Source organism: Eleutherodactylus coqui, chromosome 6, assembly GCF_035609145.1.
Source record: "Eleutherodactylus coqui strain aEleCoq1 chromosome 6, aEleCoq1.hap1, whole genome shotgun sequence".
Classification (NCBI taxonomy): Eukaryota; Metazoa; Chordata; class Amphibia; order Anura; family Eleutherodactylidae; genus Eleutherodactylus; species Eleutherodactylus coqui.
The window spans coordinates 119,704,739-119,848,917 of NC_089842.1; the positions used below are offsets into that span (position 1 = coordinate 119,704,739).

At 43.7% G+C, this 144,179-nt stretch overlaps 1 protein-coding gene across 1 annotated transcript; it reads left to right on the forward strand.

The window, feature by feature from the left end:
* Positions 1-28,456: 28,456 nt before the first annotated feature.
* Positions 28,457-92,362, forward strand: EXOC3L4 (exocyst complex component 3 like 4). Its single transcript, XM_066605732.1, has 12 exons — positions 28,457-28,563; positions 30,477-31,029; positions 35,491-36,148; positions 44,511-44,628; positions 45,920-46,048; positions 49,449-49,549; positions 51,310-51,405; positions 75,623-75,737; positions 76,831-76,953; positions 87,685-87,837; positions 89,154-89,275; positions 90,435-92,362. Exons 2-12 carry the CDS (start codon positions 30,504-30,506, stop codon positions 90,619-90,621), a joined length of 2,328 nt encoding a protein of 775 aa, XP_066461829.1. The 5' UTR covers positions 28,457-28,563; positions 30,477-30,503; the 3' UTR covers positions 90,622-92,362.
* Positions 92,363-144,179: the final 51,817 nt, after the last annotated feature.

Consider the following 144,179-nt stretch of genomic DNA (forward strand, 5'->3'; position numbering starts at 1 on the left):
GCAGTGTAAAAGCTTTCTGCTGTGGATTTAAGGACAGATTGCTACAGGTACCTTGATACACTCATAAAGAGAGCTTTAAGCTAGAACAATATGGGAAGGGAAGTGAAAAGCCAGGCAAAAATATACAGCTAATTAATACATTTGAGAACCTCGCTATTAGAAGTGGAAAGAAAGAGCAAAGACGAAAAAAATTAAAAGGAAAGTAGAGGAGTAAGAGACACCGATCACAAACTAGAATATTTTTACACAAATGCACAGAGCATGGGAAACAAACAAGGAGAATTGGAGCTCCTAACACAGGAAGAGAAATATGATGTCATAGGCATCATGGAAACTTGGTGGAAGGATACACATGATTGGAATACAAGGCTTGAAGGATACAACTTATGTATAGGAAACAGACCTAAAAAAAGGGGAAGGAGGTATTGTGTTGTATGTTAGGAAAACATTCATCTCCACAGAGACTCAAGCTTCAGAGCATGGGAGTTCTGTAGAAACTGTTTGGGTAAGAGTACAAGGAGAGAACAACAGTTGTATTGTAGGCATTTACTATAGCCCGCCTGGACAAGTAGAAGATATTGATGAACTCTTTCTACATCAGATGGCCAAGCTCTCCAAAAAGTACAATAGTGATTATGGGAGATTTTACCTATCCAGACATTTCTTGGGAATCTCTCTCAGGTAAAATTAATGGATCCAACAAATTCTTATTCGCTCTTGCTGACAACTTTATCTTCCAAAAGGTAGGAGAGAAAACAAGGGGATCTGCTATCTTGGACCTAATTCTAAAGCCCCATTTACATGGGACGTCTGGCAGGCAAACGATGCCTGACACTTGTCCCCGTATGTACTCGCTCCCGTGCTGTTGCACAGGAGTGACTATTGTTGGCTCGCAGCGGAGCGTCTGGAGATTTCACTCCCCTCTCTCCCCTGCCCCTCTCCATTCAGGAGCTGCATAAAATCCTGAATGATGATTGTTCAGTCTAAACAGCAGCCATTCAGTACTGAACGCCGCTGTGTTAGTTGAATGGAGAGTGGCAGAGGAGAGCGAGAAAAGAAATCTTCTCCAGCCGCCCAACTGCGAGCCATGGATACTTGCTCCTGTGCAACAGAATGGGAGCGAGTACATGCGGGGACAAGTGTCGAGCATCATTTTCCCGACAGTCGTCCCATGTAATTGGGGCTTTACCAACAGGAAGGAAAGGGTTGAGGAAGTAAAGGTGGCTGGGACCTTAGGAGGCTATCATTACATTTTGGATAACAAGGGGAGGAAGACCTGAGAAAACTCAGACCTCAAGGTTGGATTTCAGAAAGGCAGATTTTAATGGTTTCAGAAAGAGGGTGAAGATCCAATGCCTAGATGTTCTTAAGGTCAGAAATGTCCAAGAAGGTTGGGAAATATTGCAAAATGAGATTCTCAAAGCTCAGTCGTTAACAATCCCCAGAAGAAGGAAGAATGGGAAGCATTTTAAGAGACCAGGATGGATGAACACAGGACTGGCACACATGTTAAAAGGAAGAAAAATATACTTATCAAATGGAAAGAGGGGGAACATCTAAAGAAGTTCAAGTGTCAGAAAAGCTAAAGTTGATAATGAATTGAGAAGCCAAAAGGAATAAAAGGATTTGGGGGGGGGGGGGGTATGTTAGAAGCAAAAGAAAAGTCAAAGATGCTATAAGATGTTTACAGAATAAAAGTGGTGAATTGGTTACAATGATGTTGAGAAGGCCAATCTTTTAAGTTCCTATCTGCTTTCTCTTAAGAAAGTAAAGGTAACATCAACTGATCTTCCCTGTGCTATTGGGGACATTAAAGGAATGCAGGCTATCTATAAACAGAGAGATGGTGAGGGAACACTTGGCTAACTTAAATTAATTCAAGTCTCCAGGTCAAAATGAATTACATACTAGGATACTGAAGGACGCAGCAGAGGTAATTGCTGAACCAGAAGACCCAGAAGGTTGGAAAAAGGCAAATGTCCCTATTTTCAAAAGAAGGGAAGAAGGTGGACACAAGAAACTACAGACCTGTGAGCCTGCCTTGTATACCGAGAAAGATCTTTGAACAAATTCCTAAACAGCATGTATGCAAGTACATGGATGAGAATCGAGTAATTAACCAGAGCCAGCATGAGTTTGTAACAAACAAGTCATGTCAGACTAATCTAATTTACTTCTATGACAGGCTGGGTTGATAGGGAAAATGTGGTAAAGTGTATCTTGACTTTAGTAAAGTATTTGGCAAAGTATCTGTAAGGTTGCTGCTTGTATCTGCCACCCTCATGTGGTTCCAGGCAGCTACAAGCGTCCCTCTGCTCTCCCTGTCTGCTTTCATCCAGCACTGAGAGGCTTAACCAACTCTCTGGCTCTCAGCTCACCTGTGTGGTTAATTAGGCATTACTCCTCTACTTAAGCTTAGCTGTGACTTCTCCTTTGCCTCAGAGTTGGTGTGTCTTAGGTTCTGACTCTCTGCTTTCTTTAGTTATATACTTATGCTTTAGTTATGTGTGTGCCCTGTTGCTCATTTTTGCCCCACTCTGAATTATGTGTATGAAGTCTGAGTCCTATCAGTATTCCTTAGTTTGTGTCTGGATTCTGTTTATGCTGTCTGAGCTCTGCATCTGTCTGTACCTTTGTTTTCTGTCAGTTCCCATCCCTGTTTATGGTTCGCCCTTGCTCTGTCCTGCATCTGTGTGCTCCTTCGTCTGCTGCCAGTCCCTGTGTTTGCTACTCCATCAGGGATAGTCAGACCCAAGGTTCCAGCGCAGGGCCACCATTATTTGGGCGATTGCCCTGTTTACAGGCAGATACCCTGGGGTTAGTTGTCTCTTTACAACGAAAACCCCTTAAGTGAGCTTGCAGCTTAAGTGACTTGGTCAATCCACAAACGAATTCCTCGTATGTATTATAGCAACTACATGTATTTGTGCAAGTATGCTGGTGAGTGTTTTTGGTGTTTGGCTGCCTGTCTTGCTTCTGTCTGTCCGCTAGTGTGTATCCGCCTCTTTGTTCTCAGTTCTGTCTGTATTTCTGTATCTGAGTTTGTTTTGAATTCCTGGCTACAGTCCCTCTACCTTAGGAGTCAGCTGCCAACTACTCCAGGACAGGTCTCTGCCTCGTTGGTTGGTCCAGTGGATCTGTAATCTGTAACAGTATCTCATACCATCCTTATTGAAAAAAATGACCAAATATGGGATTGACAAGGCAGCTATTAGGTGGATTCACAACTGGTTGTATGATTGTACTCAGAGAGTAGTCATAAATGGTTGCACATCCAATTGAAAGATTGTGTCAAGTAGGGTACCACAAGGCTCTGTCCTGGGCCCTCTCATGATCAACATTTTTATAAATGTTCTGGAGGGGGTAATTGAGGAAAAACTGATCAAATTTGCTGATGACAGAAAGCTAGGAGGGATAGCAAGCACTAGATAAGAGAGAAGAGACCATGACAAGGGGAAATGCAACATCTGGGCAAGAAAAATTAAAAAATCACAAACAAAATGGCAGGAATTTAGCTAAGCAACACATGTGAAAAACACTTCGGCATACTAATAGATCACAGACTGAATATGAGTAAAAAAACAGTGTGATGCTGCAGCAAAAAAAGGCAAACACAATTTTGGGATGTATTAAGAGAAGCATAGAGCCTAGATCACGTGAAGTAATTATCCCCCTCTATTCCTCTTTGGTTAGACCTCATCTGGAATCCTGAAACCAGATCTGGGCACCCCAATTTAAAAAAGACATAGAAACTGGAGCAAATTCGGAGGTGAGCGATCTGCAAATCATATCCTATGAGGAATGTTTAAAGGATCTGGGAATATTTAGCTTGCAATAAAAGAAGGCTGACAGGAGACTTAATAGCTGTCTACAAATATCTGAAGGGCTGTCATAGTGCAGAGGGATCAACCCAATTCTCATTTGTACAAGACTAGAAGCAATGGGATGAAACTGAAAGGGAGGAGACACAGATTAGACATTAGGAAAAACTTTCTGACAGTGAAGGTGATCAATGAGTGGAACAGGTTACCACAGGAGGTGGTGAGTTCTCCTTCAATGGAAGAGTACAAACAAAGGCTGGACAGACATCTGTCTGAGATGATTTAGTGAATTCTGCACTGGGCAGGGGGTTGGACCCGATGACCCTGGAGGTCCTTCCAACTCTACCATTCTATGAGTCTTCATCTTGTGGAATTGTTGTTGCAGGTTTCTAACATACAGAAGATGTAATTCTGCAATTAAAACCAATGTAAAAGCCACAAATTCCGCAAAACGTTCCGTCACACTGCCCCGTATGAAAGGTCTCTTAATATGTTACATAGAGATGTGAGGGCTCATTCACATGAGTGTAAATACACAGCATCTTACACATAAGTTTTTTACGCACGTAATATGCAGACCGCCCATTGAGTTCTATGGATTTTTTCCCATGTGTGTATTTACGCAACGTATTTCAGTTGCATAAAAATACGCAGCTTGTCCTATTAGAGATGCTTTACATGCGCGTATTTTGGCACATCCAACATTTGTGTGCACAATATGCAGAGAATAGAACGCATTAATATGCAATTGACAAATGTGTAACTTAAGGGTATGTTTACATGTAGCAAAAATGCTATGGATTTCCCTTAGTGGAAAATTCTGTGGCAACACATGTAGCATTTCCACACCATTGGAACAGATTTTGATGTCAAATACCCCTGACCTTCAAAGTCTTTGCACCCTTTGTGCTTCCTTCACAAGGCACCCGGTGGCCTCTAGTGAACGCAGCACCACTGATGATTTGTGCATCACCTAATGGTGTGGATTTTGACTTTATTTTGAATGCAGAAATGCTGCGGAATTTTCCCCTGAGGATATTCCGCAGCATTTCCACTACGTCTTAACTTACCCTAATGGGGTATTCTGGTTACCCAAAGTTGCTGTCAAGTGTCAAAGACCACATGTTGTGGCCGAAATGTTGTTGAGATGTTGATTTAAGAAAAGACATCCTTGGGATTTGAAACTTTTTTGCACCTATATGCTGTTCAGACTTTGTTTGTTTGGACTATCCTGAAACTGGATCCATGGTCAGGATCTAGGACGGAGCGTGCAGTTGGATGAGGCTTCCCATATGAGGTTGGATATTGTGTGCTTCTGACCACTTTCTTGTTTAAGTTGCTGTCAAGTGAATGATAATGGAAAGTTATTAAAGTTTTGCAATGTGGTTCTGCTTTAGATTTTCAGAAGTGTTTATACCCACATTGTCTCAGGATACGACCTGCAGGAATTCCAGCACTACAGGTCAGGCTTGCTCAGTAGGAACAATCAGGAATGGCTTTTTTGCTTTTCAGCTCTTGGGACTGGATTGCTTTCTGATATCAGGGCAGCGCTCAGCTGGGAAGAGCACAGGAAGAAAGTGCTGCAAAATCTGTAACACAGCCCCCACCTACCATGTGCCATTTATAACACTGATATCTTTGGATGCGGCAGAGGGACCATTGGGGCTCCTTAGGCAATAGAGCCTGGGTGTGATTGCCACCTCTGCATCCCCTTTAGCTATGCTTCAGGCAACTGATGCATTTGTACCAAGCGAAAGTCCATAGAATTGGTGCTTTGAGAAACAGGAATATTCATTCATGTTGACCTTACCATGGTGCATTGAATTATGGCAGGTGTGATGCTATATTTGAAGTAAGTAGGGTTTATTTGGTATTTACATACACATATTTACAGACTTTGAAACAATGTTTATTAAGTGTATATTGAAAAGTTCTACTATTTTATAATATCCAAAATATCAATATTCAAAATATCTGCGTGCTGGAAACGTGTTTGTATCCAGAGGCTAAATCCCCTTTCTGGCCTAGTTCTTCCCACATTGGGAAAAGAAAGGAGCTTTAATACAATGTAATGAGCATGTACTATGTCTGACTGCAAGCAAAAGTTGTAAATTACTCACTAGCTTCATTTACATAAACCTCATTAGCTATAGAATAACCATGGAATACACCAATATATAGCATGGAAACAAGAGCCTTGCATATAAGAACTGTCTTGGAAGAAAAGTGGCTAATATGTCCAGCATTAAAGGGGTTGTCCCGCGAAACAAAGTGGGGTTCAGCACTTCTGTATGGCCATATTAATGCACTTTGTAATGTACATCGTGCATTAATTATGAGCCATACAGAAGTTATTCACTTACCTGCTCCGTTGCTGGCGTCCCCGTCGCCATGGTGCCGTCTAAATTCAGCGTCTAATCGCCCGATTAGACGCGCTTGCGCAGTCCGGTCTTCTCCCTGGTGAATGGGGCCGCTCGTGCCGGAGAGCTGGTCCTCGTAGCTCCGCCCCGTCACGTGTGCCGATTCCAGCCAATCAGGAGGCTGGAATCGGCAATGGAACGCACAGAGCCCACGGTGCACCATGGGAGAAGACCCGTGGTGCATCGTGAGTGAAGATCCCGGCGGCCATCTTAGTAAGGTAAGGAAGAAGTCGCCGCAGCGCGGGGATTCGGGTAAGTACTAAACGTTTTGTTTTTTTAACACATGCATTGGGTTTGTCTCGCGCCGAACGGGGGGCCTATTGAAAAAAAAAAAAAAACGTTTCGGCGCGGGACAACCCCTTTAAGGTTCTTTCCCAGAAAAATCTTGAGAAGGAAGTAGTGATGGTGTGACTTTAATATCAGTGGCCACAATGCCCTCCACAATATCATAGAGATCTGCAGTAGTCACCTACTGGTTCTGGTACCTGTTAGGCAATGGCCCAAACTTATTTGGGTGCTGCCTAGGATATACAGAAATATCAAGCTTCCTTCAGGTAATAGCCGATACAAGGGCCATCTCAACAATCAGCTCATCATCATCCTTACTTTCTAAATGGACTAGCCCTTTAATTTGACACATACCTGTAAACTCAATACAGCACATTCAAACAATACCACCAGTATAGGGTATGATTTTTACACTTTTCCATTGCATATATTTTCACGCCCCCTGAAAATATCTGTTTCCAGTTCTTCATCGTAGTACTATTTGCTTATTGATTCACAGCAGGTGGTTTTTTTGCACAGGTACAAAAGATCATATTCAGGAATCTTTTGTCTATTTGCATGCATTGGGCCCTGATGAGTATTAATTATTTTCTGCATACCAATGCACAGTGAACCAATTACAGCAGAGTGTATCCATTTCAGCGTACTCTACTGTGCGAACTCCCCCTCAGTCACTTCACCTCGCAGAGCTGAATATTCCATCTCTACAGAAACACTCCACACTGGAGGAATTGAGCTCTAGAATGTGCTCATTCTTTGTTTTCCTGCGTCTCCCCCAGAGATTGGAAAGAGCGTGCACTGAGCTTGGCTGGGGGTCTTTATATTGGAACAACTTGCCTTTGAGCGTGGTTTATTACACATGATGGGAGCAAAAATCTTCCATTTTCCCAATGACAAAAGGCTTTAAGATTACACGGCTTGTGGCTCAGAATAGTCATACGGCGCCCCTTACGTCTTGCGAATTTTGGACTCTTTTATGTAACGAGACAGCAATGCATTACTTAGAACTGACTTATTCTATCACAGAATGTTTTATTTCCTGTTAGAGGTCCATCCTATTCCAATTACATTAGGCCCTGTACAGGGGGGGGGGGGGGGGTCTTCCCATATCTACATCCCCTTCAGGCACTGAAGCACCCCGGCAGCCATCCTAGTGAGGATTGCTCCTGTCCTTTCACACAGCAGCAGTGATTGCTTAGTGAATGGAGACAGAGTGCACTGAATAACTGCCTGTTTACACAGGCAGATGCAGCGGAGGTCCAATGATTTTTATTCTCTGCATGAATGATCTGATCAGCAATTTATCGCTGATTGGTCTTTCACTGCAGGCGTTTACACTGCACAATTATCATGCAAAGCGCTCGATCTATAGAGCAGTTAGACAATACAGTTTACACAATACCAAGGAGAAAAGACATCAGCAATGATCTTAGAGAAACAATTGTTACTAAGCATCAATATACAAATGGTTATAAGGACGTTTCCAAACAATTGCATCAGTGAGAAAGATTATTTACAAGCAGAAAACATTCAAGACAATTGACAATCTTCCCAGAACTGGAGGTCTCAACAAATTCACCCCATGGTAAAGAACTACATCTCAGACTCTAAAGGCCTCAGTTAATATGATGAATGTTCATATTCATAACAGTACAATTACAATAAGACTGAATATGGCTTATTTGGAAAGGTTGTAGGAGAAAGCTTCTTCCTTCTAAAAAGAACATGGCAGCACAACTAAAGTTTGCTAAGTTGCATCTGAACAAACCATCTGCCATGGGGTGAGCTGAGCTTCTTGCCTCAGATGTGCCTCCAGGTGAGAAGAGAAGGGTGGTGGTGTCCCACAGCTGACTTACCACCCCCCCCCCCCATTCCAAAACCTTCTCAAGGTCCGGTCAGCAGGAGAAGTGGGCTTTAGGATGCCTATCCACGGGCGTTGCGGTATCCCGTGGCGGATCTCCGCTGCAGGAGCCGCCGCCTGGGAGCAGGGGCCAGCAGACGGGTCTCCACGGTGAGCCTATCTGGCAATAACGCGCATGGATAGGCAGCCTTAACTGCAGCTAACTGATATTGAGCTCTGCTGTAATAAATCTGTAGATGTTGAAATCCTTGTCCAGCAATAAAACCTCTTATTCCACATCACTGGATGATTCATTCCATTCTTTTTCAGAAAGCAGGAAACATTTTCTTTGCATTCATGGGTAACACAATCATGTAGTGCAGATTTAGATACACTACATTATGCCATATTATGAAGGAGAATTGTTTTCATGGTCATGATTAAGAGCGGTCACGCTGGAAACACGTTGGTACTAAGTGATGCCCCTCCGAACTGCTTTTAAAGATGCCATAATAAAGTGAAGTTTTTTTATTCTTCAAGTTGCTGCTGGATTTTACAAACTTATTGTGGAAGTCTTCTGCCCCAGCCGTCCACTAGAGCTTCTGTGCATCCGTCAAGATTGCATCCAGCTGGAACGCATTGGGAATTTACCCAGGATTGCGTAAGCTAACTTACTGCTCTTTGTCTTTACCCTATAGTGGTGCCGGTATATATTACATGGCTCTTCTTGCCTTAATTTGTAAATGGTAGTGTAGTGCTGTAACATTGCATATAACAATGTATAACCTATCTGCTACATATTACTTTACCCACTTGTGTTTTTTTCTTAATGTCTTAAGTTATATCGCTTTGGTAATTGGTTTTAAATTGATGTAAGATTGTGATTGACTGGTTGTTGTATCAAGCCACGTCACAAGTATTATAGTAGTTATATTCTTATTTATGTGAGACAGTATTATAGTAGTTATATTCTTGTACATAGAAGGCAGTATTATAGTAGTTATATTCTTGTACATAGGGGGCAGTATTATAGTAGTTATATTCTTGTACATAGGAGGCAGTATTATAGTAGTTATATTCTTGTACATAGGGGGCAGTATTATAGTAGTTATATTCTTGTACATAGGGGCAGTATTATAGTAGTTATATTCTTGTACATAGGAGGTAGTATTATAGTAGTCATATTCTTGTACATAGGGGGCAGTATTATAGTAGTTATATTCTTGTATATAGGAGGCAGTATTATAGTAGTTATATTCTTGTACATAGTGGACAGTATTATAGTAGTTATATTCTTGTACATAGGGAGCAGTATTATGGTAGTTATATTCTTGTACATAGGGGCAGTATTATAGTAGTTATATTCTTGTATATAGGGAGCAGTATTATAGCAGTTATATTCTTGTACATAGGAGGCAGTATTATAGTAGTTATATTATTGTACATAGGAGGCAGTATTATAGTAGTTATATTCTTGTACATAGGAGGCAGTATTATAGTAGTTATATTCTTGTACATAGGAGGCAGTATTATAGTAGTTATATTCTTGTACATAGGGGCAGTATTATAGTAATTATATTCTTGTACATAGGGGGCAGTATTATAGTAGTTATATTCTTGTACATAGGAGCAGTATTATATTATAGTACATAGGGGGCAGTATTATAGTAGGTATATTCTTGTACATAGGGGGCAATATTATAGTAGTTATATTCTTGAACATAGGGGGCAGTATTATAGTAGTTATATTTTTGTTCATAGGAGGCAGTATTATAGTAGTCATATTCTTGTACATAGGAGGCAGTATTATAGTAGTCATAGTCTTGTACATAGGGGGCAGTATTATAGTAGATATATTCTTGTACATAGGGAGCAGTATTATAGTAGTTATATTCTTGTACATAGGGGGCAGTATTATAGTAGTTATATTCTTGTACATAGGGGGCAGTATTATAGTAGTTATATTCTGGTACATAGGAGGCAGTATTATAGTAGTTATATTCTTTTACATAGGGAGCAGTATTATAGTAGTTATATTCTTGTACATAAGGGGCAGTATTATAGTAGTAGTATTTTTGTACATAGGGGACAGTATTATAGTAGTTATATTCCTGTACATAGGGGGCAGTATTATAGTAGTTATATTCTTGTACATAGAAGGCAGTATTATAGTTGTTATATTCTTGTACATAGGGGGCAGTGTTAGAGTACTTATATTCTTGTACATAGGAGGCAGTATATTAGTAGTTATATTCTTGTACATAGGGGGCAGTATTATAGCAGTTATAATCTTGCACATAGGGGGCAGTATTATAGTAGTTATATTATATATAGGAGGCAGTATTATAGTAGTTATATTCTTGTACATAGGGGGCAGTTTTATAGTAGTTATATTCTTGTACATAGGGGGCAGTTTTATAGTAGTTATATTCTTGTACATAGCGAGCAGTATTATAGTAGTTATATTCTTGTACATAGGAGCAGTATTATAGTAGTTATATTCTTGTACATAGGAGCAGTATTATAGTAGTTATATTCTTGTACATAGGAGCAGTATTATAGTAGTTATATTCTTGTACATAGGGGGCAGTATTATAGTAGTTATATTCTTGTACATAGGGGCAGTATTATAGTAGTTATATTCTTGTACATATGGGACAGTATTATAGTAATTATATTCTTGTACATAGGGTAGTATTATAGTAGTTATATTCTTGTACATAGGGGGCAGTATTATAGTAGTTATATTCTTGTACATAGGAGGCAGTATTATAGTAGTTATATTCTTGTACATAGGGGACAGTATTATAGTAATTATATTCTTGTACATAGGGTAGTATTATAGTAGTTATATTCTTGTACATAGGGGGCAGTTTTATAGTAGTTATATTCTTGTACATAGGGAGCAGTATTATAGTAGTTATATTCTTGTACATAGGAGCAGTATTATAGTAGTTATATTCTTGTACATAGGAGCAGTATTATAGTAGTTATATTCTTGTACATAGGAGCAGTATTATAGTAGTTATATTCTTGTACATAGGGGGCAGTATTATAGTAGTTATATTCTTGTACATAGGGGCAGTATTATAGTAGTTATATTCTTGTACATAGGGGACAGTATTATAGTAATTATATTCTTGTACATAGGGTAGTATTATAGTAGTTATATTCTTGTACATAGGGGGCAGTATTATAGTAGTTATATTCTTGTACATAGGAGGCAGTATTATAGTAGTTATATTCTTGTACATAGGAGCAGTATTATAGTAGTTATATTCTTGTACATAGGAGCAGTATTATAGTAGTTATATTCTTGTACATAGGAGCAGTATTATAGTAGTTATATTCTTGTACATAGGGGGCAGTATTATAGTAGTTATATTCTTGTACATAGGGGCAGTATTATAGTAGTTATATTCTTGTACATAGGGGACAGTATTATAGTAATTATATTCTTGTACATAGGGTAGTATTATAGTAGTTATATTCTTGTACATAGGGGCAGTATTATAGTAGTTATATTCTTGTACATAGGAGGCAGTATTATAGTAGTTATATTCTTGTACATAGGAGGCAGCATTATAGTAGTTATATTCTTGCACATAGGAGCAGTATTATAGTAGTTATATTCTTGTACATAGGGGGCAGTATTATAGTAGTTATATTCTTGTACATAGGGGCAGTATTATAGTAGTTATATTCTTGTACATAGGAGGCAGTATTATAGTAGTTATATTCTTGTACATAGGGGACAGTATTATAGTAATTATATTCTTGTACATAGGGGCAGTATTATAGTAGTTATATTCTTGTACATAGGGGGCAGTATTATAGTAGTTATATTCTTGTACATAGGAGGCAGTATTATAGTAGTTATATTCTTGTACATAGGAGGCAGCATTATAGTAGTTATATTCTTGCACATAGGAGGCAGTATTATAGTAGTTATATTCTTGTACATAGGAGGCAGCATTATAGTAGTTATATTCTTGCACATAGGGAGCAGTATTATAGTAGTTATATTCTTGTACATAGGAGGCAGTATTATAGTAGTTATATTCTTGTACATAGGGGGTAGTATTATAGTAGTTATATTCTTGTACATAGGGGCAGTATTATAGTAGTTATATTCTTGTACATAGGGGACAGTATTATAGTAATTATATTCTTGTACATAGGGTAGTATTATAGTAGTTATATTCTTGTACATAGGGGGCAGTATTATAGTAGTTATATTCTTGTACATAGGAGGCAGTATTATAGTAGTTATATTCTTGTACATAGGAGGCAGTATTATAGTAGTTATATTCTTGTACATAGGAGGCAGCATTATAGTAGTTATATTCTTGTACATAGGAGATGGTATTATAGTAGTTATGTACATAGTGGACAGTATTACAGTAGTTATGGTTTGTACGTAGGAGACAGCATTATAAAAGCTGTATTTTTGTAAATAGGGGTCAGAATTATAGAAGGTAACCAGGAACCTGTTCGCAAGTACATTTGTTCGTATGTCTGAACAAATGCTTGTATGGAGCAGGATGGCGGCTGGATCCCGCGCCGTACAACATCGGGTGCCAGCTATTCTTACAGCGGACACCCTGCGGCAGCAGTTCTGATAAGCCACGCCGCTCGTCGGAACTGTTAACACTTTAAATACTGCTGTATTTAAAGTGTTAACAGTTCCGACAAGCGGCGTGGCTTGTCGGAACTGCTGCCGCTGGGTGTTGGCTGTAAGAAACAGCCTGCACCCGACGTTCAGGGGTCCCATACAGTGTCCCGCGGTCAGATCGCAGGACGCTGTGTGGTTGCTAGGCAGCCGGGGGCCTTCTAAAAGGCCCCAGGGCTGCCTATGCAGAGTGCCTATCAAGTGCACGGCTTAATAGGCGCTCTGCATTGGCAGCCCTAGGGCCTTTCAGAAGGCCACCGACTGCCTAGCAACTGCACAGTGTCCCGCGATCCGACTGGACAGGCTTGATAGAAGCCTGTCCGGTCCCTGCACAGTATGATGTAATGCCATAGCATTACATCATACTGTGCTGTACAGATAGTTTGCATTTTGCGAAGTTCATAACTCGAACGTTCGCAAGTAGGGGACTTACTGTATAGTTTTTTTTTTACCTTTAGCAATTCAGAATCTGTTAGACCAAGAAAATGGAGACACAGAATAATTAGGTTATGTATGATTTTAGGGAGAAATGTTGTATATACTGTCTGTATGTTCCACTCCAGAGTCTGATACCTGTCAGGGCAGTGACAGTCATCCTGAGGGATGTATAGATTAGTGATTCATGCATGGCCATTGCCTACTCTTAGCCTTGGGTCTATGAGTGGACACGATTGCTCATTGTAAGACATTGGCAACTAATTCTCCAGATGTCATGACAATCAGCAGGACATAGAAAGCCCAGGAGACAGCTAAAGCTCCACAGCATTAGCAGCTTCACACCTCATATCCGAGACATCACAGATGCGCTATATCTGATGTATTCCTGTCTGATATTCTGCTTTTCCTTCTATAAATAAGACTGCAGGTTTGTCATCATATGGTGGATGACAGATTGATATATCCGTGCTGTGTTTACATTAATATACAAGAATAGTAAGAGGTAAACCCCATGTGGCGATCTCTTACATTGCAAATATAGCTGAAATTTTACACTTTCAATACATTCGCACAGATGAAGCCTTAATTTTATGACAATGTGATCCTTCAATGTATTGGAAACCAATATTACTCAGCTGTAAGGCATTTTCTAGTATCTGTCTCAATGATGTTGCATTGCATTGTTCCAAGTGCATTGAGAGGTGGTAAATTGGAAAAAGCAAAAAGATGATAAAGTTAGACAACTCAGCCTGGTAGTCAGTATCACACATGACAAGGCTCAGACACACTGGGACAGATTTACCAATACTGTCTAATAGTTAGACCGTGTAAACTCATACAGAATGGGGTATATTTACTTAGACCGGAGGTTCACATGCCAATCTAAATGAACTAAGCCCCAACATTCCTGCCACAAATATATTAGGAGTCTTGCGCCTCTTGAAACATTTAGTGCTTCTGTTGGCACCTCCATGCACCAGATGAAAATCTACATCAACTCCAAACATATGGTTACATTATAGGAAATCTGATGGGCTGCTTGCAGCCAGGCCCTGGAATGCTAGGCCTAGGGTTGCCACCTCTTTCATCAGCAAAATACTGGCCAGGGTAAAAATACATCAATTGTTTCCAGTATATATATATATATTTATTTACACACTTTAATGCCTCAAATGTTTATTATTTCTTCTATTGTTTTATTTCAAAGTACAAGTTAAGACAAATAAAATAATGGATTGCGAATTTTGCTTTATCAAATTAAATCTAGATTTTTCACTCTTCATCGTAGCCACCTCTAGCAGATATAACAGCTTTACACAGTCAAGGCATTCTAACCACAATTATATTCAGATATTGTTCAGAAATCTCTTCTCAACTTTGTTGCAGAAGTTCCCACAAATGTGCTGCACTTGTAGGTCACTTTGCTTTCTTTTTTCTGTCCAGTTTATCCCAAAGAAGCTTATGTCTATGGACCGTGCAGGGAATTCCATTCTTTGAAACTGACCAGCTTCTTTTTGTCATAAGTAGTTTTGATGTAAGCTAGAAGAATGTTTTGGATCATTGTCTTGCTGAAATATGAACCCCTGACAAACTAGGTGTACACTAGAGGGTATTACATGGCTATGAAAATGCTGTAATAACCCTTTTTGTCCAGTGTGCCAGACCATCATGCTTCCTCCTCTATATTTGACAGTTGGTGTCACACACTCAGGAAACATCTTACATCAACTCGACACAATACAAAAAGCTGAGTGATGTTCCGAAGATATCAAATATTGATTAATCAGTCCATAAGACCTTCTTCCACTTTAGAGTAGTCCACTGGAGGTGCTGCTTGGCCCAGGTAAGTCTATTTTTATTTTGCAAGCTTAGCAGTATCTTTCTTACTGATACTCTACCTGTCAAGCCTGCAGATAGAAGTCTGCTCATATGTTGTCAGGCCAGTGTAACCGGGCCTATAGATGTACTCAGGCCTGCCTTGGAACCACCAGCAGGAACACCGCTCTGGCAATCATTCCGTCACTTCCGGCCTATCCCTGCCTTCCCGTTCACTGTCACACAGATGGACTTCTGCTGTTGGATGCCAGGCTGTTCTATTTACAGTATAAAAATACCCCCTGGGGCATCTTCAGCCTGCTAGTCTAAAGGCCCATTTACACGGGACGAATGTCAGGTAAACGATGCTACTCAAGAGCGAGTATCGTTGGCTCACAGTAGGGTGGCAAGAGGAGATTTCTCTTCTCGCGCTCCCTCACCCCTCTCTATTCACTTAACATAGCAGAAGTTCAGTACTAAATGGCTGCTATTTGCACTGAAAGCTCATCGTTTAGCTCATCGGCCATCGTTTATGCAGCATAAAGGGGTCGCAACTGCAATATTCAATTCTAAGCGTGAAAAACTGTGTGAAAATCTGCAATACATGAGATAGTTCATTTCTCAGAAACTATAAAGCCTAGGAAAATTATTTGTATACTGAGGAGAATGTACCTCACCTCTGTGTATATACTGAGGAGAATGTACCTCACCTATGTGTGCATACACTGAGGAGAATCTACCTCACCTCCATGTGTATATACTGAGGAGAATCTACTTCACCTCTATGTGTATATACTGAGGAGAATGTACCTCACCTATGTGTGTATACACTGAGGAGAATATACCTCACCTATGTGTGTATATACTGAGGAGAATCTACTTCACCTCTATGTATATATACTGAGGAGAATCTAACACTCATCTATGTGTATATATTGAAGAGAATCTAACACTCATCTATGTGTTGTAGAGGTGCACTATAGAGAATGGCCTGTAGGGGGCAACACACAGGCATTCTGGTGCCAGAGAAAAAGGAAAAACACCCACAGGTATGGTATGGAATGGAAGATATATGTCACAGTGGTTGTTAGCTTCTGTTATATAAATCTGTCCAATATTACTCCATAATCCACAGTGCAACCGCAGCAACTCACAGCACACTTCAGGATTTTCAAATTAAACTCAAAAATCCATAATATGTGCGCCAAGGTATGGGGGTCAGAGCCACCAAGCCCCCGATTAGACAATCCAATATACGTTCTTCTGTGAGGGTATATATATATATTGCCATATGTTTTTTTTATGTTTTATACCTATATGCAAGTTTTATTCAATTCCAAATGAGAAAAAAACTTATATGTCGCCTTACATCAGATATTCCAAGGCTTTAGAAGGCTGAGAGAGATGTTCTAGAAATTCAGAGAAGATACGGAACCAGACACAAGGACGCATGTACTTGGCTGTTTTCCCAGAAGCGCTGGAACAAGATATCAAGATGTTCAAATGTACATAACTTTCACCGTCTTAGGCCAGAAATCCGGACTTCCCATATATGGAGAATGCATGTTTGGCCGTTTTCTTAGAAATGAGTGGGTGATTCTTTGTACTGGAGTTAATTGAATACGTGATTTTCTGTACATAAGCCAGAGGCGCCGTAGCAAGGCCGGAAATCCGGACTGCCCATATATGATTATAAGCCCATCACCCCTTGTTGGGGAGGGGACAAAGGGTATAAGATCTCATGAAATCTATAATAAAGCACGTTGGCACAGCCGAGAGCCATGCCCCGTGTGAGGAATTATACCAGACCTCCCTGTGTGGTGTTTTTTTCTTTACCACCGGCAACGGGGCAAGTGGGGTGGGCCCGATTGGTGCTGTACTTAGAAATATTACCCTGATAAATGGCGCCCGAACGTGCGGCGACAAAACCGGAGCTTACAACGCATTCCACCCGGATCCACGCCGCAGAGAAGCCGTCCTGCTGCAAACCGAGCCTGATCAACTCACAGAACTCCAGGTAAGACAAACATATATTTATGTTGTGTTTTACGCTGAGAGTCTTGCAGCAGGACTGACTATCTGTGGTTTGTGACCGGACGGGTTGGGTTAAGAGTTCTACACGGTAACTTGTGTGGGCTCCGGATTTGCCGTCGTGGACCACTGACCGTGATATGCGCACCAATGGCTCACCCAGAAACTAGTCTGTAGTCTATTTGTTGTTGAAGTTTTAACGTTTTAATAATAGTGGAGATTGTTGTATCTGCAGAAGTTTTTTTTCTCTCTTTCTTTTCATTTAGTCTCATAAGAGAAGGGACTCTCGGTCGGTTTGCCTTATATATGAGGCTAGCGATTTGATTTCAGAGAGATGCATTTTATGGGGCTGGTTCCATAAGGAGAAGGGACCCTCGGTTGTTCTGCCGGTATATAAGGGGCTGACAATTTGAAAATTAAGAGGGATGCATTCTATGGAGCGTGTTATTATTATTATTATTGTTGTTGTTGTAATATGCGTAAGATCTTATTAAAGAAGATAGAGCCCCTCAAGGGCTGCCGCCGTGTGGATGAATTTGTAGAATGTAAGAAAACTCTAATGAAAATGTGTGACACCGACCCGCACGGCAGATTACAAAATGGTGTCTGGGAGGAGGTCTTTAGGACCGAGAGGTGCCTTGGAAGATCAAGGTTTTCTAGAAAGTGGAGGAGGAGGAGAGAGAGAGAAAGAGAGAGAGAGAGACAGTCAGAGAAAGTATATACACATTATTTGTTTAAGAAAGTGTCCGTAAGTGAAATGTTGAAAAGTACAGTAAGTGGTCAAGAGGGCGTCAGGAGAGTGTCTATTAAAGGTTATATTGGCAGCTAGGTAAGGGAGAGAAGTATGAGTAACAAGCAAGTCGATAAGGAAGTTACAATGCATGTGATTTGTTGGCAAAGAAAGAGATGAAAATGTGTATAATACAAGATAGATAATAGATATGGATATATATGTGTGTATATATATATGTATATACTGTATGTGCAAATAGTTAACTGAGCTTGCTTTTAGGGGAGAAGAGTTTTGTTGACATGTAGCTGCGAGCTTGTGTTCAGTCTGTGTAGCCTTCCAAGGTCGGAAGATAACAGCGAGAGAGAAAATGCAATAACAACCTTGGTTAATATCTTTGCTTGCTTGCAATGAATTGAAATGAATTTAATTAGTTATACTGTCTTAGTAGGCAGGGAAATATAGTAATTTCTAATGTATATTCTTACTTATACAGGGGTTGAAAATAAATGTTGCAAGGTCCCAGGATATGTGTTAATTATGATTTCAAAATGCAGGCAATAGTTTAAGCTAAAACTTATTCAGTCTGTGTTTCATATTCGCGGAGAGATAACAGTCAGGGTCAGAGAAACTAACACACTTCAGCGTTTAATACAGCATATAATAGCTTCAGTAGATAAGAAATATAGAATGTATCAGCAAACTTTTTTTCACATAATTTGTCATAAATAGCGCTCATTCACAATCTCATCTCAATAGAATTATGTACCTTATAAAATGATAGCACTCACCTCAATGTTTTTCAACTGATGTATGTATGTTTGTCAAACTTTTTTTGTCCGTGCATCTGTGTGTACTGGTACACCTCCAAGGGGGGTAACGGAGCAAACTTGAGAGTATGGATGGATGAGAGTTAGTGACCCGTGTTTGGGCTGCGTGGAATGTGTGATGTGGATAATTGACTGGGGATAAAAGTCCTCCCCATGCTTGGGACTTTGCTTGGTTGAGATGTGGACGTGTGGACTGTTACGCTGAAATGGAGCTGAGAAGACGGACGCACGGAGCCAATATCGAAGGGGTGGAGCTAGATGATGTAATAGTACGTAATGTTTCATCCCTCCTCTTACACAAGGAAGGGGTGAGGAGCGTGAGCAGCTAGTAAAAGTTTTTGTTTTGTTTTGTTTTGTCTCCCATCTCAAATTTTGATAAGACATTGCAGGCAGGATCAGACTAATAATGAATTCACTTAAAGGAATATCACATTTCCAATATTAGTAGATGTTTTGTAGATTATTCTTCCCCGGTGTAACTCATGTTTCTGTTATTGGTGCTAACTTCTTACAGGCCTTATCTGCTTCCATCAAATCTTTTTACAATGTGGTATTAACTTAAACCCGGCTACTATTGTTCCAATTGAGTACCCTGGTTTAAAGGGGGGGAGGAGAAGGCATAGGTGATCTAGGTATTGCAAGTCAGCCATTTTTAAATTCAGCCATTTTTAAATTTTTTGCAAGCCATTTTTAAATTTTTAAATTTTTTGCAACAAGGTTCTGATCTTTTTCAAATAGAATATCAGCCTGATTGTCTAGCAGTGATGCAACAAGAAAATTTAAGTTTTAAAAAGTTACTGAAGCCCTTGTTAATAATGCATATTTTGAGTTGTTTTTTATAGATGGTACCCAGGGTGATTGACGACTCCACACTGGATATGCAGTGGTTACACAACAAGATGTCCTAAAAGCAGACTGTCTCCGCATGTCGCAGTACAAGAAGCGGAATTAAAAGCCCTCGCTGAGGCGTGTGGAGTGGTAGAAGGTAAGACGGCAAACATTTACACTGACTCCCAGTATGCATTTGGCATAGCTCATGATTAAGGCCCAAAATGGAAGGCCAGACAGTTTTTTTTACCTCAGCAGGACAGCCAATTAAGAATGATGCAGCGGTGCAGTCTCATGGAGACCCTATTTCTACCTGACAAAGTGGAAAGCTCACACCAATTCCTACACCGGAGAAGCGAGAGGCAACGCCATCACAGACCACACAGCAAAAGCAGCGGCCCTCAAGCCGTGGAAGAAAAGAAGAAAAGAAGAATTCGACAATAACTTTGGACTTTGACTACACTTGGACTTTGATTTGAACTTGGACTTTGATTTGAACTTGGACTTTGGTTTGAACTTGGACTTTGATAAAAACTTGGGCTTTGATATGCTAATGACTTTACAGTTATGAGCCAGCAAGGAAGAAAAGACAAATGGACTAAAAAGGGACGGCGCATGGTGAACAGTCAACAGCACTTGCCTACCACGGTCCCTGTGCCTCATGATGGCCCAGCTGACGCATGGAAAGACGCACCTCTCAAAGCAGTAATGATGTCAACGCTTGAACAAGGACGGGTGGCTCCTTGGTTTACTGTAGCTGCTGCATCATTTGTCCAATTTTGCATGATCTTTGCCGTAAAGCAACAGGGTAGAAGTAACATTTGCCACACCACACTTGCCTAGGCCACTCTACCCATTTCAGGGATTGCAAATTGGCTACACTCAGCTCCTACTTGTTGCGAAGCATGAAAATGTGCTTGTTGTTGATTTCTTTTCAGGTTGGAGGCCTACTCTGTTACCAAAGTAAATAAGCAGGTAACCGCACAGAAGCTCATGAATGAGGTAATCCGCAGATATGGGGTACCGGAAGTGATTGAGTCAAACAAAGGTACAAATGTCACAGGTGAAATAATGCAACACATCATGTCTGTTTTGGGTATATTCCAGGCTTTTCACACACCCTACCGTCCACGGAGTAGGGGAAAGTAGATACAAAAGCCAATAGAGGAAATGGGCAAATTTTGAATTGAGTGTCTTCTATTAGTTTTTCTTTTTCTCAGGAGGGTACATGCCTCAGTATCAGAGTTTGGGGAATGATTTTCTTGTTAATTTTGTCATAGGCTCCTCCAAGGAATTGTCAATAATGTATTCTGTAGTCTCTGCTTTTCTCTAAAAGAGAAATAAAAGATTTAAAAAGTTGTATGTACCCCAAAATGGTACCAATAAAAAACTACAGCTCATCTTGCAAAAAATAAGCCTTTACAGAGCTCCATCTATGGAAAAATAAAAAATTTATAGGACTTTGAATGCAGCGATTTAGAAAAAAAAAGATTTCCGAAAAAAGGGTTTTTATTGCAGAAAAGTAGAAAAACCTCAAAAAAAAAAAAAAGAATTTTGGTATCGTTGTAACCGTACTGACACGCAGAAAAAATTTATGCTGCATAATTAACGCTTTAAAAAAAAAACAACCAAAAATCTATGGCAGAATTGATGCGTTTTCTCTCCCTGCGATCATAAAAAATATAATACAAGTTTTACAATATAGTTTATGTACCCAAAAATGGCACCAATAAAAACTACAGTTCACCACACAAAAACAAGCCCTCATACGGCCGCGTCAACGGAAAAATAAAAAAGTTATGGCTTTTGAAAAATGGAGAAGAAAATTTGCCAAAAATTGTTGTGTACTTAAGCCAAAAATAGGCCACGTCCTTAAGGGGTTAAACCTCATTTGCCACTTTTCTGCCCAAGCCCCCAACTTATCCAGATCCATATGCAACCACATTCTATCCTCTTGTGTTAATTTCTTTACATAGTTTTGTGTCATCTGCAAATATGATATTTACTATACAATCCTTCTACCAGGTCATTAATGAACATTTTAAATGAATAGGGCCCAGTACTGCCCCCTGTGGTACCCCACAAGTAACGGTGACCCAGTCAGAGTTGGAACCATTTATAACCACTCTCTGTTTTCTATTACTGAGACTGGTGCTTACCCACCATGTCTGTGTATTGAGTTTTGTTCTGTTACCACATCTATGCAGTAAGCTTGGTTCTTGTACTGTATAAATGCAGTAAGCCCTGTTCTAGTACCATATTTATGTAGCGAGTTTGATTCTGTTTCTGTTATCTACGCAGTAAGCCCTTTTCCTGTACTGTATCTATGCAGTGAATTTGGTTCTGTTATCAAATCTATGTAGAAAGCTTTGCTCATTTAACATACCTATGCAGTAAACTTGGTTTTGTTGCTTTATCTATTCCGTAAGCTTGATTCTGATACCATGTAGTAAGCTTTGTTCTTGTACCATATCTCAGCAGTCAGCTTGCTTCTTGTACAGTAGCTATGCAATAAGCTTAGCTCTTGATACCCATTGATACAGTTAGCTTGAATCTGCTACCATATCTATGTAGCAAGTTTGGTTCTGTTACTGCATCTATGTAGTAAACGTGGTTCTTGCTCTATATCTATGTGATAAGCTTGTTCTGTTATCATTTCTAAGCAGTAAAAGCAGTAAGCTAGGTGATGTTACTGTATCATAACAGTTAGCTTGGTTGTGGTACTGTATCTATGTATTAAGCTTCATTCTTGTACCGTTTCTATGTAGTAACTTCGGTTCTTCTACAGCATCTAGTTCTTGTACTATATCTATGCAGTAAGTTTGGTTCTGGAACCCTGTCAGTATAAGAATGTGAACAAAGCAGCAGGTAAGGAATTAAAACCAGGGTTACGAACAAAGCTGCACAGAAGAACTGACAATCAGCCGTCAATATTTCCAAGTCATCGACACAACCCCATACAGCAATAATATCATTAGGATCGCTCTCTGGGTAATTTCTTCAGCCCTACATTATATAATGGTACATCGTGCTTTACTCATTCAACTCAAACACATAAGAGAAATCACAGGCTTCAAATGGTAATTTTCAAAAACTGCAACCTGCTCCCTGCAGCGGTAATTTGCAGGACACGGAATGTTTTAGCTATTAAAGTGCCAAGAAATAAGGTAAAGGCCTGTATTTTATTACTGCCTCTTAATACATCGACACATTTAAAACACGGTTAAAATGAATATTTTGGGAATCAATCAATCCATCACAAACTATGGTGTGTTTAAGCCTCATTCCACCTCTCTTTCACCCCCTAGAGGAGGCACTCTGCACTGCTGACGATACATCCAAAGGCTGGTGACATTATGCTCTTTGCCAGCTTATGGCATTGCTGCTGACCTCAGGTCACCTTGATTTAACGCAGTGGAGTCCTTCTAAAAACTGTCTCCCCATGGAAGGCACGTTATTTCTCTGTGTATATAAAGAAAGGTTTCATGGAAATGTAACAATTATTAATGGCAGGTGATGAACAGGAAAAGAAATGTTACTAAAAGAACTATGCAACTTTTGTCCTTGACTGCAATTGAATCCTGCCACCTGGTGGTCAGAGATTGGAATTGCAAGTGCAGAATTGGATGTTACATTGCAGGATATTTCCAGGTACAGTTTACATACTGTCAGTCATGCTTATTTTGTCATATCTCCGGGAATGAGTCGTAAAGGTAAGGGCTCATTCACAATCCAATGATTTCGGCACATATTACACCCACGACGCACGGCCGTGTGACACGCAGTGAATGGAGTCATTGAAAGTAAATGGACTTTCATTGATCCATTCACATTAGCGTATTAACACTGCATGTAGATCGCGCAAGAAATAGATTGCAGCATGCTGTATTTGTCCACATACCACGCAGCGTGAACCCTATACTTTTGTATGGGCGGTGTATGCAATGCTGTCCATACTCAATACATTGTGTATGGGTGGCATTACATATGTAACCCCGCTATGAAACACAGCAGGGGAATTTTAAAAAATGACAAAGTCACATTGTGCATGACTGCGTGCATGAGATACCCGGGCATGCACAGTACACTCGCTGCCATACGCGGTCTCTGCTGGCATCACACAGGCTGGTAAGACATTATTACGCATACAGTCGTGTATAGGAGGCTGTAAAAATGTTCGTTTTCTTCTAAAGAGTCTGATAGTAAAGCAGAGAATAACTTGCTCCATCATTAATTTCAGATAAAGTCTGTTGCTGGGTCTGAGGAATGAGGTGATGGCGGCCAAAGATGGTGACGGTCTTGGACTACCTTTTCTTTTGGCCAATGGTGCACAGTGCTGTATGAGGCTATAAGGTTCATCGACCCATAGCTGCACCTTCTGGAGGGCCATTCAGTGCAGTCATTATGATACGTCACCCTAAACCATGGAAGGTCACTTTGGCTTTTTGGGGGTTCTAGCTGAATTATTTTGTCAAAACTCTTACTACTTCTATAATCTCACCCTGAACCTGAATACTGGCATATTTTATGGCAGGGGTGTAACTATAGAGGGTGCAGAGGTACTATAGCCTGTTAGGGCCCAAGAGCTCCCTCTGTGATAGTTTTATCAGTAGCACATAGTGGGCACAATGTATTTGCACTATGAACAAGGTTGATTTGTGCGTGTCTGCGCATAGTACTATACTTTTTGTGCACGCCGGGCCAATTCGCATGCGCACATAACACACCCCTTCTGTGGATTAAAAGGCTCGTTAGCCTAATGAGGTCCACATGTGTTCTTTCTTTCATGGAATTGTGCAGTGTATTAAGCATTTGCATGTATATTGAGTGCATATTTGTGCACCTCTTATATGGGGTCTTTGGTGTGCAAATGTGCAGGAAAAAAAGCAGGTTCTATTTTTTTCATGCGTGCGAAATGCGTGCGCAAAACCCGCCCTTGAGAAAGAATTCATTGCCATCAATTGGTTCTATTCTCTGTGCATTTTGGGTATATATTTTGCACTTGCAAAAACAAATACGGTCGTGTGAAGGTGTCCTAACAGGTGGAAGAGCCAGTCTATAGGAGATCTCCTCTACTCTGAATATTCTGTATGTCACAAGTATTTAGCAGCTATTTAGTAAAGTTCAGAGTGAACTTGTTCTTGTTCCTAATCGGCCACTCTGCTGTTACACTCAGAATGGTGTCCACACGAACGCCGCGTAAAGGACATATCTAAAGGTCAACTTAATGGTTATAAGCAGAGAAAAAGTTAAAAATGTTAGGAAATTACGGGTGAAATACAGGTCTCTCCACAATAAAATACAGCAATCTAACCTTACAAATGTAATAGGAAGACCTTTCCCACCGCGGCTGAGGTTTAATGTGTATCCACCATTACATGTGTTTCCTAATGGGGCAGCAGCAAAAATGGTTTGGAGCATTCTTCTAATATATATTCATAGGGGTTTGGTGTTTCTGAGTTCTGATCCTCCACACATATGCTTCTCAGATTCATGTTGCCACCACTATGGGGTCAATCTGTGGGCATCTCCTATTTAAGGTCTACTGCTTTATGGGGGCAGAAAGGGAGCTCTTACTCTGTGGAGACACAAAGGGGCACAATTACTTTTATGGTGGTACAGAAGGGACTTTTACTTTGTAAAGAAGCAGGGGGACTGTATTACTTTGTGGACACAGAGAGGGTATTATTAGGTTTCTAGAACACAACATTGGCATTATTACATTGTGCAGCAGCACAGAGGAGAATTATGATGGTGGGAGGGCACTATTACTGTGGTGTGCAAAGAAGGCATCATTTCTTCTAGTGGACATTATAGAAAAATTGTTACTCTGTAGGGGCTCTATTGCTTTATTGGTCTCAAAAGGGGACACTAGTACTGTATGGGAGGAAATTATTACCACTAATAACATAAAGGAGGAAATTATTACTATGGAGAGGCACTAAGGGCTATTGGAGATAGGATGGGGAGAAGCCTTCAGGGTGGTCTGGGCCCAGATAGAGAAAAAAAGCTAAAATGCATGACGCCAATCAGAGAAATGTCACCTGTGATTATTGAAAGTAACTGCATTGTAATAACCATCATTGTGTAGAGCTGGTATCTGACTATTATTTGGTGACTGCACTATTTAGAGGAAGGGGCTAGCTGTAAAATTATAGCCTGGGGGGGGGGGGGGGAATCCTAAGGATGAAGACATATAGTGCAGTTGAACACTCATGGCCAAACCATGTACACAAATTACTGCCATTTTTTTCTAATGTTGATTTTGGCGTGGTTTTCACATGCAAGCTGCCCACAATTGCCTCCCATTGATTTAAATGGGAGTTTCCAATTGCTGATGATATGTGGCAGATTTTATTGCCATGGATTTGAAATCTGCATTGTGGATTAAAAATTAGACTTGTCACTTCTTGACGTGATTTCCACATGGACGTTATCGATTGTTCTAATGGAAGTAAAAATCCAAAGCCTAATGTGCAGTAAGATCAGTAGGGTCTACTTAATGCTACTTATCTCTACTAAAAGCATCAGGAAAATATTGTATGTAGCTTAGCACAATGTTTTACGCTGTGAATAAGGCTTTTTTTCACATGTATTGCATATTTTACTGTACTTTGTCTGCCCCCAGGGCATGCTCATTTGCGTGTTGCACCGATCAAAACGGCTAATTAGTTCCAGATGTGTGCATTTTCCAGCAGAATTATGCAGGATTTTACGCATCTCCTTGCATATTGTGTATGTATTTATGCACTCCCCACTGACTTCTATGGGGAGCTTTGGTGCGCCAATACGCAGTAAAATAGAGCATGTTGTATATTTTTTGGCGCAGCCAAAATGCGCATGCAAAATATGAACAAATCCATTGAAATCAATGGGTTTTATTCACTGTGTATTGTGCACCCAAATTTTGCACCTGCCAATCTGTCCTTGGGAAGCTGGCCTAATATGAGCTCATATGTCTCAGTGATCGTATCTTCTATATATTTGACAATGTCTGTTTGCTGGAGCATCATGCACAAACTGTACAACCGATTGGCGTGATATTTTGCACACAGTATAATCTCGACCCGGAGAAGGTTATAGGCTAAAAAAATTCAGAAATGTTGTTGTCTTGGCACCTTATTTGCATTTTTCGGCCTTTGCTTGAATTTTAATGCAGCAACCCCCAAATTTGCTTTCACCAATGGATTCTACGGACTCAATTGAGTGTTCCTGGTTATTTCCAACAAGCAATTCCCGCTAGAAGAGTCAGACTGAGCGCTGACAATGTGTGTTTCAGGACTGCATTTTAGCCCCAGTCTAACCCTGCTGGAGCCACCAATCATTTGCCCATTTTGTCCTTCCTAATTCCACCTTGGATATCCGTGTGGATAACCGTTTGCAAAAATGATATGTCCCCAGGCAGGAATACATGGAGCAAATTTATGAACACTGGCCCTCATTTATCCAAACTGTCTGACAGTAAATAAACAAACAGTAAAAAACAGTTTTTGGTGCCCATAGCAACCAATCACAGAGCAGCTTTCATTTTACCTCAGCACTGAGGATTGAAAACTGTTGCCCATAGCAACCAATCACAGCACAGGTTTCATTTCACCTCAGTGGTATAATATATAGTAATTAGAGATGAGCAATTATACTCGCTAGAGCACATTACTCGAGCGAGTAGTCCCTAAGCCGAGTATCTCCCCGCTTGTCTCTAAAGATTCGGGGGCTGGTGGGGGGTGGGGAGAGCGGGGAGGAACGGAGGGGAGATCTCTCTTTCCCTCTCTCTCCCTCTCTCCCACCCGCTATCCCCCCTGCAACTCACCTGTCACTCGGGCCGGCCACCGAATCCTTAGAGACGAGTGGGGAGATACTCGGCTAAGACACTACTCGCTCATCTCTAATAGTAACCAATCACAGCACAGCTTTTATTTTACCTCAGCAGAATAACAAATGAAGGCTGAGCTATGATTGGTTGCTATTGGCAGCAAAAAAAGCTAAATTTTACTTAAATCGGACCAGAACTGGGGATTTGCATGTGACACAAACAAACAGATTTTGTGTTTTAGATATAAGATGCCAAGCAAGCAAAGGACCTGTTTGGTCAGAAGGACAACAGCCGCACTTAAAGTAGTAGCCGTTCGAGTAGGTGCAGCACCAGAGCAAACTAACTCCCGACTGGAGACTCAACATACTCAACAAGCCGCCGCTCGACTTACTGAGATGCTGGAACAAACTAACGGCCCACTCGAGAATCAACGCAAGGATCATTGCATTTTCCCATTTTAAGTTAATACATGAACATAACATTAATCAGCATAGGTGTCCTTCGACATATTTATACATACATTCTGATGTCTTTGCTTACTTAAAATGTAAATCCAAAAGTTTGAATAAATACCCTAAAGTCTTGAGTTTTACAATAAGTCAGTGCTAACATAAGAGGAGCAGTTTATGATATCAGTCACCTATGGCTGTATATCTATCAGCTCTGGAGATATGTGACCTAATGGTAAAGTAGTGATCATGGCGAGCAGGGATGTTTCTGTGCTTCCTGTCACTCATCCCATTTAATAACAGTACAGTCAGACTCTCCTCATCTGGAAACCAAATGCACCAAATCTATAAAATATCGACTTATAGTTAGTGATCCTTTAAACTGCCTTGCCTTCTAGTCAATGATTAAAGGTACTTCCCTGTACCAGGTAGAAACATGATACTCCATTCCTAAAACTGAAAGTGCAAGTAAAGGACATGAGGTTAGAGGCACCTGAGAAGTAACTTTCTGTACATACTGCGTCGTGAACATATAGAAAAGTCGAGAAAACCTACAAAGCCAACAAAACCCTCTACTTCCAGCCAATGGTGAGTAGATGAAGCAACCAATCAAGAAGCAGTAGGATAGTTTAAATGTTTTCTATGGCTATGACACTGTACTGCAGCAGTGAAAAGGTTAATGCTAATGTTCCTTGTACCTGATTGTGTTTGCATAAGAATATTAAGGCTTGGGCTCATGATAGGGGTTGTGTGACCAAAGATCACTATGCAGCACTGCCATTGAACTCAATGCAGTCGCAGTGTTACTGTGACCGGGATGTCAGTCAGAAAAAAAAAAATCAAACCTGGTTGGATTTTTTGCAATTTCGACAGCAACCTGTAACTCACACTAAGACTCCATTGAGTACAGTGATGTTGCAGTATTACATAGCGATCTTTGGTCACGTGACCACCATCACGGCCAAAGTCCCCATGTAGCCCTAAGCATAGATTTATGAAAATTACTCGTCAATCTCCGCCATGTGGCTGTGGTTTGCTGTATATCTGCAGAGCACATAATAAAATGTCAAGATCTGTGCTTGCTAGCACTGAATAGCGGCATTGTTAATTACCTTTCAGAGCTAATTTGTCTGACATCTGAGGGCTTGCTAGAATTGTATACGGTCTAGACAATCTACTGTTAGCCTGGACTCTAGACTAACTAACATATTTCAACTGGACGGATACATTGTAACAAACTACCCAGAGAGGAAAAATATTTGTGCTGCTGATGGGCTCAGCTGATAGAGAATTACACTTGTAGGAAACCCTCAGTAGCAATCTAGGACAGGTTTTCAGTCTCTGACTGTAAACAGTATGTCTATATTTACCGACAGCAAGCAGAGATCTAGAAAAGACTATACAGGTCAAATACAACATTTGGTATTGCCCTTGAAGACTGACGTGAATTTCCATTACAACAGGTTATGTATGTGTATTTATAGTGACACACATTGTATCTTTTGCTAAGATATTGGAGTGTCTTGTGCCAAAGTCCCAATTTTCTGTCACAGGATACAATTCTTTAATAAAGGATGTAACTTTGTCGGCACAGATTAATATTTTGTGGCATACATCTTCTGTCACAGAAGTTTCCTGTTAAGCACGGTATTGTATTCTTTGCCGGAATGGTTAACAAACTTTGAACCTGCAGATTACTTTTCCGATAAAGCAAAGGTAAGATAAAGAATAATTCCCTCATCAATTAAATAATATATACACATAGATGAAAAGGTGCTACAGTACATGCAAGAACCAAAGTGAAGTCCTTCTCCTGGTAGTGGCTGATGCCACGTCAAACCTGGTGCTTGATTGCCCCTCCTCACCTTTCCATCACTTGCAGGAGAGAAGGGTGTCTTTACTTTTGGGTTTATTTCTAAACATTGCATGCCCCAGGAGGTGGTAGTAACATAGTAACATAGTTTGTTAGGCCGAATGAAGACAATGTCCATCTAGTCCAGCCTTTTATCCTCCTGTGTTGATCCAGAGGAAGGCAAAAAAAAACCAAGAGCAGAAGCCAATTAGCCCTTTTGGGGAAAAAATTCCTTCCCGACTCCATAATGGCAATCAGACTAATCCCTGGATCAACCCCTAATAGTTCCTACCTGCCTGTATACCCGGATTAACAATTAACCTAAGATTTATAACCTATAATATCCTTCCTCTCCAGAAAGACATCAAGTCCCCTTTTAAATTCCTCTGTCAGGTTGACACCACACATTGGGAAAAGGAATGGGTCAGCCTGAGTTGGGTCTTATTCTCCAAGGTCCCCAGATAAGCTGAAGTGGCTGCTTGTTTGGTAACCATGTCCCTATTCTGCAATTTAGCAGTTTATGCACTGTCACACCCGGAAAACACCTAAACATTTCTAAAGAATTATCATTATAAAACCGGTAGATATTGAACTTCCCTCAGTTATCATGTTAGCAGCAGCATACAAATGTATGTTTTTGTATCATCAGGTATAGAACGAGGGTTTCTGGGCTGACATGGAGACATCAGCAAACGGATCTCACCCAAACCCTTCAGAAAACAATCCACTAAACAACATAAATAATGGAGATGTGCAGCAGTCACCGGAGAAAAACCAAAGTTCTCTGAAAATATTTGACAGTCTTAGAATCAGTAAAAGAAATCTCAAGAAACCAAGTGATGTAAACCTAAGTTCTCCGAAAAAAGAGGAGTCGCCTCTCAAAAAAAATCAGAATGTGACATCTAGTAAAGTATTCTTAAAAAGCCAGTCCAGCACAGAGGAACCTGAATCTCAAGAGAAGATAGAACCTTTTGGGTCCTTGATGTCTAGACTAAGCAAGAGGAGCCCAAACAAAGTGGAGAAAAAGGAAGATCTCAGCAGTCCAGAAAGTAAAGTTCAACTTGAAGGAACTGGTTCTTTGGTGGACAAATTGAGAAGAAGTATAAGGGGGAAGAAGAAAATAGACATTAATGAGACTGAGAAAAACTCGATACCAGAGGAACCAAAACAGGACGACAAGGAGGAACATGAGATGTTGTCAGGTAAGATGGACCTATAAATCTCTAGTGTCAGGCTTTACTGCCAGAACTTGTTTAGGTGTAGTGATATATGAATACAGATCGATAAAAATCATCAGCTTGCTTGCTAATAGTTCGGTTTAAACATTAATCATTCAGTCATTCTCAGTGACTAGTATAGTGAACTAAATGATCCTGTTAAAAAAAAACTAAATTCTTGATGCCAATAGTGCTCAATAGTTTTCATAGCCAACAGCTGAAAAGCTATGTGCAGGGGGTCTAAGAACCACATGTGGCTCCTGAGCCGCTAGTTGGGGAACACTCATCTAAAGAATAGGGAGATACTTTAGGGCTTGAATTACTTATTTTCAGCTGCTGATGTTTTGCTCCACAATAATGGAGGAGACGATGACCTTTGTGTCTCATGTACTCAAGACTCACTGTAGACCAGTGTTTCCCAAACTCCAGTCCTTATGAACCCCCAACAGGTCATGTTTTCAGGATCTCCTATAGTATGAACCCCTGTGGCAATGTCTGAGGCACTGAGAATAATTACATTACCTGTGCAACACTGAGGAAATCCTGAAAACATGACCTGTTGGCGGCCCTGAGGACTGGAGTTGGGGAACACTGCTGTAGACTAAGGAACCTGTTACACAGGATGATTGTCGGCACTTAAGCAATAATCGTTCTTGTGCATTCACACAGAAGCAATGATCACTTAGTGAATGGAGGTGGAGTGGGCTGGAGATCACTTCCGCCTGGCCGCCTCCATTCACAGTAACAGACATTTGTTCATAGATGCGCAACTGCTAGTTTGCACAAATCCATCTTTGTTTATTTTTATGCCTGCTGAAACTGAATGACAAATGATAAGCAAATGAATTATCGTTTGTCGTTCATTTGCTGGCAGCATGCACACTGAACGATTATTCAGATTCCTGCGATCCAGCGAGAATCTGATCATAATTGTTCCATATAAAAGGGCCCTTAGACTAAGCAGCGGGACTTAGGGGGTGGTCCTAGATTAGTAAAACATAGCTAGTTAAGGCCCTTTTAGACGGGACGAATGTCAGGCAAACGATGCCTGACGCATCCCAGCACATACCAGCTCCCGTGTACCTGCACAGGAGCTAGTATCACTGGCTCACAGCAGGGAGGCTGCAGGAGATTTCTCTCCATCTCTCTCCATTGACTTAACATAGCGGCTGTTCAGTACTGAACGGCCGCTATTTACACTGAATGATCAGCTTATCATAAAGGATGTTATGCAGCATAAACAATAGATGATCAGCTGATCGTTGATCGTTCAGTGTAAATAGCAGCCGTTCAGTACTGAACGGCCGCTATGTTAAGTCAATGGAGAGGGGCATGGGAGCTAGAGAGAGAAATCTCCTGCAGTCGCCTCGCCCCCTGCTGGCCGCTCTACGAGCGAGCTAGCACTACTAGCTCCCGTACAGGAGCATGTGAGCGAGGATACACGGGGACGAGTGTCGGGCATTGTTAAATGGACCCTTAATCCTAAAAACAATGCTGTGCCTGTCTACAGGTTGTGTGAAGTACTGTAGCTAAGTCCTATTTATTGTAATAAAGCAGCCATGTTTTTCTGGTCATGGAGAAACCCTATATTAGTACAAGTATTCCGTAATTGTAGCTAAGACTATGTAGCTATGTAGTCCCAGTACCAAAAGCTGAGTATATCCTGCTTAGGATTAAGACATATACAGGAGCAGAAATATTTTCCCCCATGCTGAATTCAATCTTTTAAGAGTGTAGATTTAGTCTATTATTATCCAGTATTTATATAGACAGTATTTAGCTGAAATTACCACTCTTACTGAATTGTGACTTGTAATCTTGAAGATGGTCGCATTTTTCGCATTGCATTTGGGATACCAACATCCAATCATCTTATACAGAAAATACATTTATGTATTGTTTTGCACATGTACAGAGACTTAAATACACATATCAGAGGGAGACAGAGGGAAGAGGGGGCCCCATAGCACAAATATAATAGGAGCCCAAACAGGCTCATTCTTTCTGGCTTCCATATTCCAGTATGCCACAGGAGACCTTGATTTCTTTGTCTCATCTTACTTTCCTTTTATTACTAATGTAGCATCTATGGAAGAACACCTTGACAATGGCAATAAGAGAAACTCCACAGACCCCGTTTCTACAATATGTAGTGCCTCTATTGCTCATATGCACTCAAAATAAAATCTTCTGTACAGTAGATAGTTCTCCTTTGTTACAAATGACCATACATTCGTGTGTATGCTGCAGCTCCTTTTTGGCACAATTAGACTTGCCAATGGACAATCATGTATGGAGGAAGCCACATTTAGGGCTCAGTCACACGGGCATTTTTTGGTCCGATTTGCAGACGCACTTGCGATCTGCAGATATATAGACCTAATGCATAGCAATGGGATCGGTCACATGGCCGTTTTTGATGCGGATGTGCCGATGATTATATGACACAACGATTCGCAGAACGCATGTAACTGCGTTCTGCGCAAATCAGTGTCCTTGTATATGCGCTCAATGGGGCCGGCGGCAGCAGCGCCGACCCCATTGAGAACATATACTAAAGATCGTTCTCCTCTGCCACAGCTGAGCACTGTGACCAATCAGACGCAGCTCTCAGCTGTCATTCAATAGCTGAGAGCTGCCTCTGATTGGTCACATCTGCATCAAAAACGGCCACGTGACCGATCCCATTGCTATGCATTGGGTCTATATATCTGCAGATCGCAAGCGCATCTGCAAATCGGACCAAAAAATGCCCGTGTGACTGAGCCCTAAATGTGGCTTCCTCCATACATGATTGTCCATTGGCAAGTCTAATTGTGCCAAAAAGGTGAGTATATATATTTTTTTACACTTTTTTTGCATGGTTTTCAGGGAAGGGCTTATATTTTAAGCCCTTCCCCGAAAATTAATACAGCGCTTGCCGGCAGCCCATTGCTTTCAATGGAGCCAGCTGTATTGCTGGCTCCATTGAATTCAATGGGCGAACATCGTTCTTCTCTGCCACAGCATGGTGTCCCCACTTGCCTTCTGCATCCAGCTGTTCCCAGCTCCTAGCGCCCGGCTATCAGACAGCTGAGCGCTCACAGTGGAGGATGCAGAAGACAAGCAGGGTGTCCCCGCTTATCTTCTGCATCCAGATGTTTTTTCTACGGAGCGTCCGGCTGTTATACAGCCGAGTGCTCTGTGCTGGGTATGGAGAACAGAGCTGGACTGCTCTGTTCTTCATACTCAGCCCATTATCAGGGAGCGGGATACAGCTGAAACAATAGTATCAGCTGTATCCCGCTGTGAATCCCTGATAAGGCTCATCGTTGTCTCTCAGCATGCTGAAAGACAACGATGAGCGACGGGATAACGAAAACTGCATGATGTCAGTGCAGTTACACACAACGATTATCGCTCAAAAGAAGCTATCTTTTGAGCGACTTCTGAGCGAATTTTGAGCGATAATCGTTGTGTCTAAATGGGCCTTTACCAGTGGCACATGATCAATAGGAGAGGAAATAATTAGCCCTAATGATGTCCTGTTCAATTAATCCCCATATCCAGGGGCGTAAATATAGGGGATACAGAGAATGCAGTTGCACTTGGGGCCACAAGCCTTAGGGGGCCCATAAGGCCTCTCTTCTCCATATAGGGAGCCCAGTACTATAAATAAAGCATTATATTTGGGGGCCCTGTTACAGATTTTGCATTGGGGCCCAGAAGCTTCAAGTTACGTCTCTGCCCATATCCATTACGGAATTTTCACCCTACAGTATCTACAACATTATAAAAGAAATAGACAAGGCCAAGAGTCAGTTTCCTGGTCTGGCAAAAGGTATGAGATATTTCTGCTGACAGGGAGTTCATATGCCGGAATCTACTAACATTACCCACTTATGCTATCTAACTAAACTAATGGTCTATTATATTGGGCTATGATTATTCCTACCTAATGCCTCTTTCTCTTCACATTTTGTTTTGAGCTCTTGGTTTCCATGACTTGCTTGGATCTTGTCTGGGACCTTGGCTACAAGTTAACAAATGGAGTTATTTACACATACTTTGCATTCCACTCATGTAGAAACTGTTATACAAGTCTATTAAAACCACGGCCCTCCCTTATTAAAAAACAATTTAAAGAAGTTAAAAACTTCACAAAAAGCTGGCATTAAAATTCACCTTTAAAAAATACTTTTATTGATATGGCAGCAAGTCTCAAAACCATCATCAATAACTAAGCACAATAAGTAGTCACATTGCCTCTTCATTAAAAATAGTATGTTATATAAAGGTTTTCTATTTTTAATATGCAAAATGTCACACATTACTATAATATGCCCCTCTATGTATGGGAATATACAATAATATAGTATATCCTGTATTACATATATTTCATTTACCATGCAAAAGTTTATAAGCTATCTTATACAGTATGTAAAATGTGAATATTCTTTCTACTAGTGATGGAAATAAATTCTCTTATCCTAAACCAAGATCTTAAGGCAGCTTTTGAAAATATAAAATTAATGGAAAACAAACTTCTTGAGGAATGTAGCACCAACGACTTTCATGAAAATGTAACAGAGTACACCATACGGGGAAAAGATGTGGACTTGTTGTATGGATCCTTATTCAACATGATAAGGTCCATTGTAAAGGATTCTCTTGGCCAAGACCACGTGGATGAAGCAATGATCTCGTCCGCAGTCTATGTTATTAATAAAGAAGCAGAAAGCTATAGAAGTCCACAAGTGACCCCAGCAAATTCAGAAATTTCCTTTCTCGGTCAATCCCGAAGGTGGAAAAAGTTATGGAAAGAAGCGGTGCAAGACAGTGTAAACAAACGCATAGAGTCGGTGAGACTGGACAGAGAGGAGGGAGAGAGTGGTTGGCTTGCTAAACACTTGGAGAGTCTTAAGTCAATTACTGTGGAAGACTTGAAAAAAGTGAAAAAGTGCCTGAGTTCCCTCTACTCTGAGGACTACAATGTGTGTGGAACCTATGTGAGAAGTTTTCAAGAAGCTATAGCCTCACACCTACACAAGAATGTGATACCTGTGGCCTTGAAGTTCAGTCAACTGTACTGTCTACTGGATTGGATAATGAACCAATACAGAAGGTAGGACACAATAATGTAAAATATAACAGTGTATTAATATAACACAGGGGATTTCTGAAAAACAAAAAATAGACAATAACGTCTTCTGACATAGAGTATACTGTACAATGATACTCCAGTTGAGAAAGATCAAGGTGTTAAAGGCAAGAAGTAACAGGTACATAGGCAGCAGTTCCTCCAGGGACCTGGTGATTCAGAAGGCCCGATGACCCTTCCACCCTCTAAGGAGACACTAATATTGTAAATGACACATGGTATGTGGGTCTGTTCTACAGATTTTGCATGGGGCCCAGGAGCTTTAACTAATGCCTCTGGTATCGGGGGTCGATTTTCTGTAACCATTTCCAGAAGGTCTGGATATTTTTTATCTTGGACTGGGGTTGGTATTAGAGGAAAGTGCCATTTTCCACCAGCCTGTAGTTTCTCTTTCCCACCCTGCCAATCTTCGTAAATGTTCAGAAACTACCTTAATCACCCAAAAATCTTTCTAATATAAACAGCAAGGCCGGGCGCACACAACCGTATTGTAAAGCGCTGCCTAACAATCGCAGCGTTTTGCTTGCGTATGGAGTCACGTATCCCTGCGTATTGTTGCGTTTTTGCTCGCATATACCTGTGCATGTGCAGCGTATTTTACGTATGCTGTCATGCACTACTTTTTAAAAACTTTCTTCTAATGTCTCCTAGCAACATGCAAAAAAATGCCATATATATGCAAAGTTATTGCATATTCATTGCGTTCTGAAAGCACCCATAGAGAACAATAGGGCTGTATATGACAAACAGCAAGGCTATGTTCACATCTGTGTTGGAGGCTCTGTTCTGTCCAAAAATCATGGATAAAATAGTGCAGCATGCCGTGCTATTTCGTCCAGGGAAATGCTGGACAACCTAACAGAAGCTTGACAGACTGCTTTATTATAGTCTGTGGAATTTGTCTGGCGTCGCTCAGTTCCATCATAAGTCGCTTCTGTTTACTGCAGGATTTACTTTTTTCTGTTTCTAGAACAGAAGAATGGAAACCCGAATGCAGATGTGAACAGAGCCTAAAGCAGGTGTATAGTCAGGACCTGATCATATTTCTGAGTATGACATGAGGGCAATATAAGAGGTAACTGCAGTCAGAGTGTACAGGGGTAATTAATATGTACGGGATAGTTGGTTAGAGCTAGCAGGTTAGGTTGTATATTAATATAGTATAATATAGAAAAACAAATACATGGCTCAGACATAATATAGCATAACTCACCTCTACCTTCTCTGAGCTCTTTCTTATCTTACGTATTTTTAAAAACTTCCATCAATCCTGAAATGTTCTAAATTCCAGCTCTAGAAGCAGAGTTTTGAAAATTCAAAGTAAAATTCATTGGATTCTTCTAACTCAAGATAAAAAAAATCAGGTAGATATGATATTTTTATTTGAAGTCATACAATAAGCATGGCTGAACAGAGTTCTTAGTAATGTAATCGGACTCAAGAATTTATATTTACAGGGGATGGTTGTATTATGTAAACTAAGAGCTGTCTTATTTTTCCACTACAAAGGACGCCAAATCTTGTGGCCTCCCCATCATGGAATGTGACACTCGCTACCAGTTACTCTTCTGGAGTAAATGCTTACTGGTCTGAGCAGGCTCGGGGGTGGGGGGGGGGGGCGGGGGGAGAGTGAGAGAGATCTCTCTCTCCCCCTGCCGCCCGCTGCTCACCCCTGCCGCCCCCCCCCCAAGCACGCTCGGACCAGTAAGCAGTTACTCAAGAAGAACGATGCTCGCCCGAGTAACTGCTGTATCCGAGCGTGCTCGCTCATCTCTACAATTTATTAAGTTATGACATTGATAAATTAATCTTTTCCTAATTTTTGTAGGCTAGCAGCACTGCTAAGATCGCAAGACTGTATCATAAACTGTATCTTTATAGGGTCAAATCTCCAGGTTGAGAACTCCATGTCCTCTGCTTTTCATCGCACAAGTGTACAGAGTAACATAATCAAATTTTAGCTACCTACAGTTAACACTAGGGGGAGCCCTTCACACAAGAGCTGAATATCAACTGTATAAATACATATGTAAGGAGCCCCCCCTAGTGGCAACTACCAGAATATATCATTTAAAGGGATATTCCCGTAATCATGTTTTATCCACAGGATAGATGATAAAACTCTAATCAGTGGATCTCCAAGAACAGGGGTCCCATGCCCCCTTCCCCTCCTCACTGCACGTGTCACACTGAGGAGACATTTGAATGGAGTAGCGATCAAGCATGTGTGGTGCCACCCCATTCATTTCAATGGGGCAGTTGGAAATAGTCAAGTACAAGAGGTTTTTCTATATCTGTGGCTCTCATAAAAGAATGAAGTAAACACTAATGTTCTATTATGTTCACTACCCTATCTCTTCACTGTCCTCCCCAAAATTTTGGGAAGCCCAATACCAGGCTGTTCTTTCTTACGCTCATGGCAACCAGGCGCCTCATTGCTATCTTCTGGAAATGTACTGTCCTAGTATTGTACTTTTCTAGTATTCACCTGTACAACTGCATGAAGGGTATATGCTCTATGGAATACCTGATAGCTTCAATCCACAGCACATTAAAGAAGTTCTACGTTATATGGTCTCCATGGGACTCTTACACTTCTACTATGCTCTTATAATGAATTCCTCCAGTCACGTCCATTTAGGACGTGCTGGAACCGTAACCCGCAGATCTCGCACATAAACACACAAACTGTGTCAAAACAATAATAAACTAAAACATGGGAACTCTTTCCCTATCTAAATAACCTTAGGGATAGGGACCTGACTACATGCAGGCAATTTGCCCTGACAAGGACATACCTGACCTCGTACCTCAATTTTTACTTAACCCTACAAGGGACAGGAGAATAACATAAGAAACACAAAAGGAAAGAAACACAAACTTATCTTTGCGATGCAGCAGGCAAATGATAGGTCCAGGACCAAGCTCTGACTAGGACCACAGTCAGAGCTAGACTGAAGATTCAATGGCAATTCATTCCAGCCTCAGCTAGACTGAATAGCCGTGACAATTACCCTCAGGTGCGACTAAGCATGTCGCACCTAATACGACAGCCACCAGGTCCAGAAGATGGAGAATCACCCGCAAAACCTGCACCAGACTATCAGCATGGCACCAATACAAAAACCACTGCAACACCTCCCTTAGAGGTCAATTCTGTCCCTTCCCCACGAAACTGTGCAACCATAACTCGGTTTCTCTTCCTTGGTTTTGTTTGTTTTTCCTTGTTTGTTGTTTATTAGGTGCATGTTGCACCTTCTTTATATATAATTTACTAAATTCTGAGCAGAATGTAAGTGCTCAGCTATTACCCTCTGCACCAAATAGCTTATCTCCTATTGGTCATCCCGGGTATGGAGTGGTACCATACATGCTTGGTTGCCACTCCATTCAAATGTTTTCACACTGCAGGGAGTGCAATGAGTAGTAGAAGGGCACAAGGAACTCCATTCTTGGGATTGATGGAGGTCTTAGCAGTGAGTCCCTCCCTCCCCTACCCGATCAGAGTTTTATCACCTATCGTTTGGCTAGGTGATAAAAAAAAAGATTCTGGGAATACCCCTTTAACTATATGATGAGAAGCTGGAGATTCAGAGCTCTATAAGACAAAACTGAGCTTCATCCCCTATAAAGAGAAATAGTGCAATTTGGCTTTGAGTTCCCATAATGCACTGTGCCCATTTGCCATGCACCAACATATTCTCACACATACTTGACCTTTTTAGAGTATGGTGGCCCAGAGTTGATGGGGGCCCTCCATAAGTATGCATGTGTTTGTCTTGTGCCTTTGTGTTTGGGTTAACGTCTAGGTTATGTCTGGAAAATGTATCTTGTTGTGTGTCACGTGATCATGGTTTTATTTATATATATATATATATATATATATATATATATTTGCAAGGTGAATGCAAGTCAGTCTAAGTTAGCCTAAGTTAGTCTAAGTGAGTCTAAGGGAGAGTGCAAAGAGAGTTTTGCCAAGGGTCTTCTTGCCAAGACAAGCCTACAAGAGTCTGAGTTGGAGTCTGTGAAAGAGTAAGCTCTTTAGTGAGTAGGAGAGACTGTGCCTCGTCTTACGAGGAGCCCCTTGATAGAAGAGGCTGAACGATGGCCTGATGTGTGCCCTGGGCCCAATCCATCCAGGCCTCCTTGGTTTTAATATGGAGGACTGAGAGAGTGACAGGAACTGCCAGGCAGCGCTGAATGCTACTTACAAACGTGAGTGTTGACCAGTAGAGAGCTGGAGAGAGAAAGAGAGTAGCCAGGAACAGAACCCCACAGATAACTGGGACTGTGGATTTGTCTGTTATCCTGTGAAACCTCCCTGTCACACCACTATTATGTCTGCACCGGTGTCCTGCTGGCGTGTGTAAAGTTTTGGACTGTAATAGTTTATTGGAGTAAACGAGCTCTACCGACTGTTCCTGATTCTGCTCAAGTAAGTTATCCCTGCGTGTGGACTATTTATTTCCTAACTTCTGGATTCACCGCAGAGGATGGAACATTGGTGTCACGAGTGACAAGGACCAAACTAGGTTTTCCCACGTGAAACTTCCCCAGCAGTAACTTGGACGGGTCCCATGCTTTCCCCAGAGGAGGAGATGGTAGAGCCCCGTGACAAGGCCGCAATCTACCCTGCTATCTCCTCGGCTGTGGGGCCGCTCCTCGAACGCTGCAACAGCACCCCCCTTGGGCCTTATTCACATGACCACATATACGCAGCAAATATTGCGACCATCTGAAGCATTGGAATCCAGCGATTTTTAGCTGCGTAAAAAATTGCGCTGGCAAAAATAGCACATTCGTGACCGGTTTCGGTTGCCCATTTTATATGCTGCATCCAAAGATAGGTATTGCCCTATCTTTTGCCGAGATACGCTGGAAGCTCCCATAGACTCCTATGGGACCTGAAAAAAAAAGGAAGGGGGAGGGAGTTTAGCTGCGTCCAGCGCTGAGAAAAGAAGACAGCTGGCTCTATTCAAGCATTAGCAGTCATTCCGAGGATTTCTGCCGATCAAGGGATTTCCACACTACAGCGTATTTGTACGCGTTTAAAGATCACTATTCTTCATTCATGCGATTTTACAGTGCGTACGGGCGACCATAAAAATGCATACGGCCATGTGAAAGGGCATTTAGGCTCTTGGGCCAGCGTGTGCCACTGGAAATAGCAGATTCACAAATTATATCACCTGTTGCACTAAAATCCTACATGGAATGTATGAAAAGAGCCTGAGGGGTATTCAGTGTGTGTGGGGGCTCCGTTATGTTTCAGCCATTATTTTAATTTCAGATCTTTTTGTGGCTGCATTAATTTCTTGTTTTCCCATTGCAGCAACAAATAACACAAAGGTTGGGTAACGCTGCTAATCCTACGCACTGTGACTAATTACTCAGCCGAGGTACCTCGTGTTCTACAAATAAAGCAATTTTCCTGAACACTTGACTTGTTTTTCATGCAGTTACCAGTTTGTGCTTGGTGTCAGTGCCGTGATGTCACCCACCATTGTGGGAGTCTGGGTACAGAATAATGTATATACTTTCTATATATGCTCAGTATATATATATTACATACAGATATGTGTGTGTGTGTGGTGGCAGACAAAAAGGGTCTATAAATATCAGAGCAATGAATCAGGAGGTCTGTGCACATAATTGGTTGCCAAACCTATAAATCGCAACAGATGATTAATATTATACTCCATATGTACTATTTTAATTTCTGCCCTGCTGTACAATGCTATTTGAGAAGAGCAGGCCCTTTAGCACTTTTCATCCTGAGTTTCCTAGTTTATGAATAGAATGCTGGAGCTACAGTATAGACTGACACCTAAAGGGCTTTATGAAAAAATCTAGAAACAGCACCACTTTTATTCATGCTTGTATCCAGTATTGCAGTATTGTATCCCTATTCACTTGTTGTTTGATTCACACAGGGCAGTTTTGACAATTTTTTTTCATGTATTTAAGCAAAACTAAGAGTGGATCCAATATAGAAGTATAAAGACTGTTTTCTTACCCAATATGGGTTTTGGATAAAAAAAAAAAAAATCATGGAAACTGCATTTAAAATGCACAGTGTGAATAAAGGCTACGCGTCAATGTTCACTGCCATTCCATTCATCAACCAGGTAGCTCAGGATGAAAAGCGAGCAGTAAAGCCAAAAGCTAGATCCTCAAAGGAGTTGGTTATTTGCATACCTGATGTCACAAGGACATGACGGAGTGACATAGCTTGTAGCTTCTGGACCTCAATGGTATATACACTTTTGCAACCATGTTCCTATTGCTGCAATGTACCTAAGATAAAAATGGCCTTCATTAAAAGGATATTTCAGGACTGACGTATTGATGACCTATCCTTAAGACAGATCATCAGTATCAGATCTGTAGGGGTCTGACTCCCGCCATCCTCACTAATCAACTGTGTAGCAATCGTGCATGGAATGGCACCTCAGTCCTATGCTTCTTGAATGATATTGAGCTGCATTAAGACCATGTGAGCAATGAATGCGACGCCGCAGGCCAAGCAGGAGGTTGCAGCACTTACTCGAGAGCCTTGACTTTTTGAAACAGTTGATCGACGAAGTTTTTGCGGCACTGACAGCATGCACCCGAGCGACGGACCCCGGACGATCAACTCTTGATGACCTATCCTGTGGATAGGTCATCAATGGTATTTTCTACTGCTCTCCTCCCTCACAAACACAAATCCTGGACATCTGTTTGTAGCATCTTCAGACTCCTCCTCCCTGCTGTAAGTATACTGTGTAAGGAAAATAGGGGAGGAGTCAGGTGATGCTGCATACAGACCTGCGCTGTCCAGGACTAGTGGTTGTGGGCAGTTACTGCAGCTGCTGCTGAGCTAAGTTGTGATACTGAAGCAGAGGCCTGGCGGTGGCACCAGGGGACACTATTAAGTGGGACTAGAAAGGGGCCATATAAATATTAAAGTTAAGTGGGGCCACAAGGAGGGGAACTGTAGATAAGTGGGGTCATAGAACAGGCAATATAACTGAGTGGGGCTACATTGGGGACATTATAAACTAAATGGGGCCAAAGAAGTCATACTTTAGTAAGTGGGGCCACAGAAGGAGTACTATAGGGAGGTTCTGAGAGGTTCATTGGGGATAGCACCACAGAGACAAGTCATGGCTATAATCAATATCACCGTGTTGCAGAGGCGTAACTTGAACCTGTTGGGCTGCAATGCAAAATCTGTATTAGGGCCCCTATTTATAGCACTTTATGAGGGACACAAAGAGCGTGGCTTAGTATAAATGGGAGCATGGTGGCCTGATGTAAAAAAAATGCTGCCCTTTTTTTATTGCTTGAAATTTGGGAGGCGCTCAGATCCTTCCTTAATATCTGTGGATTGGATGTGATTACACTGAAGTAACTTCAAGAAATGTTTAATCTGCTTGTGTCACACTCATTATCGCTCTATACGACGGTGCGCAGTAACGACATGCAGCCTCATGTGCTGCATTAAGTGCCTTTCTCCATACCTGTAATCAAAGCCCTGGGCCATTCAACATTTATGACCTACAACCGGGAGGAAAGTACATTTAACAGCATGGCACTATATTAGGTGTATATGCAGGAACCTTAAGAGCGCACTTCCCGTATTGGTTAGTAGTCCCTCTTAGAATGTGACCCCGAACGGTTGCCATGGCAACAGATCTGCCTCCATCTCTGACTATCTGATATCTCAAGAGGATAATACAGTGATGTTAAAATCAATTTACTTAAAGAGCACATCTGAGATATGACTAGAAAGCATCGGGAAACTGAAGCAACATTGCCCATTAAAATAAAAAAATCACATGTAAATAAAATATTTTGAGTTGGATTTTTCTGTTGTACCTGGTCCTGAGAAAGTTGGGTGGCGACCAGTATGGCCGCCGTGCCGTTCGTCTCCTGGAATGGTGGTCTCTAACCTGTGCTGCTGGGAGTTGTCGTTTTGTAAAACAGCTATAGGCTCACAAATTAAAGACCAACGTCCTCGAAAGATGATCACCCAACTTTTCCAATTCCTCATTGATACATCCATGGTATCCTATCATTACATAATAAATATGGTCTGCCACTCGGGACTCTAGAAAAGCTTGATGACAACCTTTGTGGGTGCTAGAGCAGAAACCCTAGCAATCAGAGATAGACCTTGAAGCTCCTGGGCTCCATTGCAAAAGGGCCTGGGTGTGACCTCTGCACCAGTTACAGCTGCGCCCCCGCTGTTGGTTGTCACCCGGCTTTTCCTTAAACAGGCACAGAGAACCCCTACAGAACATAATATAACAAATTATTGTTGTCTATTCAACTTTTGCAGTGAGACATTTATGGGCGATCCTGAATTTCAAGCAGAAGTTAACCCTTTAAATCTCCGCCCGCTAGTAGATGGAGAGTGTCTAGAAAAACTGAAAAAAGATTATAATCAAGCTCTGCAGGTAATGTTTTATAATAATTATGCTCTTACACCATGCAGATTGGGGTTGGTCAGGATTAGAAAACATAGCAGCTTTCTTCCAAAAACAGCACCACATCTGCTCATGGGTTGTTTGTGGTATTGCAGCTCAGGTCCCTTCACTTCAATGTCACTGAGCTACAGAATCAGATGCAACTCCTGAACATGTTTGGCGCTGTTTTTGGGAGAAAATAGACGTTAAAATCCTTATGTGATGGCTCCATGATCTGATGAAAGGAGAGGTAGGTTTCAGACTCCAACAGACAATGCAGCTGCAGGAGTCATGGATCAGAGCTGGGTCATATATGGGTATTCCTGAGCAGGCTGTTATAATAACTCCCATAAGTCTGGGCAGGTCGTTTCCACAACTTCCATAAACTTCTACCATAGACTTTTCATAACTACCCTTGACCTCTATAGGAGTTAGGGTAACAGGTAGCCCAACCTGCCTTAGCCAGTATTTTCAGAATGCATTAATAGGTGTTGCCTAAAGCAGACAACCCCTTTGTTGGCTCTATTTCAACCCGCCCCTGTCCTCAGAAGAGAATCCCCTTTCTGCACCTTAAAAGATGCATTTAGGGGGACGTGAGGAGATCATAGGGCCACATAGGAAAACTCAAAATTGACCCGACCCCCCCGCTGGACGCTTCATAAAATATGATAACATCTGTTTTTAGGTCCAAAGTTTTGAACTTATTAATATCATAATATATCTCTGTGGAGGTCCAGGCTTTTAAATCTCCAGCTTCCCTTCACACAGTAATAGAATTTGACAATAAAATTTCTGATGTCTGCAGCCACCTCTAGGGGGCACTCATTTTATTTGAATTTAGGGTAGGGATACATAAATCGCAGTATAGCCAAGAAGAATCAAAATTCACTGGACTTCTTTTGATCGTTGGATCACAGTCCCAAAGAACCCCTTTGGATGTCATCACTCCTGTAGACCCGTGTCTACTAATAGACATGTCCAGATCTTTGGTCACATAGCATGTGGCGTGGTCCAGTGCTAGGTCCCCTTTCACTATGAGCCACCCCTAGTAGCTACACCAATGTGTCCTTTGATGTTTCATCAGCATGGTCATCCAGTTTTGACCATCTCAGAGGACAATAGTCTTATATTGACTACAACTCTTTGAACAAAATACTACACAACATCTACTTCTTCCTCATGAACAGCACATGACCATGCTTCCTTATCAACTTATGCAACACACAATGTGACATTCATAGATGTAAACTCGTCATTATTATTCTTAAATACTTCCTTTTAGGAAACAATTAGAATGTATCTGTCCAACATACTGGAAATGGAGAAGAGGAACTGGGAAAATGGAGAAGAGGTGGAAGAGCTGGTATTGACAGACAGCTGCCACTTACCCATTTACACCGACATCGAAGAGGTACATTTGCTGGCTGTAATTATTCTGATGCCCCTTGACTAAGGTTAAGTTAGGCCTTCACTGCTGTGTGCCTTTAAGCTGCCTTTGTGTGATCCAAGATTGAAAACTTCAAGACTTCAGTCAGTGTTGCCCAGTTCCCATTGATTTCCATTGAACTCAACCTCAACTCAAGTCCATGCCATCTTACTCTATAGACATGGTATATAATTGACCTGATGTTGTAGCAAACCTAGCCAAGACTTAAAGGAATGGTCAATTTAAAGGGCTGTTCCTGATGTATTCTAAAGGGAGCCAGTAATAATGTATCCTATCATCCTACCTTCTGAGCATCTACGATAAGAAACAAATTGGGTGGTGTGTCTGACCTTCAGACAATCCTTAGAAACTGATAGTGGATCATATTAAAATTTTTGGGAATGTATTTTCTGTAGGCTCATACTTATTCCCACTGACTATTTGCACATCTTTAGGGATATTTGGACCTACTTCCTTCCTGTATAGTCCATATCAGGGGCATAGCTAAAGGCTCATGGGTCCGGATGCAAAATTTTATCTTGGGGCCCCTCAACTTCTCTCAACCCTTAACGTAGAGGCATAACTTGAAGCTCCTGGGCCCCAATGCAAAACCTGTAACAGGGCCCCCAACTGTAATGCTTTATTCATAGTACTGAGGCTCTTGGGCCAGGGTGCAACTGCATTCCCTGCATTCCCTATAGTCATGCCAGTGGTCCATATAGAGAATGCAGCAGTGTTTGCGTGACTTACAACAGCTGCAATGAATGGGTGTTAATAGACACAAAAGTGTCCATAGACTAAAGCTACCTTCTCACGGGAAAACTGTTGGGTGAAATAGCGCCCGACAGCTGTCCAACAGAATTTTGCTCCTGTGCTGTCGCTCAGTGCCCTGTCGGGGCAGCTATTCACTGTTTCAAGCAGCATTTGTCCAATACTTGCCTTGTGTAAAAATACCTTAATGGAGTTTTCAGAAAAAAATAGATGTTATCAGAGAGTGGGAGGAAAGCTGCATACAGAACATGATTCTGCTATGTCCTCCTTTGATGATAATGAGATGGCTCTGCTGACTATGACCTGCTCTAATGATTATGCCCTTGTCTACTGAAAATATGACGACTCTACTGACAGTGCCCTTGTCTGCTGATATTAAGAATACTCTGTTCACTATGCCCTCCTCTAATGCTAATGAGATGACTCTGTTGAGTATGCCCTCTTCTAATGAGATAACTCTGCTGACTTTGTCCCAGTCTGCACAGCAAAGCTGCCAAGTGACCGGCAGAACACAGGTAATGTCACATTATTGTGTTGGCTCTAATGGCCAGCAAGAAAATTGAAAAATTCTGTATTTTTTAAATGGATAGTTATATAAAATATGAAAAATGATACCGTGTTGATAGATCCCTTTGAGTAGTGGTCCGGTACTAGCTGCTCACCTATGCCTGGCTAGGGGCTACCGAGCTGTTTTTAGGACCATTCATCCAGTTGTGTTATCATGCATAGAACTACTGTACCAGCCATCTTTTTATTTTGATCAGCGCAGATAACTTACGCTCCTGTAGGTTTTCTCTGGTACAAATATTTTGTCGCTCACCTTGTAGAATAAAGCACAACACGCGGTTATTGTTTTACTGCAACACTGTGACTCATATGGACGATGGGAGCATTTACAGCTGCTTCCTGGCAGAACGCGATAGATGGGGGATTGTGAAACTGCAATTTTAGATCTATTTGCATTTCAATGGCCGGTACGTTGTCATCACAATAGTGGATATGCAAGCGTACAAAGTGTTTTAATTGTCGGAGTCGAGGAATTTAAATATCCGACGCCAGATTTTTGCTTAACCCTCTCCATGCATTGCTGCGTTTAAGGGGGAACTGCACTAAAAAGAAAAGGCCTGTTTTCTTAAAGGGTGTGTATAGTGGTACAACTTCTGTTTTTAAATAATTCCCAACATCAAAAACTGAAGCCCCTTTGCAGGAGGTCTTGATTTAAAATGTCCTAACTTTCTGCGTGTTTTGCAGTCTACTGTGTGTATAAATGGTTACAGCCTACACACAAGTCATGCCTGTATTCCAACCCTTCCACTATCTGCAGGTTGTCAAGGAGAAGAGGCAGAGGAAGGGCAGTAATACAAAACTGCAGAATCAGAGTACAAAGTCTGTAACCATTGAGACATGTAGGCCTGTTTAGGAGCTGTATACACAAAACGGTAGAGTTTTAATCAGACTCACTTTACTTTATATGGGGCAATTGAAATGAAAAATGGTTGCAAAAATCTATAAATAATACTTTATAAATCAAGCTAAAATAAATATGTTTAGGGAAAATTCCACTCCATAAAAAGAAATTTGCTGGAGCCACAACTTTTTTTTAGTGATTCCCTCTCTAGCAGGCACCGTATGTGGCATATGAATTGTACTGTGCAAAGCTGCAATTTTGATACCCACATCCCAACAGCCCTAACAAAGGGGTCTACAGACAGAATATAGGCTGCCATAAATGCTTCATGCAGGGAAGTCCCAGGTATTGGAAGCATTAAAGCTTATAAGTTTCCCCTTTACTGCCCTAGACCACCAAGAACATTACCAGTAATGGGAATCGGTCAGCTCCTTTTAGCCACACAATCAAAACTTATGGGCTCATAAGAGCTACCATGCTTAGTTCAGGGATATAAGTCTTATACTTAGCTTGATCGCTGTTTCCCTGCAATGCATCAGTCATACTACTTAGCATATGCATAGACTGAGAGGACTATGTGTGCCATGTAGATCACAGTATGCATTACATTGGTGGCTTTGATAGCGCATGACAAGGAAAGGCGTGGAAGGTAAATATAAGGGCTCATTCAGAAGGCCGTAGGCGTGGAGATTGAAAAGCCGATGAAGGGGAAGGGATTCCCCGATTCAGGTGCAACTATGCTCCGTGCCACAGAGAGTAGATGCACCTACAGCAGTCTGAGTAAGCCATATGGGCTTAGAGTATCAACTACTATGAGGCCATAAGTTTGGTTTGTGGGGCTCAATGGGGTTGACAGACTCCCTTTGACCCTTTTTGCCCATGATTACCAAGGCCTTAACCATTAACCCCCTCACTTCCCTCGACCAAAATGCAATTTATCATTGACCTATTCACCTTCCTAGATCCTCATGCTATTTAATCATTGTGTGGTAGTATTATTTGGGCAATGTATGGCAGTATCGTGTGGGCATTGTATGGGAGTGTTATTTGGCACTATAGGGTAATACTTGTGTAGCAGTATTTCTGTAAAAAATGCATCTATATCTGTTATGTGTAGCAAGCATGGGTTCCATCTATCCAGCTATAAACTAACTTCCAGCTAAGTGGCACAAACACCACCAGTATCTTTTATGCTTTTTTTTGTAGATGATAGGAACTCATGTCAGAAACTCGGCAACACTATGTGATGAACTAGAGACTTCTGCCTCCAACGCCTGTGTAGAGGAACTGGGAATGTTCATCACAAGGTTTGTTACTAGACCCAAATAATAACATTTCCATTGGCTCCGGATTGTTCTTGTTCTCTTAGTCTCCATCAGTATTTCACCAGAGCAGCAGTTTGGGCCTCAGAGCTGCTCATCCTAGTGTAACTGGGGACGCAGATATACAAAGAATTCCTTACGCTAGCTTTCCTTATCCATGTCTGTAAATCTTGTGCATGTTACTTCCATCATGACTTACTCCTTCTGTGCCCATGTGGATTAGGGTATAAAGGAAATCCTCTAGATTTTCTGCAGTAGAGAATCTGCAGCATTTCTGCATCAAAGCTAGATCAAAATCTGTGCCACTGGTGCCGATTGTGACTAGAAATCAGCTGTGTATCTACAGCGCTGCCCTCACCTCAAAATAATTTGCGCTGTCAGCATCAAGAGCGCAGCACTGGCAATACTCCTTATCCACTGGCAGCTTCTAAAGCATGCCACGCCGCTGATCAGATTACACGGAAGTGGTATCACCTGACCAGTGGCGCGACGCTTACTGGCAGTTGTCGGGTGACAAGGTCTTTTGTGGCGACAGGAGCGATTTAGATGGAAAAATCAGCTGCAGATACACAGTTGACACCTAGTCAAAATCCACACCAAGAATCACGATTTATACGCGTTTGTTTTATGTGGAAATGCTGAGGATTTTGCCACAGATTTTGTGCTGCACGTAAATGTACCCAAATGTCTTTCTTTCAATGTAGAACAATCAAACTGGAGAATAACAGTCCCTTGAGAGAGGCAAAGAGGGTGGACAAAAATATGGAAACACTGTACAAAATGCATGCCTTAAATTACATGAGATTATAAATCATATTTCAATAAGACATGCAGAGACCGATTTTAGGTGGAGGTAATATTACACAGATGCTACCGGGCAGATGTGGACATCTGTCTGAGCAATAAGGTTCCATTGGTCAGGGGTTTGAGCCACTCAGCTGCTTTTACCAGTTGGCTCCAAAAACCACCCAGAGCAGGGCAAGAGGTTAAGTAAACACAAATTTCGTGGGAGAGCTCTGAGCCAAGCAGTGGTCAAAAGGGCAGCTCAGTGCTAATGATTAAAATCCCATGCATCCCTATAGCGTGGATGCTGCTGAGTTGTGGACCACCATTGCTGTCAAAACCACTCATGCTTTGATTCCTCCCGGTTTGCATTTCAATAGCTTTGAAGCACTTCTTTCTTGTAGAACACCCTTGTAGACTGAGCTTCAACTGGGATACCTGGAGTATATCCGGTCCCAGCATCAGCCACGTCCCTTTTGCTCAGGACAGTAGAGCATAGGCATGATATTATTATAATTGCTGCTAAAGTACCCTAAAACTACAGAAAATATAGCAAAAGTTCTTTAAACAATGCTACAGAAAACTTATCATTAGAGATGAGCGAACGTGTCCGTTACGGACACATCCGCACCCGGACACCGGCTTTAGCGAACACTGCAGTGTTCGCGCGTAAGTGTCCGGGTGCCGCCGGGGGGCGGGGAGATGCGCGGCGGCGCGGGCGGCAGTAGCGGGGAACAGGGGGGAGCCCTCTCTCTCTCCCTCTCCCCCCCACTCCCCGCCGCACCCCCCCGCGCTGCCACGGCGGCCCCCGAACTTTTTCGCCCGAACACCGAGGTGTTCGCAAAGTTCGGTGTTCGGGCGAAAAAGGGGCGGGGCCGAACGTGTTCGCTCATCTCTACTTATCATCCATAAGAAATGTTAGGGGGTCCCCTCCAATAACATGCTTCTTGTTTTGTCCGCAGACTGCAAGCTGCCTTTCAGGACTGTGTCGGCACCCAATTCACCAACTTGTTTGCTCAGTACACTGTTGTTTATGTGAATAGTTTCATGAAACTCAGGTGAGTGCTAGAATAATGTGATAGGGTACAATGTATTTAAAGGCACAGACTTGAGGCTCCTTAGAAAAGTGCAAAGTCTGTAACAAGCTCCCAACCCAACATGGGCCATTTATAATACTGCTGTCCAATTATGAGGCAGAGGGACATTTACCCCCCCCCCCCCCCCGTTAGGAATCAGGGTCCGTTGTGACTACTACTATACTTCTAGCCTCTGTAGTTAAGCCCTTGTATACAAATATTGTACAAGTGATTTATATGATAGCTTGCGGCAGTTGGATTGCAAAGCATTATGATTCAAGCCAACTAGGGTGTGGCCAGTCAAGTAGACAATGAGTGACGGCCAATGTGAGGGCCATGATATCTCCAATAGCAGTTGTTACCCAGCTTTCCCAAGCTTCTAAGTAGTGGAATTGCCCAATTATATTATCTGGAAATGCATTGCTGTAAAGCTAGGAAGAATTGCTGCTCAGGAGTCTAGAAAAGCTGAATGTAAATCTTACATAGTTGCAATGAAGAAACAGATCATGCTTTCTTATACCTTTATAGGCTGTGAACCAACCAACCTAAGAGCCTTACCAGCTCACACACGAGTTGTCACCCAGCTTTCCCACATCCTTGTATAGTCAACTTGCCAGGTTGTTCAGCAATGTATTAGCTGTTCAGGAACCTAGGAAAGCTGTGTGGCACTGAGGATGGAATTGAGTGCAAAATGTATACATTGTGACTCCACCTACCACTGTCATCATACATCTAATGATAATTTCATATAGAATATACATTAGAACATATGTTCATTTTTATAGGGAGATAGCGCCATCTAGCCAGATTGTATTACAGTGCAATTAGAAGGAGTCGTGTTAAAATAATCTGATGTGTGGCTGGTGTATTAGAGGCACTCAAGATGTTGGAGCTGGCTGCTACGTCTGCATCCCCTATAGATAGAAGATATGAAAAACCTATATGAGGGATCTCAGGGGTTAAATGGCAGGAGGCCACCAGCAGGCGGTAATAATAGATGTCTGTTTGCAGTTGCTTCATATTTACTGTTTCGTCACAGTAGGGAATTTCCTATGAAAATTCCTACTTATGGTGACTGCAGCCTTGGCAGGGAGGAAACACGGAGAACTTGTAACAGCTTGGAAGGACCGGAGGACAATGTTATTACCGGCAGATCTGGGGCACAATTATGACGGACTATTACAGGTTGTGCAGTGTGTGACGGTACAGCGCCTCGACTAGACTAGACTAGAGTAAAAGTTTGGGTATAGCACTGACTACAATGCTAGGTGCAGTGCTTGCACAGTATTGTGGCAGCTAAACGGTTAGTATAGTTAGGGCTTACTCACGGGGGCCTACATCACACGCCTAATATATGGTGCTAAAGGCCTACTGATTGATATCGGGTCACTCACAACATTTTTTTATATGTGAGAAACAAAAACACAGCATGTCCTATTTTGCCATGTAATATGCACCAATATAAGCAATGGGGGTTTAATATATAGCAAATATACATGTACAGTCTTCCCTTAGGATGTGAGTGCCTCAGCTTGGAAGCAGGCTCTCTCCCGAATTTCTGCTCTGATTTAAGAGCAGAAACTCGTGTTACGTGCCTGCTTCTGCATTTCGACGGAGATGGGTGAAGTCACTGCTGTCTCCGGGATCCTCTCAAGCAAATAATTGTTACCGCGCATGCGCGGTTACGTCACCGCGCATGCACAGGATGGTCCAGCGAGCGGACATGAGAGCTTATACCATATTACTGGTATAAGCCAGTGACGCTTCGTGTGAGAGCCTAGCGGCTCCCTGATTGGGTCTTCAACGTGCCGAAGTGCAAGGGAGAGCGGGGCAAAGTCCGAGAAAGTTGAAAAAAAGAAAAATTAAAGGACAATTGAGCACATACGATACACATAATAAGCAGATTCCAGTACTGTACAGTTTAAGGTGTATTTACATTTAAAGAGCATCTATTTAGGAGCATCTACAGTATTTAAAGAGCACCACTACATACAGTACACCTCCTGTATCAATTCTACTGTACATACAGTACTGTGCTTGTTAAAGGGACTCCGAGATCACAAACTCAATGTACAAGTACAGTATTATTCCTGGATTGTTTCTGGATTTATTACTGCGTTCCACGTAATAACACACAGTGAATGCCGCAACATCCTCCAAGCATCCCGTGTCCTACTCATTCACATTAAGCAGTTAGCTCCAACCATGGGTCCAAATAAAGCGAGTGCGAAGGCCAGTGCTGATAGGAAGAAGCGGACAATATGCATTGAACTCACCCTTCGAGAGTTCTGGAAGGACCACTATAACATTGTGATATTCCTTAGAATTATCGATATGGCCTGGCAGGGTGTTACAAAGAGGACCTTGACCTCTGCATTGAAGGAGCTGTGGCCTGAGGTTATGTCTGAAACAGACTTTGAAGTGGCAGTGGTGGAGGAACCCGAAGAAGCAATGGTGGAGAAGATTGTATCCCTCGGCAAAACCATGGGCTTAGACATGGATGAAGCTGACATCACGGAGCTCATTGAGGAGCATTCCGAGGAACTGACAACGGAGGAGCTAAAGGAGCTACAAACGTAGCAGCACACAGAGGTTTTTTAGGAAGGGGGTGACGTAGAGTTGGCGGAGGAGATGATCTTTAAAAGTGAGATAAAGGAAATGTTGGGAATGTGGGAGAAACTTTCAAACTTTATTCAAAAGAAACACCCAGAACAAGTTGCAACTTGGCGCGTGACGGAGCTATTTGGACAGGTTTTTATTTAAAACCCCTGGACATGAAAGTGAGGAAAGCGGGGCAAAGAGGGCAAAAATCAGCAAATAAGATTCAGTTCTTCAGTAGTTGTTCAGTTATTCAGTTAATTGATTCAGTTCAACTCCGTCAGGGTCTTCAAGTCTTCAGCAAATAAGATTCCAATAGCAGTTAGCTCCAACCATGGGTCCGAAGAAACCGAGTGCGAAGGCCAGTGCTGAGAAGAAGAAGCGGATTTAAAAAAGAAATCATCGAAAAATATGAGCAAGGTATGCGTGTAGTCGACTTGGCGAAGCAGTACGAGCGCAGTACTTCTACAATCTGCACCATATTGAAGCAGAAGGAGTTGATAAAGGCTATAATGCCAGCCAAGGGCGTTACAGTAATTTCAAAACAACGGACAGATATCCATGAAAATATGGAGAAGCTGCTGATGGTGTGGGTGAAGGAGAAGCAACTCGCAGGAGATACCGTGACGGAGACTATAATCTGTGAGAAGGCGCAAGCTATTTACGCCGATCTGCTGCAGCAGACCCCAGGCACATTGACAGACAAGGCATAGGGTGATCCATTTAAAGCCAGTCGTGGCTGGTTCAAAAATTTTAAAAAGAGGACCGGCATTCACTCTGTTGTCAGGCATGGTGAGGCAGCCAGCTCGGATGCGAAGGCAGCTGAGAATTACCTCAAAACTTTTGCCGGAATTATAGCAGCTGAAGGATACGTCCCCCAGCAGGTTTTGAACTGTGACAAGACAGGACTCTTCTGGAAGAAAATGCCAAGGAGGACTTACATAACGGCAGAGGAGAAGAGGATGCCAGGCCACAAACCTATGAAGGATAGGCTAACCCTCGCAGTGTGTGCCAATGCAGTGTGCGACTGCAAGATTAAACCGCTGCTCGTTTATCATTCGGAAAACCCCAGAGCCTTTAAGTCACATAAGATTGTGAAAGAAAAACTGCCGGTTATGTGGAGGGCAAACTCAAGGGCCTGGGTCACCAGGCAGATCTTTGTGGAGTTGGTGAATTTGGTCCTTGGTCCTGACATTAAGAAATATCTCCAGGAAAATAACCTACCCCTGCAAGCCCTTCTTGTCCATGACAACACACCTGCTTACCCACCTAACCTCGAAGATGACATCCTCGAAGAGTTCAGGTTTATAAAGGTTCTCTACCTTCCATCCAACACCACCCCTATCCTGCAGCCCATGGACCAGCAGGTGATTTCTAATTTCAAGAAGCTCTTCACTAAGCACCTGTTCCGCCATTGCTATGAGATGACGAAGAGCACAAACCTCACCCTTCGAGAGTTCTGGAAGGACCACTATAACACTGTGATATGCCTCAGAATTATCGATATGGTCTGGCAGAGTGTTACAAAGAGGACCTTGACCTCTGCATGGAAGAAGCTGTGGCCTGAGGTTGTGTCTGAAACGGACTTTGAAGTGTCAGTGGTGGAGGAACCCGAAGAAGCAATGGTGGAGAAGATTGTATCCCTCGGCAAAACCATGGGCTTGGACATAGATGAAGGGGACTTCAACAAGCTCATTGAGGAGCACTCCGAGGAACTGACAACGGAGGAGCAAAAGGAGCTACAAACGCAGCAGCACACAGAGGTTTTTCAGGAAGTGGGTAACGTAGAGTTGGCGGAGGAGGTGATCTCTACAAGTGAGATAAAGGAAATGTTGGGAATGTGGGAGAAACTTTCAAAATTTATTCAAAAGAAACACCCAGAACAAGTTGCAACTTGGCGTGTGACGAAGCTATTTAACAGAGTTAGACACTTGCCTAACCCATTTCAGAAACATTCTGAAAGGGAGGATGAAACAGAGCTCATTGGACAGGTTTTTATTGAAAACCCCTGGACATGAAAGTGAGAAAAGCGTGGCAAAGAGAGCAAAAATCAGTGAAGAAGATTTAGTTCTTCAGTAGTTGTTAAGTTATTCAGTTCAGCTCCGTCAGCATCTTCAAGTTTTCAGCAAATAAGATTCCGTTATTCAGTTCAGTTATTCCGTTATAAAAACACGTAACCAAAAAATTGCCGTGTTTCAGGGAGGTCCGGAACGGATAAATGGCGCTTCAATTCAGCTCAGTGGGGAAAATTGATTTGACGTAAGAGTGTTTTGGGTTAAGAGCTCCGTCACAGAATGAATTAAACTCTTCACCCAAGGCACCACTGTACGTACATTTTTGGTGTGTACTGCGTATTTTACGCTCGTAATACGCGAGACTCATACGTTCGTGTGAGTGAGCCCTTACTATTGTATACAGTATTGAGTGCAGTTATTGATACTTAATTTAATGTTTGGTGCAGTATTGGGTATATTATTTAGTATATTGTTGCATACTCTGTTGGTCCCAGTGTTGGATGCAGTGTTCAGTATAGTTTGGTACGGTGCTGGGCACAGCATTAGGTACAATGTTTGGTGCAGTATTGGGCACGGTACTGGAAGCAATGGTTGGGGTAGTATTTGACTCAGTATTGGGAACAACATTTGTGGCAGTTTAAAGGAAACCCATCAGCTCAAACATGGTGTCTAAACAGCAGGCAGCATGTTTTAGAGCAAGAGGAGCTTAGCAGTTTGTATATAGTTTTATGGGAAAAGGTTCAATATAACTTGTATTTTTTTGATTTATATCTCTGCACATTCTGAGCTGAACAGTCCAATGGGTGGTCCTATCAGTGATTGACAGCTGTGTATGACTGTACATACAGGGAAGGCTGCCAATCACTTATAGCTCTGCCTATTTGCAAGGGGAGGGGCGGGATGGGGTAGGAGCTAAGTCACGGAACTTAGTTCTGCCCCCGTCCGGCCCCCTCCTATTGCAAATAGTGCCGAGGACCCGAGAGGGGTGTAGAGGAGGCGGAGAGGGGGTGGGAGCTCAGTGCACTGCTCTCGGCTCTTCCAGCCTCCTCCCCCTGCAGAGAGGGACACTGTATATTGGCCGTACATGAATACCCGGCCGATATACGGTCATCTGAATAAGCCCTTACCATATATGTGAGAGCAGTGAGAGTGTGGAGCAGGCATTATAGAGGAGATTGTAGCAGCTGCAGAGCACAATCTGATCTCAATTCATCTAACTAGTGATAGAACTTAATATAAAAGCAATCTGTTCTATTTAAAAATATATTGCAAAAGAAAACAAAATGGTAAAATAAATCTAAAGAAATTAGAAAATGAAATACAATTTTGCTTTGGTGATCAAATTAGTTGATGTTGTTTCAGAACAGCCTCTGCCTGGTTTGTCAGCGAGGACTTTCACTTCTATTGTTTGAACACCTGGTGCTCTACATCTTCATTTCAGACACATTGCTATAAATGCTACTGGAGAAAATGGATTTAAAAGTGCATTTATGCAAATGGCCACCAGATGGCACTATCAAATAAACCTATAATTTCTAAAGGAAAATGTCTGTAGATATATTGTTAATACAAAACACACACATGATCAGAAAATGTATAGAACACAATATAGAACATTCACACTACTGAGCTAACAGAAGTGCATTTGACTTTAATGAATTTATAAAGCATGTTGTCCCAGATTGTCTTGGGCCCTCCAAGTCTAAAGGGCAAAGTTTGCCTGAGAGTGTTTCACTCGGTACAGTGTTTCCCAACTCCAGTCCTTAGAGACTCAACAAGTCATGTTTTCAGGATATCCTATAGTAAGAACAGATATGGCAATGTCTGAGGCAATAACAAGAATAACATCACCTGTGTAATACTGAGGAAATCCTGAAAACATGACCTGTTGGGGTCCCTGAGGACTGGAGTTGGGGAACATTGCTCTAAGCTGTCCCTAACAATCAAGTATTGGCCTCTCACTGCATCCTTGTTTATGGACTATGTTACCTGATTTGGTTTTGCTACTTTTCAAAAACTTTGAACCAGAAGGAATGCTGGGAAAGTTAGTTTGATGATGACATCAGTGAAGAAGGAAGTAACTAACTTCTAATTAATATGACTGCTGCCTTGGAGTAGCAACTGTAACACTTTTATTATTGACCCCCAAACTTTATGTTCACTTCTCATGGAATGTACTGTAAGGGTTAACAGTAAAACGGATTCCTCCTCTCCATTCTGTATTTTCCCTGTAAGTGTATCTAGGTCAGGAGACTCTAGAGATTTCAGACATTTTTTTCCTACAAATCTTAGCAAATATAGTAGGGAGCAGAGATATATGAACTCTTACAATTATTTTTGAGCTGCATCCATTGTCTACACTTTAAGGAATTCATCTCTGCTGAAAAATATTATCCTTGCCAAGAATTGTTCAGGTTCCGCACTATTGGCCACATTTATAAAGGGTTTTACATTACTTTCTGGTGAAAAAAGTCACAAATTTTAACGCAACAACTTTTTACACAAAATTTTGTGACTTTCCTTTTTTTGCGACGGCCATGACACTTTAAAAAAAAAAACAAAACTGGGCGGGGTTTGTTGGAAGGGGTGTTGCCATCCTGGACCAATAGATTCATGTATAACCCGAAACTAGTGTACATTTCTGAGAGAGCGCACGGAGGAGCTGGGATGTGCTCAACACGCACATCTTCATGTATTCAGCGCATCGGGAGAAATTTTACTAAGCCCGGCGCAGGAAATGCTTAGTAAATTTTCCCCTATGCGCTCTTTTCTTATTAGCCATTTCTGCTCCTGACTTCTTCTTCCTCTCCTAGTCTGTGTCATTACATAAAGGTACCTTCACACTGGGCGATTATTTCCCAAATTATCGCTGGAAACAGTGAAGTTGGGCAAAAGCCATAACGTGTACAAGCGGCCGCCAACAGAGCCACAAATCACTTACTTGTCAAAGTATCTCCAGTTCGCTCTGCCTTCATTCACAGAACAACTTTCACTCCTGTGTAAAGCACAGGAGCTATAGTTGCTAGGATGGCTGTCGGGCTCGTATGCGCCTGACAGTCGTTCCGTGTAAAGGTGCCTTAACCAAATTACAACAGCCATCTTACGGCTATTTACTGCTATCTGCTCTACCTCTGTGCCACAAATATACTCACCCCCAGCTATCAGAGCTCGTTCACACCAGCGCTGTCTGCACGCAGTATAGGCGTGTGAAAAGATCGCTGCTGTACTGGACTAAAGATCGCGTGAATGGGTGAATTCCAGCTACTTGAATTAGCCCATTCACACAATCGGAGGTGCGTGGAACGTGTTTTCCAGCTCCCATAGGAGTCTATGGAAAGCATGCAGCAAAGATACGTCAGGTCTAGAGATGAGCGAGCATACTCGCTAAGGCAAACTACTCGAGCGAGTAGTGCCTTATTCGAGTACCTGCCCGCTCGTCTCTAAAGATTCGGCTACCGGCGGGGTACGGGGAGCGGCGGGGGAGAGCGGGGAGGAACGGAGGGGAGATCTCTCTCTCACTCTCTCCCCCTGCTCCTTCCTGCTCGCTCCCGCAACTCACCGCTCACCCGCGCCAGCAGCCCAATCTTTAGAGACGAGCGGGCAGGTACTCGAATAAGGCACTACTGGCTCGAGTAGTTTGCCTTATCAAGTATGCTCGCTTATCTCTAGTCAGGTCCTATCTTTTCTCTCAGCACAGACCTTGGATATGAGTTTGCAGTCACTTGTCCTATCTTTGATTGGTGCGAGAATGTAGCGTGTCTAAACTTTTTTTGTGTGAACACTTCTTTAGGAAACCAATGGTTCTTATAGAGGCGCTCTTTTCACGTGCCTCTAATGCGCGCAGACAGCGCTCGTGTGAACGAGCCCTTAGCAATACACTCTGCAGCTACAATGCCTTTTATAGTCCTGATGTCATTATCTCCAGGAAGGTTTCACAGAGCATGCCCAGTATATTGCTACATTTTGGGGCAGCTTTTGGCACACATGGTGAATTAGGCACAAATTTTGGCAAATCTCTGTCCATTGCGAAGAAGACCATTTAAGGCTGTCAGGCTAGCCTCTTACATACGTCTTCATGAAACTTGAAAGTCGGCTGGCAAAGAGATTTTATCTGTGATCATGAACATATATCCACCATTGCAGTGCAATCAATAATTTACATACATTTGCTGGACAAATTCCTCACCAGCGAACCTTTGTAGTGGAACCCCAGCATTAGGCCTGGCAGATCTGCGGAGGGTCTGGGTATTTTCCTCCAGTTTGGCGGGTGTAGGCTGATCTTCTGACACTTCTCGTTTCTGGGAACCATCTACTGTCAGAGTGTCCACAGTTCTAGGACGCATGGTAGTTCTTGTTGGTATCCACCACTCCGGGCAGTTCATGTTCCGTATCATTTATGGGCTAGGCAGTGGTGTCTCTTGTGACAGAGTTGTGTTTTCCAATCAGAAAGGCTTCAACATATTGCTGTGTAGAATTTGAGGAAGGGCATCAGGACTAAGCCTTTTCATCTAGTGTATATGTTTTGGGCACCTATGTTCTCGAATAAAGTCTCAACAGATCGTCTGTGTGGCAGATTCAACTGGTGGGAGTTACTACTGCAGATTTTGAAAAGTGGTCTGTCATGACCAGACAGTACTGATGACTGTCCAATTAGAATGTAGTCTATCATTAGTACTTTGAGGGGTTATTTGGTCTGTATAGTTTGTACAGGGGCACGCTGCTCTGGGCTCTTAGTCAGATCACACATTTAACACTTTCTGCAGATCTCCTCCATTGTCTTCCCCAACTGTGGACATTATACAAATTTCTGCAGCCACTGCAGTGTCTTGTTGGCTCCAAAGTGTGCTCCTCATTCATGGGCCTCTCAGACAACATCTTTCAGTAACTCTCCCAGGATCACCACCTGCCACAGTATCCATAGAAGGCTGTACTTTTTGGTACAAAACATCATTATTCACTTGCAGGTGGTCCCATTCACATAACACAGAGGAAATTTCTTGGCTGAGAGGGGCTTTCTCCTCCTTTCTGAGTTTCTTTCCCTGTTCTATCCAGCATTTCACTTGTGACAACCCCACATCATTCTGGATTTAGCTTTTTTCAGCATTTGTCTTTCCCAGCAATGCCAGAGAGAGCCAGGAGATGAAAATCATTGGAAGTCAGGAACTTATTCATCCTCCAATCATTCATCCACTTCTTCCATAGGGATCTGCAGCGTCATTTGCAACAGAGCAGCCATGTTAGTATTTTCGGTCTTTCACCTGTACTGGATGGAAAAGTTGTACTTTGCAAGTTGAGCCACCCATTGCTGTTCTAATGCTCTGCGTTTGACTGTATCTAGGTGGGCTAGTGAGTTGTTATCAGTCCTGAAGTGTATCTCAGCTCCAGCTAAGTACTCTGCGAACTTTTCGGTCATAGCCCAGACCAGCGCTAACAGTTCTAATTCAATCCATGGCAGCAGGTAGCAATCTCAGACAGTATAGGCATTGAGTTTACGGTAATCTAAATAGAACCAGATGCTTCCGCTCTACAAGCTCCATGGCGGCAGCCCAAATGTTCTAGCTGACTACAGAATTCAGCATTTGAATAAGCAAATTCTTTACTTCTTGATACAACTTTAGTGGGATCTAACAGTACCTTTCTTGAATGGGCAGCATATCTCCAGTTGATATCTCATGCTGGATGGTGTCTGCGCACTCAAAATTCTCAGCATGTCAAGCAAATACAGCTTGCTATTGCCATAGTAAGTCTTCAATCACTTTATTCTGCTCAGCACTAAAGGAAGCCAAATCAGCCCCATTTGCTTCAGGATGACTTGCCCATTCCACTTAGGTATTGGATTCCCTTTCTCTTCCGTGGACACAGCCAAGGTCCACACTTTAGTCTTCACTGGGGCTAATGATACTGTTTTTCTCTTCATCCCTTCACCTTGGTCACGTAGAATTGTGCGATTTCTACTCCTGGTTCTATAGTGACAGCTTCATATCCCAAATTGACACAACATATACGGACTTGTTTATTCTGGAATACATTCAACATCTGGGCCACCAAGGTGTTCTGGCCCGACTCTCCATGTCCTACCAGCTTCAGTATAACTTCAATTCCCTCTAGATGACAGTTTGTCCTGGCCAGCACCGTCAGAAAAGTTCCATGTTGGGGAGGTCTCCACTGCCTGGTGTCTGGGTTTGCTCTTCTGCAATCCACATGCTCATATCAGTTGCTAAAAGATTTTCTGCGTTGGCTGATGGGGTGTTGCTTGCTTCCTGTATCCGGGCATTCGTTTGACAAACGTAATGTGGTCCAATTTTCACAATATGATCATGCCAAGGATCACAGGAACGTCCTGTCAGAAGGGTTTGTGAACAATAATAATGCCTTTCTTGATGATGTGTGGCTGCATATTCGCACTTTTATCCAGGTGACTCCCCGAGACGGGAAATGGACAAATGATTAGCTGTGGTCTGCTTGATTAGCTGTGGTCAGCTTTCAAGTTTAACCAGGGCCTAGAAGCATCACTTAAAGAAGACTTCTGGCATTGTTGTCATTTGTGAACCTGTATCCACAAGGCACTCAACCTCCTTTCCTTCAAACTTGTCCCGAATCATCGGCCATCCTGTAATTAGGTGTTTGGAGCATTGGTTTGTGGGTTCTCTCCACACCTCCCAGGTAATATGCCCCACTGCTGCAAGGGTATTTAGTTTAATGGCTCTTCAGGGTGATGCACTGACCCACTTTGGCAATCTCACGCGAAATGCCAGTACTGGAATTCTCTACGTCAGTACACCTGCCTACTCCCCAAGGTGGAGGAATATTTCAGCTTCTCAAGGCAGGTAATGATCTGACCAGATACTGAGATGCTCGATAACAGGAGTTTTCAAATGGGTGTTGCCACATTCGGGCCTTTCCTTGTTACTCCTGTTTGATGTTTGAGACCTCACAGCATATGGGCCATTGCTCTCTTCCTGGCTGCAGGTTTTTATTAGCAGGCAATGAAACGTCAATGAAGGATCGACCTTCATTTGTAGAGGACCTCCCCATGTCTGTGTGTTATCAGCCACACTACTATATATGTCTTTTTCAGCAGCAACCCTAGTTATCAGCAATACACTCTGCTCTCTTCTGTCCTTGTAGTGCAGATACAATGCCTTTTATAGTCCTAATATCATCATCTCCAAAAAAGTCTCACAGAGGATGATTATTATATTGCCACATTTTGGTGAAAGTTTTGATGCTTGTGGTGAATTTGGCGCACATTTTGGTACATCTCTGTCTATTGCCAAGACAGTCATTTAACCCTATCAGGCTAAGCCTCTTTCGGAGGCCTAAATGGCATTTGGGCCTGTGGACCACTACTGCCGCCAGTTTTATTGTTAAATATGCTGCCCTTGTGTAAAAGCCCCATCATCTCACAACATTTTTTAGAGAACTACAATTCCTAGAATCTGATGAAAGTTGCTAAATGCAGAAGTGAAGTTGGGTTTTCTAAGAATTATTTAAAAATACCAGGATCCTCTTTATTCCAATAAGGGAAAGTCAGCTCTGAGGGGCTTAAAGTTTCAGAGGGTTCTTTCCAATATGTTAGATTGTTTCATGGTTATCCCTTATCACTATTGCCATGTTGAGCAGCTCTGAAGCTCTTGAAGCAATTAAGCTATTTCAACCTGGAACAATGGTTTAAAGCAACTCTCTGGGAATGGGAAGAGCAAAGATGGCCACACCAGTTCTCTGACTACAGGATGCACACGATGCATTAGTATGCTATGGTAGTCTAGGACAATACATGCAACTTGGACTGGGCAGAAAAGCAGGTGTGGTGTTTTAGACTAATGATTAGGAATAAACGAGCATGCTCGGATAAGGCTGTTGCTCGAGCGATCATTGCTCTCCTCAAGTAACTGCATGCTCGACGGAGCAGGCTCGGGGGGGGGGGGGGGGTGAGCAGGGGTAGCGGGGGGTGGGGGGGAGAAAGATCTCTCACTCTCCCCCCCCCGCCCCGTCCCCCAAGCCTGCTCGGACGAGAATGCAGTTACTCGAGAAGAGCGATGATCACTCATCTCTACTAATGATACATAATGCACAATGTGCATCATGTAGTCACAGAAGCTGCTGCAGAAATCTTTGTTTCTCAAGCCTGGAGGATTGTTTTACAGGTAGCTAAATACACCATGCTTCATTGCTTGATAGTAATTATTAAAAGAATAACTGGGTATAGTTCTAAATTCACAACAAGTGTGTTAAGGGTTAGACACTATTCTTCTTACTTAGCCACCAGGAATGAAGCATGTTTGTTTTCCATTGGGCCAGCTGGGATCGCAAACTGTTCTTCCTACTTGGTCAACAGGACAAGCACTTTCTCTTTTACTAAACAAGGGATGAGATTGTGTTTTTTTCCCCACTGGACAATCAGGGATCACACTTTTTTATTCCTACCTAGGCCATTAGGGATCATACACTAATCAAACGTTATCTTTTTAGGTATTAGTGTATCTTGACGCCACCAGGAATTCCTGGTGGAGCCAAGGTTGACAGAGGGGTGACGCCCCCTGATGCTGATTGGCTGCACAGCTTGTTAGGCAGCAGGTGCTGGAAGGTCACTAAAGATTTCTTGAAAAAGGGGAATACAGCGGCGGCAGGCGCTGCAGCCACGCACCCACATCTGCAAGGAAGTTTCCGTGCGGAGGCCGCACCCGACGTCAGTGTAGAAGGGGTGCGCGGCGTCCGATTGCCAGTTGGGAGTGGGTGAGCACACATGCAGCAGTCGGATATGGAGCTGACAGCCGGCGGCCGGGACGCAGGGCTAAGGCAGCGGAGGGGTATGGAGGGATGAGGCACTGGATGGGTATGGAGGGCTGAGGCGGCAGACACGTGGGACTGAGGGTTGAGGCGGCAGACACGTGGGACGGATGCCTCAAATGCCGGCCGGCACTGAGGTGAGATGCTGCACTGTCTGCATACATTTTTTCATGCCGGCCATGGATGGTTAGGCCTAGGGTTACAGTGCTTCTTAGGCTTAGATTATGAAATGTAAATGCTGTCATCTTACAGCGGTAATATGGCAGCACTACAGGTAATAATATAAGCCTTAAAGGGGTTGTCCCGCGCCGAAACGGTTTTTTTTTTTTTCAACAGCCCCTCCGTTCGGCGCGAGACAACCCCGATGCAGGGGTTAAACAAGAACACCGGACAGCGCTTACCTGAATCCCCGCGCTCCGGTGACTTCTTACTTACCTGCTGAAGATGGCCGCCGGGATCTTCTCCCTCGGTGGACCGCAGGGCTTCTGTGCGGTCCATTGCTGATTCCAGCCTCCTGATTGGCTGGAATCGGCACGTGACGGGGCGGAGCTACACGGAGCTACACGGAGCCCCATTGAGAAAAGAAGAAGACCCGGACTGCGCAAGCGCGTCTAATTTGGCGATTAGACGCTGAAAATTAGACGGCTCCATGGAAACGAGGACGCTAGCAACGGAACAGGTAAGTGAAAAATTTCTGATAACTTCTGTATGGCTCATAATTAATGCACAATGTACATTACAAAGTGCATTAATATGGCCATACAGAAGTGTATAGACCCACTTTATTTCGCGGGACAACCCCTTTAACAAGAACTGTAACCCTCAGCCTAACCATCCACAGCCCGCAGAAATGTCTCCACAGGCTGCTAAGACCTTCCTAATTTGAGCCAATAGGGAGCTGGGGGTGTGAGAGGGGCGTTCCTCCTGTCAAACCCCTAGCTTCCGGTGGCTTCAAGATACACTAATACCATCTTTTAAATTGATCACTAGAGGTCAGATTATGCTGTTCTTTACTGAATCATTAGGGATCAGGCTTTTCTTCCACTTGGACACCAGGGATCCCACACTATTCAGGAATCAGATTTTTTTTTGACTGAGTCGTGAAGGACCACACATTCTTTCTTGCAACTGGATCACCTAGAATCAAACTGTTTATTTTCCTAAACTACCAAAAATCAAATAGTATTTTTCTCTACAGGGCCATGAGAACATGGCAACGTTTCTTAACAATCAGAGATCAGATCAATTTTTATACTGATGGGCTACCAGGAATCAATCATTTATTTTTACACTGGGCCAACAGGGATGTCACACTGTTTTTCTATTGAACCATTGGGATTAGATTGTGTATTTTTCCATCATAAGGAATCAAAAAAGGTACAAAAACATTTTGAACAGCCAACACGGCTGGACGCTGAATATAGAATGTCACTTATCACAAAACATGGCATTGAATAAATTGCTATGTAGTAGATGCTGAATGCACCATTGGCACCAAGGACTGAATACTGTAGAGGATTAGGTGCTTTAGGGAGGAGGAGGCCTAAAATCTATCATTTGGACTTAGAAACATCTAAATATACATGTTGAGTATAAAAAATGCCTTTCTAATGCTCGGTAGATGCCTATAGGAATCATTTTTTTCTCATGTTTCTCAAGTGATATTTGCATTTACTCTTCCTTTTCCTTCTATTCAGTGGATTCCTGGCAGACACCTCTGGGCAGCTTGTAATTGCTTAGCTTGCTTTGATAAAAACAAAGGCAAGTGTCTTAAATCATGACTCACCAGGGAGGACGGACTCTATAATAAACCTTCGCTGCCAGAACAAAGCTCAACTCCCGAGCAGAGATTTTAATAAGTTAAATTGGGAAAACATGCTGAGCTGGAATTCCCTGGTTCTGTAAATCGGCTTTTCCGAATGTCATTGCTGGAACCGATCACTGAATGTTGCTGTCTTCCTGTGGGAGGCTTTCCTGGATCCGCATTCAAAATATAACATTTGCATAAACTTTCCATTGTGCTAAATTAGCATGCGTCTGTAGGAACACCTGTTGGCTTTCATGTCCCGTCATTCATGGTTGGCTCGGAGTCTAGACATCACCTGGAGACATAATACCAGCATGATAATGCTGCTAAGCGTTAACAGAAAACGAATACATATAACACCGAGGCAAACCAAAAAGGATAGTTCTGCTTACTAGTGCTGACTCATAGACTGAGATCCAACCACCAAATTACCTGTATTTGTAGAAGACATATAGAAAATAATCGTTTAATTGTGGGGAAAAATGAATAGTAAAATATGGGATCCTAGTCTCTCACCCCCACCAAACTGTTCATCTGACATGAATGGTGCATGAGTTCTGCCACTCCATTGAAATTCTATGGGAGTAACAGAAACTGCAGGGCCTCACCATGATCTTGAGGTTGAGAGTCAACTAGTGAGGGCAACATTTTAAAAAGCTATACACATACAACTCAGGACCAACTAAAAGTACTGTGAATGGTAGGCAACTGTTTGTTGCTCATAGAAACCAATCACAGCACAGCTTTCATTTTACTACAGTAACTTAAGGAATGTTGATTGGTTGTTATGTACACTAAAGTTTTTTTTTACACAGTTTCAATAAATGAGGCCTATTGCATAATCCATGGTAAAAAAGGATGCTTTGTGATTGAGCATGGTGAATAATGTAGACGTGTAGTGGATCCGAAATGCCTTTGAAAAAAATGAAATCCATCGGAAGTCCAGCGGAAAGCAAACAAAGCGAAATTACTGTTAGCAAGTGAGACAAGTGAACAATGTGACCAATCACTTAAGTGGGAAAATACCAGGACATCAAGGTTTGCAGAGACCTTGGAACAGCAGGAGGCCAGTATTCAAAAAGAGAAGGGAAGAGCCAGAAAATCAAGGGCATTAGAAACCATAGAGCAGTGTGAGGCCCGATTTTAAGTATTGCAAGGAAGAACCAGGATATTAAGGGCTGTAGAGACCAAATTTTAAAAGAGAAAGAGCCAGTGCATCAAGGGCAACAAGGCATTTCAGTTTGTTGCTGGAAGATTTTAAATATGATCCTCACAAGGGCTACGATCAACATCCAAATGGGCCAAATATGTAGCTACTGTTATGGAATGGAATATCCTGCAGGAGTGGAAACCCGGACAACATCAAGTATATAAGATAGTTGATGTAAAAAGTGAGAAATTCATATATAGAGAACTGAAGATATAGTGGAGGAACTGGATTGTAAGTTACAACTGTTAGTAAAATTAATATGACTCCATTTTCCCTATCCATTTTATAGTATGCTCCTTATTTTGAATAATACAGTCTGTGTCAAAGGTTTGTACTTTTCCTTTAACAAGATTTGCTCAAATGTATTGAAGAATAAAAAGAGACTTTGGGGATTAGAACATTCCAAGGTCCTAGATTGAATGGCTCGGGTCGTAGTGCCCTGTTCTCCCATTTCTCTTTAAACAACTTATTATTTACCATTACTGTACTTTTGTGTTCTGAGTAGCTAATCATGTATGATTGTACTGCACCTGTGTGCATTTGTTTGGCATTTTAGATGTTAAATTCCTTATCTTGCATATTCATAATGTGTTTATGTGTTATCGACCAATGGTAATAAATGAATTATTATGAATTTGAATTATTGTAATCGAAGCATGTGCCTCTATAAAAACTGCTGCCTGTCAATCAATGAATAGATAACTTTTGATCATGTCCAGTTGTGTTGTGGTGAAAGTTATTTCCCATGCTCAGCTATCCTCTAACTGAATTTGGACCCCAGAAGCATACCACATAGCAAATAGAGTTATTTGCACTAACACAACCTTTAATGCCCTGTGTGGTGCCATAGAAAGCCCCCCCCCCCCCCCCTATAATCATGGGCCTAGCAATAATATGTGCAGAGCTAGTAGTTGCAAGGGAGCTTGGTGCTTGAGGAAGACAAAAGGCCCTTCAGCTTCAATCACCAATATCATAAATTAAACATAGTAAGTTGGCCCCCTGTTACAATTTTTCATTGAGCCCAGGAGTACAACCTCTGTTTAAAATACAGTGTAACGCCCACTATACAAAAGTGATATCTTTGTTTTGTAACTGCTTCTATTGATGATAGATATTAGTTAATGTGGTGCTTTTAGTTTCCTGCAGGAAGGTGGTGACTGTTTCCTGATTGTGCCTCCATTAGGAAGCATTTTATTATCAGCCTGTTGGGTTAATACATAGTCTCCTTCCCTGCACAAATGTACAGAATATGATTCATTAAACATGATGATGCTGTGCGGTATGTAGAGTAAAGGAGTCCCACAGCACATATCCAATATGGCCCTTTCCTCTCTAATGGCTCCAGAGAAGCTGCCATGGCAGCCTCCATGTTACATTTACCCTATGGGTCGTAGACAGGTAACCTGGCACACCCTCTCATGTGGTCATCCTAAAGTGTAACCTTTTGTACTATTACCCAATATGTTTGTGCAGTCATGCACGTGTGGGTTACAGCCTGTCACTGTCTCACTGTTGCTGATAGATTTGCTTATCCGGCTTCCTTGGCCTCTCCTATATTGTTTTACGTGACAATATGTTTTTCCTGTCCTGAAGGATGTCAATAGGATGAATAGTCACATACATCATTGAGGCTTTATAATATAGTGAAACAGCTGTTATTACGTTACTTCCTTCAAATTTTTGTACCAGGCGGTAACACTTTCCGGTGGTTTTTGTTATTTTCAAACTTAAAAAGAATAGTAGGTAGAGATGAGCGAACGTACTCGTCTGAGCTTGATACTCGTTCGAGTATTAGCGTGTTCGAGATGTTTGTTACTCGTAACGAGTACCACGCGATGTTCGGGTTACTTTCACTTTCATCTCTGAGACGTTAGCACGCTTTTCTGGCCAATTGAAAGACAGGGAAGGCATTACAACTTCCCCCTGCGACGTTCAAGCCCTATACCACCCCCCTGCTGTGAGTGGCTGGCGTGATCAGGTGTCACCCGAGTATAAAAATCGGTCCCTCCCGCGGCTCGCCACAGATGTGTTCTGACATAGAGGAGGGAAAGTGCTATCTTGTTGGAGCTGCTATAGGGAGAGCGTTAGGAGTATTTTAGGCTTCAAGAACCCCAACCGTCCTTCTTAGGGCCACATCTAACTGTGTTCAGTACTGTGGAGGCTGCTTTTTGCAGTGTTGCACTTTTTTTTTTTTTTTGTATATTGGCCGTGCAGAGCATTGCGCCCTGCAGTAATACTCCAGGGCCAGAAGTGCTTAGGCAGGGACAGAAGACATATTATTGATTGAATATAGGCAGTGGGCCTTTGCAAAAAAATTTGTGGAAAAAAATCTATTTGGGCTGCCTGTGAGTGTCCTCAGTGTTCTGGGTCTGTGCTGGGTGTAGTAGTTCTCCAAATTCATACGCAGCCAGCTAAGTGTTACAGCAGCCTTGCGCAAAATTATTTCCTGGCGTTCCGTAAGCGAAGTCAGCCTCCAACCACAGGCCAATAAGCGGCACATTTAAGTACAGCGTTCTGTTTCTGCACTACTGGTAATACACCATGCTGAGGGGTAGGGGTAGGCCTAGAGGACGTGGACGCGGGCGAGGACGCGGAGGCCCAAGGCAGGGTGTGGGCACAGGCCGAGCCAGTGCGGTGGCCAGGGGTAGAGGCAGGGCCAGACCGAATAATCCACCAACTGTTTCCCAAAGCGCCCCCTCGCGCCATGCCACCCTGCAGAGGTCAAGGTGCTCTACGGTGTGGCAGTTTTTCACAGAGACGCCTGACGACCGACGAACAGTGGTGTGCAACCGTTGTCGCGCCAAGATCAGCTGGGGAGGCACCACCACCAGCATGCGCAGGCATATGATGGCCAAGCACCCCACAAGGTGGGACGAAGGCCGTTCACCGCCTCCGGTTTGCACCACAGCCTCTCCCCCTGTGCCCCAACCTGCCACTGAGATCCAACCCCCCTCTGAGGACACAGGCACTACCGTCTCCTGGCCTGCACCTACACCCTCACCTCCGCTGTCCTCGGCCCCATCCAGCAATGTCTCTCAGCGCAGCGTCCAGACGTCGCTAGCGCCACTGTTTGAGCGTGAGCGCAAGTACGCCGCCACGCACCCGCACGCTAAAGCGTTAAACGTGCACATTGCCAAATTGATCAGCCTGGAGATGCTGCCGTATAGGCTTGTGGAAACGGAAGCTTTCAAAAGCATGATGGCGGCGGCCCCGCGCTACTCGGTTCCCAGTCGCCACTACTTTTCCCGATGTGCCGTCCCAGCCCTGCACGACCACGTCTCCCGCAACATTGTACGCGCCCTCACCAACGAGGTTACTGCCAAGGTCCACTTAACAACAGACACGTGGACAAGCACAGGCGGGCAGGGCCACTATATCTCCCTGACGGCACATTGGGTGAATTTAGTGGAGGCTGGGACAGAGTCAGAGCCTGGGACCGCTCACGTCCTACCCACCCCCCGAATTGCGTGCCCCAGCTCGGTGGTGGTATCTGCGGCGGTGTATGCTTCCTCCACTAAACCACCCTCCTCCTCCTCCTCCTACGCAACCTCTGTCTCGCAATCAAGATGTATCAGCAGCAGCACGTCGCCAGCAGTCGGTGTCGCGCGGCATGGCAGCACAGCGGTGGGCAAGCGTCAGCAGGACGTGCTGAAACTACTCAGCTTAGGAGAGAAGAGTCAGACGGCCCACGAACTGCTGCAGGGTCTGACAGAGCAGACCGACCGCTGGCTTGCGCCGCTGAGCCTCCAACCGGGCATGGTCGTGTGTGACAACGGCCGTAACCTGGTGGCGGCTCTGCAGCTCGGCAGCCTCACGCACGTGCCATGCCTGGCCCATGTCTTTAATTTGGTGGTTCAGCGCTTTCTGAAAAGCTACCCACACTTGTCATACCTGCTCGGAAAGGTGCACCAGCTCTGCGCACATTTCCGCAACTCCAAGACAGACGCTGCCACCCTGTGGACCCTGCAACATCGGTTTCATCTGCCAGTGCACCGATTGCTGTGCGACGTGCCCACAGGCAGAGGTATAGTGGAATACCAACTCCAACATGGGCAGCGTAGTGGGAGTCAGCCTCCTCAATTATTTACAGAAGAGTGGGCCTGGTTGGCAGCCATCTACCAGGTCCTTGGATACTTTGAGGAGTCTACCCAGATGCTGAGCGGGGATGCTGCAATCATTAGCGTCACCATTCCTCTGCTATGCCTCCTGAGAAGTTCCCTGCAAAGCATAAAGGCAGACGCTTTGCAATCGGAAACGGAGGCGGGGGAAGACAGTATGTCGCTGGATAGTCAGAGCACGCTCATGCCTATATCTCAGCGCATTGAGGAGGAGGGGGAGGAGCATGAGGAGGAGGGGGAAGAGACAGCTTGGCCCAGTGCTGAGGGTACAGATGCTGCTTGCCTGTCATCCTTTCAGCGTGTATGGCCAGAGGAGGAGGAGGAGGAGGGGGAGGAGCATGAGGAGGAGGGGGAAGAGACAGCTTGGCCCACTGCTGAGGGTACAGATGCTGCTTGCCTGTCATCCTTTCAGTGTGTATGGCCAGGGGAGGAGGAGGAGGAGGAGGATCCTGAAAGTGATCTTCCGAGTGAGGACAGCCATGTGTTGCGTACAGGTACCCTGGCACACATGGCTGACTTCATGTTAGGATGCCTTTCTCGTGACCCTCGCGTTACACGCATTCTGGCCACTACGGATTACTGGGTGTACACACTGCTCGATCCACGGTATAAGGAGAGCCTTTCCACTCTCATTCCCGAAGAGGAAAGGGGTTCGAGAATGATGCTATACCACAGGGCGCTGGTGGACAAATTGATGGTAAACTTACCATCCGACAGCGCTAGTGGCCGAAGGCGCATTTCCGCGGCCCAGGTAGCAGGGGAGGCGCAGAGATCAGGCAGCATGTACAGCGCAGGCAGGGGAACATTCTCCAAGGCCTTTGCCAGCTTTCTGGCTCCCCAGCAAGACTGTGTCACCGGTCCCCAGTCAAGGCTGAGTTGGCGGGAGCACTGTAAAAGGATGGTGAGGGAGTACGTAGCCGATCGCACGAACGTCCTCGGTGACGCCTCTGCCCCCTACAACTACTGGGTGTCGAAGCTGGACACGTGGCCTGAACTCGCGCTGTATGCCCTGGAGGTGCTTGCTTGTCCTGCGGCTAGCGTCTTGTCAGAGACTGTGTTTAGTGTGGCTGGGGGAATCATCACGGATAAGCGTACCCACCTGTCAACCGACAGTGCCGACAGGCATACACTCATAAAGATGAACAAAGCCTGGATTTCCCCAGACTTCTCTTTTCCACCAGCGGACAGCAGCGATACCTAAACAATACGTAGGCTGCACCCGCGGATGGAAGCATCGTTCTCTATCACCATCCAAAACGGGGACCTTTTTGCTTCATCAATCTGTGTATAATATTCCTCCTCCTCCTCCTGCTCCTCCTCCTGAAACCTCACATAATCACGCCGAACGGGCAATTTTTCTTAGGCCCACAAGGCTCAGTCATGTAATTTTTGTAAACAATTTTTATACGTTTCAATGCTCATTAAAGCGTTGAAACTTTCACCTCAACCAATTTTTATTTTAACTGGGCTGCCTTTAGGCCTAGTTACCAATTAAGCCACATTAACCAAAGCGATTAATGGGTTTCACCTGCCCTCTTGGTTGGGCATGGGCAATTTTTCTGACATACATTAGTACTGTTGGTACACCAATTTTTGGGGGCCCTCGCCTACAGTGTAATCCAATTAATTTTTAGCCCACCTGCATTACAGCTGACGTTACATCAGCTGTGTTGGGCACTGCAATGGGATATATTTATGTACCGCCGGTGGCTTCCTGGCACCCACCCATGCTGTGGGTCCACAGGGAGTTGTAACTGCATGTGTCCACTTCTAAAGAACCCCAGTCTGACTGGGGCATGCAGTGTGGGCCGAAGCCCACCTGCATTAAACATGACATTATTACCTCAGCTATGATGGGCAATGCAATGGGATATATTTATGTACCGCCGGTGGGTTCCAGGGAGCCACCCATGCTGTGGGTCCACAGGGAGTTGTAACTGCATCTGTCCACTTCTTAAGAACCCCAGTCTGACTGGGGCATGCAGTGTGGGCCGAAGCCCACCTGCATTAAACATGACATTATTACCTCAGCTGTGATGGGCAATGCAATGGGATATATTTATGTACCGCTGGTGGGTTCCAGGGAGCCACCCATGCTGTGGGTCCACAGGGAGTTGTAACTGCATCTGTCCACTTCTAAAGAACCCCAGTCTGACTGGGGCATGCAGTGTGGGCCGAAGCCCACCTGCATTAAACATGACATTATTACCTCAGCTGTGATGGGCAATGCAATGGGGTATATTTATGTACCGCCGGTGGCTTCCTGGCACCCACCCATGCTATGGTTCCACAGGGAGTTGTAACTGCATGTGTCCACTTCTAAAGAACCCCAGTCTGACTGGGGCATGCAGTGTGGGCCGAAGCCCACCTGCATTAAACATGACATTATTACCTCAGCTGTGCAGGGCAATGCAATGGGATATATTTATGTACCGCTGGTGGGTTCCAGGGAGCCACCCATGCTGTGGGTCCACAGGGAGTTGTAACTGCATCTGTCCACTTCTAAAGAACCCCAGTCTGACTGGGGCATGCAGTGTGGGCCGAAGCCCACCTGCATTTAATCTGACGTTAGCTCTGCTGTCCAGGGTACTGCAATGGGATACATTTATGTACAGCCGGTGGGTTCCAGGGAGCCACCCATGCTGTGGGTGCACACGGAATTCCCATTGCGGAGTTGTACCTGCCTGTGACTATTTATAAAAAACCGCGGTCTGACTGGGGCAGGCAGACACCATGACAGAATGAATAGTGTGTGGCACATAGGTTCCCCATTGCTATGCCCACGTGTGCAGCTCCAGATGGAGGTGGCACAGGATTGGATTTCTCATTGCTTATGTACAGCATTGTGGACTATCGCCCCGCCCCTTTTAAAAAGGGTCGCTGCCTAGCCGTGCCAACCCTCTGCAGTGTGTGCCTGCGGTTCCTCTGGCAGATGCACTTATAAATAGACATGAGGGTGGCGTGGCATGAGGGCAGCTGAAGGCTGGGCAGGGACAGTTTGGTGTGCGCTGTGGACACTGGGTCGTGGGGGGGGGGGTTGGTCAGCATGTAACCCAGGAGAAGTGGCAGCGGAGTGTCATGCAGGCAGTGATTGTGCTTTGTTGGAGGTAGTGTGGTGCTTAGCTAAGGTATGCATTGCTAATGAGGGCTTTTCAGAAGTGAAAATTGTTGGGAGGGGGGGGGGCCCACTCTTGCCGCTATTGTGGCTTAATAGTGGGACCTGGGAACTTGAGATGCAGCCCAACATGTAGCCCCTCACCTGCCCTATCTGTTGCTGTGTCGTTCCCATCACTTTCTTGAATTGCCCACATTTTCACAAACGAAAACCTTAGCGAGCATCGGCGATATACAAAAATGCTCGGGTCGCCCATTGATTTCAATGGGGTTCGTTATTCGAAACGAACCCTCGAGCATCGCGAAAAGTTCGTCTCGAGTAACGAGCACCCGAGCATTTTGGTGCTCGCTCTTCTCTAATAGTAGGACCTGGTCATGCAGCGATGAGATTTGCTATTGAAGATCATAGAAAAGCTATTTGGAGATGACATTGCGGCCATGTTGGTTGTCATGCAGTTTTGTCAGGCATATACAACATTTTACTGGGATTTCTTTTATTTATATGGTCTAATTTCCTTTTATTTCTACCAAATATTTTCTTTCCTAGACACAACACAACACAATCAGATGCAGAGCAGTATAAAAGTGCGGAAAACAACCTGACCAATGCCATCAAAAGTCTAAGAGAGCATTTTTTCCATCTTTTTATGAAGGACACAAAGGTGAGATGGCCTTGAAAATAATGTTCATTCTTTAAAGCAATTTCAAAAGATCCAGAATTTTGTACCTATTTCTTAATAACTTGTAGTAACATTTTCCTGATGCAGAGCTCCAATAGGCAGACAGTTGCATTATAATATTGTGTCTAGCTGTTGTCACCACTGGAGGGACTTGTTCTAGACTTATTATACACTGAATTTTATAATAAAACAGTGTGCATTTGCTCTTGAGCTCCCCCTAGTGGTGGCAGAAAGCTCTCAAAATATTATGTTTATGTATTTCATTTGGAACTATGTATGAGAAAAACTGACTTCCAATTGCTGTAAGTATATATTAATAAATTGCTCAGCACAGTCATTACTTTTAGTAGTTTCAAGTCAGCGACAGGCAACAAAATGCGTAGTGACCAGAAGAACGATAGCTGGAGGTTGAAGGGGGAATATTCACGGAATTTAGCCAGGGTCAACACAGAATAGCTGAGGGATAAGGGAGGTATGTAGTCAAGATTAGCCAAGAGCGGAAACTAGAAAGTAGACAAACCAAAGTGATAGACTGGTGTAAAAGAATGACTCAGGGCTGAAGAACATGCCAACATTAAGACAAGGAACCAGAAATCACAGGGAATGTGACTAGAGTCTGGGTATTCCAGGCTCTAGGATGCCCAAGATAGGTGAATTTAGATAGTATGTCAAGGCGGAAGCATAGAGACAAAAAGAAGGACTTGATGTAGTCCTAGACTGGGGAGTCCAATGACCCTAACATATTAATCTTATCATTGAACATGCGCCTGTGTGCGTCTGGCACTACTTCACAGGAGCCATTGCCAGGTAACAATGTTACTACCATATATATCTTTATAAAGTATATTTAAGACAGTAGAAGAAAAACTGAAACTTCACTCTTGCCTGTCTGGAAAGACCCCAGTAAAGAGTGGTAAGGTAACTCATGGAATAAGAAAAACCTATGTTGGTCCAATATGGTTACATCCATGTCCAAATTGGTTGTGTAGTTATTTATTTATTTTTTAATCTGCCATTTCAAAACATGTACAACACAAAAAAACTCTTCCCTTCAATCTCTCTCTGCCTTCTACAGCCACAGTTTCACAAGATAATCTCCAAAAATTGGCTGAAGAAGAATACAGCGTTCACTGCTATAATGAAGACAACAGAAATCCTGAATCGGTGTCTGAAATATTTACTTCCTCCTCATGATAAGGTATTTGGGTTCCTGTTCCTGTGGATTAACAAGCCCTACATTAGGGTTACAAGCATTCTCATGTTAAAGGAAAACCTACAACTGGAGGTTGTGAGCTGGAACCCCCCACAGATAACATGAATAAGGGACTGATGTGCTTTATAGTCTACTTTGACTTAATTTGGAAACGACCACTGACTTTTATCATCTGACCTTCTCAAGGACACATAATAAGGGCCCTTTTATACGGAGCGATCATCGTTCAAAAGGAATCGTTGGGCAGTGCAAATTTGAATGATTATAAACATTCAGTGTAAACACGGCCAATGACGAACGAGTATTTGTTTGCTCATCACTCATTGTTAATTTTATGCAGGCACAAAAAAAAAACGTTCGCTCTTTCATAACTCTTAACGTGTGAATAGCGAACATTCAGTCATTCACATTCACTGGTACAGTGAATGTGAATGACTGAACGATTGAGCAAATGAAATTTAAAGGATTTCGCGCTCCGTGTAAAAGGACACTAAGGTAGCAAAGGACGTTTATATTTCTTAAAAACTTCCAATAGCTCAGAAGACCCGATAATCTCACAAATGTGCCTGGCTCTGATAGGGTTTAATTTACACATAAAACTGTGCAGCAAGAAAATTAGGCAAAGCTTTTTAGTTGGCAGTGTTGTGGGTGACACCGTACCTGGCAGTGTAATAGGGATACTGTGGCTGGTTCTATTATGGGGAAACCATGGATGCTACTTTTGCTGAGACACCATGTCTGGCATTGTGACTGGCACTGTTATGGGGGCAACATAGCTCTTCCTGCTGAAGGGGTATTTCGGCCAATTACAACTGAAGACCTATATTGATCCTGATTCCTGACCATAGCAGGAGCAGGAAGTATAATAGAAATGCAGTATTCCAATGGGAGCTAAATCAGCGCCTTCACCTCCTGCCTTGACCACTGATGACTGTGTCCAACCTGCTGCACTGACAGCAGACCAGACGATGAGCTGATGGACAGGAATCCCAATCCACGGGATAGGTCATCAGTTGTAAATGTACTAAGACCGGCATTTCCAAAGATCACCTTAGTATTATTTGCCCAGATGCATGATGCAGAATTCTGGCATAAAAGCTTTCATAAATATCGATCATGATGCCTAGCATTGCCATTAGGGCATTCTGGGTGTCTCTGGTTCACTATTATTATGGATTTTCTGACTGTATTTTAATGTTGTCCAAACAATCCTCAAAAATCAGATTTTCTAGAGGAGGTGAAGGGGGAGGGGGGGGGGGGTTCACAGATTTGAATATGTTGGAGGTACTCAAATAAGAAACATAAAGCAGAAATTCACATGGAAACATAGTCAGTGCCTGCACATAAAAGTAGAACTTTAAGAAACCCTCATAGAGCTATATGGCTGGGTTCACACGGGGCAGAAGTGCCGTGGATTTGCTGCATTTTGCCGTTGCAGATCCACAGGACGGACAAACTGCTGCATTTGCAGTGTAAGCCAAAGTCAATGCGTTTTCGCAAAAAGCTGTTCTTACAGTGTGGAATTTTTCCGCTCTTCCACAGTACGGAAATGTCGTTGTGTTGCGGTTTTTGAAGACGCAGCATGTCAATTCTTAGAACGTTTCCACTTTTGTCCATTGGCATTTTTTATTGTTAGGCCTCAATGTAAGTAGCAAAAGCTGTGGCTGAAAATTCTGGAAATACTGTAAAAACGCAGCAGATTTCATAACCTGCGGAAATTCAACGCAGAAAAACTGCATATAATACGCAACAATAAGCGCGATAACAAACTACACTTGTCAGTGGTTTTGCCACATAAGCAGAAATTCTTCAGCAAATCTGCGGCAATTCCGCCCCTTGTGAACCCAGCCTTAAACAATGCAGCAGTAGTGTAGAACTAAACAATTACAGTCTATAGTATGCATACAAAATGATTCCATATAGTAACCTACATAGAGGAGTCAAAAGCAGCAAATATTTCTCAAATAATGTCAAAAAGTAGTGAAATAATACCCCCATGTGGAGCCCATTCTTTAAATGTTTGCCTTACCTTTAAGCTTTTTTCACCCATAAAGGTTACCCAAGGGATACATGCTACATGCACGCATGCACACGTAGGCACACATGCATTCACCAGACCCCCAAATAAATTCAGACTTCAAGCTAAACCTCAAAACTACAGACCAAGCCCCTAAATAGATTTAGACCCCAAACTAGCCCTAAAATTATCCAGGCTGTAGACCAGACTCCTAAATTTACACTCTGCACACAGAGGTCTAAGAAAGCCATCATGTAGTACTTCCTGAAATTAGGAAGCATGAGGGTCCAGTGCAACTGGTGCTCAGAGCAGACGAAAACCAGATAGCAAGGAGCACTGAGTTAAGCCAGCAGCCACCTGCTAACAGGTTCTCTTATAACAATGCATGTTCCCTTCCTCACTCAGTGAAATTGGTCATTGGGCAAAGTAGCACAATACCAAAATAAGTTTTTTTGCTTTCAATTAAAATACATTCCTGGTTGGGTCCCTCTCTTCTGGGCCCTTTGCAGCATCATACATATTTAGCAGAGCCTGCAAGGGGCTTTAACTGTGTATCTACTCCGTTGCACAATCATCTGGACACTATAATAGTGGCTTTTTCCCCATAGTCATATGGATGTTTTCTGCAGTTCTGTGAGCTTACATTGATAGTTTACAGTTCTGCAGGTGTGCTGCATTCATTTCTTCTCACTTATATAAATGTGCTATGGTTTTGGGTGTAGAGGAAGCAGCTGTGGTGGAAGGCATAATAACCCGCACACCGCATTTGACAACAAAAGCTTCTTAGTATCTTAATGAATGTACATTTAAGGCTCATTTCAGCTTTTGGTTGATTTCTTTGTTTATTTTTACATTTCGCAGTTTATGGCTAGATGCACACAACCGGGTCGGATTCCGCATGCGGGAGCCCGCAGCAGAATCCAACCCTGTGCCCGGACAGCGTCCGCGCGTACCTCTCATTTCTTCTACTCTTCTGGATTGCAGATGGTCCACACGGCTTGTCGTCGGACATGCACAGTACTGATTTTTATTAAACCCCTGATTTTTCCGAATGGGCTGCGGGTCAGACAGGTTCCATGGACTTCAGTGTAAGCCATCTGCCTGGAATCCGCTCAAAAATAGAGCATGCTGCCATTTTTCCTCTGCAAGTGGAAAATCGCAATTGATTTCCGCTCGTGTGCAGGAAAAAGCGCTTTTCCATTGCATGCTATGGAAGGTATTTGCTGCGGAACCTGGAGGTGAACGCCAACTCCGGATTCTGCAATGCAAATCCGGTCATGTGCAGCCGGCCTATGAAACAGAATGGCTAAAAGCGCAACAGGCTGCTCCAGTGACATAAATACCCAGATTATATAATACTTACAAATATACAGTGAAAGCTTCCTCAAATAAATTAAAAATGATGCCATATGACTTAAATCACACTTAGATTGCATTGCAGCTACAAAGCCCCCAATAACCAAAAATCTTACATAGTTTGGAATGAATGCACTCTTTCCTCAGGGATTTGACTGCATCTGCAAGGAGACTGCCTGTCCTCCTCATGTCTTGTAGGCCTCCTACATACACTCTGGTCTCCTCTAACACCTCAAAAACAGAAAGGCCGATTCAAACTGTGGGCCCCAGTGGGGATAGAACCCACAATTAGTAATGAGCAATTAGAGAACTAATTGGTTTGTGTCTGTATTGGGCCAATTTTACAAAAATCATAGTGAATCAGGACAACGAATTCCAACTCCCATCAAACTCAATAGAAGTAAAAATCAGTTTAGCTATTTTGCCCTCCAGAAGGTCCCCAATGCAATCAAAGCCCTCCAAACTGCCTGAGAGTACAGCCACACATCTGGGGAACACTGTGCTCCTCCTAAGAATTGAGAAAAATAGTGGTGTGGGAGTCAATCGTCGCATACAGGTGTCATTGAAGACAAAAGAAGGCCCACATAGAGTCTCCTAGATCAAAAAAGTACACCAAGGAAGACAGCATTTGTGCTGCTTGTTTTAAAAGCAATGTCATAAATTCTGCCAGGTGAACACAACACTCAAGCAAGGACCTGCTCCAAGGAACAGCTGTAGAACTACCAAAAATGTTGTTGCGCAAGACAGCAGGTGTGACGGTTGTTTTAAAAGCAGTGACATAAAGTTTGCAAAAAAAAAAATTCTACCAGGTGAACAGAACAGCCAAGCATGGGCCTTCTCCAAGAAAAAGCTGTAGAGCTACAGATTAGAGATGAGCAAGCATACTCGCTAAGGCAAACTACTTGAGCAAGTAGTGCCTTATTTGAGTAACTGCCCACTCGTCTCTAAAGATTCGGCTGCTGGCGGGGGCAGGGAGCAGCGGGGGAGAGCGGGGAGGAACGGAGGGGAGATCTCTCTCTCTCTCTCTCTCTCTCTCTCTCCCTCCCGCTCCCCCCTGCTCACCGCCGCAATTCACCTCTCACCCGCGCCGGCAGCCGAATCTTTAGAGACGAGCGGGCAGGTACTCGAATAAGGCACTATTTGCTCGAGTAGTTTGCCTTAGTGAGTATGCTCGCTCATCTCTGCTACAGATGTTTCTTGTGCATTAGAAAATTTTAGTTTTTGGAGAAAGTGAAGGAAACATGGCGGAAGCAGGAGAAGGAGTGCAGCAGCAGTTCCACCACCAGCAGCAACAGCACCTTGAGGACAGAGTGTGCTCTTCATGGAAACATGAGAGCTGTAGCTCCGTATTTCCATATTGACATATTTTTCATTTAGGGAAAAGTAGGAAGAGGAAGAGGAAATATGGGGGAAGCAGAAAAAGAACAGCAGCACTACCACCAGCAACAGCACCTTGAGTGCACAGTGCGGTCTTTGATATAAATGTTTGATGTAAAATTGTAGGAAAACAGGTAAAAAGAGGAGAAAAAAAACACAATGTCTGCAAGTCCATGAGAGTCTCTCCACCTATTCTTTTTATCTCCTCATAAACATGATTCAGCTTCTCTGTCCTGTGCTCAACTGTAAAATGGCCGCTTGTTACACTGGGCCTGTTATATATGGGTAGGTCATGTGATGCCGGAATCCAATTAAACTGCTGCGCATATGCAAGATTGAGGACACATTTGGTGACGTCATCAAGACGCCCTAGCTGCTGATTGGCTGCATGCTTACCTCTGCAGCAGGCATTATGGGAAATTCGATTTCCCCATGATTTTCGTAAAAAAATGGTTTGGACTTACTCGATTCGAATTGCTAAAATAGTAGTGATTTTATCACCCAGCTGATCAAAAAGAGCAATACTACCTATAATAGCAAGTAATTCAAAGCGCTATGCAGTATGAAAGGGCTATACAAGCAAGAATGTTAGTCTTATATCTGCCCCGTTAATATATTGCACAACATTTATACTAGGCCGGATACAAATTTAGCCACCCATCATTTTTTAAATAAATGAAGACTTATAAAAAGGAGTCCAACAGAGGAATTAGGAACTAAATCTGAACATATGTAAGTTATTAATAAGTCAGCATTTAACTCCCTAAACAGGTATTCTGAAACAATGAATGGATTTCACAATATGGTAATTGCTGATTTGGAAATTTTAAGGAAGGTCAAGGGGCACAAGACAGAATGTCACTCAGAAAGAATGGGAAGCTATTAATATTAATTAATAATACTAATGTTTAATTGTATAGTGCCCAACACTACAGAAAAATAAAAATATCACCATTAAACCTGTCGATAAGGGGGAAATCATTATTTTAAATCAGGAAGAGTACTGTGCAGAATCTCTACGATTGTTAAGTGATGAGAAGACTTCTAAAAAACTTAGTAATGACCCCACCAACCAGTTTTTGAGGCAATCAGAGGGATTGGTTAGACTGGGAGACAGTTGTTGAATAATAAAGTCCCATTTAGACACAAAGATTATCGCTCAAAAGCCGTCTTTTGAGCGATAATCGTTGTGTCTAACTGCACTAACATTGTGCAGTTTTCGCTAAACCGTTACTCATCGTTGTCTTTCAGCGTGCTGAAAGATCTGCGATCAGTTATCAGGAATTCACAGAGGGATACAGCTGATTCTATTGTTTCAGCTGTATCTAGCTTCCTGATGACAAGCTGGGTATGAAGAACATAGCGGTCCAGCTTGTCTTCTGCATCCCCTGCTCGGAGTGCTCAGCTGTATAACAGCCGGGCACTCCGTGCAGAAAACAGCTGGATGCAAAAGACAAGTGGCCCTGCTTGTCTTTTGCATTCTCCGCTCGGAGCGCAAGGTAATCGCTCAACATTTGAGCCATCATCTTGCGCTGTAAATGACACAACGATTATCGCTCAAAAGACGTCTTTTGAGCGATAATTGTTGGGTCTAAATGGGCCTAGAAGCAGCAGGCTTTTATCCTAAATAAACACCCTTGTTTAGCTATATTTTTTTTATCCCTCCAAAATACACAAGACCCAGGATCATCCCCCTGGAAGGCCCATAATCTCTGCAATTAATTGCTTAAAGGGGTTGTCCCGCGGCAGCAAGTGGGGTTATACACTTCTGTATGGCCATATTAATGCACTTTGTAATATACATCGTGCATTAAATATTGGCCATACAGAAGTTATACACTTACCCCCTCCGGTGCTGGCGTCCTCATTTCCATGCGGCATGCCGCAATTTTCCGTGGTGAGCCTATCTGTCAGATAGGCTCAGCACGGAGGGCTGTCAGCTGTCACCTGCTCCTGGGCGGAGGCTCCTGCGGTGGAAATCTGCCGCAGGATATCGCTATGCCCGTGGACAGGCAGCCTAAGGCAGCGAAAATGCAGGCCTAAGCTCTCGCCTACGACCTGAAGTTCAATCCCTGCATGGTTCAGGTAGCCGGCTGAAGGTTGAGTCAGCCTTCCATTTTTCCGAGGTTGGTAAAATGAGTGCCCAGCTTGGTGGCTTGGAATAAATAAATTACCTTAAAGTGCTGCGTAATAAGTTGGTGCTGTACAAATAGCAAGATTTATTTATTTAGAGTTTTTTAAACACTGATCCCTCTCATACATTGGCGCAGATACGATTGTTTATTCTACTTTTATTTTAAAGAATTTTTTTATAGTTTTTGGTGAAAAGACCACTATGCAAGTGGATGGAAAATTCCTTAATATGACACCAATGGGACCAGTAGGTGTCGGATTATCAGGTATTTTGGATCACAGAAAAGTCTACAAAACCCTATAAAACTCCTTTTTTGTCTCACATGTCTTATTGGAACAAATGGAGGGGATCCCCTGCTTGGGAATCCCTCTGTTGACAAACGAAGAACCGACTTACAGTGAGCAGATGCCGATTTAGGCTGACCCAGCACTTTTATATATTACATATTCATTCACAGGCATGCAATCCCACATTTACCATGTAGTGGTTGCTGCAGGGGAAGTACCTTATTTTTCGGACTACTAGAAGATGCATACAGGTTTAAAGAACAGCAAAAAGGAAAAAATATTTCATACTAATTAAAACTTCCCCAGTGGTCTCAGGAAGGGTTAACGTCACCAACTTTAGTGTCTAGGACAATGCCTCCTTTATTGGTGTTCTCGGGTAGAAGAAAGGGTTATTATTTTATTCCACAGTAGTCAAAAAATAGGGATTCATACCTGCAGTCTGGGGCATATTAGGAAGCTACAACAACAATTACTGATTCATAGACTTTCTGGGTTCTTAGATAGTAAACTGAAGGAACTTTGCTGCGTACAAATGATGTTCCTTTTCACTGCTGTCCTTTAATTCCATGTTGGTTCATGTTGGTGTTGCTGCGCCCTAATCAGAGTGAATGGTAACGTAGGTAATCTTGGGTGAGGCCATAAGTCGCAGCAATCTATAGAACAGTGGCTGCATTACTTATTTGTTCATTTACTGATCTACCCGTTCTGTCTGCTGCTGATTAACCTAGGACATCATCAATTTCCTTTTTTGTGCTAATTGCTCCACTGACTCCTGTGCAGGCTCTTTTACACGATCGTATGCATTTTTACATTCGCCCGGACACGCTGTAAAAACGCATGAATGAAGAATTGCCGCGATCAAGTCCCGAACTTCAGCCACATATTTTCTGCCGTTCACACAGCCGGCTGCTGCGTATTGGTAAAAAATACGCTGCAGCGCGGAAATCCATCGACTGGCAGAAATCCTCGGGATGACTACTAATACTTAAATAGAGCCAACTGTTTCCTTTTCCCAGCGTTGTACGCTGAGTAACTCCCTCCCCCTGCCCTTTTTTTGCGTTTACATAGGAGTCTATGGAAGCTTCCTGCGTATCTGGCAAAAGATAGGGCAAAACCTATCTTTTGACGCCCAAAAACAGTCGCTGATGTGCTGATGGGTCACGTAGCCTGATAGCAGCTCAGGTATATTCAAGTGAATGGGATTGAACTGTTATACCAGTATGAAATGTATGGCATTGTGTACAGCGTTATGAAAGGAACGGCATTGTGCCTAGTATGCAGTGAAGTAGCCACGGTACTCAACCAAGCGCCATGGCCACTTCAGACAGCAAGGGGCCTGAGCGGCAGACTCCTAGTATTTATGACCAATAAATATTAAGATCGGTCATAAATGTTAGATTGGACATATCTTGAGGATAGGTCATCAATATCTTAATCCTGAAAAGCCCCTTTAAGCCCTGCTCTGATCCAATGAGACACATCCACATTGGGATATATTTGCATAAACTCTGACCCTTAAATTTAATTTGTTAAGATAAGTCTGTAAAAAGCCAGTTGAGATGTATGCTTGACATATGTCCACTACAGTGCAAGGGTTTCTTTCTTAGTATATTGGTGTACTGTCTTCTATCCTTGTTGTACATTAGTGGGAACGTGTTACAGAGCGTGGAAACAGAGTTATTACCCCAGCTTAATATATTTCATAATACTGAGGTTTTCGACATTTGTGAAACTCCTCTAAGAAACTTCCTCAAACAAATTTGACATAGATGTCTGTAAATTTCATTCTCAGAATATAACTTGTGTTGCAGTTACTTTCATAATTAAATGGCTAAAATGACTCAGTAGATGGAAGGTAGTGGCCTGTGGCTTTTCTCAGTACGGTCAGACTACAGGTAGTTTCACATCTGCGTTGGAGCCTTCAGTCAGAGGTTCCATCGCAGATCCGCCACAAAATACCAGAAGCAAAAGTGCTGCAAGTATTATGCAACACTTTTCGTTACTGCTAAAAGCCAGGCAGATGAACGGAGAGCGAAGGACCTCATTATAGTCAATGGGTTCCGTTTGGCGCAGTTCGGTTCTGTCCTAAAACAGATTTTTTTGGCCACACGGAATCCCCTTTCTTGCTTCCCGAACGGAGCAGGATAGGAGAACCCCCAATGCAGGTGTGAAACCACCCTCAGTTGTATCTTCAACAAACTGAATCAATCTGTATAATAATAAAAATATTATCGTCACCATAAGTCTGGTTATTATATGCTTTTAGTAATTCCATGTAGCTTGTGTAGCGAGCCAGGGCAGGATAGAGGACAGTGTCATGGTGGCTATTGCAGTCCATAACCTCTACCCTGCTGCACTATAGTGAAGTGATGGGGAGTGGATGATGTGTGTTAGCCTCTCCTCCTGGATGGCGGTGTTGTTGTGTAGCGTGGTGCAGGTTCCCCCAGTAGATGGGAGCTCCAGAAGTCAGAAAGGTAGTTAAACAGCAAAACTTATGTTTGTTTCTTCAGGTGATAGATTGGTTTACATTAAATGCAGTCCACAATCATATATAAAGCTCAGGAGATGGCGACTAGAGATACCATTGTTTTTGCACAAAAATACTGCCACCTTGCTCCTTCCCTAGACTTAGGAATAAGACAGTGGTTGACCCTCCTTTAGCCACCTGTTTGTGCTTGTTGCTACATCTGAGGTTCTCTCATTTCTGAAGTTTCTAGAACTGAACAGGGGTTTTCATAGACTTCTGGGGACTCCAGTAGCATAAAGCTGAGGGACCGGACAGATGCTGACTAATGTTGAATCATAGGGCTACTCCGTCCCACTGATCTAAACCCTTTGTTCCTCCAGTCATCAACTCCAACATAGTCATTAATTCAGCCAATACAGAGAGGATATTTAATCATCAGAACACGTAAAGACACTTAAAACATATAATTATCCTATCCTATTTTTCCAGAGTAAGTAGTCATGATTTTGGGACACTACACTTGTCTATTAGCCCTGGTGGTCTAGATACCTATTTATCATCTGTGCTATTATTCTAAATGATTCAGTGATCTCTTACGATCCCTCTTGGGTCAGTGGCTGGATTGTTTTCCTTCTTGATTCAATGTTTGTCCACTATCCCTGGTGGTCCAGTGGCTGATTTATTATTCCTGGTAGTTTAGTGGTTTTGTTCAACTGGTTGAATCATTATTTGTCTGCTGTCCCTGATGGTCTAGCGGCTGTTTTATTATCCTCGGTAGTTAGTGGTCTTCTACTGGTGATCCAATGACTCGATTGTTCTACCAGATGGATCAGTATTCATCTGTAATCCCTAGTGCTCTAGTTTCTGATTATCTCTGGTAGATCTGTTATTTGTTACTATGCCTGGGTATCCAGAAGCTAGTTTGTTATTCTATTAGTTCAGGATCAACTGCTGTCCCTGGTGGTCTAGTAGTTGGTTTGCCATCCTTGTTGTTTCCATGGTCTATTGGATTTGTATTTACAAAACACTTTGAATATTATAGAATATGAACTGACTACTGTTTTTATATTTTTACTAGACCTTTGCATGTGAGATTCACGAATACCTAGTGAAAGAATACATTGTGCAGATTATGAAGAGGAAGATGCGCCTGAATCATTTAAGAAGAAAAAAGGCAGCCCAGAAAATGAGAGAAGAAGGTGCCTTGATTAATAAGGCTGCAGACAGCATGGTATGTAGAAGGGTTTCCAAACAGTTCAGTTTTAGCAAATTAAAGGATTAAGGCCCAATGCCAAGCGAGGATTTGATTTATGGAACCTGCGCGGGAGATTCGCACATAAAGGCGCCCATAGGGATGCATTAGCATTCGCAAAACAATTAAAAGCATGCAGATGTCATTTTTTTCCCGGCGTGTGGTTTGCATGCACGGGAAGAAATTGCGGCATGCTTCATTTTTCTACAGATGCCGTGGGACAGCTTCCATTAAAGTCAATAGAAGCCGTCCGATCCGCGGCACACCACAACTGTCACTGTGGTCGTGCCACGGATCCGCGGGAAAGCAGGTGATTTTAAAAAAAAAATTGCACTGCGTGTGCATCCGACACGTCGCAGGTGCGTCCAGACGCGTCCACCATGCTGACCAAAGACGATCCAGCTGGCACGGAGGAGACCCGCACTAGATCTAGACAGATAAGAGAATGTCTTTTGCTGTCCATGTCCGTGGGCACGGCTGGCTTCCACTGCGGAATTCAGCAGTGGAATCCGTGTGTGCAAGTGGACATTAGGCCTAAGGGCTAAATTTTGCATGCGTAATGTGCAGTGAATAGAACTCATTTATTTAAATGGATTCATTCACAGGAGTGTATTTTGTGCACACATTTCATTCACGCAAAAGAATTCACAACAGCATGTTCTATTTTTGTGCATTCTGCGCTCAAAAATAGCACATATTAAATTTAATTGCCCATTGAAAACAATGGGAGCATGCTTGCGTGTTTTTTTGCATGCGTAAATACGCAGGGCATGCATGCTCAAAAAGTACAGTAAAATATGCACACATGCGTACAACAACTTAACGCCCATTGTGCATAAATACGCAGTGCAAGTGAGCATGTATATATGCTTCCATGTGCAGCTATTCTGAAGGTTTAAAGTATAATATAGTACTGACTGATAGCCAGCAAGTAGCACACATGAGCACGTTGTTTGTACAGTTGGTGCAATTAACATCAGAACTTTGCAGAATGTAATACAAGGTCATTGGTTACCATTCCTGAGAATATTTTTGCATTTTACTCCACTTAAAGGGATTGTGCCTGCTGTCAACTAAAAATGGAGAGTGATGGCAAACAGATGTTGCCCATTCGCTGACCCCTTCTATTTCTAAGAGAACCTTGTAATAGCAGCTGATCATGGGGATTCCAGCAGAAGCGTCCCTGAATCAGTTAATCATGGGAAAGACCTGCCTAAAGGGAACCCATTGTTATGATAGACCTCTTTAAAATAGTACATCATTATGAGCTATACTATGTGTTATTTTTGTTTAAGGGCTCTGATCTGGATTACTTGCATCATGCTATTCACTGTATTTCCGAAATCATTGGTGCCAAGAAAGACGATGACATTAAAACCAAACTGGATCAATTCTTTCACCTATATCCAAATATCAGGTATAGTAAGTGGAGGACATTCTGCAAGCCCTGCTCTCATGTGCCCTTCTTCACTTTTCTTCTGACCATTACTTTCCTGATCACAAAGCAAGTAACATTGAAATTAGTGGGATTTTTCAGGAATCCAATATATTACAGTGAAGACCCACACATTTCTTAGGGCTTGATTGTTTACAGACAAGAGCATATTGCATTCCTTGAGATTTTCTTACCACAAGGGACCTTTCACATGGGCCGGAATTAGCCTGCAGGACACACCCAAATTCGCAGCTGTGGAATTCCACACCAAAATCAGCAGGTCTAACTGAGAATTTGATGTAGAATTGCAGGCAGATTCAAGTCATTTTCAATTCCACATCAAAAGCAGCAGGTAGTCTTTTTTGTGCGTTCTGTGGGCTTATTCTGGCCTATGTGAAAAGATCCTAATGTGGACTTCATTGGGGAAAAAAGCCACCACACTGAAAAGTGCCAGCAAGAGTTTGGTTGTGAGATCCATTCATGTGGCAACCACAATGTGACATTCATAATGGAATAGATACATTGTTATGTGTCATAAGAAACGGAGGAAACACCACCATTACGAATTCTGCAAGCCAGAGTTGAGTTTCATTGTGGTACTGCAGTGGGGATTCCATTGATTCAATTGATGGTCACATGTGGCAAACACACTGTGACACTTATGATGTGAAAGTTACATTGCCACGTGTAAAAATTGAACAGGAGTGCTAAGAAATGGTGGACCAGCTCCAGGTATATGTCTATACCTTTGTCCACAATATCTTTGGCTTGGCAAGCGTTGAGCATGTTAAACTAGATTATGGTGGATCCCCAATCCTATTGGGCCCTGGCATCTACTCTGTGCTCATCCACCAGTGGTACTATAATAAGTAGAACCTGATGCCGCTCAGTTGCATTCTTTCTATTCCGCATCCATTGTATACTTTGCTGGGGGATAATGTAATGAATATTCTAAAGGCTAGAGGAGATATATGCCAGTTTTAGTACATTTCCCCCACTTTATTTCCCAATTTATTTTAACACCACATGAGAAACATTATCTAAATCATAACTTGGAGGCTTTGAAATGTGAACCATTCCAACACTTAACTACTCAAAAATAAGTAAAATTTCTCATTTCTTCTTTTTTGTTTCCTTACAGTGAGGATCATATTTCATGCATTTTATATCTTCATGGCACGAGAAGAAATAGGAGACTTCTGGAACATTTCCAGAAATTACAAGCCAGTCAGCAACTGAACCCTTCATTGCAGGAAAGTCAGCAATCAAGGTTATTCTCAGGAATTGAATGTCCAACACAAACTTGTTTAACCCAGTGTTGGATTTGAGTACATTGGGGCCACCAGAGGAATTGATTCTGAAGGCCTACTTTCCATCTATAGAGAAGCACTGCAGATTCAGTTCTTGTTTTGAATTATCAGTGGCCTAACTCAATCAGTTCTCAATACTCCCAGAAGCATCACTTTCCTTAGGAAGAACATTTAGCTGTTTTCTCCATGGGCAACGTATGAGAAACATATAACAACAGCTTGTCCCCACCCACCAGCACAAGAACAACTGAAAATTAGAGATATAGTCTGCAGAGGGGGAAAGCTGGGGAAAATGCAGGATACAAGTCATATAATGGTCATAAATAGTATTACTTTGCATGTACGCACAGCAGCTTGTTGCGAGTCACATGAAAAGTCAGTTATGCTTAGTACAAGAGATTGTTTGACTATTTTTATGGGGTATTTAATTTAAGCTGCCAGGACTCAAACACTAGCTAAGGCACACAGACTGCAGGCAACGTATATATAATGTAACTGTGAAAATACTAAGTACCCAGTGCTGCTATAGTGTAAGCAACGCTGCAATGACTGATGGGAGCTATACTTCACTGCCACAATGTTTGTAATCTGTTACTATTATATGTGATCCATATATAGTATAACATTCCAAGCTGAAGCTACATTCGAGGAATAATAGATCATTTTTGTGAAATTATTACATGTGCAAATTAATGTTATTATAAAATTCACTGAGAGAACCAAGTGGCTGATGTATTGCTATAGATAGAATGACGGAAAAAAGTCAATGTTTATATTTTACAAGGAGGAAAAAAAATATTTTTGACATTTTCTATGTTCCTTTCTGCAAATTTTTCGAACCAGTTTTAAGAACATTGGGGCTTATGTAAGACTTGTTATAATGCTGCTCACTCCTGTCCCATGTCAAATAACAAAGCCCATTATTTATACAATATACAATATACATATATCAACAAAGAATGAAATGATTCTTTCATTAAGTAATGGCCCATTTAGACACAATGAGAATCGCTCAAAAATCTCTCAAAGCCGTCTTTTGAGCGATTCTCATTAAGTCTAAATGCACTGACATCGTGCAATTTTCATGCATGAGTCATTGATCGCTCACTTCAAGTTTTCTTGAATTGAGCAATTAGCTGTTATCAGTGCAGCCAGCTGTAATCACAGCCAGGTGCGCTGATAATATTCTCTGTGCCTGTGTCCTGCTGTAAATTCACAGTGGGACGCGGGCTGTAAGCAGGCAGAACAATACAGCTGTTTGCTTATGCCCCGCTCCGGCTGCATAACTGTATAGTAGCTACTTAGCTACTATAGACTATGCAAATATGATCGTTTAAAACTGTCACTCAAACTGTCATTTGAGCGACTTGTGAGCGATCATCTATCAGTGTAAATGGGGTCTAAGTGTTTACCCTCACGCTGCCAGGGGCTAATCACAAAACAAATCATTAACAGTGACTGGGCAAACCGCTAGCTCAACAGGGATGTCACAAGACATAGGATAATTCCTGCCCAACCCAAGGAGAAACAAGCAATCACGCAAAACCACCAATACTTTCTGGGTAAAAGAGGGTAATCCAATGGCTTGTGGCATGCATAGGGTAATTGGCTGTACAATAGTCATTTTGACTCATAGATTTGTAAAGTGGAATATGTTGCTGCTGTAGAAATAAACATTATTATAAAAAACCTAACAAACAAAAGTATGGAAACCCTGTTTAATGCAAAAATGTTTAATAAAAACAAGTTGAAATAAAAACCTAACCAACAATAACTGGGAAAATACGTTTCAGAATTTGTAGAAGTGGTTGTGACATAATTCTGAGTATTACGTGGTTCTTGAAACCGATTTAGGGAAGTCCCAGAATATTTATAGTGCATCTGACTACATTTTTCAAGTTGAAAGAGCTTTTCCTAGGTCAGGGCTATATCAAAATACAGCACAGGTTTTGAGCTTTTGCAGAGGACATCACTACTGTATACAGCATATTCCTGATCTTCATATTGAAGCAATCATAAGCTTCCACTGAATTAAACATTCCAAGATATACTGAATAAATCCATCATAACCCATAGGACCCATTGGTAAATAACTATAGCCCCCGCTGTAAGTGGGTCATACCATCAAAAGTTCTCCTCTTCAATGAATGTGGTTCAATGGTAACACTGTTGCCTTGCAGTGCTCGGGTCCTAGGTTCAAATCCCATTGAGGGCAACATCTGCATGGACTTTAAAAAGCTCCATCCAGATATTGCCCTTGAACAGATTTGAACTTAGAAGTGCTAACAACAGCGCCACCGCACACAAGAACAATAAGCACTGAGGGAACATAAAACCTGCATTTGGATGTACCCTTTGTACACAAAGAACATAAGAAGTCCATGCAGATGTTGTCTTTGGTCAGACATGAACCTCGGAACTCAGTACTATAAGGCAACAGCGGTCTGATTAGTCATCGTGCCAAAGCCTCTGTTATTTGTGTTTTCTAGTTCTGACCACATTCTTGATTTTTTGACGATTCTGATTACTGGACTATGTTATTGCTGCCTGCTCTGACCTTTTGCCTGGACCTTGTTACTGTACCGCGAGCTCTGAGCTTTGCTCCTATGTATCTGTTCACATTATCAGTTATTGCACCTTAGTGCAGTATCAGCAGCAACACAACCGGGATCATCCGTGTGAGCAACGGCTATGGTACCCTGCAGCAAGACCATATTCCACTTGAAGGGTCAAGGGTGTCTAATATAGTATACCATAAGCACCATTTTGATAAATTGTATGCAATTTGCACCACTTTGCTTGTGAATTCATTCATCTTATTCCTGCATTGTTTGAAGATTCTGCAGCTCATTTTATTATCACTTGTAATATATGTATTGATTATAGCATGTTACATCAGTCAGGTCTGCTAAAGCCATTGACTATAATTGGGTCCGTTCGTTTTCCGCTCAGCTGCCCTGCGTTTTACCAAAAGAAAAAGTGCCGATGTGCTGGATCTGCAACAGAACCTCCGAGCCGAGGTATCAGTGTAGATGGGAACCTGGCCTTATTTGGGTAACCTGTGCTTGCAAATCTAATAATGCAGGGAACATGTTCCAGTTCTGGAGAGCAGGATGTTGGCTGAGTATCTCTCGCATCTTCCTCCCGGCATTTATCCGCTGTCAGCTGACTTCCCAGCACTGAGCTGGGTGTCTCATATACATAAATGATCAGCTGCAGGCCGCCTCTGGGAGATTTGGAGGGGGAGGTTTGACTGGCATCCAGAAGTGTATGTCTTCTTGTTGCTGGGCTGGTATTTGTCAGCATGCAGCCAAGGCTCTCTTAGTGAAGTGCGGGTGGGGTTAGAGAGGACAAGCTGAAAGAGCAATTTCTCAACTGCCAGCCAAATAAGTTTTGCACGTCTGCTGCTGTGTAATGAAATGACGCTTGAGAAATGGCTAGGTTATATCCAGGGCTGGGCTGCCCATGGGAGTAGGTTCACATGGGGATTTATTCCAGTAGATTTGATGTGAACTATCGTGTAATCCACGCAGATTCTGCATCAAATCCACAGCAAATCTGCATCCACTTGCTTTTAATGGGAATCCGTGCAGAAGTGTGTATGGTGTGAATTTTCTCTGCATGCAAATTTGAAATCCATGTGCCCAAGAATAAGAAGTAACATGTCACGTCTTGACGTGGATTCTGCGCTGGGAAATCTGAATGTGGGTTTGCCCATTGAAAAGAGCTAAATCTGCCTGCAGACCCGCGGGTATACAAGGGCATATCCATGGCTCAGCCACAGGTTTCTGCCCTGGATTTTGAGCTGGAATCCAAGCAGAAAAATCCAATGCAGATTCTGCCTGTCTGAGACCGGCCTAAGGCTCACTCGCATGGGCGTATATATTTCACGCATGTAATCAGCAGTGCTAAAAGCCTATTCATTGACATTAGGTTATTCAGACCTGTGTTTTTCACATGTGCATGTTATGTGCGTGGAAAAAAAAACAGTATGTCCTATTTCGGTGCGCATTACGCATCATTATAGGTTATGGCTGCTTAAATTACCTTGTAAATACGCATGTTACATACATATTTGCTGCGTATTGCGTATAACGTGCGTAAAAATACACCAAAATAGGCTAGTATGAGTGAACCCTAAGAGTACCAGAGGGTCCTGTCATCCTACCACAAAGATCAAACATGACTGTGTGGGATGAAGAAGTGGAAAACACCAAGTATGTATCGCGTGCATTAGGAAATCTCTTCTCCACATCATGTGCTGTAAGGAAGTCCAAAAATAAGGAAACACAAGAAGCAAGAAATAGAAGAAGTCAACACTTATGCGATCTTTAATAATTTTCCGAATTATCATGATAAATAATATGCAATTGCGTTTCCTCTGTAAACACACAAGGAAAAAAGGGTTAATACATGTTGGCTTAAGGGAGACGAACTGCAAGTGGACCACACTTGCCACCTTACAAAGTTGCACTGTTATGTTTTTCACTTTAAGCAATGTTACGGATGGGATTGTATATGATGACGGAATCTTCTTTTAACCCCCGGGCATATATGTTGCATTATTTATGATATTATAATGCTTTATATGTCTGATTTAACTGCTATTTTTGTAGCTATTATGAAGTGTATTATAGAATATAACTGCATTTTATTAAGGGGAATCTGTCAGCTACTTTTAACCCTATAAATAGAGATGAGCGAACGTACTCGTCCGAGCTTGATATTCGTGCGAATATTAGGGTGTTCGGGATGCTCGTTACTCGTAACGAGTACCACGCGGTGTTCCGGTTACTTTCAATTTCCTCTCTGAGACGTTAGCGCGCTTTTCTGGCCAATTGAAAGACAGGGAAGGCATTACAACTTCCCCCTGCGACGTTCAAGCCCTATACCACCCCCCTGCTGTGAGTGGCTGGGGAGATCTGATGTCACCCGAGTATAAAAATCGGCCCCTCCCGCGACTCGCCTCAGATGCCTTGTGAGTTAGCTGAGGGAAAGTGGTATCGTGCTGGAGCTGCTGTAGTGAGAGCGTTAGGAGTTAGTGTAGGCTTCAAGAACCCCAACGGTCCTTCTCAGGGCCACATCTAATAGTGTGCAGTACTGTGTTAGCACTGTATTTTTATTTTTTTTTTCAAAATTGGATCTGCAGAGCATTGCGCCCTGCAATAGGGACAGAAGTGGTGGTTAGGCAGGGAGAGTCTTAGCAGTGAGTGTAGGCTTCAAGAACCCCAACGGTCCTTTCTAGGGCCACATCTATCCGTGTGCAGTACTGTCCAGGCTGCTGTTAGCAGTGTTGCATATTTTTTTTTCTTCTCAAAACCGGCTGTGCAGACCATTGCACCCGGCATTAATACTACAGGGATAGAATTGTGTAAGCAGGGCCAGAAGACATACATTATTCATTGAATAGACGCAGTGTGGCTTTTCCTTTGAAAAACAAGGGAAAAAATTCTATTTCGCCTGCCTCTGACAGTCCTCAGGGCTCTGGGTACGTGTGTGCTGCGTGCAGAACGTTAAAAAAAATCAGACGCAGCCAGCTACGTTTTACTGCAGGCTTGCGCCAATTTTTTTCCTGCATGGGAAATCCCTGATCTGCTGTAGCGAATAACTTTGCATCACTGCAGTTCTCTGACACATTTGCAGGGCCACAACACAGTTATTAAACTTAGTAGTATTCATTGAATACACGCAGTGTGGCTTGTCCTTTGAAAAACAAGGGAAAAAATTCTATTTCGCCTGCCTCTGACAGTCCTCAGGGCTCTGGGTACGTGTGTGCTGCGTGCAGAACGTTAAAAAAAATCAGACGCAGCCAGCTACGTTTTACTGCAGGCTTGCGCCAATTTTTTTCCTGCATGGGAAATCCCTGATCTGCTGTAGCGAATAACTTTGCATCACTGCAGTTCTCTGACACATTTGCAGGGCCACAACACAGTTATTAAACTTAGTAGTATTCATTGAATACACGCAGTGTGGCTTGTCCTTTGAAAAACAAGGGAAAAAATTCTATTTTGGCTGCAGGCTTGCGCCAATTTCTTTCCTGGCTTGGAAATCACTGGTAATACAGCATGCTGAGGGGTAGGGGTAGGCCTAGAGGACGTGGACGCGGCTGAGGACGCGTAGGCCGAAGTGAGGGTGTGGGCACAGGCCGAGCTCCTGATCCAGGTGTGTCGCAGCCGACTGCTGCGCGATTAGGAGAGAGGCACGTTTCTGGCGTCCCCACATTCATCGCCCAATTAATGGGTCCACGCGGGAGACCTTTATTAGAAAATGAGCAGTGTGAGCAGGTCCTGTCGTGGATGGCAGAAAGTGCTTCGAGCAAGCTATCATCCACCCAGAGTTCTGCGCCGTCCAGTGCTGCAAATCCGAATCCTCTGTCTGCTGCTCCTCCTTCCTCCCAGCCTCCTCACTCCACTACAATGACACATGCTCAGGAGCGGGAAGACTCCCAGGAACTGTTCTCGGGCCCCTGCTCAGATTGGGCAGCAGTGGTTCCTCTCCCACCAGAGGAGTTTATCGTCACTGATGCGCAACCATTGGAAAGTTCCCGGGGTCCGGGGGATGAGGCTGGGGACTTCCGGCAACTGTCTCAAGACCTTTCAGTGGGTGAGGAGGACGATGACGATGAGACACAGTTGTCTTGCAGTGAGGTAGTAGTAAGGGCAGTAAGTCCGAGGGAGGAGCGCACAGAGGATTCGGAGGAAGAGCAGCAGGACGATGAGGTGACTGACCCCACCTGGTGTGCAACGCCTACTCAGGACAGGTCTTCAGAGGGGCAGGCAAGGGCAGCAGCAGGGTAGGTTGCAAGAGGCAGTGCGGTGGCCAGGGGTGGAGGCTGGGCCAGACCGAATAATCCACCAACTGTTTCCCAAAGCGCACCCTCGCGCCATGCCACCCTGCAAAGGCCGAGGTGCTCTAAGGTCTGGCAGTTTTTCACAGAGACGCCTGACGACCGACGAACAGTGGTGTGCAACCTTTGTCACGCCAAGATCAGCCGGGGAGCCACCACCAACAGCCTCACCACCACCAGCATGCGCAGACATATGATGGCCAAGCACCCCACAAGGTGGGACGAAGGCCGTTCACCGCCTCCGGTTTGCACCGCTGCCTCTCCCCCTGTGCCCCAACCTGCCACTGAGATCCAACCCCCCTCTCAGGACACAGGCACTACCATCTCCTGGCCTGCACCCACACCCTCACCTCCGCTGTCCTCGGCCCCATCCACCAATGTACCAATGTACCACAGTCCAGCCGTCGCTAGCGCAAGTGTTGGAGCGCAAGCACAAGTACGCCGCCACGCACCCGCACACTTAATCGTTAACCGTCCACATAGCCAAATTTATCAGCCTTGAGATGCTGCCGTATAGGGTTGTGGAAACGGAGACTTTCAAAGCTATGATGGCGGCGGCGGCCCCGCGCTACTCAGTTCCCAGTCGCCACTACTTTTCCCGATGTGCCGTCCCAGCCCTGCACGACCACGTCTCCCGCAACATTGTACGCGCCCTCACCAATGCGGTTAGTGGCAAGGTCCACTTAACTACGGACACGTGGACAAGCACAGGCGGGCAGGGCCACTACATCTCCCTGACGGCACATTGGGTGAATTTAGTGGAGGCTGGGACAGAGTCAGAGCCTGGGACCGCTCACGTCCTACTCACCCCCAGAATTGCGGGCCCCAGCTCGGTGGTGGTATGTTCGGCGGTGTATGCTTCCTCCACTAAAGCACCCTCCTCCTCCTCCTCAACCTCTGTCTCGCAATCTAGATGTGTCAGCAGCAGCAGGACGTCGCCAGCAGTCGGTGTCGCGCGGCATAGCAGCACAGCGGTGGGCAAGTGTCAGCAGGCCGTGCTGAAACTACTCAGCTTAGGAGATAAGAGGCACACGGCCCACGAACTGCTGCAGGGTCTGACAGAGCAGACCGACCGTTGGCTTGCGCCGCTGAGCCTCCAACCGGGCATGGTCGTGTGTGACAACGGCCGTAACCTGGTGGCGGCTCTGCAGCTCGGCAGCCTCACGCACGTGCCATGCCTGGCCCACATCTTTAATTTGGTGGTTCAGCGCTTTCTGAAAAGCTACCCATGCTTGTCAGACCTGCTTGTAAAGGTGCGCCAGCTCTGCGCACATTTCCGCAAATCCAACACGGACGCTGCCACCCTGCGCACCCTGCAACATCGGTTTCATCTGCCAGTGCACCGACTGCTGTGCGACGTGCCCACACGGTGGAACTCTACGCTCCACATGTTGGCTAGGCTCTATGAGCAGCGTAGAGCTATAGTGGAATACCAACTCCAACATGGGCGGCGCAGTGGGAGTCAGCCTCCTCAATTCTTTTCAGAAGAGTGGGCCTGGTTGGCAGACATCTGCCAGGTCCTTCGAAACTTTGAGCAGTCTACCCAGGTGGTGAGCGGCGATGCTGCAATCATTAGCATCACCATTCCTCTGCTATGCATCTTGAGAAGTTCCCTGCAAACCATAAAGGCAGCCGCTTTGCGCTCGGAAACAGAGCCGGGGGAAGACAGTATGTCGCTGGATAGTCAGAGCACCCTCCTGTCTATATCTCAGCGCGTTCAGGAGCAGGAGGAGGAGCATGAGGAGGATGAGGAGGAGGGGGAAGAAACAGCTTGGCCCACTGCTGACGGTACCCATGCTGCTTGCCTGTCATCATTTCAGCGTGTATGGCCTGAGGAGGAGGAGGAGGAGGAGGATCCTGAAAGTGATCTTCCTAGTGCGGACAGCCATGTGTTGCGTACAGGTACCCTGACACACATGGCTGACTTCATGTTAGGATGCCTTTCTCGTGACCCTCGCGTTACACGCATTCTGGCCACTACGGATTACTGGGTGTACACACTGCTCGACCCACGCTATAAGGAGAACCTTCCCACTCTCATTCCCGAAGAGGAAAGGGGTTCGAGAGTGTTGCTATACCACAGGACCCTGGCGGACAAGCTGATGGTAAAATTCCCATCCGACAGCGCTAGTGGCAGAAGGCGCAGTTCCGAGGGCTAGGTAGCAGGGGAGGTGCGGAGATCGAGCAGCATGTACAGCCCAGGCAGTGCAACAGTCTTTAAGGGCCTGGACAGCTTTATGGCTCCCCAGCAAGACTGTGTCACCGCTCCCCAGTCAAGGCTGAGTCGGCGGGAGCACTGTAAAAGGATGGTGAGGGAGTACGTAGCCGATCGCACGACCGTCCTCCGTGACGCCTCTGCCACCTACAACTACTGGGTGTCGAAGCTGGACACGTGGCCTGAACTAGCGCTGTATGCCCTGGAGGTGCTTGCTTGTCCTGCGGCTAGCGTCTTGTCGGAGAGGGTGTTTAGTGCGGCTGGGGGAATCATCACAGATAAGCGTACCCGCCTGTCAACCGACAGTGCCGACAGGCTAACACTCATCAAGATGAACAAAGCCTGGATTTCCCCAGACTTCTCTTCTCCACCAGCGGACAGCAGCGATACCTAAGCAATACGTAGGCTGCACCCGCGGATGGAAGCATAGTTCTCTCTCACCATCCAAAACGGGGACATTTCTGCTTCATCAATCTGTGTATAATATTCCTCCTCCTGTTCCTCCTCCTGAAACCTCACGTAATCACGCTGAACGGGCAATTTTTCTTAGGGCCACAAGGCTCACTCATATAATTTTTCTAAAAATTTTTATACGTTTCAATGCTCTTAAAAGCGTTGGAACTTTAACTTGAACCAATTTTTTGTTAAACTGGGCTGCCTCCAGGCCTAGTTACCACTTAAGCCACATTAACCAAAGCGATTAATGGGTTTCACCTGCCATCTTGGTTGGGCATGGCCAATTTTTACTGAGGTACATTAGTACTGTTGGTACACCAATTTTTTTGGGCCCTCACCTACAGTGTAATCATAGCAATTTCTATGTTCTTCGCCTGCACTCATGGTACAGAAAGGTGTGTGGGGTGGGCCTACACTTTAGCTACATAAATGTAACTTGGGCCTTGGCTATACTGCAGCTACTGAAATGGAACTAAGACTGCGCTCCCACTATACTGCTGCTTCGGAATTGTTCCTGGGGCCTGTGTAGGCTGCTACTATTACTGAAATGGAACTTAGACTATGCTCCTCCTATACTGCTGCTTCGGAATTGTTACTGGGGTCTGTCTTGAGTGCTACTATTACTGAAATGGAACTAATACTGTGCTCCCCCTATAATGCTGCTAGTGATATGTTAGTGGGGCCTGTCCTAATGCTACGGCTGAAATGTTACGAATTCTGGGCTCTGCCTATACCGCTGCTAATGGTATGTCTCTGGGGTGTGGAAACAGAGGCTTCCCAAAGACATGATGGCGGCGAGGCCATTTCCCACCAACGCGGTTACTGTTAAGGTGCATATAAGCACGGACACGTGGAGAGGACACGTAGTGCCTCAAAAACATCCCCCTCCTCCTCCAACAATGAAAACATTCTTGGCAAATGCCTTTGCATTGGTTCATCTGGTGGCAGTCCAAGAATTTCACCTTTACTGACACAACAAGAGAGCCCCCCCACCATCCCCCCGCCACGGCCCACTTAATCCTGGCCGCATTCCGAAAACCAACAAAATACAACCGTGCTACTAGGTCCGCAGTCACCACCACATTACCACCAACGCGGTTACTGTTAAGGTGCATATAACCACGGACACGTGGAGAGGACACGTAGTGCCTCAAAAACATCCCCCTCCTCCTCCAACAATGAAAACATTCTTGGCAAATGCCTTTGCATTGGTTCGTCTGGTGGCAGTCCAAGAATTTCACCTTTACCGACACAACAAGAGAGCCCCCCACCATCCCCCCGCCACGGCCCACTTAATCCTGGCCGCATTCCGAAAACCAACAAAATACAACCGTGCTATTAGGTCCGCAGTCACCACCACATTACCACCAACGCGGTTACTGTTAAGGTACATATTACCAGTCTGACTGGGGCATACAGAGACACCTTGACAGAATGAATAGTGTGTGACACATAGGTTCCCCATTGCTATGCCCACGTGTGCAGCTCCTGATGGCGGTGGCACAGGATTCTATTTCTCATTGCTTCTGTACAGCATTGTGGGCTATCGCCCCACCACTTTTAAAGAGGGTCGCTGCCTAGCCGTCCCAACCCTCTGCAGTGTGTGCCTGCAGTTCCTCCTCATGGCAGACGCACTTATAAATAGACATGAGGGTGGTGTGGCATGAGGGCAGCTGAAGGCTGCGCAGGAACAGTTTGGTGTGCGCTGTGGACACTGTGTCGTGCAAGGGGGAGGGGGGTTGGGCAGCATGTAACCCAGGAGAAGTGGCAGCGGAGTGTCATGCAGGCAGTGATTGTGCTTTGTTGGAGGTAGTGTGGTGCTTAGCTAAGGTATGCATTGCTAATGAGGGCTTTTCAGAAGTAAAAGTTGTTGGGAGGGGGGGCCACTCTTGCCGCTATTGTGGCTTAATAGTGGGACCTGTGAACTTGAGATGCAGCCCAACATGTAGCCCCTCGCCTGCCCTATCCGTTTCTGTGTCGTTCCCATCACTTTCTTGAATTGCCTAGATTTTCACACATGAAAACCTTAGCGAGCATCGGCGATATACAAAAATGCTCGGGTCGCCCATTGACTTCAATGGGGTTCGTTACTCGAAACGAACCCTCGAGCATCGCGATAATTTCGTCCCGAGTAACGAGCACCCGAGCATTTTGGTGCTCGCTCATCTCTACCTATAAACTAAGCTGATGTATCAAGGCAAGGGGTGTAGGTTTTATACTTACCTTCCCCCTCGTTCACCCAGTGACAGCACTTTTTCCCCGGGAAGTATAAAACACACACCTCTAGACTCAGCTGGTCTTGGCTTAGAAGGCTAAAAGTATCTGACAGATTCCCTTTAAGATAACACAGATTTCTTATGTAATGTTCTTGGTAGGGGGGTAGTGGGTCTGTTCTGTTTGGAATGGCAATAGGGAGATGCAAATCTGTGTACCATATACAATGCGGGTAGTAATTCTGGAATTGAGTAGCGGCCTATCATTTGCTGATCCCCAGAAGCACCAGGACATCAACCTAGTCATGACTAACGGCTCATGTCCACAGACGTTTTTTCACTGTGATGCACGGTCGCATATTACACGGTGAATGGAGTCAATGAAAGTCAATGGACTTCCATCGATCCATGACACACCATGCTCAGTGCGTGTAGACATGCGCAAGAAATTAATCCCAGAATGCTCTATTTCTCGGTGTACCATGCAATTTGAGACCTATACTTACTTTTGTATAGGCAGTGTATGCAAACACTGTCCATACGCAATACATTGCATTTGGGCAGCATTTTCATATGCAACCCCCCTATAAAACAGAGCAGGAAATTTAAAAAAAAGACAGAGTCACACTGCGCATGACCATGTGCGTGTGATATGTAGACTGCCCATACGCGGTCTCTGCAGCTCTCTGCCGGCAGAGACGGCATTTACAAAAACGGTAAGACGCTGCAGGGAGACCTGCAGTGTTTCACCGATACACCCGTGGACAGGAGGCCTAAGGACACCTGAGGAATCAGAAACATGTTGGAGTTGTGCTGCTGGCTGTTATCTGGATGTTTAAATATGTAACAAAGTTATTACATTAACTGTATACCTATATTTAGCTTTAATTGTCCTGTAATAATGACTTTTCTCTATTTCTCCGATGCAGACATGAGTGCTACACTTCTATCCCCAGATATGTGCACTGTAGGCCTGCATAATGACAACGGAGATATGGAAAGCTAAAGAATGTCTTACTGGAAATCAGATGTCTTCTGTGCTTTCCAATATGCTGGTCTGGATGGCTATAAATAAACTGCATATTGGCTTAGAGATACTAAATGTAATGTTACGCCTCTTCTAGAGTGGGTCGCTGCCTGTGTTTCTCTCTAGTTCTTTTACCCTTGCAGCATGCCATTAGTTGTCAGGGAATGTTGGAAGTTTTAATTTTGCAGCACCTATCTTATTGATATGTTATAGTACTGTAATGGAGAGTTGTGTTATATGTTTTACCTTGTTCAGTTATGTGTAGTATGGTATATTTGCTGATTTAATTGTAAGTGTGGGTGGTGCAGTAATCGAACATGGAAGTAAGGCTGGTGCCATGATGATGGCGCAGTTGGAGAGGCAAGAGGTGAACCCTAGTTCTGGCCTGTGTCATGTAGAAGGGGCAGGGTGAGTGAACTGTCACCAAGGGTTACAATAAAAAAACTAATGGAAAGAAATGAGTTTGCTGGGCATGGAATAGTATTACAGCACAAGTTTCTGACGGGTTTTCCTGGGCCAACCACTACTTGCTATACAGAGTAACCCTGATTGTGGACACCAAGTTATCAGTTAATAAAGAATCAATTTGCTACAACATCTGGAACTTGAGTGATCATTTTACTGTTTCACAAAACTGCTATCTTTATGGGAAGGCATTTCTCCAGAGTTTCTTACTACATGTAAGCACTGTGGGTCAAGCGCAGAACTATGATGTCCCTGTAGTGTACAGAAGTTAGTATACAGAAGTTTCTAGATGTTTCTGAGTGATCTGTGTATGTCTTGTGCCTTTGTATTGTCAGTGTCTTCTATGTAAGTGAATATGATGTGTATTGCATAGCTGCAGCACTGAAAGGTTTGCTGTCTCGGTTATGGCTGGAAAATATATCTTCTTGTATGTCATGTGACCTTATTTTATATATGTGTTTGCAAGGTGCATGAGAAATTCAATGTCAGTTAGTGAGTGAGAAGTTTGGAAGAGAGGAGTCTGCCCGCACACAGACGCCTTCAGTCTGTGTGTGGTGAAGACGGAAGAAGCCAAACGATTGCTATGTGTGTGTCCTGGCCCCATCTACCCAGACATCTATGCTAAGGACTTGGAGAACCGCAAGTGTGCAAGAACCCACCATGCAGCTCTGAGTGAATATCCTTGAGCGTGAGTGTGTACTGGTAGAGAGCTAGAGAGTGGCCAGGAACAGAACCCCGCAGATAAATTGGTCTGTCGACTCGTCTGCCATCCTGTGATTTCTCCCTGTCACACCACTAGTTTTCCTGCACCAATGTCCTGACGGTGGATGTACTTTGTTTTGGACTGTTTTGTCAAGTTATTCTTCAAGTAAGCGGGCTTTACCGACCATTCCCGGTTCAGACTTGAAACGTTAACTCTGTGTGTGTGGACTCTTCATTTTACACCCGTTGGATTCACCGCAAACGATGGAACGGTGGCGTCACGTGTGACAAAGACTTAAGGTAAACCACAGTTTGGGTTACCCTTTAATGGACTGCCTTCAGTTGCTTGGATGGAACCAAGTTCCATTACGGGAAGGTAATCACAACTGCAGTCATGTGACTGCAAGGGGAGGACACTTACACCGCCCACTCATAGGCCTCTCTATCAGGTCCGGTCACATGATCGGAGATAGGCACGTGACCGCGCGTGCAGGGAGACAATTACAACTGCAAATCCTCCCTATGCATTCCTTTGGCACTCCACGTCATCACGCTTGATCACGTGACACACGTGGTCGCGTGATGACGCTAGACACCTGGCCGAGCCCCCTAGCAACGGCACACACACAAGAAAACCGTGCAGAAGATCGGTACTTTGAACGAATCGCTGGACTGGCTTTGTAGCTAGCTGCAACTGACAGGAGATTCTTACTTACCTCAAAGCACTGATATATGTCCTTTTAACATCACATTGATTGTGACAGGTGAATAATGTCACAATGGGTGGAGCTACGATGCACTCTATTATAATTGGCTATGTGACCACACACCCCCGAATCAGGGGAGGAGTTATCCACTACTTAAGCCCCTGTAAGACACACAACGGGTCATTAGCCGCCAGCCAACCACAGGGGCTGGTGCTGCTACCTTCTCTCGTTCTCATTGCTACAGGGGGGAATCTCTGGGGTATTTCTGAATCCTTTGAGTGTTAGTATCGTCTACCTCTCCTCTTAATCCTGCAACTTTCGCTGCAACTTATTTTTCTGTTGAGCAGTTGAGGACTTTATTTAATGAATTTTTGACGTCCAGATATGGAATTAGGTTCCTGACGATGCTACTCTAATTGTAGCAGAAATGCGTCGAACCGCGTAACTTTTTAAAGCGACGTCCTAAAATTATTCCATATAATTGACGGATTAGTTTTTCCCTCCCTGTTGGAGTGGAACTATTCAGTTCGGGAATACGTTCTTGGTCATTGATGGCTCATCCTCTATCAGATATAGCCACATAGGGATTCATCTATATCCAGTGGACTAACTCTGAGAGGATTGGATCTTCTTTCTCTGCTGAGAGTACCCTTTAGTCTCTGTTAGAGTGCAACTTATAGGGATTTATCTATACCCCCGTGCACCAACCAGGCTGGGGTAACGTGCGAAGTTCCTTATTATTTGAACACAATCATCGAGTTGACCCCTTCTATTGAGGGTGACGGGGACTTTCCATGGTAGTTGGTGTTCTGAAAACATCTTAACGCAGTAGCTAGGTTGACCCTTTAAGTAAACGGCTACAGCTACACCACGTAATTCTGTAGCAAATTGTTGATTGTTTAAACCATTTCTGGTCCACTCCTTTAAAGCTCTGGACTAGAATTTTGAGCTTTAACCTTGTTTCTCCCGGAATACGGTCATTCCGTTCTATACAATAATTCCGGGAGCCTTGTTAAAGGAGTACTTTTCTTTTAGTTCTTTCTGTGTGTGTCTTTTTTGAGACTTGATTATCAAGTTCTGTTTTACAAAGATTTAATAAAAGTTATGTTTTAGTTTCGAACCCTACAGTGACAAATTTAATTGACCATCCGGTGTTCGTCCTGCTTCAGTGATTTCTGCTCTAAATTATTATTTAGTATGGCAGGCTTCCTTTCAACCGAAAGGGACCTTACAAACTGGCTAGCCGACGCCAACTCAGTATTCTCCGACAAAGAGTTTAACCCTCAACATTCTTATACCAACATCAGGACGTGCTTTAAACATCTGAACATAGTATACAAAGAATATACACGCAATTGGTGGGAGGTCCAGGGGTTGACTAAATATCTTGAACATCAAATTGTCCCCCGTGGACTACGCTCCCCACTTCTACCTCCTCCTAAGTGCCGTACTATAGATTTCATGACTAGATGGGAAAAGGAAAACACGGAATCCTCTCTAAGGCTTATTAGACTCCTCCTTGATGAGGAAAAATTAAACCTGGAGAGGAATTCAAAAATATTGAATGAAGCCATAGATAAGGCTAAATCTTTCTCATCTGATCCAGAGTTCGCATCAAAAGAAAAAGTACTTCAAGAAAGCATTGACAAATATGTTCTGTATATAAAAGAAAGAAAGCATAGGTACTTCATGCGCGATCTACAGGACTTTAAAGACAATAAAGTATATAGAAATCTGGAAATTAGATCAGGCACCGAAATTAGTTCATCTGAGGCAGAATTGTCGGAAGGGGAAGTGAAATATTTTTTAGGAGTAGGAAGGGGAAAACCAAGGGGTCAGTCTCGGGGGAGGGGCAGATCACAAACACGGAATACAGGCATTCTAGGCCAACCTATAGGCCAGTATTTCATGCACGAGAGAAGAGATACCAACATGACTCCGCTGCATTAAATGAAAGAGCCCTAATTCCGTTTAATGATGACCTAAATATTTCAATAGGTCATCAACCGTTCGAATCTCTGCCCGACTCCATGAGTAATGCATCACAAAGTGATGCAACTAGGACTTTGACCCTTGTTTCCACTCCCACGCCCACCAATACCGATATGTCCAATATCCAAGCAGATGGGGATATTGGTGCAGCAGGGGATAAATTGAGGGTTATAAATATATCATCACAGACTCTAACAAAAAGTCAAATCTTTGTGCTTGAGAGAGGTCTGTCCTTCGTCCCGGCATGCCGCTTTGATAGGTTTGCCTGGACGAAGGACATCGCGTTATTCCTCCGTAAAATCAGATGGAAGAAATTTTTCGCCGTGCAGAATAGGGGAAAGCTGAAGGAATTGGGTTTGGAATCTGATGACTTACCAGGCCTAGAAGCTCTTGAAGCCCTGGAGAGAGAAAACACCAGAAAAGAAGGGGAGGGTCCTTTTACCGAGCTTAAAAAGAAGAGCTCAAAAAATCCACCAGCCAATACCTCCACGCACATTGATATTTTTGAGAAAATTGTCTTCAACGAAATAAGGGACATTGAAGTTCCAGAGAGAATTAAAAACAATCTTACACCCGATGAACTAAGGGCTCTGGAACTAATTGAAAAAAATGAAACCCTCATAATCAAACCATCAGATAAAGGGGGTAACATTGTTGCTTTAGACAGATCCCAGTACATTACAATGTGCAAGCGAATATTGGATGATCGTGATACCTATCGTAAATTAACATCAGACCCGACCGATACATTTCTAGCGGATCTCAGAAAAATCTTGCAACAAGCTAAGTCTTGGGGTTGTATCAATTCCTCTGAACACGATTTCCTTCTGCCAGCCCATCCCAGGATTTCTACCTTTTATAGCCTGCCCAAGATCCATAAAGGTCTGGATTCTCTAAAGGGCAGGCCCATAGTTTCTGGGGTAGAAAACCTTACACAAAATGCAGGGATTTACATCGACCGTATATTACGTCCATTTGTCACAGCGCTCCCATCATACGTCTGTGACACTACTGACGTGCTACGGTTAATTGATGGCATTCATGTTGAACCTGGTACTTTATTGGCAAGTTTGGATGTAGAAGGATTGTATAGTTCTATCCCCCATGACATAGGGATTAAAGCGGTAGGACACTTCTTGAAGCAGAGAGGAACAGCTTTCATACATCATAACCAGTTAGTTCAAGATTTGCTGACTTTTGTGCTCACTAAAAATTATTTTCTGTTCAAAGGCCATCTATTCCACCAGCTCAGGGGCACCGCGATGGGGAGTCCATGTGCCCCATCGTACGCAAATTTGTTCCTGGGCTGGTGGGAGACACAGATGGTCTTCACAGATGAGCACACCAAATGGACAGACAACATCCCGCTTTGGTTGAGGTTCATTGATGACATTCTGATCCTCTACACTGGAACCAAGGAATCATTCATAGAGTTTGCTGATATCTTGAATGATAACTCAATCAACCTCAAACTTACCATGGGGATCCAAGAAAATTCCATCTCGTTCCTGGATGTTAGAATCAGCAAAACGAATGATGGTTACCTGCAATCCTCTCTCTTCAGGAAACCAACTGCATCTAACAGCCTGCTTGCCTGGGATAGTGCCCACCCCTATTCCCTCAAAAATGGGATACCTAAAGGGCAGTTTCTGCGCTTAAGGAGAAACTGTTCAGATCCAAAAGATTTTGAAGACAAAAGCACGGAATTAAAAGATAGATTCTCAAGCAGAGGTTACCCCAGTAACTCTATAGAAAAAGCATATCAATTTTCCAAACAACAAAGTAGGCCAGCACTTCTAGTCCCTAAAATCAAGAACCCCGATAGTCAATTATGTATTATATCTACTTTTGACAATGGTGTTCCATACATGCGCAACATCCTCTCCAAATATTGGGGGATTCTCCAAGAAGATCCGGACCTAAAAACTATACTACCTCCAAATCCGCTCCTAACCTTTCGAAGAGGTCGCGACATCAAGGACAGAGTAGTCAAGAGCCACCTGACAACACCACAAACGGGAAACTGGCTGTCTTTATCGAGACCCATGGGTACTTTCCCGTGTTCTGACTGCCTAGCATGTCAAAATATCCTTAAAGGAGATACGATCAAAAGTGCCTATACTGGCAAGATGTACACCTTGAGAGAGTTTTTTAATTGTTGCTCCTCTCATTTAGTGTATATGGCGACATGCCCCTGCAAGAAGAACTATATAGGGAAGACGAGGCAAGAATTTAGGCGACATATCCTTGCCCACCTTGGGAATATTCGACGGGGCGACAAAACACCTGTAGCAAATCACGAGAGATTATCACGGGGGTAACCCTGACCTACTCATGTTCCAAGGGGTAGAATCCATCAGGAGTTATGGGAGGAGAGGCGACCTTGACAAGAGACTCCTGCAAAAGGAGTCACAATGGACTTACCGCATAGACTGCATACAACCAAAGGGCCTCAATGAAACCCTCTCATTTGCATGTTTTATATGAATTGGGACTGAGCTATATAGTGCTTACATATTCCCCATGAGTTGAGCGGTACTTTTTAGTACTCTAGCGTCTTTTTTTCACTATCATTAGTCCCTATACGGATGTTTACTAATGGGATATGAGGCGTTACTAACACGTCCTCCTCCTTCATGTGTCACATATATAGCCCTATGCGAGAATGTCTATCAAGGGTCCACATAGGGAGATGACTCCATTTACCTTAATCTCCTTACAATCCCCAGACATTCACTCTGACCATAACTGCATCAAACTTGGTTATGGGATATGATTATATGCCCATTACCACAATTAGTGTATTAAAGAATCCACTCCTGTCCTGTTATGTTTATACTGTTGAATACATACCAAGATGGACATATAGTCTGCTACTATGTCTGCATTCTGATCGGCTAGCCATAAGCACGGTGCTTGCTAGTTTTAGATCAGTGAGATCGCCCACCTTATAACTTGTATGATCATCTACTGTCAGTTCTTTAACGAAGATATACTTACCTGTATATACCGTGGGGGGATATTCCAGCACTAGGCTACTTACAGAGGTATTATTTGGACGATTTATCTCAGCACCGCCCAACTAGTTATCATACAACAACTCTATATGATACCTCTAGTCGCACTACCGGCGAAGGTCATGTGACCGCTAGGGGAGTATACCCATACAGCCTATTCATCAGCCTTACAAGTAAGCCTGGTCACATGATCGGAGATAATGCACGTAACCGCGCGCACGGGGAGGTAATCACAACTGCAGTCATGTGACTGCAAGGGGAGGACACTTACACCGCCCACTCATAGGCCTCTCTATCAGGTCCGGTCACATGATCGGAGATAGGCACGTGACCGCGCGTGCAGGGAGACAATTACAACTGCAAATCCTCCCTATGCATTCCTTTGGCACTCCACATCATCAAGCTTGATCACGTGACACACGTGGTCGCGCGATGACGCTAGACGCCTGGCCGAGCCCCCTAGCAACGGCACACACACAAGAAAACCGTGCAGAAGATCGGTACTTTGAACGAATGGCTGGACTAGCTTTGTAGCTAGCCGCAACTGACAGGAGATTCTCACTTACCTCAAAGCACTGATATATGTCCTTTTAACATCACATTGATTGTGACAGGTGAATGATGTCACAATGGGTGGAGCTACGATGCACTCTATTATAACTGGCTATGTGACCACACCCCCCCGAATCAGGGGAGGAGTTATCCACTACTTAAGCCCTTGTAAGACACACAACGGGTCATTAGCCGCCAGCCTACCACAGGGGCTGGTGCTGCTACCTTCTCTCGTTCTCATTGCTACAGGGGGGAATCTCTGGGGTATTTCTGAATCCTTTGAGTGTTAGTATCGTTTACCTCTCCTCTTAATCCTGCAACTTTCGCTACAACTTATTTTTCTGTTGAGCAGTTGAGGACTTTATTTAATGAATTTTTGACGTTCAGATATGGAATTAGGTTCCTGATGATGCTACTCTAATTGTAGCAGAAACGCGTCGAACCGCATAACTTTTTAAAGCGACGTCCTAAAATTATTCCATATACAGTAATTGACGGATTAGTTTTTCCCTCCCTGTTGGAGTGGAACTAATCAGTTCGGGAATACGTTCTTGGTCATTGATGGTTCATCCATGGTACCCTTTAGTCTCTGTTAGAGTGCAACTTATAGGGATTTATCTATACCCCCGTGCACCAACCAGGCTGGGGTAACGTGCGAAGTTCCTTATTATTTGAACACAATCACCGAGTTGACCCCTTCTATTGAGGGTGACGGGGACTTTCCATGGTGGTTGGTGTTCTGCAAACATCTTAACGCAGTAGCTAGGTTGACCCTTTAAGTAAACGGCTACAGGTACACCATGTAATTCTGTAGCAAATTGTTGATTGTTTGAACCATTTCTGGTCCACTCCTTTAAAGCTCTGGACTAGAATTTTGAGCTTTAACCTTGTTTCTCCCGGAATACGGTCATTCCGTTCTATACAATAATTCTGGGAACCTTGTTAAAGGAGTACTTTTCTTTTAGTTCTGTGTGTGTCTTTTTTGAGACTTGATTATCAAGTTCTATTTTACAAAGATTTAATAAAAGTTATGTTTTAGTTTCGAACCCTACAGTGACAAATTTAATTGACCATCCGGTGTTCGTCCTGCTTCAGTGATTTCTGTATTGCATAGCTGCAGCACTGAATGGTTTGCTGTCTCGGTTATGGCTGGAAAATATATCTTCTTGTATGTCATGTGACCTTATATGTGTTTGCAAGGTGCATGAGAAATTCAATGTCAGTTAGTGAGTGAGAAGTTTGGAAGAGAGGAGTCTGCCCGCACACAGACGCCTTCAGTCTGTGTGTGGTGAAGACGGAAGAAGCCAAACGATTGCTATGTGTGTGTCCTGGCCCCATCTACCCAGACATCTATGCTAAGGACTTGGAGAACCGCAAGTGTGCAAGAACCCACCATGCAGCGCTGAGTGAATATCCTTGAGCGTGAGTGTGTACTGGTAGAGAGCTAGAGAGTGGCCGGGAACAGAACCCCGCAGATAAATTGGTCTGTCGACTCGTCTGCCTTCCTGTGATTTCTCCCTGTCACACCACTAGTTTTCCTGCACCAATGTCCTGATGGTGGATGTACTTTGTTTTGGACTGTTTTGTCAAGTTATTCTTCAAGTAAGCGGGCTTTACCGACCATTCCCGGTTCAGACATGAAACGTTAACTCTGTGTGTGTGGACTCTTTATTTTACACCCGTTGGATTCACCGCAAACGATGGAACGGTGGCGTCACGTGTGACAAAGACTTAAGGTGAACCACAGTTTGGGTCACCCTTTAATGGACTGCCTTCGGTTGCTTGGATGGAACCTGTGCTACCCTTAGGGTGGGAGATGATAGAGCCCCGTGACAAGGCCCAAACTCTACCTCGCTGTCCCCTAGGCTGGGGACCACTCCTCGGACGCTGCATCCCTGTTTTCAGGAAGCTCAAGAAGAAATCATTGCAGTACACAAACAAGGAAGCTCTCGAGTTCAAAGTTAAAGATGTGGTCATAGAAAAAGAGGAGGGTATCACTGGCAGACACCAAATTCCTAAGTAAAAATGTGCGATTAGTGGAATAATTTGTTTGTGTTAGGATCGGGTTGATTTCACCAAAATCATGAATCAGGAGTGCCAATTCCGAATTCCATTGAAGTGAATGGCAGTAAAAATCGGTTTCACTGATTTGCTCTCCAGAGAGTCCCCAATGCTGCCAAAGCCCCACAAATTTCATGGGAATGCAGCCACACATCTGGGAAACACTGTGCTCCTCCCTAAAATTAGTAAAAATAGTGTACAGGTGGGTGGGGGTGACTTGTATCCCCACTGTGTCACTGAAAACAAAAGAAGGCCCACCCAAGTTCTCCTAGATCAAACATTGCACCAAGGAAGACAGCAGGTGTGCTGCTTGTTTTAAGCAATGTCATAAATTTTGCATGAACAGATTCTGCCACTCAAGCACAGGCCTTCTCCAAAGAACAGCAGTAGAGGTACCAAAAATTGTACCAAGGAAGACCGCAGGTATGCTGCTTGTTTTGAAAGCAATATCATGAATTGTACAATGACAAATTCTGTCAGGTGAACACAGAACTTAAGTATGGGCCTCCTACTTCTCCTGTCTTCTACCACCTCCACCACCGACACATCCCCTACCCCTTGCTTTCTTGATATTTACTTTTTATTTATTTTTTTGCTTAGTCCTTTTTTTGTTTACTTTTTAGTGTAGTTTTATGTAACCTTTCAGCTAACTTTGTAACTTGCAGATAACCATTGCTAACTGTGTAAGGCTTGCAAATAATTCCTAGTGGTTGGACTCATGACTGAACAATGTCTGAGGCCGCTGATACATACTGTGTATATTTGAGGTTTCCCTGTTTGGGTTTCTTTTTGTTTATATTTACAAAATAAACACCACCAACTAAATAAGCTGCAATCACTAGGCGGCATGATATATGAGAACAGACGACCACAGAGTATAGCTTGCACCTTTGTGAGTTGTCCCTGTTTGGCGCAGTGTGATGGAATTTCCCTCACTCCACTGCTAGCTGCGTAAGACCTGCAAATAATTGGTACTGGCCGGATTGGCGGCTTTGAACGATGTCTAAGGCCGCTGACACACACCATATGTATTTGGGGTTTCTTTGTTTTATTTTCTTTTAAATTAATTTAAAAAAACACCAACTAAACAAGCTGCAATCCCTGGGAGGCACAATATGTGAGAACAGAACACCATATAATATAGCTTCCTTATATGCACTATCCCTGTTTGGCACAGTGTATTTGTATTCCCTTCACCCCCTGCTAGCTGTGTAAAGCTTCCAAATAATTAGTAGTGGCCAGACTCATGACTCAACAACATATGAGTCCGCTGTGTAAGGCTGCTGACATTAAAGGGTTGTCTCAAGGCCACAGTGATTTTTTTTTATTGCCCAGTCCCCCTTCTTAAGCATACATTCCTATGCAGCAGTGTAAACGGCTTTTAAAGCAGGTTTCTACTCACAGTTCTGGTGTTTCAGCAACTTATAAAACTTCTTCCAAAGATGGCCGCCGGTTCTTTTCCCAAGGATGCACTGCGGTTTTCTCCCATGGTGCACCGCGGGTCTTCTCCCATGGTGCACCATGGGCTCTGTGCGTTCCATTGCCGATTCCAGCCTCCTGATTGGCTGGAATCGGCACACGTGACGGGGCGGAGCTACGCAATGTCGCGTAGAAGGGGCGGAGCCAGAACGCCGCTCGTGCCCGGACGAACCAGAAGAAGAAGACCCTTCTGCGCAAGCGCGTCTAAAATAGGAAGTAGACAGCGAAATTAGACGGAGCCATGGAGACGTGGACGCTAGCAACGGAGCAGGTAAGTGAATAACTTCTGTATGGCTCATATTTAATGCACGATGTATATTACAAAGTGCATTAATATGGCCATACAGAAGTGTATAACCCCACTTCCTTTCGCGAGACAACCCCTTTAACTGTGTGTATTTGATGTTGCCCTTTTGGGTTTCTTTTTTGTTTAAGGCTCAATGTCCACGGAAGGATTGTCACTGTGGAATTCGCGACCAGACACCCGCATCGAATTCTGCAGCAATGTCCGTCCATAGACATGCTATGTTAAAAGCTTCTTCCCTGCCTACGAGCGGAAATCAACTGCGATTTTCCGCGTGTGGGGGAGAATCGCAGCATGTTCTATTTTGAGCGGAAAATCGCACAGACGGCTTCCATTGCAGCCAATGGAAGCTGTCCTTTCCACAATAATACCGCAGTGAGCACTGCTGAAGTATCGCAGGAATACGCGTCATAGCCAGGCACCGGCGCTCCATGCGCTGCACTGTGCATGTGCGCCAGCTTGCCGGCCGAGACACTCGCAGTGGATCCGGACAGGTGAGTATAGGGTCTCTGGGTGGCACCGGGTCTGATTCCGTTGTGATATTTCGTAGTCGTAATCCGACCCACCCATGGGCATGAGGCCTTACATTAACTAAAAAAACACTGCCAACTAAATAAGCTGCAATCCCTGGGAGGCACAATATGTGAGAACAGAAGCCCATGCAGTACAGCTTATATATTTGTCAACTGTCCCTGTTAGGTGCAATGTAATTGAATTCTCCTCAGTCCACTGCTAGCTGCATAAGGACTGCAAATAATTTGTAGTTGCTGGACTGGTGACTTTGAATGACGTCTGAATCCACAAACAGTGAACTGTACTATTTTCCACGCCAAAGCATGGTTTGTCTGTATGTTTTGTTGCTATATACAGTGAAAGCAGCAGAAATATCCCCTGTCCCAATATACAGATCATGTTTTGTATAGGCATGTAAACATGATGCAGCTAACGTGAAGAGCTGGGAGGGATAAGTGTTAGTTTCTCACGGTGGTACTTACCAGACTCAGGTCCCAGAGGGATGAAACCTAGCCAAGGCCAGAGCAGGCCAGCCTTGACACCCCTATGATAGGGAATGCCAATAAACGGGATTGGGGGAGTAGTAATACTTATCACTCATGACGCCACCATTCCCACACACCGGTATGTTATGCGGCGGAGAAATAAACACAGAGACTTGTGTATAGTACCTCGGGTCCCCAGGAACTGTTAGGGCCAGTGTAACTTCTACTGGAATAATAACTTGTACAACAGGTAATGTGGGTACAATTCACTTTAGAATGTTAGTAGCCTATAGCTCAGAGGTAGGGAGGATACAGAGGATGAATACGGTCCAACAGTCCACCTTATCCATATGTTACCAGTCCTGGATTGGCAGCACTTCGGCGGAGGAAGGGGGGTAGGGGGTCACTCCACAGACTCTCTGGCAGACAATTATTAAAGAGGGCTTAGCCAATAAACACCCCGCATGGCAGGCACGTGGGTGTCACAAAAAAGTACCCCTATGTGCAGTGATCCTAACTATGGATGGCCGCACAGGATAAGCCTGTAGTATGAACTAGTACCTTATTTAGAACTTCTGTATGTCTCTCTCTCTCTCTGATGACGGGACTCACTCCTCTCACATTCACACTCCAAACGCTATGGGATGTCGCTCCATTTCCTCCATTTTCACCTACATGGAAGCTGAAGGTGCTTCCATGCGGCTCTGTGTTAGCACTCTCTTGGATCCCTGAACAAGATTGCACACACAGATTGAAGACAGAACTCCTTTCCCGCACTCAAGCATTCCTATTTATACCTTCCCTCATACAACATGACATGACAAACTGATACATTTACATGCATGCAATGATTTCATTACTGTTAACCTCTCAAGCGCCACAGCTGTGCAACACACACACTGCATATGATAGGACAGACTTTGCACAGTGCATCTACATAGGACAAAACATGTAAGATATTTATGGAGGGGACAAGGATGGTGTTCTGGACCACTACATAACTACTATAATACTGCCTCCTACGTACAAGAATATAACTACTATAATACTGCCCCCTATGTACAGGAATATACCTACTATAACACTGCCCCCTAAGTACAAGAATATAGATACTATAATACTGTACCTATGTACAAGAATATAACTACTATAATACTGCCCCCTATGTACAGGAATATACCTACTATAACACTGCCCCCTATGTACAGGAATATACCTACTATAACACTGCCCCCTAAGTACAAGAATATAGATACTATAATACTGTACCTATGTACAAGAATATAACTACTATAATAGTGCCCTTTATGTACAAGAATATAACTACAATATTATTGTCCACTATGTACAAGAATATAACTACTATAATACTGCCCCTATGTACAAGAATATAACTACTATAATACTGCAACCTATGTTCAAGAATATAACTACTATACTATTGTCCCCTATGTACAAGAATATAACTACTGTAATACCGCCCCTATGTACAAGAATCTAACTACTATAATACTGCCCCCTATGTACAAGAATATAACTACTATAATACTGTCCCTATGTGCAAGTATATAACTGCTATACTACTGTCCCCTATGTACAAGAAAATAACTACTAATAATACTGCCCTCTACGTACAAGAATATAACTACTATAATACTGCCTCCCATGCACAAGAATATAACTACTATAATACTAGCCTCTATGTACAAGAATATAACTACTATAATACTGCTCCTTATGTAGAAGAATATAACTACTATAATACTGCCCCTATATACAAGAATATAACTACTGTAATACTGCCTCCTATGTACAAGAATATAACTACTATAATACTGCCCCCTATGTACAAGAATATAACTACTATAATACTGCCCCCTATGTACAAGAATATAACTACTATAATACTGCCCCCTATGTACAAGAACATAACTACTATAATACTGCCCCCTATGTGCAAGAATATAACTACTATAATACTGCCCCCTATGTACAAGAATATGACTGCTATAATACTTGCCACCATCGAACAATAAACACTGGATTGTAAGTGTCTAGCTGACTGGTCTGCAATTACAGTAATGTTGTGTACATAGAGGTACACAAAGAGAATCTTTTTTCAGTGTCGTTCCCTGTTACAGCATTTTAATTGTCAGTTAAAGGGGTTTTCCGGGACATTAAAAAAAAGTTAAAAGGGCTTAAAATGAACTAAAATTGAATACCCATCTATCCCAGCAGCTCCCATCCAGTGCTGCAGCCCCAGTGATCGCCACTCGGAACCTGGAAGAAGCAGGAGGTCATGTTATGTTAATTGTACATGTGACTCCCCCCCCCCCCCCCCCTGTTAACTGACAGACAGTGATGATTCTTTCATGGCTGCTGAAGCCTGTTGGTGGCTAAGTAGCCTCATGCATAATGTATGACACATTGCCTGCTGCTACTTTAGGTTCTTTGCAGTGGGGACCGGGGCTACAACGCAGATGGTGAGCTGCCAGGATAGGTGAGTATTTAATTTTAGTTAATTTTAAGCCCTTTTAAATTTTTTGTCCTGGAAAGCCCCTTTAACTTAGACTAGTTCCTGTCAGACATCATGTACTGCCCACACTGCATTAGCCAGACTCAATGTATAGTATGATTGAGCCAAACAATTCGACTTGAGAAACTTCCTAGTGTCCCTTCTTTGGCTCTTTGGAGAACAGAGTGTTATTTTGTAATGAATGTGAGTCAGTATCACACGGCATATCAAAAGAAAATGCTAATTTTAGTTGTGGTAACGTATGGGGGGGGGGGGTTAAATTTTTAACAACAGGTTCCATACTTGAAAAAAAAAGTATGTGGAAGTGCTACATCCATAATAGTAATACAGTACTAGAACCAAGCACATAAATACAGCACCAGAACTGAGCTAAATACATAAATACAGCACCAGAATCAAGTTCAACACATAAATAGAGTTTTAGAACCAAGCTCAGTACATAAATACAGCACCAGAACTAAGCTCATAATATGAATACAATGCCAGAATGAAGCTCATTACATAAATACAGTACCAAAGTTTGTATTATTTTAAAAAGACCACCAAGGAGAGGCATAACTTGAAGCTGTTGGCCCCAATACAAAATCTGTAACAGCGCCTCCCAATTAGAATGCCTCATTTATAGTACTGGTATCTTCATATGGGTAAGAAAGCTTATAGACCCCCTAAAAATCCAGGCCGTTGGATGCAACCACATCCTCTGCACCCAAATTCTCAAACAAGATTTTCACCAATCATCATCACTCAAGGCTATAGAGTTACTACACTACCGATGAGACACAGTCAATGGTAGATGACATTCAGCGACTGATAGGTGATGTCATCTCTGATTGGGATTCTCCTCCATCCGGCCCTGACCGCCATTACAATTTCTCTTGAGCACAATTCATTTCTTCAGAGTTAGTACTTAGATGTCCTTGGCTCTTCACTTTTTCATATCTTTAACTCCTATACTACCCCCCCCCCTCCTTCTGATTACCCCAAGCTCTGTTTGTTCAATAGGAAAAGGATATTTCAATTCTGACAAACAGAGCTTGTTCTACTTCCAAAGGGCTGTAACTCTGGTTCTATAATAGCAACACCCAAGCTTTTAGAGCCACAATAGAACGGAACCTACAGACATTTAAAGAGAGAGCGGGAATACTGAATTTACAGCTGTCAGTCTGTATACAGAGCGGGAAAGGTGGCAGCAGGGGACAAGTAGGCGGCTGAGAACCATCAGTTTTTTTTCCTGCTTGTCTTATTGTTCTAAGGAAGGGATAACATGGATTTTTATAATGTTATCACACCCTTATAAATCAACCTTTCATTTCCCCCAAAAAGGAGTGAGAAGATGAGCACTTGCTGATATACTCACTCTTCTATGTCATTTAACCCCACAAGTGCCGCAGTCATTGCTGACCATGAGATGGATTTACAAAATATACTCATATATGTTTTTCTCCAAATACAATTCTTTAAATATTGAAAACAACGACACACAACTGGTATCATCCATAACAACCTGTACTGTAAAATATTACATTATTTATCTATCATGGTAAAGTTCTTTAAAAAAAAACGATTACAATCTTCTTTTCATCTTGCTTCCCCCAAAAGATGAATTAAAAGCAATTAAAAAGTGATGCAATGACACAAATCCCTGTTTAAATGCCATGTTTTTGCTTTGATAAAAAATCTGACAAAGATGGCTCTCTCACATGCGTTTTGAACACTGCGGTAATTGTGGTATAACGCTCCCATTGATTTCAGTGAGGCCACGCAGCGCTGAGATTTTCAAGAGCCGTCTGCTCTATTTTGCTGCATTTAGCGCACCTCATCACCCATCACAATGATGGAGTACGCTAAAACCCACTGTTGGACACAGGAATCTGCATCTGAAAATGAAAGTAAAATCGCGTCAAGATGCCGCGATCGAAATTGTGGCGTTTTGCTGAGCGCATGTGTGAGAGTGGCTTTAATATGACCCATTATTTGTATAATTACATTGGAAAACAAATCTTTTAAGGTGGAAAAATAAAAAATAACAAAACTAAAATAAATGCGGTGGCATAAGTGTGAACACCCTCTTATATTTGGGAATGTAGTTGCGTTTAGAATTCGCCAATCACATTTATACTGACTACTACATGTTAAATAGTACTCAGTACACAGATACCATTTTTTAAGTGAGTCTGATTTACCCCATATAAAGTTCAGTTCTTCTAGTAGGATCTTTCTGACATTTTCTTAGTTGTATTTTTCAGTAAAAGCCATGGTCCGTAAAGAGCTTACAAGAGCTTACAACACATTAAAGGTATCTGATTATGGATCAGACAGAAGAACAGGACTAAAAAAATTCGAAGGCATTACAAATAGCATGGAACATCAAGAAGTGGAGTAAATTTGGCACAACAGTGACATTACCAAGAACTGGATGTCCCTCAAAAATTGAAGAAAAGACCCGAAAAACGATTAGTCTGGGAGGCGGCCAAGAGGTCCACAGCCACCGTAAAGCAGCTGCAGGAGTTCCTGACAAGTACTGGCTGTGTAGTGCATGTGACAACCATCTCCTGTATTCTTCATATGTCTGGGCTGTGGGGTAGGGTGGGGCAAAACGGAAGCCTTTCTAACAAAGGAAAACATCCAAGTCTGGCTATGTTGTGCCAAAACCTACATCAAGTCTGCCAAAAGTATGTGGGAGAACGTATTATGTCTGATGAGACCAAGGTTGGACTTTTCGGCCATAATTCCAAAAGTAGCAAAAAAAAGTCTCACCTCGTCTTATCTGTATTACGTATAATTCCAAAAGGTAGGTTTGTTACAAAAGAACACTAGACCTGCCTGCAGTGAAGATGCTAAAAAGCTGAAGATGAAGAGGAATTTCACCTTCTAGCACTCAATAGCCCAAAGCATACCTCCAAATCAACAAAAGAATGGCTTTTCCAGAAGAAGGTCAAAGTTTTGGAATGGCTCAGCCAGAGCTAAGACCTGAATCCCATTGAAGATCTGTGGGTTGACCAGAAGAGGGCACTACACACGAGAAGCCCTTGCAATCTGATAGATTTGGAGCACTTTTGCAAGGAAGAGTGGGCGAAGATTGCCAAGCCAAGATGTGCCATGCTGATAGATGCCGACCCAAAACACTGAATGCTGCCATAAAGTCAAAGGGTACATCAAAAAGTATTACTTTTAGGGTGTGCATACTTCTGCTACCATATTATTTTAGTTTTTTTTTCCACCCGAAAAGATTTCAGTTTGTTCTTCAGTAGAATTGTAAAGATAACGACTCACAGTGAAGGTGGAAATAAATCTGAAAACAATCATATTTGTTGGATTTTTTTAACATGACAAAAACATGTCATTTTAATAGGGCGTATAGACTATTTATATCTGCTATGTGTACCTCAGAGTGGTCACAAAAAAACATGAAATCACCCCATAATAATAGCTATGTCGGCAGAAAAATAAAAATCCTCTGGTCTTGGTATATGATGCCACACAAAATAAATATTTTTGTAAAGCATTGCCCCCACAAAAAATTACTGTATATACTCGAGTATAAGCCTAGTTTTTCAGCACATTTTTTTGTGCTGAAAAAGCCCCCCTCGAATCACGCAAGCTGCTTTAGGATTCTCCCTGCTGTCATCTCCCTGCTTGCCTTTCAAATCCCCCGACGTCAGCGCTGTGTAAGTAAGCGCTGTGATTGGATTGAGCGCCAGCTGTGATTGGTTGGCGCTCGATCCAATCACAGCGCTTACTTACACAGCGCTGACAGAGCCGAGCAGAGAGGACGATGGGGGATGACAGTGGGGAGAATTCAATCAGCTTGCCGCACAGACACAGACGCCGGCTGGGAGACGAGTATGGAGGGTTTTTTTTTTACCCAGCATATATTAAAATACAGCTCGGCTTATACTCGAGTCAAAAAGTTTTCCCAGTTTTTTGTGGTAAAACTTATTGTCTCCGCTTATACTCGGGTCGGCTAATACTCGAGTATATACGGTAATAGCTTATTAAAAACATTATATATACCCGCAATTTACTCCTATAAATACTATAACTTGTCCATACAAGGTGTCGTACAGCTACATCGACAAAAAAATTTAAAAAAGTTGACCACTGGAATACAAAAAGGGAAACTAATTATTGGCTCTTTAGTCTAAAATTAGCTATGTCACTAAGGGTTTAAAAATGGACTGGAGGTGACTGAGTTATGTGCCAAATATATTTAGATGAAACATAAATTCAAAATCTACAATAAAAGGTGACATTTTTGGCCAGAAATTTCCTAATTCAATAGTGCCACGCACACAATATAATTAATATGCCACACACAGTGCCCATTTAAGTAATTGATATACTACACACAGTGTCCCCCAGGAATTATTTTGTCAAACATAGTACCCTCAAGTAATTAATGTGCTACACATTGTGCCCCTTTAGTGATAAATAAAGCACATATTGTGCTCCCAATTAATGTGCATACAAATAGCTAATAAACCACACACTGTGCCTCCAAGTACTGTAATTGATAAGCTCCACTGTGCCTCCAAGTAATTGATAAGCCCCACTGTGCCCCAGAGTAGACCTATTCTGATAAAAAAAAGAAAAAGAATTAAGCCACTGGGCAAAACTGACATGGAAAAGGAATTGAGGATTTTAGTAAGCTTTACTGGAGCAACCAGTGTCAGGCAGCTGCTGCCAAGACAAATGGAATCATGGGATGCATCAAAAGAGGTCTAGGGGTACATGACGAGAGCATTGTTCTTCCTCTTTACAAGTCACTGGTCAGACCACACATGGAATATTGTGTACAGTTTTGGGCACCGTGTCTCAAGAAGGACATATCAGAGCTTGAGTGGGTACAAAGATGGGCAACTAACATCGTAAATGGAATGGGTGGACTACAATACCCAGAGAGATTATCAAAACTGGGGCTATTTAGTCTTGAAAAAAGACATCTGAGGTGTGACTTAATAACTATGTATAAATATATCATGGGTCAATACAGAGATCTCTCCCATCATCTATTTATACCCAGGACTGTGACTGTAATAAGGAGATGCCCTCTATGTCTGGAGGAAAGGGGGTTTGTTCACCGATACAGAAGGGGGTTCTTTACTGTAAGAGCAGCTAGACTATGGAACTCTCTGCCTGAGGACGTGGTGATGGCGAACTCAATAAGAGAGTTTAACAGGGGCCTGGACGCCTTTCTTGAGCGATACAATATTACATGTTATAGTCACTAATAACTTCAGAAAGGTCAGTGATCCTGGGATTAATCCGATTGTCAGATTGGAGTTGTGAAGGAATTTTTTCCCTTAATGGAGAAAATTGGCTTCTGCCTCATGTGAATTTTATTCGCCTTCCTCTGAATCAACATTGGGGAAAAATAGGCTGAACTGGGTGTTTTTTTTTTCAACCTAACATACTATGTTAAATGGCTATTCACTTTAAAGTTGTAGGAGTCACCACTGCAAACAAGAACCCATGTCTGCCCCCTCTAAGCAATTCTAATATCAGCACCTAGTTGCATTAGATCCAGTAGCAGAACAGTTAGACTACAAGGGGTAGTGTAGTAGATCTCTTGCTGGCATACACAGATTATATATTGCTATCGAATGGGAACCCAGAACTGTTTCTTTTGCTAGGTCCAAGATGTTCTATTGTGACTCAGGACTTTTTACTCCTGTCAACTCTCATGTCTGAGACTATTGGAATTGTTGGACTTTTGGATGACATGTGGCGACTGAGTGCAGGCCTTTGTGGGGAGACAGCGGGGACTAAAATGATTATCTATGGTGGCTCTGCCGTCAATCCCTGGAATAGCAAGATGTGGCCCTGCGCGGCGGCGCGTAGTGGCAAAAGTAATAACAGTCATGTTAATACTATGACTTGAATGGTTTCGTGATGCCAGTACTTTTTCAATGAAGCGATCTGTTGGCGGTGGAATATAGAGTCCAAACCAAGTTTGATGAAGTAAACCAAAGATACACAATTTACTTAATGCTTGGAAGATTAAACAGCAGTTCACACTTTACAGTTTTTCAATGAGCATTAACTTTAGCAGAGTTACGATAAACAGTAGAATACACGTCCTAATTTCTCTTCTTCTCTGTTTGGGAAGGTAAACGCACCAAGCTAAGTCATCTGGGGTTTCTTCCAGATGGCTATTTGTAACGGAATGGAGGACTCAAGCAGGGTTGACTGTACTTTTGCTGATTCTCAACTACGCAGGGGCAAGTTACACTCACAGTTTGAGTCGTCCCCTTTTTATGGATTCCTGCTCTTCATTGTGACTTGTTCCTGGCACTTTCCTCCAGTTCCCTTCCTCCAATAACTTTTCACTTCCTGCTGCATCCTCACTCCTCCACCTCCGACGGCCAACTCTTCCACTCCTTATTCACTTCCTGCTGTTTTCCCACACTTTCTCCCCTCCATTGAAACACTTCCTCATACACCCTGCTCACTTTCCTGGGCTTGACTCAACTCCCCGCACTCCACCAATCAGAGAATTTACTAACAAGCAGCCAATCAGAAGCGAGCGGTTGCCAGGCAGAATAGCTTTAGCCTGATTTCAGGGACAGTGTCTTTCTCCTGCATGATACCCTCTATGTCTTCATAGGAGCTCATAGCCAGGTATTCAGTGTAAGGTCTGCTACTCATGTCTGCCGCTCTCTTGTGGTTCCAGGTAACTGCAAGTATCTTTCTGCTATTCCTGTGCATTTGGATCCTTGTCTGTCGTTGTCCAGTGCTGAGAGGGTAACAAGCCCTCTGGCTGTCAGCTCAGCTGCAGAGTTAATGAGCAATTGCTTTCCTATTTAAGCTAAGCTGGTCCACTGGTTGCCTCAGTATTGGTGTTTCCGCTGGTCACTCCACTGCTAGGTCCTTTGTTTCTGGACTCCTAGTCTATTTCTCTGTTTGTCTGCTGATACTATTTGCATCCTTGCCTTATCTGTATATGTGTCCATTTTCTTTCAGTTTTTCTGTCTTGCTCATCTCGATAGTAGTCAGTTCTGTGCAGTGCTTCTGTTTCAGATCCCATTCCAGTTTTTGTCAGGGATAGTCAGGGCTGAGGTTCCAGCGTGGGGCTGCCTTTATCGAGGCGATCGCTTCGCATATAGGCAGGGACCCTTCAACCTTCCTGCTTAACTTAGGGCCAGCTTCCCTCCTGTAGTATCCCTGTCTTCTGGGCTCAGCTGCTAGTCTCCCACTCTGGCGTAATACCAGGCTGGTTGGTTAGTCCAGTAGGTCCACTTTCCGTAAAATCCGTAACATTCAGGACTTGGCTGACTGTTTACCTATCGTATAGTATCCTCTGGGTCACTACATGTTAGGTTTATATTCTTGGAAGATGTGTGTGTCTTCTCATTTTGCAATGGGTTTTCCCTTCTCAATGCAGTCCTTTGGTATAGTAGAAAGTGCATCTCTGCTCTGGGTTTTGAATAACTTGGTTTAGGGTTTATACACTTAGTAGACATATGACAGACATGTAACAAGAGCCCCTGACCTTGAGCGAAGCCAAAATAGTGCTGTCAGTGAGAGTCTGTGAGTCTGTGCACGCTCTTACAGTGTGGTCTGTACCATATACTGGTTAGATACTGCTTACATTCTACCCAGGTCTGGGTGATTTCTTGAATTGGGAATTAATGTACCTGCTGGATACGACATGGATCACTTTCTAGATGAGGTAAGAAACATAACATGAGTAGTTTTGTGCACATATTATTCACACATCAGGATGAGACATTTTAAGGCTTATGTTACAAATCGTAGACCTTTTCATAGATTTCTAGGGGACATTTTTATACAAGACATGTCTTCTAAATGTGTTCTATAGCCCAGGACTGTAGTCTGCATTCTAATAACTTAAAGGGGTTGACATTTCCTAAGCAAATGATGTAAATTACAGCTTTCTAAAAACTTTACGTTTTAATTTCTCATCTTCAACATATCTGCTTGCTATCATATAAATGCAAACATCTTTATATGCTAGATACAGTGTGTAAGCGTTATCTTTCTAGGTAACACTTAACTGTGTGGGCAAAATTAGGTCAGGATTCAGGACCGGTTTTCAATCCCTTAAAGTGACACTCCGCTTCTGGATAAACAAAGATTGCTGGAACACTTCTCTGACTGCCTGACGAACACTGTGTATTAGTATGCATTGGTAGTCTAACACACGACTTGCTGCTCCGTCTGGCCAGTGCTACCCATGAGATCTTGAAAATGTTGAAGAACTGAGGCATAAGTATATTTAGAAATGTTAAACTTTTCTTTACGCTGATCAATACATTTTATTGGTATACATCCCATATAGACTGCTTTCACATGGGTGCCAAAATTGTGCGTTTTTTCTCGCAATGCGACAGTGCTACAAATCTCATGTATGTGAAGCCCATGCTTACCAATGGGTTCCTTCACATTATGGAAGTTTTATAGGCTGCTACATTGCGAGAAAAAAAATTGCGGCGTGCTGTATACAGTCGCGATTTGCAATGTTTTGTAGCCCATATTTCCCTATGGAGCCTTCCTTTGTGTTGCATCACATGACATCGCAGAAGTCCTACTGTTAGTCACTAAAATAGGCCTCAGCTGCATTCAAACCCTTCCAAAACAATACATTATCTAACAGGCGCTGTCGGCTGCGCCGCACTTCTCCTCCGGCAGTTCCGGAGCACTTGTTTGTAGTCTTCAGCCACTGCTTCCTGGTCAGGGGGTTCTAAAAGCCCGCCTCCAGGAAGTGCTGGATCTGATTGGTTCTCAAGTACCATGGCTCAGCCAATCATGGTAGCCCTCGATGAACCAATCACAGCCATCACATTGAATGGCTGTGATTGGTTCATCGAGCACTACAGTTAATTGCTGAGCCATGGCGCTGGAGAACCAATCAGAGCCAGTAGATGAAGACTACAAACAATCCGTGTGGAACTGCCGGAGTAGAAGTGTGGCAGAGCAGACCGCGCCTGTTAGGTAATGTATTGTTTTGGGTTTTTTTAAATGTAACTAAGGCTTATTTTCGATGTAGGGTTTATATTTCAAGCATGAATAAAGGGTTTATTGTCTCACCTTTCGCTGGTCAAGCCCCCGTTAAAATCCCGGCGAAAGAACGCTACAAAGTTGCGTGACTTTGTAGTGCAGCAAAATTGCGATATCGCAGTGATATGGCACAGAACACAGCTGCGATATTGCTGCAATTTCCTCGTGCCAATATCGCTGTCACCCGTGGGAAAGAGACCTTAAAGACATTAACCAAGGCAGATCCTACTTAGTGGCTGCTCAGAGAATTTACTGTGTTGTCTCGGAGCCTCAGCTGCCTGCAAATGTGTGCGGTTTACAGATTTGGCTCTAGCTAAGCAGTAACAGAAAGGCCCCTGGATACAGAGAATTGCTGAAAAGGGAAGGCTATACTTGAAAATAAACCAAACTGTAATATAATTCCGTGCCAGTTTTGTGGCGCTGATACCCACGTGCCCTTCATTCTGTTACCCTTCAGCGATGAAGTGCTGTCCTTTGGATCTCACATCATATGAATTTCCATAAGACTTCTATAGCGGCTACGAAGAGTGATTTACATAATAAAATAATTTCTGGAAATTTTCATTCCAACTGTTCCCTAATATGGTATGTGAAATAGCTTCAGACTGGAAGTATGCAAAATGACACCCCAAGGGCCCATTCAGATAGGCTTATGCGAGTTTTGCCCAAGAATCTCGAGCACAACTCACATCAGACAGCACATTGATGCATGTCCATGTGCTGTCCAAATGGTGGGGCAGTGGGTTTTACATGTCCTACTCTTATAATAACCCCACAGTAGCCCCAGTAATAATAATAACCCTACAGTAGCCCCAGTAGTAATATTATCCACCCACAGTAGCCCCAGTAGTAATTATAACCCCACAGTAGCCCCAGTATCAACCACCCTCAGTAGCCCCAGTAGTAATTATAACCCCACAGTAGCCCCAGTAATAAAATAACCCCATAGTAGCCCCAGTAGTAATATTAACCCCACAGTAGCCCCAGTAGTATTAACCCCCTCAGTAGTAATATTAATCCCTCAATATCCCCAGTAGTAATATTAACCCCTCAGTAGGCCCAGTAGTAATATTAACCCATTCAGTAGCCCTAGTAATATTATTAAGCCCCTCAGTAGCCCCAGTAATAATAATAATAATAATAGTAATAACCCCACAGTAGCCCCAGCAGTAATATTAACCCCCTCAGTAACCCCAATAGAAATATTAACCCCCTCAGTAGCAATACTAACCCCACTATAGCCCCAGTAATAATAATAAGCACACAGTAGCCCCAGTAGAAATTTTAACCCCCTCAGCAGCCCTAGTAGTAATATTAACACCCTCAGTAGCCCTAGTAGAAATATTAACCCCACAGTTGCCCCAGTAGAGATATTAACACCCCTAAGTAGCCCCAGGACTAATATTAACCCCCTCAGTAACCTCAGAAATAATATTAACCCCACAGTAGCCCCAGTAGTAATATTAGCCCACAGTAGCCCTAGTAGTAATATCAACCACCCTCAGTAGCCCCAGTAATAATATTAACCCCCTCAGTAGTAATATTAACCTACACAGTAGCCCCATTAGTAATATTAACCCCCAAGTAGCCCCATTAGTAATATTAACCCCCAAGTATCCCCATTAGTAATATTAACTCCCTCAGTAGCCCTAGTACTAACATTAACCCCTCCGTAGTAACAGTAATAATAACCCAACACCAGCGTCAGCAGTAATAGTAACCCCCTCAGTAGCAATATTAAACCAGATCCAGTAATAATAACCCCACAGTATCCTTAGTACTAATATTAACCCCTTCAGTAGCCCCAGTAGTAATAATAACCCCACAATAGCCCCAGTAATAATAATAACAACCCCACAGTAGCCCCAGTAGTAATATTAACCCAACAGTAGCCTCAGTAATAATAATAAAAACTCCACGGTAGCCTCAAAAATAATAATAACCCCACAGTAGCCCCAGTAGTAATTACCACCCGACCCATATACTTACCTCCTCTTTGTAGTCAGCACCGCTCCTCCTCTTCTCGACGCTGATCCCAGGTGCACACACTGACGACAGTGTATGTACCCGGAACATTTCCTCCCTTCCTCTATCCTGCGGATCTAAGGAGGAGAGGTCTTTAGGAGAAGATGTCAGAGTGTGCACCAGGATAAGCGCTGCTGAGTGATTATCATGTTGAGTAGCCTCGGTGTGTGTGCTAGCAGAGAGAGCTTCGTGTGGCCCCTCCGGCACGTGTTCCATAGGTACGCCCCCATGGGCCTAGTAGGTGTAAGAAGTCTTACAAGGCTATGCATGCTTCTCTGGAAAATGTATGCAAATGGAAGAGATAGAGCAATGCCTCTACAGTGCCATCTATTAGAAGGGAGAAGGAAGTCGATGTCAGAACTTTTAAGAAGCCTTGTAACATGACTGGGATTATAAACCAAAGCCAGAGTGTTCTACAGAAGGAAAGAATACAGACAGACAGACTATTTTGGGGAGTTTGCCCCTTATCAGTGTGCAGAAGGTTGAATACTAAGGGGAAATGGCTTGGTGGCTGATAGTGTCAGGTAACTTCACCATTGAAAAATATGTCCCTCTGTTTCCTTAAACATTAATTCCTCTACCTAAGTGGTTAATCACTTGTCTTCACTGAATAAACAGCATGGTCTTAATGCTGAGCACAAAGTAATAATCCTTAGCATAAAATAACGCTCTAAATACATGAATGCTTCAAACATGAGAGGTGGATGGAGTTATGTACTTTATAACTATACAGACGGCTGTGCATGCTGGTATGGTGTGGTAAGATTATGCCCGTTGCTAATCCTGAGAGGTGGATCAACCGCTGAAAACCTATTGGGTGACTCATTGAAAAAGTAGAACAAAAGAAAGTTAAATGAAAGCAATAAATAAATAGGAGAAGAAATATAGGAAATTCCTGGCTGTGTCCATACATTATTGAGCAACATCATGTACAAAATACTGATGGATTAGATGAAGGGATAAGGCACAAATCTACACAAAGCCCTCAGGAAATTCCAGAGTCTAAGACAAATAGCCACTGACCAAGATGCAAATCTTTATTAATAATTAACAATCAACTAAAAAGTTCTCTTTACTAATCATTTATAGAGGATGTATGAAATTCTGAAAATATGGTGGTTTTCTTCCATAAACAGCATTGCTGTTTATGGCTGCAATTCTAGACACCACCATGGACAAAAGTGGGGCTAGGGGATAAAAACCTCCAGGTTTTTCTAGTCTCATAAACCCCTCTTAATTATGCCCTTTGGGACTTTTTTCACAACCTTTTTCTTTTTTAAGTGTAGTCTTGGATAATGATAGAAATGATAAACAGCGGTATCCTTTTAAGGATATTAAAGGGCTTTCCCCTACTAAAATTTAAAAAAAAATCTCAGTTGTGTTATCAAGTATTTGCTACTGTGATCATGTACAAATTATATTTATGATTCTCTTTATTGGACACTATACTGGTATGGTAAGTAACAGTCATGTTAATAGAACGTGACACCAGGGGCTCATAATCTAGAACTGTTGTTCTTTGCCCTAGGTCAATGATTACTGCATTTTGTTGTGTGATATAGAGACTAGTGGGGTGTTTGCCATTTTGGCTGCATGTGTCATCCGTTTTTGTACCACTGTGATATCCCAATCAGGTCTTGAGTTTTTAGAGTTATATGTTTCACTGTCCCCTTTTGAATATTGGCATTTAGAAAGCCAATTGTCTGACATTCCCCATGGACAAGAGTGAATAAGCCCCTTTCATTCTTCTGGTCTCTTGGCTTCACTTGTTTGTTTAGCTTAGAATTAACATAAGGAAACCAAATTGTGTGATCATTTACATGTTAATGAAGTCTAAGGAAATTATCCTACTAGAAGCTGGATTCTCACAGACGCCCTGGCTCCAAGATTCAAATTAGGGGAAAATCTTTTAATAAGAATTATTGGTCATGTGAAGGTTCTAGCCTGGTATAAATTATATATCCAGAATCGGGTGGGCCAGCTGAATAAAACACATCTAAACTCATTGAGGTGCGAGCCCCAGAATACCCCCAAGTGGCATATCTGCGTACCTGGTAATAATTTCTGTGTCACGTTTGATATCGCCGAGTAGATAAAATCATGACCGGAAATATGCCAGGCATTTATTCCTGATCAAAGGATCTCCTGAGAAGACATGGCCAATATGTGGAACCATGGTTTTTCACAGGTATGTACACATTCACCCCACCCTTCTCTGAAAGTAGCTCGAAGTTCTTATCTTATGTCAACATATGTGTTCCCTGTACTTAGCTAAGCATGTGGTCAGCCATTTGTGTAGTACATTTCATGATGATTCTGTGGCGTAATATTTCAAATATCACTTATATACATATATCTACATACATATAGGCACACACACATACATGTACACCTACATTATATATATATACACATATATACTCACATATATCTAGTTCATGAACTACTTACATTATTCTTTATTCTTAGTGTGAGGCGTCAACCCCTCCCTTAGTATCTTGATATTCTCTGGTAGGGCCTCTTGAGCCGACATGTGGAAGCTCCTTGATATTCTTATCTCATCTAGACATATGTCCCTAGTTTGTGAAGTAGCTTCTCCTGGTATATTCGATGGTGTCTGTCATTGCGTAGTTTTAAATACATATAACAATTATAATACCTTACAATCAAATATTTTCCATTACATCTCCTCCTCTTATATGAATTGAAACTGGGCAATGCAATCTTCCTGCGGTGGCTTCGTGGCGTCCTCCTCTTCACAATTAGTAAAATATATATATTCACAGAACACATTATATTCTATGTGCTATTATCTTATGCTTTCATCAAGGATCACTCCTGTGATAACAGGTGTCTCATTACTAGAGATGAGCGAGCACCAAAATGCTCGGGTGCTCGTTACTCGGGACGAACTTTTCGCGATGCTCGAGGGTTCGTTTCGAGTAACGAACCCCATTGAAGTCAATGGGCGACCCGAGCATTTTTGTATTTCGCCGATGCTCGCTAAGGTTTTCATGTGTGAAAATCTGGGCAATTCAAGAAAGTGATGGGAACGACACAGCAACGGATAGGGCAGGCGAGGGGCTACGTGTTGGGCTGCATCTCAAGTTCACAGGTCCCACTATTAAGCCACAATAGCGGCAAGAGTGGGCCCCCCCCTCCCAAAAACTTTTACTTCTGAAAAGCCCTCATTAGCATGGCATACCTTTGCTAAGCACCACACTAGCTACAACAAAGCACAATCACTGCCTGGATGACACTCCGCTGCCATTTCTCCTGGGTTACATGCTGCCCAACCCCCCCCCCCCCCCCCCGCACGACGCAGTGTCCACAGCGCACAACAAACTGTCCCTGCGCAGCCTTCAGCTGCCCTCATGCCACACCACCCTCATGTCTATTTATAAGTGCGTCTGCCATGAGGAGGAACCGCAGGCACACACTGCAGAGGGGTTGGCACGGCTAGGCAGCGACCCTCTTTAAAAGTGGTGGGGCGATAGCCCACAATGCTGTACAGAAGCAATGAGAAATAGAATCCTGTGCCACCGCCATCAGGAGCTGCACACGTGGGCATAGCAATGGGGAACCTATGTGCCACACACTATTCATTCTGTAAAGGTGTCTGCATGCCCCAGTCAGACTGGTAATATGTACCTTAACAGTAACCTCGTTGGTGGTAATGTGGTGGTGACTGCGGACCTAGTAGCGCGGTTTTATTTTGTTGGTTTTCGGAATGTGGCCCGGATTAAGTGGGCCGTGGCGGGGGGATGTTTTTGAGGCACTACGTGTCCTCTCCACGTGTCCGTGGTTATATGCAGCGTAACAGTAACCGCGTTGGTGGTAATGTGGTGGTGACTGCGGACCTAGTAGCGCGGTTTTATTTTGTTGGTTTTCTGAATGTGGCCAGGATTAAGTGGGCCGTGGCGGGGGGATGGTGGGGGGGCTCTCTTGTAGTGTCGGTAAAGGTGAAATTCTTGGACTGCCACCAGACGAACCAATGCAAAGGCATTTGCCAAGAATGTTTTCCCTGTTGGAGGAGGAGGGGGATGTTTTTGAGGCACTACGTGTCCTCTCCACGTGTCCGTGGTTATATGCACCTTAACAGTAACCGCGTTGGTGGTAATGTGGTGGTGGCTGCGGACCTAGTAGCACGGTTTTATTTTGTTGCTTTTCGGAATGTGGCCAGGATTAAGTGGGCCGTGGCGGGGGGATGGTGGGGGGGCTCTCTTGTAGTGTCGGTAAAGGTGAAATTCTTGGACTGCCACCAGACGAACCAATGCAAAGGCATTTGCCAAGAATGTTTTCCCTGTTGGAGGAGGAGGGGGATGTTTTTGAGGCACTACGTGTCCTCTCCACGTGTCCGTGGTTATATGCACCTTAACAGTAACCGCGTTGGTGGGAAATGGCCTCGCCGCCATCATGTCTTTGGGAAGCCTCTGTTTCCACACCCCAGAGACATACCATTAGCAGCGGTATAGGCAGAGCCCAGAATTTGTAACATTTCAGCCGTAGCATTAGGACAGGCCCCACTAACATATCACTAGCAGCATTATAGGAGGAGCGCAGTCTTCGTTCCATGTCAGCAATAGTAGCACTCAAGACAGGCCCCAGTAACAATTCCGAAGCAGCAGTATAGTGGGAGCGCAGTCTTCGTTCCATGTCAGCAATAGTAGCACTCAAGACAGGCCCCAGTAACAATTCCGAAGCAACAGTATAGCGGGAGCGCAGTCTTCGTTCCATGTCAGCAATAGTAGCACTCAAGACAGGCCCCAGTAACAATTCCGAAGCAGCAGTATAGTGGGAGCGCAGTCTTCGTTCCATGTCAGTAATAGTAGCACTCAAGACAGGCCCCAGTAACAATTCCGAAGCAGCAGTATAGCGGGAGCGCAGTCTTCGTTCCATGTCAGCAATAGTAGCACTCAAGACAGGCCCCAGTAACAATTCCGAAGCAGCAGTATAGTGGGAGCGCAGTCTTCGTTCCATGTCAGTAATAGTAGCACTCAAGACAGGCCCCAGTAACAATTCCGAAGCAGCAGTATAGTGGGAGCGCAGTCTTAGTTCCATTTCAGTAGCTGCAGTATAGCCAAGGCCCAAGTTACATTTATGTAGCTAAAGTGTAGGCCAACCCCACACACACTTCTGTACCATGAGTGCAGGCGAAGAACATACAAATTGCTATGATTACACTGTAGGTGAGGGCCCCAAAAAATTGGTGTACCAACAGTACTAATGTACCTCAGTAAAAATTGGCCATGCCCAACCAAGATGGCAGGTGAAACCCATTAATCGCTTTGGTTAATGTGGCTTAAGTGGTAACTAGGCCTGGAGGCAGCCCAGTTTAACGAAAAATTGGTTCAAGTTAAAGTTTCAACACTTTTAAGAGCATTGAAACATATAAAAATTGTTTAGAAAAATTAGATGAGTGAGCCTTGTGGCCCTAAGAAAAATTGCCCGTTCAGCGTGATTACGTGAGGTTTCAGGAGGAGGAGCAGGAGGAGGAGGAGGAATATTAGACACAGATTGATGAAGCAGAAATGTCCCCGTTTTGGATGGTGAGAGAGAACGTAGCTTCCATCCGCGGGTGCAGCCTACGTATTGCTTACGTATCGCTGCTGTCCGCTGGTGGAGAAGAGAAGTCTGGGGAAATCCAGGCTTTGTTCATCTTGATGAGTGTTAGCCTGTCGGCACTGTCGGTTGACAGGCGGTTACGCTTATCTGTGATGATTCCCCCAGCCGCACTAAACACCCTCTCCGACAAGACGCTAGCCGCAGGACAAGCAAGCACCTCCAGGGCATACAGCGCTAGTTCAGGCCACGTGTCCAGCTTCGACACCCAGTAGTTGTAGGTGGCAGAGGCGTCACGGAGGACGGTCGTGCGATCGGCTACGTACTCCCTCACCATCCTTTTACAGTGCTCCCGCCGACTCAGCCTTGACTGGGGAGCGGTGACACAGTCTTGGTGGGGAGCCATAAAGCTGTCCAGGCCCTTAAAGACTGTTGCACTGCCTGGGCTGTACATGCTGCTCGATCTCCGCACCTCCCCTGCTACCTGGCCCTCAGAACTGCGCCTTCTGCCACTAGCGCTGTCGGATGGGAATTTTACCATCAGCTTGTCCGCCAGGGTCCTGTGGTATAGCAACACTCTCGAACCCCTTTCCTCTTCGGGAATGAGACTGGGAAGGTTCTCCTTATAGCGTGGGTCGAGCAGTGTGTACACCCAGTAATCCGTAGTGGCCAGAATGCGTGCAACGCGAGGGTCACGAGAAAGGCATCCTAACATGAAGTCAGCCATGTGTGCCAGGGTACCCGTACGCAACACATGGCTGTCTTCACTAGGAAGATCACTTTCAGGATCCTTCTCCTCCTCCTCCTCCTCCTCCTCCTCATCCTCCTCAGGCCATACACGCTGAAAGGATGACAGGCAAGCAGCAGGGGCACCGTCAGCAGTGGGCCAAGCTGTCTCTTCCCCCTCCTCCTCATCCTCCTCATGCTCCTCCTCCTCCTGAATGCGCTGAGATATAGACAGGAGGGTGCTCTGACTATCCAGCGACATACTGTCTTCCCCCGCCTCCGTTTCCGAGCGCAAAGCGGCTGCCTTTATGGTTTGCAGGGAACTTCTCAAGATGCATAGCAGAGGAATGGTGACGCTAATGATTGCAGCATCGCCGCTCACCACCTGGGTAGACTGCTCAAAGTTTCCAAGGACCTGGCAGATGTCTGCCAACCAGGCCCACTCTTCTGAAAATAATTGAGGAGGCTGACTCCCACTGCTCCGCCCATGCTGGAGTTGGTATTCCACGATAGCTCTACGCTGCTCATAGAGCCTGGCCAACATGTGGAGCGTAGAGTTCCACCGTGTGGGCACGTCGCACAGCAGTCGGTGCACTGGCAGATTAAAGCGATGTTGCAGGGTGCGCAGGGTGGCAGCGTCCGTGTGGGACTTGCGGAAATGTGCGCAGAGCCGGCGCACCTTTACGAGCAGGTCTGACAAGCGTGGGTAGCTTTTCAGAAAGTGCTGAACCACCAAATTAAAGACGTGGGCCAGGCATGGCACGTGCGTGAGGCTGCCGAGCTGCAGAGCCGCCACCAGGTTACGGCCGTTGTCACACACGACCATGCCCGGTTGGAGGCTCAGCGGCGCAAGCCAGCGGTCGGTCTGCTCTGTCAGACCCTGCAGCAGTTCGTGGGCCGTGTGCCTCCTATCTCCTAAGCTGAGTAGTTTCAGCACGGCCTGCTGACGCTTGCCCACCGCTGTGCTGCCACGCTGCGCGACACCGACTGCTGGCGACGTCCTGCTGCTGCTGACACATCTAGATTGCGAGACAGAGGTTGAGGAGGAGGAGGGTGCTTTAGTGGAGGAAGCATACACCGCCGCAGATACCACCACCGAGCTGTGGCCCGCAATTCTGGGGGTGGGTAGGACGTGAGCGGTCCCAGGCTCTGACTCTGTCCCAGCCTCCACTAAATTCACCCAATGTGCCGTCAGGGAGATGTAGTGGCCCTGCCCGCCTGTGCTTGTCCACGTGTCCGTAGTTAAGTGGACCTTGCCACTAACCGCATTGGTGAGGGCACGTACAATGTTGCGGGAGACGTGGTCGTGCAGGGCTGGGACGACACATCGGGAAAAGTAGTGGCGACTGGGAACTGAGTAGCGCGGGGCTGCCGCCGCCATCATAGCTTTGAAAGCCTCCGTTTCCACAACCCTATACGGCAGCATCTCAAGGCTGATAAATTTGGCTATGTGGACGGTTAACGATTGAGCGCGCGGGTGTGTGGCGGCGTACTTGCGCTTGCGCTCCAACACTTGCGCTAGCGACGGCTGGACTGTGCGGTGCGAGACATTGGTGGATGGGGCCGAGGACAGCAGAGGTGAGGGTGTGGGTGCAGGCCATGAGACGGTAGTGCCTGTATCCTGAGAGGGGGGTTGGATCTCAGTGGCAGGTTGGGGCACAGGGGGAGAGGCAGCGGTGCAAACCGGAGGCGGTGAACAGCCTTCGTCCCACCTTGTGGGGTGCTTGGCCATCATATGTCTGCGCATGCTGGTGGTGGTGAGGCTGTTGGTGGTGGCTCCCCGGCTGATCTTGGCGCGACAAAGGTTGCACACCACTGTTCGTCGGTCGTCAGGCGTCTCTGTGAAAAACTGCCAGACCTTAGAGCACCTCGGCCTCTGCAGGGTGGCATGGCGCGAGGGTGCGCTTTGGGAAACAGTTGGTGGATTATTCGGTCTGGCCCTGCCTCTACCCCTGGCCACCGCACTGCCTCTTGCAACCTGCCCTGCTGCTGCCCGTGCCTCCCCCTCTGAAGACCTGTCCTGTGTAGGCGTTGCACACCAGGTGGGGTCAGTCACCTCATCGTCCTGCTGCTCTTCCTCCGAATCCTCTGTGCGCTCCTCCCTCGGACTTACTGCCCTTACTACTACCTCACTGCAAGACAACTGTGTCTCATCGTCATCGTCCTCCTCACCCACAGAAAGTTCTTGAGACAGTTGCCAGAAGTCCCCAGCCTCATCCCCCGGACCCCGGGAACTTTCCAATGGTTGTGCATCAGTGACGATAAACTCCTCTGGTGGGAGAGGAACCACTGCTGCCCAATCTGAGCAGGGGCCCGAGAACAGTTCCTGGGAGTCTTCCCGCTCCTGAGCATGTGTCATTGTAGTGGAGTGAGGAGGCTGGGAGGAAGGAGGAGCAGCAGACAGAAGATTCGGATTTGCAGCAGTGGACGGCGCAGACCTGTGGCTGGACGATAGGTTGCTCGAAGCACTTTCTGCCATCCAGGACAGGACCTGCTCACACTGCTCATTTTCGAATAAAGGTCTCCCGCGTGGACCCATTAATTGGGCGATGAATGTGGGGACGCCAGAAACGTGCCTCTCTCCTAATCGCGCAGCAGTCGGCTGCGACACACCTGGATCAGGAGCTCGGCCTGTGCCCACACCCTCACTTGGCCCTCCGCGTCCTCGGCCGCGTCCACGTCCTCTAGGCCTACCCCTACCCCTCAGCATGCTGTATTACTAGTGATTTGATTTCACAGGCAGGAAATTAATTGGCGCAAGCCTGCAGGCCAAATATAATTTTTTAACTTTTTTTAAAAAGGAAAGGCCCACTGCCTCTAGTGAATGAATAATAAGTTTTAATAACTGTGTTGCGGCCCTGCAAAAGTGTCACAGAACTTTACTGTTGCAGAGTTATTAACTGTGGCAGAGCAGGTATTTCCCAGGCAGGAAAGAAATTGGCGCAAGGCTGCACTCAACCGTAGCTGGTTGCGTCTGATTTTTTTACGTTCTCCACGCAGCACACACGTACCCAGAGCCCTGACGGCTGTCAGAATCAGGGCAAATATACTTTTTTCCCTTTTGTTTAAAAGGAAAGGCCCACTGCCTCTAGTGAATGAATAATAAGTTTAATATCTGTGTTGCGGCCCTGCAAAAGTGTCACAGAACTTTACTGTTGCAGAGTTATTAACTGTGGCAGAGCAGGTATTTCCCAGGCAGGAAAGAAATTGGCGCAAGGCTGCACTCAACCGTAGCTGGTTGCGTCTGATTTTTATACGTTCTCCACGCAGCACACACGTACCCAGAGCCTTGACGGCTGTCAGAGGCAGGGCAAATACACTTTTTTCCCTTTTGTTTAAAAGGAAAGGCCCACTGCCTCTAGTGAATGAATAATAAGTTTAATAACTGTGTTGCGGCCCTGCAAAAGTGTCACAGAACTTTACTGTTGCAGAGTTATTAACTGTGGCAGAGCAGGTATTTCCCAGGCAGGAAAGAAATTGGCGCAAGGCTGCACTCAACCGTAGCTGGTTGCGTCTGATTTTTTTACGTTCTCCACGCAGCACACACGTACCCAGAGCCCTGACGGCTGTCAGAGGCAGGGCAAATATACTTTTTTCCCTTTTGTTTAAAAGGAAAGGCCCACTGCCTCTAGTGAATGAATAATAAGTTTAATAACTGTGTTGCGGCCCTGCAAAAGTGTCACAGAACTTTACTGTTGCAGAGTTATTAACTGTGGCAGAGCAGGTATTTCCCAGGCAGGAAAGAAATTGGCGCAAGGCTGCACTCAACCGTAGCTGGTTGCGTCTGATTTTTTTACGTTCTCCACGCAGCACACACGTACCCAGAGCCCTGACGGCTGTCAGAGGCAGGGCAAATATAATTTTTTCCCTTTTGTTTTAAAGGAAAGGCCCACTGTGCCTATTCAATGACTAATATAACTGTGTTGCGGCCCTGCAAAAGTGTCACAGAACTTTACTGTTGCAGAGTTATTAACTGTGGCAGAGCAGGTATTTCCCAGGCAGGAAAGAAATTGGCGCAAGGCTGCACTCAACCGTAGCTGGTTGCGTCTGATTTTTTTACGTTCTCCACGCAGCACACACGTACACAGAGTCCTTAGGACTGACAGAGGCAGGGCAAATATACTTTTTTCCCTTTTGTTTAAAAGGAAAGGCCCACTGTGCCTATTCAATGACTAATAAGTGTGTTGTGGCCCTGCCTACACAATTCTGTGCCTGTAGTATCAATGCAGGGTGCAATGCTCTGCACCGCCGATTTTGAGAAAAAAAAAAAAGCAACACAGCTAACAGCAGCCTGCACAGTACTCCACACAGTTAAATGTGGCCCTAGAAAGGACCGTTGAGGTTCTTGAAGGCTACACTCACTCCTAACACTCTCCCTGCCTAAGCACCACTTCTGTCCCTAATGCCGGGTGCAATGCTCTGCACTGCCAATTTTGAGAAAGAAAAAAAAATTTCTCCACTGCTAACAGCAGCCTGCACACACGTAGATGTGGCCCTAAGAAGGACCGTTGGGGTTCTTGAAGCCTACACTCACTACAAACACTCTCCCTACAGCAACTCCAATAGAACAGAACTGTCCCTCAGCTAACTCACAAGGCATGTGTGGCGAGCCGCGGGAGGGGCCAACTTTTATACTCGGGTGACATCTGATCGCCCCAGCCACTCACAGCAGGGGGGTGGTATAGGGCTTGAACGTCACAGGGGGAAGTTGTAATGCCTTCCCTGTCTTTCAATTGGCCAGAAAAGCGCGCTAACGTCTCAGAGAGGAAACTGAAAGTAACCAGAATACCGCATGGTGTTCATTACGAGTAACGAGCATCCCGAACACCCTAATATTCGCACGAATATCAAGCTCGGACGAGTACGTTCGCTCATCTCTACTCATTACCAGTTCCTGGTCTCGTAGCTAGTTATAGTAATTTAATCACTTTTTAACATACCAGAGAGCATTTACCTGGACCTTGGTTACTTGCTCCTTAAGAGAACAGCAACATACGTGATTTATTCTTACATTATGTATAAACTCACCCAATATGTTACTTGATATGTCAACTCCTTAAACTTCACACACTATACTCTAACTCCTACGGTTTAAATTTCTAAAAAACGCAACACTTTATTATCTTCCCGATCAGCCCTGTTACTGCTACACTTAATATATGTTAACTCAAAGACACATATACAATTTTATTATCATGACACAAATATGTATTCTTCATTGTTTCCACTGTTTTGAGATCACCTCTGCTGTCCTACTATGTTATACCATGCAAACCTCTCACTCTCCTTCCCGACCCTAAACTAAACTATCCTACAGCGGCAGGCTGCCTTACCTAACACTGGGAGAAGGGCATGAATGCCTTGGTCTCTTTTCAGGAGTCCACACCCTTCACCCATACAAGGTAACACCCCGTAGGGCATCCCCTCGCTGGAACCTATGGCAGCTATGCTATCCCTGGGTAGGGGAAGGAGCATGCGTGTATCTTCATGAGACAAGCAGAAGTGGAACAAAATATTGTAAAGAGGTGTTTGAAAAACATTTCAAAGTACAGTCCATCTTTGTTCAGCTGTCCATAATTCATGCAGAATGCACTCTTTGTAAGCAAACAGATAATAGCATAATAGCATCATATATCAGGTTAACCAGTATAATAGCCATCATGGAGATTTCTCCTTGGAGATGATAATGGAGGGACAACAATTCCACAATGTTAGAAGAACACATAGAAATATTAGACATTTTAAAGTTTTAATTATTCTGTTTTTGAGTCTTAATGTGTGATTCATAATTTGTACGTGTTTTTTTTTCACTGTGCTTTGTATTTTACACAAATGCTCATTATTGGTCATTAAGTTAGACTGAGTATATTATATATACATCTCTCAACCTACATTCTATAGCATTAACACTCTAATATTTAAGCAATTAGGCTGAGCAGCTAAGCTATCATTTTAAAATTCTTAACACATTTTATCACAACCCAAACATTAAACACTGAGGAGAATAAATGGATGGCATCCACTGGGCCTGTAGATTTACTGCCTGGGCCTTATTTGCTCTGGCCTGAGATCATATCAGTAAAGTTCAGTACTCCCACTGCAATACCTATTGCTCCCAGTAGGGTGTCATACCATTACCCCTTCCCCATTATTATTATAAGGATAAGTATTACATTTATTTTACTTAGGATACAATGATACATGATTACTCTCCTGCCATGGTCACTCTCTGGCAGTGACCAGCGTGAACCCAGTTTGTTTTCCCTTCAGGCTTCACTGAAGTGGCTGTTGTCATCAGAACATGTTTCCAATATCCTGGCTCCAGAACATGTGTTGTATACACGGAGTCAGGATCTGGAAGGGAAGCAAACACTGGTTTAAGCATCAAATATGAATGTTTCTACAGGGCCTGGACATATCCAGAGAAAGTACCATACTGTATCTGCTACTGCTGCTGAAAGTACCGCCTTGTACGTGAAGCTAATCCAAAGGGGATACAATGCAGATGAAAGGGTGGCAGGGAGTGTGAAAAGCCGTTATTTCTATTGCCTCTGGTATCCCATACCCACAAAATTACCTCGTTCAATAATTTGGCTGCTACCTCTGTAATGGCAGAATGATACCTGATCAGACAGGCCTTAACGTATACAGATAAGCTGTCAACACAGATATGGCATAATATATATACATACAAATTTGCAACCTTTAAAAGTGGGTAGAGCGGCCCAGGTGTGTGTCTCTGTACTGCCTTCACTACTCTACCTATGTTATGTAAAGCACAGGTCATATGCTCCTGGGTATACCTGGCAGCGACCGTGCTGAATCCAGGAACACTCTAATGTTGAGACACAAGGTTTCACATCAGTCTTTGACTGCTGTGTTTCTCTGTGTGCACAATGGGCCATCATCGAGAAGAGGGCATGAGATGGACATAATCAGTGGTCTCTTCCCACAGGCCGGTGTCCGTCTGGCTTACCCCTGCCTTCGTCCAGTGGTTCAGTTATTAAGCTCACTGGGGGGGCCGGGGTTACAGGTTTGGACATTGACCTAACCCTCTTCCCTAGGTCTTACTACAGCTGCCTTGGCAGCAGCGCCCACACGTGCGTTTCCTTTTGCATCTATATAGCTCTCTTTCATTAAAAAACATAAGAGCCTGCATGTTAGGCCGTAATCTGTGAATATGGCTGTCTTACCCTCTGCCGCTCTACATGCTTCTGTCAGGGCCTTCACTTCCGCCTCCTGTGCTGACAGATGAGGTGGAAATGGTTCTGCCTTTGTTACCTCATTCTGTGACTACTGCATACCGCTGTACCTGCCATTTTCCTGGTATCCTCAGCCATCTACAAAACAAAACTTGAAATCTGGGTTAGCCATCAGTTCATCATTTTACATATTCAAACCCCTCAGTTTCTTGTGACATGAGGGTAATGCGGTCAGGTGACAGGAGTGCATCCTATTACTCTAACTAAAAAAAAGCTAAAATATTCTCAATCTTACTCCCCCCTTCTAAATCCAGCGGAAGACCGAAGTGTGGTATAACGCCCAATCCAGCCACATGGCTTCTGCCTGATTTAGAAGTACACCACACCCCAATCCAACATTTGGGGGTAGAAGTAACTGTACACATGTTTCAAAATAAATACCACAATACTGCCCTGATTATATATACTGGGCATGTCCTCGACATAAAAAAACCTTGTAATCCTATATATTTATTTATCTCTCCGCCAATTAGGAATGCCATACAAACCCAAGAGTCTCACCGTAATAAACCTGTGACGACTGCATAGCACTTCAAATAAGCGGAACCAATACATTTTCAATATATATCATACACAGCCTGAGCTGTACATTTTCTATGTATGTTATAATTATTTAGTACTCATGTTAACAATATTCTCTAGCACAGGTGAAATACTAATTTACCAAGGGCGTTACATGCATCATTCTGTCTGGTCAGCTAAAACTAATTGCCTATATGGTAATGCTGACATTGTGTTCTTACTATAGATGAGCGAGTATACTCGCTAAAGGCAATTGCTCGAGCGAGCATTGCCTTTAGCGAGTATCTCCCCCGCTCGAGACTGAAGGTTCGGGTGCCGGCAGCGGGCAGGGAGCTGCGGGGGAGAGCGGGGCGGAACAGAGGGGAGATCTCTCTCTCTGTCTTTCCCCCCCGCTCCCTCCTGCTGACAGCCGCTACTCACCGCTCCCCCGTGCCGGCACCCGAATCAGCAGTCTCGAGCGGGCAGGTACTCGCTAAAGGCAATGCTCGCTCGAGTAATTGCCTTTAGCGAGTATACTCGCTCATCTCTAGTTCTTACCAAAACAGTCACTTCCCAGCAGTGGCCACCTACTGGTTGTGAGAGAGGCAGAAAACTAAATATATAAACCATATACAAATATTATAAAGATATGCAGTTATTAAATGTAAAGGGAAATTCTATCAACAGGTCAGATAACAACAAAACCTATAATACTGCATTCTGAACACATTATGTGAGGGGGCAGCGGTTGGTGGTCTCTGTATGCAGATGTCCCACCAGTACAGCAGGGTAACAAGTCAGTAATATTAACCCTTTATGTTGGACCGTAAACTGTCTATACAGAGACCTATATCTTCGCCCAATCTTTCTCAGCTGTGTTATAGTCTTTCTCTTTTCCTGGATGTCTA

Coding starts and splice junctions, on each gene's coding strand:
- EXOC3L4 (XM_066605732.1), top strand. CDS start 30,504: ATGGAGACATCAGCAAACGGATCTCACCCAAACCCTTCAGAAAACAAT. Junction 31,030..35,490: donor GGAACATGAGATGTTGTCAG/GTAAGATGGACC, acceptor TCTTTCTACTAG/TGATGGAAATAAATTCTCTT. Junction 46,049..49,448: donor TTTACACCGACATCGAAGAG/GTACATTTGCTG, acceptor TTTTTTTTGTAG/ATGATAGGAACTCATGTCAG.